The sequence below is a fragment of the Manacus vitellinus genome, unplaced genomic scaffold (assembly GCF_001715985.3).
Source record: "Manacus vitellinus isolate BGI_N305 unplaced genomic scaffold, ASM171598v3 scaffold_19_pilon, whole genome shotgun sequence".
In the NCBI taxonomy this organism is placed as follows: Eukaryota; Metazoa; Chordata; class Aves; order Passeriformes; family Pipridae; genus Manacus; species Manacus vitellinus.
The window spans coordinates 3,103,186-3,247,364 of NW_021939395.1; the positions used below are offsets into that span (position 1 = coordinate 3,103,186).

Sequence of the window (144,179 nt, forward strand, 5' to 3'; positions counted from 1 at the left end):
GGCATGTTGTGTGCTGGAACCAGGGCAGGTGCAGCCATGGGGGAGGAGGAAGCCCTGCTAAGCCAGCAAGAGATGTTCCATGCTGGAGTTGAGAGCATTGGCACCTTCACAAAGAAATCCTGTTTTACCTCAATTGAAGTAGTTCTCCCTTAACCACAGAGAGCAAGGGCTGTGAGCTAATTGCTTTAGCACTGGAGGATGATTTTTTTTGTTGTTGTTCTTTGTCAATAATGTTTTCTCATTTTCTCTCTTCACAACTTTGGAGAAAAATTTGAAGTGACGTAATTGTTTTTTTTTTTGGATGGAGTTGGTGGGAAATTGCAGCTGCCATGCACTTCTCACTCAAGGCTCTGATGATTCATAAACTTGGGATACTTGGTCACCTTAACTTTCAAGCTCCTGAGCTCTAGGCTAGGAAGCAGGTAGTGCAATCAGACTGTATGGGCTGGCACAGGAACTGGCTTTGCATTGAGGAGAGGAAGGCACTGAATGCTGGTGATGGAAAGCTCTGCTTCGCTATAAAGAGTGGGAAACTATCCCATGAGACTTTATGGCATACTTGGATTTAAACCCAGAATCAGTAGAGTCCAAGCTCTCAGAATCTTCAACACTCATGAAGTAGTTTACATCGGGCAGGACCTCTGGGAGTCTCTGGTACATCCCCTCACTGCAAGCAGGGTGTCATTAGTTGAGCTGTCTCAAGGCCTAATCCAGTTGAATTTTGGCTAATGGCAAAGGCTATAGAATTTCATCCTTCCTGTGTTTGTTTTTATGTTGTATAATTAAAGAATCTTCCCTTCTCCAATTGTGGAAGTCACAGAATTCAATTTTGCCTGAATATCGACATAACACAGGCAGGATTTGATTAATAAGTAGCAGCTTTACTGGGAAGCTGCCATTTTACTGTTTGAGGATTGTACACCTGGTGAGCTGAACTGCTGACCTGATCTAGGCTCAGGTAGGGTACAAACTGTTTGTTGAATTATCATGTCTGGGCATAACTGGAAGAAGCTGTACTGAGGGCTCCCACTGCTGTGGGGACAAAACCAAGATTGGTAAGGTTATACCCAGAGAGAAAGACTTGTATCAGCTTTTTTTTTTTTTTTTTTTTTTTAATTTATTTATTTGGAATTTTTTTTCTTCAATCAAGATTTTTCACCTCGAGTTGTGAAGTTGGCGCCCAAGAACTGGGTTCATGTGAAAGAGAACAGGGTGTTAAATGAAACACTTGGGCACCAGAAAGGTTATGCACAAGCTCTAGAGTAAGAGTGGGACTTCTTTTGTCCTTTTTTTCTAATCATCAGAACAAATTATTTTTTTTACATTTTCCCTAGAGGAGCCTCATGTGTTTTTCTAAACATACATGTATTTGACAAGAATTTGGGACTTTTGTCTAACAGAAAAGCATTTTAATTATTACCCTTACAAGATGCATTATTATGTAGTATGCAAGGATTTTGAGGGGCTTGGAGAATGTTCCCTTTTTGTCTGAACAGTTATAACTTTCTGTAGCTGCATATCCTGGCAAATATTCAGAACATTTCTGTGACCTTTTTACTGTATGGAAGTATTGCAGAATTCACTTTATAATCTCTTTTGCAATACCCTCCACACCTGTAACTCAAAAGTTCTTTGTCTTGGGAGCTGTTGAAAGTAATTGTCAATGGGCTGGTGAGAGAAACTGAGTAGTAGAACAGATAGAACTAAGGAGGTAGGAATGGAATGGATTCTGAGATCAAGGGTGACATTCATGTACCAGCCTGTCAAAACAGTAACAGAGACAAAAGGTAATGCACAGCACTAAAGAGCAGCTTGTGTTAAGGCACCTGAACTGCCCTGGTTTACACGTGGTGCCACGCAAAGTGACTTTGGAAATCATTTCATTTTTCACTGTGCACACACGGGTTCCTGCAAATAGCACAAATCCTGGAGCAGATTTGCTTGAAACCATGAACGTTTTCCCTTCTGTGAGAGCTCCTTTGGTGGTTGTGGTTTAAAATAAATCACGTTTCCATGCGTTTTGACTTCCTTGAGCGTTACGGGAGATTATCGACTACTTCACATGCCGGGTGATATTTCAGATGTGGGTGTACGGGGCCCTCACACACATTTTGCAGCTTATTTGCTTTATCACTTACTTCATCGATATGCGACCCGTCTCCAGCAGTGGAACTTCACGTGTTCTGTGAAGTTCCTGCCAGCTCGAGAAGATCTGTTCCTTCATTAAACTATAAATATGTGGGCACTATCACTCAGCTTCTCAGCAGTAGCTACTAATGCTATAAACAGTCTTTTGGGGCTCTTTGATCCTGAAGCATTTGGCTATTCTTGCACGTCTGATGGTGGTTGTAGTTTGAACCAACCAATCAAACCAAGGAGGCCAAATGGGATTCCCTCAGAGGTCAGAGAGCCTTAAGCATGAGGCCTGTAGTAGCATCCTGGAGGTGGTTAGAGTCAAAGTTGTTTTAGCAGCTCTGGGGTAGCTTAGGATTTCCTGAGATAGGCACATAATGAGCTCAATGATTTTGGGGTCCCTGACTAATCTTGCTAGATGGAGGCTGGGAAAAGAGAAAAATGACCAAAGGAGAAAAGCAGAAAGGCTGAAAGGGAAGAATGAGAGAACTTTCTCCCAGAGAGACCATGTACCAGAACTGTGCACCAGAAGATGGCCCTTGTTAGTGAAGTAACACCAAATACCTCCCAGCCGTGGCTCTGGCAGTGCCTGGCAGCAGGGATACGTGTCATTATTAGAAATTCTGTCTGCAAAGAAATGCTGAGCCCCTGCAGGCCATGCTGGCTTCAGAGTGTCCCCACATGCAGCATTTTTAGCTAATAAACCCACTGATCCTCTAGGTAACAGTCAGACATGGAGCAATACCTGGAAACTGGTTAAATGTCACAGACAGCATTTAAAACAGGAATCTTCCACCACGCATCTTACAATCAGAAAGGCAGCTTTTGCAACCGTGTCCAGCAGCTAGTGATAAAAGCTCTATAAGCACAGAACAACAGGATCAGCCCTGCCATGTGCTTTATGATCAGCTTTGCCCCAGTAACTCCTTGCTCTGAGGTGTGGAAAGTCGAGATTGGGATCTTTTCCGTGCCTCACCTCCTCTGCACACTGTCGGTTTTTGTGCCAGTGTCCTGCAGCCAGGATACCTTGATCACTCTCAAATCAGTTCTGCTTTGAGGTCTTCCTTTCCTCAGGTGGGTATGATGAGGTCAAGATCCTTTGGGAAGCAATCACAACTATTACCCAGTCATGGAGATTTGTCCCCAAAGGCAATATATCTATTGATATCATTCCAACTTCAATAAATAGACAAGGGGACATTCCTGTGTCTTTTCTCAGGAAGTTTTAGTCACCTATTACTTCTCTTCCAAAGCAATATTGCATAATTTGTAAGCAACTAATTTACTTACTGCTATGTAGTATTTCTTACTAAGAAATTTTTTTGCCTCAGGGTACTGTGAGAGATATTTCTTGGGTATTGTTGACCTCAATGACACTCTGCAAACCAGTAACTCTGGTATAACTGAAAAGCTTTCTGGTTCTACTAGTGAAAGATATGATTTTTGAATTACAGTGTGAGATATGGACAAAAATACAGTAAAATGCAGTTGAAAGGGATGAATGTAATTGCATGCATGCAGCATGGATCCTGTTTTCTTGTTTGCAGCAGTTATTTATTTATCACACACTCAAATCCAGCCCAATTATAAAAACAAGTCCTAGCATCCTTTTTTTTTTTTTTTCTCTTCATGCATTAAACTGGGGAACTGCCTGAGTAATTTGCTTCTGAGTAGAAGTAATTACTCAGGTTTGCACTAGCTGACTTTCCTTTTATTAAGGTTTAGAAACAATACTGTATTTTGAATCCCATTATTCTTTTCATCATTAGCATTAAGCACAACATTAGTAAGCCAGATAAGGGGCATGGGGTGAGCACAAAGAGATTTGCTTTGCTTGGGGGGTGGGGAAACATGATTGATGTTTATCAGTGGTTAATAAATTCAGTGGCTCAAGTCAATCTGTGGCAGCAGCAAAGATTGTTTTATAATTCTATTTCCTCAGTAAATGACATTTTAGAATTTCCTTGATTATTCATCTTTCTGGCTTTGAAAATTTCTAATTTATTTTGGAAGCTTGGTGGTAATGAGCTTGTAGGCAGCTTATCACATAATTTCCAAGTGGCAAATACACTGGTCTGTGGTTGTATTTTTGCTTCTGATAGGGTGTGTTTGCCTTATGCTTTGCTAAGCATTAAGATAAAAAATACACTTCATGGTAATTGTGAGTCCTGCCTGTGCTCCTGTGGAGGGAAGATGATTTTAGGGATATCTTATCTATCAATATGCCCCTCAAAACAGGTATGAGTGTCTTTATGAAACCCTTGCAGTGGGAGATGGCAGTGGGGAAGTGACGGTGCAGCTGCTGTGTGAGATTGCATGATGATGAACTCCCATCAGTGACAAAGGAATGATCTTCATCCTGCACCATATTTCCTTTCCCATATCAAATGAACTTAGAGAGTGAACACCACCTTCTCTGCTCCTCTGTGCTGAGCCACCAGGGTCTGAAGAACTGGATTTGGACCATGAAAGTTTGTGTCCTGGGGCACAGGGACTTTCCTTCCTGAGGCCACAGGCTGACAAATCCAGCCCAGCAAGGAAATTGTAGTGTTGACCCTGAGCCTGACTAGGAGATGTGGCCAAGGCTCAATCAGCTCCAGGAGGTTTCCTCCCTGGCTTTGAGGGTTTGCAGCCCACTTTGGTGGAAGGAACTTCTGGTCTAACTGTGGCCATTCTGAGTGCAGTCAGACCTGGACACGACACCTGTCTTACAAATGAACGCTTTTATTTGCATCTCCAGTAGTGTTCCCAAATGCTTTGTGCTAAATGAAATGCATTGTTTTGTTGACTTAGCTTTTATCTTACGAGTAGAGTTTTCAAATAATCATGCGTCAAAAAACGTCCTATTTTGGAGATCATTATCCTCAATAAAACCGGCAACTAAACTATCATCTCCCAGTGTTCTCTCAGCAAGTGCATTTAAAATTCAGGTTGTGCTGGGGGACAGCACAGCAATGAATACCCAGAGACAGGACTGAGATTGGATTTGTCTAAGTCAACAGGATTAATCCCAATGCTCACAGAAGGTTTAGTGCTTTCCATGTAGGGTGCAAACCTTGTGGCTCTGAAAGAATTCGCAGACCACAGGCTTTTGATTTATTTGTTTGATTTATTTGTTCCTAATATTTGTAGAGATTTATTTACATGAAATTACATTGAATTACTCGCAGTAAATGGGCTGTTTTCTCCTCGTCTTACACTCTGAGGGGTCTGTTTGGGTAGTGAGGACAGGAGTGAGTCACCAGAGGAGCAGGATCTGATACCTCATGTGCTCCACCAGCAGCAGCATCTCTGAAGAGCTTTCTGACTGCTCCCCAAGCCTGGCTGTGGCCATCAAGTTGTTCTTGTACAACTTGCAGGCTGCTGGTTTCTTTGGAGAGGGCAACTCCTGGGGGCAGATGTACCTCCCTGTGTGGGTACATCCACAAATGTGGAGGTGCAGGGGCTGCAGCTGGAGCTGGCCCAGGGATTGTACCAGGACTACAGCACCTCTCAGCAGCTTTACAGGAGTGGATGCAGTATTTTCTCCTCTATTTCCCATTGTGACAAATAACTTCGAAATAGCAGCAAAGAGATCTTTCAGTTATAGAGCGAAGAGGAGATTAAAAAAGGAGGAATGGTTTTTTTATAGATATCTGCACCTCTATGTAATAAAATATTGAATGTGATGAAGGGAATTCAGCCTCATTGTGAGTCCTCTTACACTCAGAGGATGATAATGTAAAGGAAAACCTATTCCAGACATTTCTTCAGGCATTGCAGTTACTTCATTAGCCTTTATTTCTGCTCACTTCTGCTCTCTTGACAGTTTTTCAAGTCTCGGGTTCTTCCTTTTTGAAATGCTTTGATGTGCTCATCTGTCTGACAAACTGTTTAAGGTCTTGATCTTAATTTTACATTTGCAGATACCCACAGAGGGTTTCTTTAATGAAGTCTAAGTAAAGTTCTAGTTTTCTTCAAGAATAAACTTTTATCCTTGCCATTATTTTTCCCTTGGAATTATATTCCTATTTAACATCCAGTAAATTTTTAGTCTTACAGAGCAGCAATGGGCTTGTAGGGCTAGGGATGTAATTAAATGAGGATTTTATATTACTTTGGGGTACCTTTTGTTAAAAGAACAGCAATACATCATAATTGAAAAGGTCTTTTGATACCACAGAGGCATGAGAGTAAGTGGCTGCCCAACCTCAGACTAGGAGTGCTCCTGTACATTGATGGATAATACGGTGTTTTCTGGGTTGAAGCCGTGGTTTTCCCTAGTTCAGGTTTGCTGTAAGTTAATTAAACTTAACTGTATAATTGTATAAACTACATTCATTAACTTTGGCACTACCGATGATGATAGCAATATGAATTCCTAAGTCTGTAACATGGACTGATGGGAATAATCCATTGCAATGTTGTAGCCAGATTTGGCATTTCAGATCTGTAATACAAGACGCAGTGGCTATAAAAGCCTCCTTGAGGCAAAAGGAAGAGATGTGTGTAAGAGCAAAACGTTGACATTAAGAGGAAAAAATGTTTCAAAGAGGCCTGTGAAACTAGGAAGGCACGTCTGGCTTACTGTTAAAAATATTTGGGGCTATTATGGGAGCTCTGCTGCAGTGCTGAGGGACCTGCTGCAGCCTGGAGGAGAGTGGTGGGAGTGGAGCACATCCACACTGTCCTCTGGGCCTTCACACCGGCACATGCAAACCTTCCTGCAGTCTGAAACTCTTTGCTACTTGAATCACACAGAATGTCTCTTTGCTGCAGTAATGTTTACATTAAGAAATAAAAAAAAACTTACAAAATCAGGTAACATTTTCCTGGCAGTGTGAATGGCATAAATGTACTGCAAGTTCTAAGGCAAGTTCAAGTCAAAGTGTGATCTCTTTTTGAAAAGGCAAAACAATCTTTTTTTTTCAAGGGGAAACTTTAGAGAAAATATACTTCTGAAATCTAGAATTTCCTATTGCTTTTAATCTGGCAACGACTAGGAGAGTTTTGGCTGGTTGGGTTTTTTTTAGTTTCTTCCTTTCCCCTTGAGCTTTCCCTCATATATTAAATAATGTAAATAAAATATATACATTATCTAAAATAATGTAAAGTAATTCCAATAGCTAATTCCATTTGGCTAACTTTCAAAAGAAAAATATTTTACCTCAGACCCAGCATACACAGCCCTGCTGCCTTTAAATCCTAATGCAGTCCTCATTCTTTAGATGAGGACTGAGTGATCCTTAAACGTGAGAAAGCTGCATCAAGGGGTTTGACAAGGCTCATTAAAGTTCAATTAGTAAATTCGTTTTAACACTAGGCATCCTGTCCCTTTTATTTCCCAAGCACAAGAAATAAAATTTTCATCACATACAAGTACATACTTAAAATGTACTATGGAAGTAGATAATCTTCATGTTTAATTCATCTTATATAATAACTGATGTCCATTAAGGGCTCTGATCAGGCATTAGGTAGGACAGCTACACAGTGGGGCATCAGATATGTGTTCCCCAACTGTCCATACTGGGAATTTTACCAAGTGAATTGAAATAAAAATTATTTTCAGAAGATTTTTTTTTCTAAAGAGTTATTCTGTTTTCTGAGCAGTGCAGTCTTGGCACACACTCAAAAAAACTTGACTCATAACCTCTACATTGAGGGATTTTATGGTTCTTTTAGCTACTTTTTAAAGTTTTATTCATTTAACATCATACTATTTATTCATTTAACAGCAATAATGTAATCAGTTGTTGATTCTCAACCATGGGGAATAACCTCCTCTCCCCTGCCCCCAGCATTAAAAAAAATTTAAATTTTCACTTGGCTGTTTGATTGCAGAATATGAGTGTTGCGAGACTCGTGACGTGGACATTTAAAACATCAGTAAATCCAGAGGTAAAATTCAAGCATTAGGCAGCTCCCATGTGCTGGGGCTCTTAAGGCTGCTCTTAATTCCTTTTGTGCAGCAATGAACCTGCCAAGCATGCGGCGCTTGTTATGCCGTGATGGATGTCTTGTGGAGCCAGTCCTTGTCCCCAGTGCCTGCCCTTTCCCTTCCTCTGTTTCCTCTGCAGTGCTGCTTATCTATGAGACATGGTGCAGCCTTCTGAAGTGGTGCAAAACCTTTAAATAAACACGGTATTTTTGGCTCAATGCAGGCGCGGGGACCGGCGTGACCGCTTTCTAAAGTGCTGGCTTGTGGCTGTTCAAACCCTGCCTTTGAGGGGCCTGTTCTGCAGAGTGGACAGTGCATGCCTGTAAAACTATTCATTACAAAATGATTGGGAAAAGTAAATGAGTTCTGCGATGCTTCTTCTATTGCATTTATCACATTTACACGCAATTGAGGTAAAAGGATTTTGGGAATCTTAAAACGTAGAAAGCAAATCATATTAAGGGTAATGCACATGTCAGGGAAAGAGATGCCCTTTGTGCTGTCCCTGCAAGTCTTGGCTGTGATCAGTTTAGGAGAGTTTTTAACTCCCAAATTGGTGATGTTCAAAACTTTGCTGGCGGTTGCAGCTGCCCAGTTCTTAGTCCTGTGGCAGAGGTCATTAGGGACTGCAGCACTTTGGCTGCCCCACAAGACATGTATTTCCAAGGGTTTTAAGTATTATTTGCTGGTGCTGACCTTGCAGGAACAGAATTTTCCAGAAGAAACTCAATATTAAGTCTTCCTAATTTGCACTGTAAATCACTTTGGAAAGCTGCATTAAAGGGGAAAACTCCCTTAAGATATTTATTTCCTAACTATAATTACAAAAATAATGTTCTCATCTTAAAAAAAAAATTAAAATACTAATAAATGGGAAAATCCACAGAGAACCCCTTAACATCTAAAGCCAGCCCAGTGACTCAGGTGTTATTAATTGTTATTGCTTAATGTTCTTAAAGAACCTTCCCTGAGTCTTTCTTGAGAGACCAATAGCTAATCTAAATAAACTGCACTTTTTCCATCCTAGGTAGGCTAGGTCTTAAAGGTGACAGTGCGAAGTGTAGCCTCACTGTTGTTAAATATCAAATAAGCTTTTTGTGAAGGCAGTGGCTGTAACAGAACCCCTGGTTTGCGTTTCTTCCCCTCACTGTGAGCACTCAGCCAATTATTTTGGTGAGTCCCACCTGAAGGGGCAGAAATAAGCACACCCCTTGTAGTAGGGATGGCTGAGTAACTTTTAGATGGTGATGAAATTTATACTTGTGACTCTGAACTATGGGTTAAGCACACTTGATCATTCCTAAACAGTTGTCTTTAACTTTGACCCAAATGTTTCCTGCTGATAGAAATGCCACTTCCTTCATGTTGCATATATTCAGAATCAGTACCTTATATGATGTCTACAGCTTGGCCAGTGCGTGTCATTCTGTGAAGACAGCAACCTAACACAGAATTCATTCCTCCCAGTGATACTTTTTGGAGGACCAGCTCTCTTTTTGCTGCCTGTACTGCTGTCACCCAGGATTAAAAGCTGTAGGTACCCCTGGGCTGAAGTGTGAGCTTTCAGTGACTTGGAGAAGGACTGCACAGATGCATCAGAACAGCGTGGGCAATGACTTCTGGGAAGATCATGAAAAACTAAAGTCTGGCTGATGGAGCCCAGTTCCTCTCCCTTCCCCTTTGGCAGTCGTTCATGGTAACACAAAGTAAGTACAAAGCCTGGTGCTGAGACAAAACACCGGTGATTTGTGCTTGCTCTAAGTCTTCCTAAAGGCAAGAGGGATCTTTCAGGGCTTCCCTGAATTAATTCCTGTTCAAACTAAAGTCAAAGTTTAAGCCAGACCTTGCAGGACTGCAGCTGCCTGCCCCATGGCCATGGCACCAGGGAGCTGAGCTCTGAGACCATCTTTGTCACAGGGTATGGGTTCAGATGGGCATGTGGGTGAGCCTGCCAGTGGATGTGTGGGGTTTTCAGCCTGCTCAGCCCTGAGCAGGGGCAGTGCTCTGCTGGGTGGGATGACATCTGGTATGGGGATGAAATTTGCTGAGCATCTGGACCCTCCTGGGACCAGCAGGGGTTACGTTTGTGATGCTGAGTAAAACTGGCATATCAAAATCTCCAGCAAAAATAGCACGCAGAGAGTTTTCCCACTTTGGCAAGCGGGTCAGTGGGATCCAGTGAAAAACAGAGACTGAAGGAGTGGGTGTTTGAGCCTTGTGATGAGCTGAGATGATGTACTTGACATCCTGCTCAGCCTGGGTGCTCTCTCCTATTTTGGATAAGACCCCTTTACTCCTGTGAACTGGTTGTGTGGGGGTGCTGGAATATATTTCCTGCCCCATCTGCTTTGGTGCTGTTGAGCATCAAGTTTTTGAAGCTGACCTGTGCTCGTTCTCGTTGATGGCAACCTTCAGATCAGTTCCATCTCCAGGGGATGGGAGGTCTTGGGTGTGGGGGCCTTGTTGGTGGTTTTGTGTGTTTGTTTGGGGATTTTTGTCTTTTTAACTTAAACCTGGTGTGTCTATTTGAAATCAAAACATTTGAAATATACCCCTTCAGAATTAAAATGACCTTGCATAATTTCTATATTAAGATTTAAACCCATCATAATATCTTAAATTTACATAAACCAAATATTTAAACGTAAGATGTTTCCTATTAACATGCAAAGAAAGCTACAACTCTGGAAATTCTCTGGCTAAACACATGAATTACACTTAATTGCAAACCATTTTAGTTCAGAAGAGCAACAGCTATCATCAATCCTTTCTTAGGCAAAGGTGTAGCTGAGGTGAGGTCTCTTTTAAGTCTTTTGATCATATTATGATTAGTCACAATTGGCTCAAATCACTAATTTTGGAGATAATTTTCTTTGTGTGATGACTCTTGTTTAAATGCAAATCATGCTCGAAGGTTTCTTTTGTAGCCAGTGCACCTATTAAAATACTTTCTTCTGCATTGTGAATTGAATTCCAGTTCTGATTCAAAAGCAGTTTGACACAAATGGGAGGTAAAATTAATCATCTAAACAATAAGAAATGCAAAAAAAATAGGAAAGAGTATGGTTGTTAACATGGTGTTGCATTAGCATACAGACATTTGAAGTTACTGAATGCTACAACTGGTGGTAACTGTTACCAGGCAATCAGAATCAGTCTTTTTATTTGGGGAAAGATTAACAGGTAACTAGGATTATACAACAGGGTTAACAACAGCACCTTAAATGGAAATGTTTTGGCTGCACTCAGTGGCTCCCAGGTCAAACTCCTATTTAGATCATTCCTCTAGTTTGCACAGTGTTCCTTCTGATGTTTTCTGCTCTTTCAATGCCCAAGTTGGGTTTCAGATGCATTGTTTTGGAGGTGAAGTGGGGACCTGACATTGCTGTCACCCACCCTGGCTCCAGAGCTGCAGGTCCCCTTCCCTCTTACCACCCCAGTCCCAGGGCTGGGGGTGGTGTGTGGTTCATGGGCTGAGTATCTGGTCTAGGAGAAGGGAGAAGAGAATTCCAGCAGTGCACCAATGCAAATAGCTTTGTCACCAGTGGATTTGGCTTCATCTTTTTAAAGGACAAGTTTTTGATGTATTACAGAAAAGGATCTAGGCTAAGGATGCTTGGGCCACTTCTCTGTTGGCCTCAGGGCAGGGCAGAAGACATCTCCTGACCTTATAAAATGTGGGCAGTCCAGCTGAGCATCAGTGCTGAAGAAGGGATGTCTTCTGCTCTGAGTCAGTGCAGGAAAGGAACTGTTGTCTCCTGTTGTTTAAGAAATCCACTCCCTTCCTTATGCAAAGCATATGGCAACAGTAACAGAAAGCATCAGTAACCTTCCTCTCATTTGGGGTGGAACTGCTTGACTGCACTAAAATTATGACAAGTGATACATTGGATATAAAGCAGGAACACTAATTGGAGATGATGTCAGAGGAGAGGTGTCTGAGGGACAGAGGGAAAGGTGATGCTGGCATATGTCTCATTCTCTGTGCAGAGGACTGCAGGAAAAAGGAGAATGACAGAGGGCAAAGCTGAAGCCATGCAGAACTGCTGTGGGTTTAATGTGTTTGCTGTACCCTACCTTGGTGGCAGAGAACTTCCCACTTTGCACCCTGTGCCAAACTTCCACGGGATGAAATTTCCAGTGTGGCTGCAAAAATTATTGTCAGATTTTTCTGTCTGAAAAAAAAAAAAAAAGCTTAATTGTGCAGTCTTTGCTTTGCTCTGTTCTATTTTCTTTCCTAAAAGTGTTCTAAAATACCTATATATCCAAAATTGCCTATGCTGACTCTTTAGTGGGGAAACAGCAATGTGCTCATACCCTGGGGATCCTGGATGTCACCAGCTGAATTGGTAGAAAAGATTGAAGTTAGATGGATGGCAGCTTGAAAATTGGTCTGTGCTACTCTGACTTGCTTAGTGTCCACTGGAGAAAATGCAGTTTTGTGTCAAAATTGTGCTCTTTCTCATCAAAAGATCAAAATGAGAGTTAATCTTCTGCCCTCTTGTGATTGTGTGGGTGTGAATTGCTCTTCTGTGGGATGTTGGGTTGGGGTTTTGTGGTGGGTTTATTTCTAATGCCTGTTGGTTATGAACTATGGGTTTTAAATCAGGCCTCCAGAGATACACAGCTGTCTTCTTACTGTCTTCTTACATGCTATGAAGCCATTCAAAGGAAAACTGACAACTGTTTTCTACAAAATACTGATTTTTCTTTGCTTTAGTTGGTAACATTCAGTACTACCAGAACTGGGTTTAAATATTCTTTCCTTCTGTATTTTGGGAGTTCTATTGGCTGCTTCCCAGTTCCATCCTAGTTCTGGGGTAAGGGACAGACATAGCCTGTCCCCCCCACCTCTGATTCTTTCTCTTAAACCAACGTGCAGAGAAAAAGGTGCCTGTTACAATGTCTGTGTGGTGGCCAAAATGCAATTAGTCTATGCAGGCATACTTTCAAAGGTTAGAAGAAACACTTTTAGTTGTTTGTGAACTATGAGAGAAAAAGACTCACAATTGACTGTGAGATTTATAATCTTTGCAGTTCATTCTTCTCTGGTTTCTTCTGTAACCACTTCATTGTCCCCATTTCTGTCCAACACTCAGTTACATTGGTTCACTGACTGTTATTAAACAATCACAATCTATTTTAATTGCTGGTTTTCTGAAATACCTGTAACAATTTTGTTCTCAGTCCTGGACTTTAGACATCTAATTTGTTGCTATCCAGCATCTTGCACCTTTTAGGTGTTTTTTCCTTCTCGGCTGTGTTGTGATGGTGGATTTTTTCCCGTGTTGCTGTAGGCTTGGAAGTGCTGAGAAGGCTCTTCCTTCCTGCAGAGGAAGCTGGCACATGATTTTGCCATCTCCAGCTCTCAGTGCCCTTGGGAGAAGCCCAGTTCAGTATCCATGAACGTTCCTGCCTCCTTCACTCACACACAGTTTGGGGAGGGTGCTCTGAAATGGTCATCCTTGGCACGGGTTCCCTGTGCTGGGAACATGCTCTGAGGTAGATGGGATACCCTTTGGTCTTCTTGCATTTATTTAGTACCAGGGCAGCCCATGGGTATGATTCAGATATTGTAACCCTCATGCAAGGTATAAATATTTGTCTTAAATGGGATTGTAACTTGCTTGTTTTAAAAGAGTAGTGTGAAATCAGCATAGGTGGCTTTTCTTCCACAGAAGTCTCTGTGAGGTTTCTTCATCACACCCAGAAGAAATCCAGTGGGCTCAGAGTTTTGTCTGTGGAAGGGAGTCCTGAAGAAACTGGAACTAAAATAGATATTAAAAAAAAAGAAAAATAAACGAAAAAAAAGAGTAAAACATTCTTCTGTGTGTGTCACAGTAGTTAAAAATTGAGTTATCAAAATTTTTGTAGTTTTTTTTTGTTTTTTGAAATATTATTATGAGTAGTTGTGTAGCAGCATCAACTACAGTGCTAAACTCAGACTGCAACACACTGAAAAATATGTGAATAATGGCACAGAATGTTAAATGCCCTAACATTATCCTGCTACCACACCAGCTTTAAACATTTACACTTTTCAGAGGAACAGCAACTTAATTCTTAATTAAAATCACTGAGCAAATGCAGATTATATTTAATTTAAATATTTATAGAATTTGTTTAAGCTTTCAAAATAGATTAGACGTCAGACAGCAAAACTGCTAACATCTGAATGATAATTTTACTTCTGAGCCCAATTAAGAAACTAGTCAGGAGCACAGCTAATAAATAGCCACGTTTGAGGAAATACTTCAACAGTGTTGTATGTACAGAAGGCCTTTAAAAATTAGTCCTCTAAAACAAAAGGGATATTTAGAAAAATTTTGCTGCATCTGATAGTATCTTAAAATCTTGCATTGTCTCTTTGCTTTCTGGGAGTTACAGTTCTTCCTGTTACCCTAAGTACAACTGCATAAAGCATACAGTGAACCAAAGACAGATCAAAACACACCAATGTGCCAATCCACTTGATTTTTGTGATGCTAAACATGTTAAATTGAAGCACATGCTTATTCCAGTTGATTTTAATTAGTCAACACATATAAAGTTAAGCATGCAGGTCAATGTTTCTAGAGTAGAAGTACAAGCGTCGTATAAAGAAGATTTTTACAATTTTAAGGATATTTCTCTCAGTAAAAAAGTTATTTGCATTAAAATATTCCTCCCCATCAGTATGTCTTTGGTAACCCAGTATATCCTTTGGCACAGCATTTTCTCAAATGTGGCTCAGCCACAGTCCCAGACTGCCGAGGCTTTTTCAGGGACCAGTTCAAGCTCTTGGGTTCTCATTCCTGTTCTACCCTAAGCCAGTTTTCTTCCTGTTTTATTTTTTTTTTTCATTTTCAGAAACACCTTCCCTATTGCGTTTATCTGTCACATGCCTAAAAGTGATCATATCCTACAAGCTTTAGGATGATTCAATGTAACTTGTAGGCTTAACTCTGCAAAAATGTTCATGTTGCCCAAATAACCTGATATCTGTGAAATCTTTCAGGACTGAGTTTGAACCTTCTGGAAATCTGTCTGGCAGTCTCATATTTTTCAGTGTGGCAACAAGTGCTCCTGAGATTAAAAGGCTTTTTGTGTCTTTCATAGAGATGTTACAGCAGTACTTCTTAACTTGCCTTACAGTCTTGGTTTTTACTCTGTATTACGAAGTCTGTAAGAGCTGCAAGATCTTTTCTGATTTTCCTTTATAGTGCTACTAAACATTATGTGAATTGTTTTAGATTGTGTTTCCTGCCTATTTGTACACTGCTGTTTAGGCTGGAATATAGCATGTGTTTAATTTTTCCTTGGCCTCATTACATTTCATTCCCTGCTTCAGTGCATCATCTGTCTCGTTAGTCCATAAATCTGATCTATTCTAATCACTGTAAATTCTCTGTTTCCCCTAGCTGTGTGTCACCAGCAACACTAGTCGCTTTGGAAATTGCTTTCCTGAAAGGTCATTTTAAAAAGGATAGAGGAGGAGGCTTTGTGCAGTGCTGGTGCACAAGGCTGGGGGTTGTCACTCGTCTCAGGCTCAGAGCTGCTGCTGCAGGAATGCCAATGAACATGCTGGAGAACTCCTCTGAGATGGTCACCAAGGGGAGCACCTTGGGCCTCAAACAACTAGCATGGGGAAGTCTTCATTTGGGCTTGTGATCACTATGCAGTATAAATATGGTGGGGTGGCCTGGTAATGCACAAGTTACCAGTTCAGTGTCACTTTTGCTGGAAAAAGGACTTTTTAAAGATAGAGGTTTTGTGGTACGTAGAAATAGGCAGTGATGCAAAGCCAAGAACATGCAATGGGTGTTCCATCACAGGATCCTCTTATACAAAAACACACTGTGCAAGTCACCTGTGCCTCCTGCTTGGCTTTCTCTCCTCTTCCAAGAGCACTGATGGGCTGATATTGATATGACAGTAGGTCTGTGGGTTAGCTGAGATCAGTTACAGTCAGTAATTTTCCTCCAATTTTCGTGCTTAGAGGTGTCAGTGCCTCCACTGTGCTCTTGTTTCTGTGCTGATTGTGCCTTGGGGCTGGTTTGGTGGTGCAGACATTGTGCTGCAGCCAACAAGCATCTGCTCACGGCCTTCCTTTTTCTGCTGCTTCCCCCACTCACTTAGCACTTCTGCACTGTGTTAGGTATCCACAGGAAACTGTTGGGCAGAGATTTCCATCTTCCCTGGATGCCTGTACAGCCTCGGCACTGAGGCTTGCCTGGTGCTGCTCTGGGTCTCTGTGGGTGTGTAGGGTGCACTGTGGAGTTTTGTCATTCTATTTTTCTTAGGCTGTGCAGCAGAGAGGTTTTGGAGCAAGAGCTGCTCAGTTCCTCAAACTACCATGTTTTTCCCTGGCCTGGGCTCCCATGCTGGACTGGCTCCCCTTGCCAGTCACGTTGTGGTCCATGATATGGGTATTTGCTCATGGCTACAATTCACTCTTGCAAAAGGGTGTTGTCCCCTGTCTTGGATAAGTGAGTTTAAGATTCATGAATGAAAAGAACAGGATGAAAGTTAAATGCTTTCCTGAATCCCTCCATTCTGTTTTTTACCTCTTTCTGATATTTAGCTTAAACGGGAGAGTAAATGGGAATGGAAACATGCCAATTTTGGTTGGATTACTGAAGGGCAGTTTCCACAGCCATGTGACACTACTACATCAAAATTCTATGACACTGTTTCATAGTGGTTTTAATTAATCAATTTAATTTAATTTTGTGAGGTTTAGTAGGTTTTTAATGACCTTTTGAATTTGTTTCTGTTTGTGGGTTATTGCTTGCTTTTCTAGCCCAGGGGTGCTGCATGTGTCATGCTATATTAGCTTTGATAGTCCACTGGTGATGGCAGAGGGTATAAATTCTCCCTGTTGCACAGAAATATGCCCCTCCCTTCTGCTAATTTGTCAGATATGCTACTTTAATTAACAAACTTAATGCTAAGGGGTCTGATTGCTGAAAAGCTTTGGTGACATATTAAAGCTTCCTGGCTGGAGCTGCTTTGTTGTGTTTGCAGAAGAACCATTCTAACCACTGCAAGTTTGCATCAGTGGAACCCAGAGAAGAAATTCAGCTATGAAGCAGATTAAATAAAGAAGTAGAGTGGAGGAGAGTGATGTGAGTTCTTGCTGATGCTTGTGTGATAAAAGCTGCTTGCATCTGAAGATGTCAATTATGGGCAATTTTTCCTTGGTGTTGTGAGGTTTGAATTACTCAGAATGAGGTTTAATGATAAAATACTAACAGTAGAACAAGTTCTGAGTGAGCCACAGCTAACCAAACCTTCTGACTAATAGGATCTTATCTAATGGACTATTCTAATGAAGATGTTTCAGACATACTGTGTAAAAGCCACAGATGTTTAAATTTGAAGGATAAACGTTGTTCTTCATTCATCTCTCTCTCTCCATTTCTTTCTCCTCCCCAAAGGTCTCTTCATGTGTGAGTCTCGTCCCCACTGAGCAGTTCAGCTTGCTGCCACCCACCAATGTGGAGTGCTTTGAGAAGAGCCCACTGAAGGCCTGATAAGAGGTCCCTGAGTCACAGACCCAGCAAACCTGACCAGCTCCTCACCATACACTGGTCTCAAATCATCTTTGGAGCAGCTACCAGAGGGGCTGAACTTCGCTGTTTCCTGCTGTGCTGCCTGGAACCTTTTCCACGCTAACAAAGGCTGATGGAAACCTGTATCTAGGGGGTTCTATGTGAGATACTCTCCCTGCTCCCCTGTGGCCTCTCCCTGTGCCAGTCCCTGCCGACGGCGCCGCGTCACCGCGCACCAGATGTGCAGGCGGCTGCCAAGAGCTCCCCTCCCTGAGCACAGGCGCTCTCTGTCACGGAAAAAGTAAGTGTTGGTCAGTAAATGCTGGGTAAATGTGTGACTTTGTGTTCAGGTAGAGAAAATGCTGCTCCTCGGGGGCGGGCAAGGGCAGGGCAGTCAAGAAATCTGGCAGTGCCCGGGTTGGGAAAGCGCCAGTGCCAGCCCACTGAGAGCTGCCTCCCAGGTGAGGTGAGATGTGGTGAATCCAAGATTACCTTTAGAAAGGTTTATTTGGCTTAAAATGCTTTGTTAGCAAATACTGCTTCTGACTTCTTCTAACTTTTAACTAGCCTCAGTTCACCTGTCTTTATTTTAAATTCAATGGTACTTCACCCAAAGTGTTCTCATCAGCCAAGCCACTACACAGAGTAGTTTAGTGTTCATCTGTCTCATTTCTTTACTGTCCAAGATGAATCTCAGGGGACTAAAGCTCTGGACCAAGTAGCTTCAGGCAATTCATCTGGAAAACAGAGCCACTTAGACTTTTGTAAAGAAAATAATTTAGTAATCAGTGTAAGAGACCTGTCTCTAAGCCAACTCATTTGGAAAAATTGCCAGTGTAGTAACTACAAACATTTTATGACAATAATATTGATGATGTCTTTCCATTATTGCCAGAATTTCTTTTTCCATGCAACTACAGGACTGAACTGGCTTTGCATCATCTTCCATAATCCTGCATTAGAAATGCTTTGTAATTTGAGATTGATGCTGCTGAGCTGGACATTGAACAGAGACATTTTCCTGAGCATTTCCCTACTGACCAATGCAGATGAAATCCTTGGGAAGTGAGGAAGCCATTGCTGCCATGCTGCTGGCAGATGTGCCAATTCAGTGCATTCTCACCCAAACACTGAGGTTTCTCAATTTCTTGTACAATATCAGTAGGCCAATGTTCCTGTGCATTCTGCTAATTGGATATGTATATAGACTCTTAAAACTTTTATCTAATCTCAGAGTTCAGGCTCTTATCTTACAGTTTTTCCTAATTATTTTTTTTTTTTTTTGCAAATGAGAAAACACTTACTTGTGTTCATGAACACATTTAACAGTGCAGTTTCTGTGCCTTCCAACCAGCAAGGTCCCATCCCACAGTGCTGGATATCACCCAGATGCAAATGATACCTTTCCTTTTTGAAAATTTCTCTGGCAAACATAAAATTCGAAGTGAAATACTGCATGAAACAAAGTGAAGGATAGACTAGTCTATAGTTATAATGTTAATGCAAGGTTTTGGCTGTGTGATTTTTAGCTTTGCTTTTGTTTTGATTTGTCTATGGTTTATCATATTTTGAAAGTATAAATGTTAGGGTAAGAACAAAGTTCCTGTACCTGTATTAGTGAGATACTCATTGCTCTCCAGCAACAGTTACATGGTATTTAGGGTAAACTTTTGCAGGGGTTTACTCTCCTGGCTTTTTTGCGTTGGGCTACGTGGAAAAGATGTGGGGCAAAAGCTTCCCACAAAGTGGGAGCAGGGGGACAAGTAACATGGGCTTTACCCTTTCAAGCTCAGGGAATCTCCAGGCACCACTTTTCCCTGTAGTTCACAGCAGGGCAGTCCAGGCTCAGCACACGTATCAAATCTAATGTTTTGCCAGCTTGGTTTCATGTGGTAAAGGTTACTGCCTAGTTAAATTAAACACACAGAAAAATACAAGAAGGAGCAGAAGTGATGTGCCTGGAGGCACTGGAGGCACAGAAGCCTTTATGGTGCCTTTCACTGGCTCGATTACATTTCTGGCAACTATTTTCAGCATTGTTTTTGAGCAATGTTAGTGAGGAGGGAGCAGAAAGAAAATCATTCCAAATTGATGTGCCCTAAGGGCTCATCCAGAAGACTTTCACTAGCTTCATAAAAGCTCCTGCACACTTTATGTAAAAATTATAGCAAAATGGTTTATCTCCTTTTCATAATCTTGTCTTTTAGCTTCTTGCTTTTTAATGTACTACCCTTGTCCCTTAAAATTCAGAGAAGAGTTTTGAAGTTTACATGCTATAAAACCCATAGGTAACAATCTTGAAGGATGTTTTGAGCAGCACTGTAGCAGAAAGACAGAGTCTGCACACAAGGTCAAGGCCCCAGGAGGGTCTCACTGGAGACTGGAGAGTTGTGAAGTCCCAGCAGCACATCTTGCTCTGATAGGTGAGAATGATTTGTTAGAATTTGACTAAGAATTCATGAGAAAATAACTTTCTGGTGGAGAAACAAAAAAGCTTTAACATTACCAACCCATTAGTGAAGAATTGTACTTTTGGAGAGTGTAACTATTTCCATTAAAAAAAAAACCCTGGTTGCTGTCTAGCAGTAAAAATGCTGTGAAGAACCACACAGGTTGTTTCTGGGGGAAGCATTTCTCTCATTGACAGCTGCTGTGGAATTGCTTTGTGCTTTTCTTAGGAGAGGAAAAAGCCCCCCATACCCACCAGTGTGCTCTGTATGATCACCTGCAGGATTTACCATCTGCCCTGCTCATCCCCCGGCGGGTGGGAGGTGTGGATGTCCTGCTGCCAGCATTCAGAGACCAAGAGGAGGGGAAACCACCTCCAGTTGGATTTCATAAAATAGCTATTTGTTTCCAAAAAGTGCCAGCAGATTTAAATGACTGCTGCTGTTGTCAACAAGTTCCCCCTGCATATTCTGTAATGATTAAGGTCCTTGGAGGTTGTGGATCACTTATGTTTCTCAGCATAGCTACAGATTGTGAACATAAGGGTTGCATTGAGGAATTTAAATAATTAATTGAAAGGCAGAGGTTCCTTTCCTTCTGTGTGCTTTGCGTAGGAAAATTCCTGCTGACTCCACGTTTCTTGCTGCTGAAGAAGATAACCTGGTCAGGTAGCTCAGTGTTGACTCAGAACTTGCCAGCTTTTTCACTTGACATAAAGTTGCTCTCAGACACAGCTGCTGCCTTGCTGCTACCAGTGCCAGAGCCAGGGAGTTTGATGACTTAATCAACGTGTTATTCTGTCAGGGACCATTTGTGGATTCAAATCGGATGCAGGATGATAATTTTTGTAATGAAAAAAAAAAAGAGTTAATTTTCTCAAATTCAAAACAAGCCCATCATAAAACAGCCCATGTCCTGTTCCTGCTTTGCTCTGAAGCCAAGACTAAGCAGGTGGTGCACCTAGTCTGAACTATGTAGGGAAGTGACTTTACTGTTATTATTTGCAGCAAATTTTCTTAGAACCTGATGGCTAAAAAAAAAATTAGGACAGCTTTTTTTTTTTTTTTTTTGTAAATGTTAAAACTGTATCCTTATTTCTTTGTAGTTTATTCTTCATTATGTGATTACTTTCCGTACAGACTGAACCATGCAGCAGAAGTTTGAGGTTCACCTTCCAAAAATCTGAGGGTTAAAATGAAGTGTCAAAACCTTAAATAGACCTGGGTAATACAGACAAACTATAGTCTCTTTTGATCTCTTCTAGTTAGAGCTCCTTATTTCTATCTTAAAAAAGAAAAATAAAACGAAAAAATATATATAATATTGGACTTTTCTAAAGGAAATACAGCTGAAGGAATACCTATATTGAAAGTGGTTGGGGGAACTTCTTGCAGCCTCACAATTTTGGAAATATAAGGAGCAGGACAATAATCTGCAAAGAATAGGTCCAGTCTTTATGCTTCAGTGAAGTGATGCTGAAAACTTTTAGCTGACACTGTGAGTTGCTCATTAAACCCAAGGGGAAACAATGGACACTTGGAGGCTTTAGGGGTATTTTTTTTGTGCAACCGAAAGGATTAGTGCAAGGAAAAACTACAAAATTGCTGATTTTAAGTCTTCAGGGAGTCTGAACAGTGCTCTACTTTGACAAAGAGCAGATCCAAGGTATGATAAGCCCATTACCAGAGAAATCACATCCTTCTGACGTGTACCTGGCTCAATAAATGCTGCCTGAAACACAGTCAGAGCCCATTACTCTCCCTTGACTGGTGTCTGTGCTCAGCAGTGCAGATGGCTATCTTCTCTCCTGTCTTTTTGAGAGTTTATGGATTACAGAATAGCTCTTTCATGGCCAGTGAAAGCAGATGAGCTAAATACTTAGCAGTGATTTTTTTTGACACCACCAGCAGTGCCTGGAAGTGGGCTACTGAGTTTCAGGTTTGTTTTGTGCCCTTCCAGTGTTCCAGCTCCCTTCTGATAGTGAGACCAAGTCAATCAGAGCATCAAGAAGGTTCAGACTACTAATGTGCTCAGTATTGACAGGGCTTTATTTCTTAAAAAGAGGGAAAAGTGTGAGTCCTTCTGCTCCATTACAAAGACCATTGCTTTTTATGATAAGCAGAGATGTGCTTGTTTACCTTCCCCCCCCGGAATTAAATTTCATTGAAACTCTTTACTGTTGCATTGAATTAAAAGCTTCTTCTCCCTATATTTTTATAATATTTGAGGCAGCCATTAATTATCTGGTGACTTCCAAAAGAGATTTTTCATTCAAATTTAGCTTTTGCTGTTCATGATTCTAGCTGGTATTAAACACTTCAATAGATCCAGTATATTCAGGTTTTTTTGGCAATATAAAAATGTAGATTTCATAGCATTGACCTTTGATTTGGGAGAGCATGTGGGTTAGATTACATGTTACATTTTGTTTTGAAAGGGATTGAAATTTTTTTTTTCCAAAATTTCAGTTGCAACAAAGTAAAAACTTTTCATTTTATGACCCTTTATTACCTGGGCTTCCTTCTAACCTTATTCTCTGTGATTTTATATTGCTGCAATTCCATTGCACTTAGAGGACGTGGCACCAAACCCAGGACTGTTGTACTTATCCTGAAGACCTTGAGAGCAACCTTGCTTTTCATGTCTCAAAGAAGTTAACACTTGGGTTGGAATCCTGACCTGTGTGTACAATTTAAATACTAATTTAGCTGCTAGACAGCTCTAAAGCTTCAGCATTAATCAGGAGATAAGCAGTAATCGTGGCTTTCACAAACTTTTGTAAGTTTACAAAATTACAGAGCTTTCTCTTGCAAGGAAATTTCTTGATCTTATTAACAAGGAAAACAAGAAGCTTAAAGCTGACCCAGGAGCAGTGTTGTTGGCTTGTTTGGTTCTGGGCTCTGCTCATAGCCTGCTGCCTCTCTTTGCAAGCAGGGACACAAAATGCACCTTGTTCACAAGAGCAGATTTGCTCCAGCCTCTTCTGGGAAGACTTAGACAGACACATTTCTTCTCTCTTTTCTTTTCCCCCTAGTATCTTCCTGACTAAAAGTCTCCAATTACATCCTAATTGGCTTCTTTCTTTTAATTGACCATCTCTCCTTCTCAACGGCAGCCAATGCTGACCTTCTTTCTGTGCTGGAGATGCATATTACTGTAGCTCTTTTGAGACAAGCTGTTAAAAAAAAAAAAAAAAAGAAAGAAATTCTAGTTTATCTAGCTGGTGGATAAACAGGATTTTAAATGCTGCAATTTTCTTCACAACTCCCTGTAATGAGCAGGAGGGGGGTACCTACCTGTTTTCTTAAGCTTAGCAATTCTAGCATATCCTATGTGAGCAGGGATGCAACAATTGTTCCTAACATCTACTTTTCTGTGCTTGTTTTAACACTTCATGGATAGGTAAATCAGTAATTGCAACTGCAATATGTGATTATCACCTGTGTTCATGTAGTAGAGGTCGCCTAAGGTTGTGTTTTAAGCTAAAGCAAGGGTATGCACGCTGTATCTTGAGAGAGGTTTCTTTCAGCTCAGTGCTTAGCAGACCTTTCCAGAGGCTTTTCCTGGTTTATTCTTAGCTTCTCCTGACACCCACAAATGACTGCAGAAAGATGGGTTATCTGCATTGCATAACAACTGTCAGCAAACAGGACTCCTTCACTTCTTTGGGCCAAAAGCAGCAGCAGAAAGCCTGACCCTCACCTGGTTCTGTTCTGAGTGATGACGCTGACTCACGGTGCTCTGTACAATTGTGGGGGATTCTTCCATAAAAGCAGCAATGTATTAAGAGCAGATGTCATCAGAGAAAAGGAGCTTCAGCTTCTGTGAGTTATTTCTGTCCATTTGGCAATCTGCTCTCATCCTCAATTAAACACCGTATCGCCCTGGTGCTCCAGCAGATTCATTGCTACTCAAAACAGGTATGAAATAAATACCACTGTATTAAAGGGCATGTGTGACCACACAGTAATACTTAAGTGCTTATGGAGATGACCACTGCAACCTATTCTTAAGCACACGGATTTTATAACTGGTGCTTTGTGCAGCCTAAAGAGGCTGGGAGCATGTTCTGCCTGTCTGACCTCTTTCTGGGTTTGGGAGAGACTCTTTGACTGAGTGTCTTCAGTATTCATGCTTTGCCATTTCCACGTGGTAGGAGGAGACATCAGGAGATTCTGCTTCGTGCCAAAGCAGCTGGTAGCTACAAAAGACATGACATGAGAAAGCAGCTTGCTATTACAATGGGAAAGTAGCAAAGGCCCTGTCTTCAGACCTTGTAAAATGTCCTCAGCTTGGCATTGTGAAAATAGGAGGTGATATCTGCAGTGGTTTGCACACAGTTGTTTTGGCTTTTTGGCAGAAAAGTGCTGAGGGGCCCGAGCCAGCTCCAGCATATTATTGCTGTGGCCTGGTCAGTGGCTCGTAGGGACCATCACAGACCAGAGATTTGGATGAAAACATGCTGGTGAAATTGCAGCTACTTATGTAACTATCCATCACCCACCACCATTCTTTGGCTCGCTGGCAGCACAGTGATGCTTTTATATGAAAATCTGTGTAGCCATTGTTGTATTTTAATAGGAAGTAAAATAGGACTCCTGGACTAGGGACAGACAACTTCCTATGACATTTGTCATGAGAAGGACACCTGTACTGGAAGTAAAGACTGTTCAATACTTAAGGCTATGTTTAATATCCTGCCCAGTGACCTTTTTAAGAGAGCTGAGAGTGCTAATGCACAGGGTAGTCTGTGAAAGGATATATGCTCTTAATCAGCTTCCCAATAGTAAGATAATAAAAGCAATAATCCTTTTAGGATTCTGCTTCTATGATCTCTATCTATATTTTCCAAGGTCACTAAGCGGAAGGGAAGATAAAGGAAGATAAGCTTCCAAGGAGCTGAACAGTAAAGTGAAAAACATCACACCCACCAGATTGTTCTGCTTCCAACTCACAGTAAGGGAGTCCAACCATGTTGAGAACAGACGGAGTGGTTTCGCAGGGCACTGGTCACAACAGATTTCCAGTGTAGCATGAGCTTCATCTTGTGGTCCCAAGCATCTTTTGATACATTTGAACCGAGAATTTGGATTTTTTCTTTTATCAGGAGACCAAACTATTTGGCCCGAGAGAGGGAAATTTATTTTTAGAGTTACGTGTCTGACTTGGATGGGTTCAGTGGGTTTGTTTAGTATCCTTAAGACCACAACAGAAAACACCCCACCTACCCCCTAAAAACTATCACCCTCAGAAACTACTATCTCCTGCATGTGAAAAAACCCTGCTGTTGGTGAAATTTTTAAGATTGTAGGATAGATGCAGTAGCAAAATATGCCATTTAAATGGCCAAAGTTACTTCTGTTCTCAGCTGTGGTGAACCCTACCCCTCAGTACCAGATATCCATTTTCTCCTGACTTCATTAGACTCTGTATACAAGAACAAAAACCTGACTGTTTGCATATTAAACAGCATCCTATTGAGCTGTCCATCTCTTGTGAGCTCTTGGCACTAGAGTGTCTCTACTGGGTCAGTCCATGGGTCCATCCAGCCAAGTCTGCTGTTTCCAACAGAGAGCAGTGAAATCTGCCTAGGGAGGATTGGTGAGCCAAGGGCAAGCACACAGCCTGTAGTCTCCTGGGCTCCAGCAATTTCTGCTAAGTGGCTTCTTAAGCCAGATCTGGGATTATCCTGTTTAAATAGTCCCAAATGGCTTCCCCCCCCTTGCCTCATTATTTTGTTTAATTGCTTTTTGAACTCATCTAAAATGATGAGGGTACAGAGGAGGGCAACAGGTGATTAGGGGACTTCTCCTGTGACAATGAGAGGAGACATTATCAATGCACACAAATATCTTAGGGGCTGCTTTCATGAGGATGGGACCAGACCCATCTCAGTGGTGCCCAGTGATGGGACAAGTGCCCAGGTGCCCAGTGATGTGACAAGGGGAAATGGACACAAACTAAAACACAGGAAGTTCTATCTGAATTCAAAGCAAAAGCTCTATACTGTCAGAGTGACAGAGCAGTGGAACAGGATGCCCAGAGATTTGGAGTTTCCTCTGGAGAGATTCACAACCTACCTGGATGCAATCCTGTGCAACCTGCTCTATGTGAACCTGCTTGAACAGAGTGGGTTAGATTAGATGACCTCCAGAGGTGCCTTCCAAACCCAGCCATTCTGTGATTCTCTGACTAAGCAGCAAATTCTATTCTCATGTACAGAGAACACACTGCATTTTTGTTTAGGCCTTGATTTGTTCTTTCTTTAATGTTGCTATTAGTAGAGTAAGCAAGTTTTGTCCTGGTATACTAAATATTTATTTACCATAAATGTTTTAGTTAATGAAGAATGTAGCAAAGTCCTAGTTTGTTATACAATATTTGCTTTATTGCCAAAGCCCAGGACTGCCTTTACAGCAGAACTCTTGTATGTACCCAAAGTCTGTTCCTTACCCTGTTCATGTGGAGCTCTGCAGACAGTTCTGTCTCTGTTGGTGGAGGACTCCCTGTGGTGGACAGGGTGTGTAGGAGGACAGCATTGTACCACACATGTTGTGTATGTGCATAGGTGATGGAGAAATGAAGAGCAGTGGTAAGAGGTTGAGGACAGCAGAATCAAATGGTGCTTTCTCATGCCAAAAGAAACCTCGGGATCTAATCAGAACTTGTCATGTCACATAAACTGTAAAATTTAATCCCTCATGATTCCAACCTGGGAACTTTTTTTTCTTTGAAGTGCTGGCCACGTGCCTTTTCTCTTTATAGCATTACTGTGTTAAAGCCCAGTTCTAATGCATACTCTGGCATGGTAATGACTTTTTTTTTGTGTGTGTACTGTGCTGTGAACATCTGAGCCAAATTGTTGACAGTCTTTAATGTGTTTTGGAGCAAATGCATTTCCTGAGGTACGATGTGTTCCACCTTATCCTTTAGTTAATATATTGATTCTTCTGCCTCAGGCAGAGATGCTTAGGCTCATGTCTCTTGGTTGTTGCTTTTAATTTGAATTCAGTTATGAGCGTTGAAGAAACTGTCTCAGACATTACAATTGTTTTAAATTCACTACAGAAATGGTCCATGAGCCATTAGATTTTTTTCAGACATTCACATGGCTGAAATTCAGGCCTATAGCTTAGACTGTGCCAGGCAGCTGCAGAGAATATCTTTCCACATCTGCTGCATTGGACAGCAATTATATTCAAGTTACATAGGAGTTGCATAAGATGAGTTGAGCCCCTCTGCTCATTTAACTGATGAGTATCTAGCTGCTTTTAAAAGGAAGGGTCCTGCTCAGATTTCGTGCCTTCACTTGTGTCTGTATGTTCCCAGCACTTCTCTTGCATTAGTTCTTGCCTTCAGTAGACCCATTAGTGAACTATTCCAACTCATTAATTAGCTGGGATATTTGCCAGCTGGGAAAAAAAAAATAAAAAGACAAAAAAGGAAAAAAGCTGGGCTGGTGAGCTGATAAAACTCCCTTCCAAGTGCTGAATTTCAGGCATGATGAATAGCCAGTCCAAAACATGCCCAAAGCCATGTTTTCCCTCATGTATCTGATGGAACAGCAGTGAAGCATGAAAGTTCTGTGAAATAAAGTTCCAGCTATCCTAATTTTATCATCTTCCTCTATTTTCTGTCTTTCTGTTACTGCTTCTAGCCTGACAAGCAGAGTGGTTATCAAAGAGTTCCAGTTTGGTAGAAGGATGTGCTTTGCTCTCAGGGCTGAGCTAAAAGCATGAAAACTTTGAGTGTACACAGTCCAGGCTTTCTGGAGTGAGAATCCAGGGATGAACCTGACTGGGGTACATTGTTTGCTCTACTGCTTCTCTCAGATTTTGTTTCCAAGATAGTAGGTCTTGATTTATCTACTTGTAAATTGAGCCTAAGTGTGTTTACGTGTTGTACAGACACCGTGGGACTGAAAGGCTGTCTGAGAGTCTGAGATAATAGAGATGCTGTGTAAGCACTTGTAATGAAGGAGTCCTGATAAATTAGCTGTCAGGTTTCCTGTGCAATTTTTCCTGTGAAGATATACCAATATATTGATGTCATAAGGGTACTTTGAAATATAGTCAGGTGAACTAGTTCACCTAAAGAAAGAACATGTCTAAATTGTAGTCCTGTTTCTCTCTGTATCTAACACAAGCTGATTTCTAAGATGCAAAACTGAAGGAAACCCAAGCTGTGGTGTTCTCCATTTTGCTCTTTCTTCCCCACCCATTTTGGCAGCTCGCATGGCTCCTGCCACTGTCCAGGTACATAAGTAGAAAGTTGGCAGTACCAGTCACAGGCCACCTTCAAGCCTGGCTTAAAGCCAGGTTTGCTGAGGATCTTGTGGGAAGGCTTCTTTCCCATGCCTCTGCACCTACTGTGCAGTTCACCAGGACTGCCTTGGTCCTGTTGCACAGGTCCTGAGGCTGGGAAAAAAACATTAGTTTCATTAAGGTGTGAAGCTGAGCTGATTAGCCATGATGATTTACAGCAATGACTAACTGATTGGTGAACTTCTGGGTAAAATCTGAATTTTGGGGAAGGAGGTTTGCTCTGTGACACTTCCCTGGTTTCGCTTATGATTGAAACAGAGTGGCCTTTTACTTGTAGGTGAAGCAGTTTTGGCTGCCCTCTGACAGCTTCTCACAAGGATGCTGGGACTTGACACAAGCATGAATCAATTGGCTTCTCAGAAAAATTCTGAGAACTGGCTCTCTGCCACTCTGCCTGGAAATGGGACAAAAGTAATGTCATTGCTTCATTCTCTTTCACTTTGCTGAAAATTTTTTTGTAGCCAAAAATCCTCAGGCTGCAAAAACAATCCACAAAACTAAAAAAAAAAAACCAGCAGTGTGTTTTTGTTGTCAACAGTGATGGGATTTAGGGTGACTGAAAAACCCAAAGTACTTGGCTTTGCATGATGAACTGAAGTGGAGAAATATGGATTGAACAGACAAGTGCTAATCTGCAAAGAGCAAGTGGTGTGATTTTTGCCTCGGGAAGAAATGATGCTTGGGTGTGAGTGATGCACAGCAGAGGAGCAAGGCTGGAGACTCCTGAACTGATGGCACAAGCTGCTCCTTCTCAAGCTGAGGAGCTTCACTCCCATCACCCACTGGACCCACTGACTCTCTGCAGAGCTGCCTCAGTCAGGAAACCCGGATGAGTGGGAAGATGCCACTTCAAAGTCATGGTAGAAGGTTATTTATTCTGCCTTCCCATGTGTGGAAGATAGGAAAATGTAAGGGCAGATTACAAATCCATCAGGAGTCGTTTGGGAAAATGCTCTGTTGTGGTTTCAAGGCTGAGAGAGCACCTGTGGACAGGGGATGTTTTCTGTTATTATTTGTTCACAGGGGAAGATAATTTACTTTCAATAATACAAAAATGCTTTAAAAAAACCCCCCAATGTTTTTACATCTCAGGATGTAATTAAGGAAGTGTGTGCCATCAGCAGGCCCCTTCCTGCAGCTGGTGTGACACGTGGTGCAGTGTCCCACGTGCTGGGCTCTAACACGAGGGCTATGACATTCCCATCTCTAGAGCAAACCTCTGGCAGTTGAAGGTATGTGTATCTTTCAGCACCTTAAATTTTGTCTTGTTGACAAGATCATTATGTTCATATTTCATAGAATTTTTGAAGCTATTAAACCAGGCTGGTTTCAGTATTATCTCCAGAATGTTTAAATGCATTTGTGGGATTTTGCAGGGTCTGTTATACTCAATAACACAATTCACTCTTTCCGTTCTTGTTTAATTAATTTTGGATTAAAGGGATATGTCTAGAATTAAGCATGTTCTTGCCAGTTTAATATCACTTATTAATAGTATATTTGGACCTGAACAGAGATGGAAATTTACTATATTAGTTACTTTTAGGCAGCTTAACATTTTTAACAGAGAGAAAAATCCGCCTTATGTAACTAAGTCTATAATTCTAAATGAAACTCATTTAGCTGATCTGATAAATAATTAGTGAAATTGGAAATTAGATAAATGCTGATTCATTAGCATCTGGTTTTAGAATGTGATTGTAAGGAAATATGAATGGAAAGAGGATGCTGGAAGTTTATCTGTTGGTAAAGTTATATTTAGAGAGGATGAAAGTAATTTATTCAAGATTTAAGATGGCCTTAGCTGACAGTATTCAATTTTTTCCCACAGCAAAACAGTGCTAAAGATTTCTGCTGTTATAAAATGAAAGTGAGGGTCATCAAAACTCCTATGAGGATCATGAACATATTGAATAAATTTAGAAATAATAAATCTATCTAATGGGTTATTCTCTGGATTTTCATCTGGCGTTTTAGGGATTGCGGCGCAGAACTGGCGGGAGCAAGATGAGGAAAATTAACTGAAACACGGCAAAAACTGAAGGAAAAGCTTGTCCCACCCACTGCAGAGAGGAAACCTCAAAACTGAGCATTAATTTCTCTTGTTTTGGTACCTCTAGTACAACACACACTGTGGCTGTAGCTGTTTGACATGAGCTGTTGTTAGATGGTGCTGCACTTCTTCCATCTGCAGGATTTTCTGTGGCTTGCTTGTGGACAACTGGTTGACTGTGAAGAATTGGTTGGTCGATGTGGTTCTGATCCTCGTTTCTAATCCTGAAAATATATGAAATACTTTCTTCATCTCACTCTTCCACGGAGCAGAATTACCTTAAGACTAAGCTTGCATCTGAGAAGCGTAGGAATGACAGGATCCATGAGACAGTGTGCCCAGTAGGGGTCAGTTTGTGCTGTGGAAATATCTGGGAGCCTTGCATGAATCACCAGAAAAAGTCCTGTTGCTTCAGTGATTTTAAAAAAGTTTTGGATCTGCAGGAGACTGTTACTCCCTGCAAACCATCATCTCTGCTGTTTTTACAGTGCCTGTTTCCCACACATCACTGTGCCTCAGACAGCAGAGCAGCACGTTGCTCTCATCTGTTTGGAAACTCCTTTCTCATTGCTGGTGGTGGGGAAGGTCCCCAGGTATTTCATGTAGGTCCTGCCTATCCTCTCTGTACCCCTAGAAGGTTTTACCTGCACAGTGGTTATCCTGTTCTCTGACATGTGTTCTGGTGAGCAAGCAGAGTTTGTGTGCATGTGGAAGAACTGAGCTTTAGGTGCCAAACCAGACTTTGGAAAAGCTGAGATGATTGTACTGGATTACAGGAATCTCTGAGCCCAAGCTGGAGGTGAGGGATTGCAGGATGATGAACTGAGAACTCAGAAAGGCATCCTGAAGGTCCTTGAGGAATGGTGTCAGAGATACCATTGGCTTAAGATCTGTGAGAAGCCGTTTTTAGCTCTTGCTCATGGTGTTTGCATAAGTTACAGATGGCTGAATTTTTTGTCCTCTGCTTTGTATCAGTACAGGATGAGTAGTTTCCTCAGTCTGTAGTGAGACAGTGAGCTGTCATTGCAATGATTCATTACCTCACTATTGTTCTCTACACAATTTGTCAACCCAAACCCAACTTTTAGAAAATGCCCATATGTTACAGTATGGGAAAAATGATAACACAATGATCCCTGTGGATAATTAGAGGTTGTTTTCAGGACCATAGGTAGTACATATGGAAATGGTCAGTCCTATAAATATATGGGTAAAATTCAGAAGTACTGGAAAGAAAATTAACAAGTGCCCAAGTGTTCAATTGGCCCCAACAAAGCCCCTTAATCTGTGTGAACAAATTAGCCCATTTGGTTATACAATCTGTGCATTGTGTACTTGCTTTCATTTGCAGTAAATATGCACAAACCCTCAATATTACAGCATTATGTATACAAATCCAAGCCTTGGCTCTATAGAGTGGTGATGCATAGTGTAACTTGGTGCAAAGGCCAAACTTCAGACTAGTTCTTGAAAAGGCAACCCAACAAGTGAACTACAAAGCTGTGCTCAAGTTCCACATTTCTGGTTTTGAAAAGCAAAGTCCCAGAAGGACACTCAGCTTTCTCCTTCTGACTGTTCTACTTTCTTCTGACTTTCTCCTACTGACTGTTTCAGCACCCCAGTGCATGTTTGGGAACACCCAGGCTGAGCATAATTTCTTTTTTAAGGGTTTTATTTCTTTTATTGATTCTTTTAAGAGTAATTAAATATAACACCATGATATTCTTTTAACAGCCCTCTGACTGAAATCTTTTTTTTTTGCCTTTCTTGCAAGGTGGGTGGCCTTTATCATGTTTTTACCATACTCAAGAAAAAATATTCACAAAGTTTCAGAAATCTGAAACAATGTGGGTTTTCATTTTGCTGCTTCCTACCTGCTTCCATCCTCTCTGAAAACTGAGACAGAGATGAAAAAAACCCCACGCTTTCAAAATTCAGAAGAAATCCAGCTTGGATTTATGCCTAGTACAAGGGTAAAAGGGTTGCACATTTTCTAACTGGGATTGTCATTTTCTAGTATACAGTGCTGCAGTTGACTCGCTTCACATACAAGGAATGTAATTCATTTTATTTTGTAGGTACAGAAAAGGGACCCCACCAGGTCATGATTTTCTGCTAGTGATTCACACAAGTCGGTCCCTTGGCTGAGTGTTCTTGAGGATGATCCTTCTATAATGCAGAAAAATCTCAATTATTGCTTTCAGCAGAGGTTAAACATGCTGCCATCTTGAGCAGCTTGGAGGTAATAAACTGTGCTGAACTGAGCCCAGCTACAGGCACACATCCTACGCAGGGCTCTGGCCCTGGATGCACACAAACTATGAGCTATATTCTTTATGCTCCAGGGACTGTTAAGTTAAGAAACATTTCTCTTTGTGCAAAAACTTTGTGAGTGATAGGTGCCAAAATGACACAGGGATTGTCACATATTTGGGCTTCAAAATGTTCTGTTTGCCAGGGAAAGCATCTGTTTGAGTCAGATGGACAACCAGTGCACCTTGGGCACTGATGTGTGTAATCCCAGTGCTGCCACAGAATTAGGCTCACAGAAAGGCAGCCCCAAATCAGTGCAAGTTAAATAAACTTTTGGAAAGTTCTGAGGACTCTTAGTTGAACCATAACTAATAGCAACACGTTGAAAAAAAATTATCAGGTAATTATTAGAGAACAATAACATTGTTAGGCTGATTGGGCTGTGCACTAAGGGGCTGTCAATCATAGTTGTTATGAAAAGCAGAGCATTTAGAGGCTGTCAGTCACACCTGTTTGTAAAAGCCGAAGGACTTCAAGAATTGTTATGCCCGAATTTACCAAATGCAGAAATAACAAAAGCACCAGAGTTTCATGCAGACTGATATTGCAGTTTATGTAGAAGCTCTTGCGTAAATTTGTGCCTTTATTCATCTGAAAATATGACACTGGGAGCTTGGAAAGATTTATTTTTCAGCTAGCTCCTTTATAGCACTGATTATTTTTTTTTAGGGCTGCTTAAGTGTGTCCAATCTGGTAACAAAAAGTAACTTTTGTTATATTCCTCTACTGTGAAGCAAAAATGTTCGAGTCAGTATCCAAACAGCAGAGAGCTGGTGCTGGAGCCCTTCAGTTTTCTGAGGAGTTTCACACATTACTGCATACCTAAAACACTGCAGCAAATACCAGCTGGAGAATTTAAAAGGATTCAGGAAATCCTTAACATGGAGGTATTCACCCATAAATGCTGTGGGAAATGGTCCCCATGAGACTGAAAAAAACCCATGGAACCTTGTGTCTTCATTTTTCAGAAAAGGGTTGAACCCACATACTCACCTGATTTAAACCAAAAGTAGTAGTTAGTTGTTCAGGGATGTTGTTTGTTGTGTTTGGCTTTCTTTCCCTTTCCCTTTCCCTTTCCCTTTCCCTTTCCCTTTCCCTTTCCCTTTCCCTTTCCCTTTCCCTTTCCCTTTCCCTTTCCCTTCCCTTATTTTGCTTTTTCTTTTTTTTTTTTTTGTTTTAATGCAAATTGTAGAGCTTTTGTGAGAAAATAGCTTTCTGATGATATATTTCTGCATGTGAAAAACTATACTGTGTATCACCCCACTGTGTCCTGGATCTGTAAATCATCCCATTTCACAACTGAGGCCAGCTGCAAGTGTGCGTCTGAGTGTTCAGTGTTTATAACACTGCTTGAAAACCTGCTTCTTACTGAATAAATCATGGGTTCCTACTACTTTGAAAGGTTTCCATCAAGGAACCAGTATAGTTTGGTTTTATCTCAGAACACCTAGTGCTTTCAGCAGATTTCTTGCCGCTCTGGGCCCTGCGGGAGCCCCAGCATGAATAACCGTGGCATTAAGCCCTACCCAGACATGATTTTTTCATTGTTTTTTCTCATATTGGGAGCTTCACTTTACCAGATAGAGCATCAGGAGCATGTTCCCCAAGTACTGATACCTTCCACCCTTACCAGCAGTTATTATTGCAGTGGTGTCCTATTTTATTGGGCACTTCATTAAGCACCGAGGGACTGAAGGAGGAAAAGGGGAAGAGAAGTCACTGCTCATGGCTTGGCTGTCCTAAATAGATGTAGAAAGGAAAGGAAAAGGGCATAACCTGCCCAAAGCCATCCAGTGAGCTGATGGCAGACCCAGGGGTAAAAACTACATCTCTGTGGCATTCAGAGGAGTCTCTAAGGTGGACATGGCCCACACCACCTCCCTGGTGACGTGCCCATGGACCGCGGCAACGAGCATCTTCTTGCCAAAGCAGTAGCTGCACTCACACAATGGGTAGTTAATTCAGTGAATTATTAATGCAAATGTTAATAATTAAACTCAAGTGGTTAATGAGTTTCTAGAGAAAAGATCAAATTACACTCTTCAGATGTGGAGTTAGAATTTTGTCTAATTAGAAGAAATATGTTTTTCCCGCGAGGGGCAGTTGCTGAAGTGACAGTTTGGAGACTGTTGTGACAGCATTTGCAGCGATGGGTGCCAGCCAAAGAACAGAGCTTTTTTAGTATCTTTGATAGCATAGTAGTTTCTTTCGAAGGCATAATTATGTTGCATTCTTTGCACAGTTCATTAGGAAAAGAAAAACAAAGAACTTGTATTCCATGTGGTCGATGTTCACACGTTTTTATCTTAGCATGATAGAAGTTGTTGGATCCAGAGGGTAACACGGTCTCTCTCTCTCTCTCTCTCTCTCTCTCTCTCTCTTTCACTGCTAGCCCAGAACTAGTACTAAGTTTAAAAGAGCTCTTCCAGCCCACATCTGTTATTCAAGAGTCCATCTTTTTTTCTTGTGAGAAATCTCAGAATGTGTAAAAATGTTAAAAGACTTCTGTAAACTGAAAATCTCAACAAGAAATGAATTTGTGTCAACTTGAGTGATTTCAGCACCGTGAAATCTTTAATTTATGTAGAAATTTTTTTTCTGCTACTTTGTCTAATATAAAACTGAAAAAGTCATTCCGAACTTCAGGATTATTTTTGTTTTCAAACTGTAAGAATGAAATTTTCCAACTATTTTTCCTGGGTACTTTCTGTTGAGAAATGCGTGAAAACCGTTTCCTGGCAAAAAAGTTTCCATGTTGACTTAACACATTTTTTTGGCAAGAAAAAAAAAAGTTTTGTGGAACTATTCCAAACCAAATCTTGTAATAATTATTATCTTCATTACATCGTCCCATTTGCATGCAAAACAAGAAAACAGGATTGCCACAGAGCCAGAATTCATCAGATGTGTCAAGATAAAGCAGATTCAGTTTCTTTGAGCATATGTAAGGCAGTCCTTGTGGCACGAGAGCATATGAGAGAACAAACAACCTTTACTAGTCATTAAACAGAAATAGCAGAACAGAACTATTTCATCATTCCAGAAGTTAGCGTTTACTAAACCTCTGGTTTAGTCCCTTTGTTTGAGAAAACCCACTAAATATATGCCAATAACTATGTAACCTACCAGTTACCAACAGAGCCCATGGAACTGGTTCTAAATGGCTTAACTCCTGTTTCTGTTTAGTGACACCTTGAACTGCCCTGATATGGTGGAAAATTAGTTCCATACCCAAGGACATCCAAGCCTTGGTGTGGAGGCTGTTGAGCAGTGATGTCTGATCTCCTCAGATGGCAAACAGGGTATTTTTAATGTCAGAAGGAGTCAGGGTCTCCAGCAATGGCTTGTGCACTCATTAGCCTTAGTTTCTGCATTTTGAAGAACTCCAAATTCTGCAGGTGATAACAATGCAGAAAGCTGAAGTCAAACATAATGACTACTAAGTAACTACTAATAAAATTAGTTGCAAACACACTCTTATGAGAGGTGCCTTTTATTTGCAAATTTCTACCTTGTTTCCCTATAATGAAATTGTTCCAGGCTGAGCACATTGGGCCTGAAGTCCTTCAAACATAGGTGTCTCCTCAGTGGTGGTGGGAGGATTGGGATGGGCAGGAGTGGGGGATCTGTGGTGCTGCCCTACAGGAGAAGATACCAGAGTGCTGCTGGCACCCAGCACAACACAGCCCATGCCAGGGCCCAGAGGAGTTATGTGCAAGAGCTGCTCCCTTACTGACTCCTGTTTTATGAAACCTTCTGAACCTGTGGCATATACTGCAGGGATTTTATGAGGTAATTTTGAAAAAAAGAAAAACAACCCTTCCTGCAATTCTCTGTTGGTTTATTCACACTTGTAGGAGCTTTTTCCTTTCCCCTAGGGCGAAAGGAAACTTTTCCTGCTGCAGAAGCTGAAGAACTCACAGAAACTAAATGTAATCCCCCAGATTTTGTAGAGAAACATAATGTGGGTCTAGCTGGTTGGCTGTGCTGCTTCAACCTTTTCAGGCAATTTGCAGCATCCTCCTTGCAACTGAGGAAACTCTTCCAGCATTCAGGAAAACACAGTGGAGATGTCCCCTTGTTAAATGTATTTTCTGTCTGTAACTCTAAGCTATGAGCTGTGAAGATAAATCATAGCAGCTGTGTCACATTTGTTTTGGAAAGAACCTTGAGTTACCCCAGGATACAGCTGTCACTGGGAAAAGGAATGGTGGAAGGTACTATTTTCAGTCACACAGGAAGATGGTGTCAGCTCTGAATTCTTCCCAAAACCTTTACCAGGTAGGAGGATCCTTCCACAGATAACAGGGATTTGTGGCAGAGATTGTGATAAGGAAAATGACCAAAGCCCAGAAGCCTATTGTTATTTGCTTTCCTTTTTTCTTTTCTTTTTTTTTTTTTTTTTTTTTTTTTTTTTTTTTTTTTTTTTTTTTTTTTTTTTTTTGTTTTTGGCTCTTGGATTATTTTTTTTTTTAGAAAAAGGAATTATTACTGAGTTATTTATTACTGACAAATGGATCTAGATTGAGATCATGCAAGGATTATATATATATATATTTATATACGTACAGAAAAACTTATTACCTTTCAGCATGAGCTGAATGGTGGTAAATTGGGAAAAAAATCTTGGTTTTACATGGCAAGGAATTCTGGTAGGACAGGCAGGGTCTGTTCTCAGATCACACAAAACAGTGCAGAGTTTGGTAAGCTATGGAAAATCTCAAAAGCACACACATACACACAAACCTCATTTAATAATGGATATCCTGGCAGGAGCAATGGAGGAATTCAGGAATTCCCTGGTGGTTTGTTGTTATCACTGTATCAGCTCTGTGAGTGAGGCATGTTGAAGCATAGGGGAAGAGAGGAAGATTGTTATGTGCACAGCTGTTGTTACTCAAAAATCAGGCTAAAGCTCATAAAAATCAGCACACCAGGCACACCTGAATACAGATGGCTTTGTTTCTGATGGCCCTGTGTGAAGTACAGCAGAGCAACTGTGCTTTATGTTACCTCTATTGATAAAGAGATCTTCTAAATAACATTTATCTAAGCAAGAAAAGAGGTAAGAAAATGTTTATAAAATTCTTTCATATCCTTGTCTTGTCCAGAAGAATTATTTAGGATTATAGCTTTGCTCATGCGTTATTTGTGCACATTTTGTACCATTGAGAGCCTCTATTTTCTGTCTTCACAAAAATGTAGGAAAGAATTCATGCAAGCAGTTGTTCACCTCTGGGTAAAATGTGATCAGACAGCATTGCCTGTTGGGATAACACAGTGCAGTGCTGTCATTTGTCAGGGCAGTCTTGGTAGGCCTAAAGGACAGAAGGTTAGAATCTGGGAGTTGCCTTTTTTCTGTGTGCCTATACGGTTTTCTTTAGCCTTTCTCTTAAATTTCTATTATGATCCTGGCAGAAGAGATTAATTTCCTTTCCAAAATTGTTCTAATCTGAGGTCTTCTCACTAGTAAGGAAATGTGTTCAGCTGGCTGCTGACACAACATCTGTAGGCAAAAGGCTTGTGAAAGTCAAACACATTCCTAATTTATGAGGTACAGACTGTTCATGTACTCAGGTTGTATAGACTTTGGCTCATATAAAGTTTCTGTGATGCTCTGTAGATATTAAAAAAAGAAAAGGCATTCCAGTGCAAAGGAGGTTTCTTAGGACTAGCAGCTCTCTCAGGCCAGAACGTGCCCCTGTGGGGTGCCCTGCTTGGAGGCTCCCTCCCAAGCTGGCTGGGAATGCTCCTCTCTGCCCAAGATTTATTGGTCACCATCATATCAAAAACTTGCTTGTTATAGGAGAAATTTGCACTCATCTGGTTCATCCCAGAGGCTGACTTGCCACAGCTGTGGCTTAACTAGACTGTAAGCCCACTTACATCGTGCTGGAATGGGGTAAAATACCACAGCTTGCTCACAGTACAATGTACAGGAGCATCAGGGCCTCATTCCCTGATGCCTGGCCTGGCTAAGGTTTGGCACATCTGAGATGTGGGAGCTGGAGTGTGGGTTTGGTTTGGGGAAGAGCAGTGTTGTGGAACCCTGCAAATTGAAATGCTAGCTTTGGGGAATGACAGTGTGTTATTGTGGAGACACCTTCAAACAAGGTTGTAGTGGAAGGATGGGGTCAAGAATAAAGCTTGAATCCTGTCCTTAAATTTTAACCGTTCTTTTTAAGAACGTCTCACTGAAGTTGTTGAGTGCAAAATCACTGGCCTTGAGAAACTTTTAGAACCATGAGTCAAGTGCCCAAGATCAGAAAATTCGGAAGATAATACACTCTGCTTTTATATATATGCTTTGCTTTTTGTTTCTGAAGCCTTTAGGAGATGTGTTTTTCATGTTTTGTCTGCAGCCCTGAGACCTTCTGTCTCAAAGGGCTCGGAATTGAAAACCCGAGACACAAGACACTAAAGGACTTGTGAGGAAAACCTGTGGCAGTTTGCAATACCAGGCTAGTTTCACTTTTCCCAAAGTAATATGAAAGCAGGGATTGGAGTAACTCACGCTGCTGTTAGCTCTCATAACTAGTCTGTGCTTTGGCAGCTTAAAAGAGAGGAAGTAAAAAGAATTCGATATTAAATAGTAGCAAGTGGGATCACAAAGCGTTTTAACATGCTTATCAGAATTCTTTATAATGTTTAAAAAATAAATTTATGATTGAAATTCAGCCTTGCCCTGTATTTTAGCCATTCATGTAAAAACAGCTTATTCTGCTTTTTTCCTGTTGAGTGTTGAGATTCAGACCTGTGAGAGGCTATCTCTGTTTCTGTCCTGGGAGCAAGGAGCACGGAGCATTTGGCTTTGATGTAAACTCTTGTTTTTCCTCGGTCTTTTTTCACGTGTTTTTAAATATGTGTATTGTTTTAACGAGCAAGCCACCAAAACAGCTCTAGTTCTCGAGAAGTAAGGCCTGTTCTTCTGCCCTCCCCATCACACTCCTGGCTGCTGTCGCTGAAGCCTCTCAGCTCTTCTGGAGCTGGGTGAGAAGTGCCCCTCTCTGTGAGCTGTCCAGCAAGGCCATGGCAGCAGCAGAACTGTCTGTGCTGAGTAGGCTCTGAGAAAGAAGTGCAGCACCCTCGTTTCTGAATGAATTGGGTGCTCTGATGCAGAGCTGGGTCTCGTGTTTCTCTGTGCTGCACCACAAGGCTCATGTCTTTGGCAGAATAAAGCCCTTCTACGTCCAAATGACTACAATAGTGCTTCTATCTGGAAAGCACAAACTATTATGTACTTCGGTCTTCTGAATGAATTTAATGGTGTAGAAGCATCAAATAGAAAAACTTTTGTTTGGTGTTGTTATGTCTTATGAATCCACAATGAAGTTATAATCTCTTAGTTTTGGTGGTTGTTTTTTTCTGCTTTCCTCCTCGATTCTCTGCTTGAACAGTGTCTGCCCTCCCACTCAGCTTTGGTGGTGAAGTAGAAGCAGGAGTAAGCTCATGTTTACTTTCAGAGCTCTTCTCTGGCCAGGGCAGAGTTGCCTGCTGGTTTTGTGGGGCTCAGGTCCCTGCATTTGGTGAAATTACTGTGCCTTGGGTCAGTGTATGGAATAGTAGCAATACTTGCACCATCTCTTCATCCTCAGCAAATGTGAGGTCTCACAATTTGGTGGTAATGAAAGAGCTTTAAGACAATGTGCCTTGCTTTGCACTTGCATTTGGCTCAAAGAGGGTCCTCTTTGTGTTGCATGTTTGTTTTTTATTGATACAAACTACTGCAAGAGGATTTCTTGGGTTGCTTCTGCTGTGTGTAGGTGACTTTCTCCATCGTGGGTGTTCCAGAGATGTTTGGTTTGTAACATTTTCCATCTCAACAGCTCTCGCAGCTGCACATAAAACACTGAGACTTCAACTGGGTTCAAAATCCTCGGGTTTGCTCAGGAGCTGTAAACTGGTATTTCTACACATTGTGTTTATTGACAGCTGGCTGCTGGATCCATCCCTGAGGTTCCTAACAACTTATAAGGTGAATTGAAAGTTCACCACTTTGGTGAACGTGTCTTCATTCAGTCCTCCTTTCTGATGCCATATTGCTGATGGGCATTCCCAGGTGTGTGTTTTGGTGGCCTTGGGCTGGAATAGTGCTCAGGTGTCTGTTTTGCCAGATCTTGCTTTCTTTGAAGCTCTCGTGAAGTGTTCTGCAGTAGCACATCACCACTAGCACAGGTTCTGCTATCCACCACTTACTGATGATGCTCTTGCCCAAAGGGGTTTTCCATCACAGAACATCATCCTGTTCTGTGTCAGTACCTGTACTGAACTCCTTGTTTTTTCTGACAGTTTAGATTTGCAGAACAAAGTGCTTGAGTAAGGTTTTTTTTTTTTTTAATGACACTGAGAGGTCTGTTATACTTTGGAGCAGAACATAAAACCTAATTCTGCCTAGGGCAATCCCATGGAAACCCTAACACTTGAAATCTGGCTTGGGTCGTGCTGGACACAGGAATTTTCCCTCAGTAGGGTTCAGAAGTTCTCTTAGTCCTGTGTTATGGGCTTCTGCATCCTGCTTTCCTCAGCCTTATGTAAGGGGCACAAGTGTGAATTTGTTCTTACTTTTGGGAGTTCGTGAGACAGTTCACTAAAGGGCCTGTAAGCTGCAGTCAGAAGTTCAAAACCATACAGCTCACAGGTCAGCCAAATGACTGGTCCAGTGGTTCTTTCCCCAAATTATTAAGGAGACAGCAAGCAGTGGTGGCAGCAGGGAGCTGTGCCATGTCCCCTTGACTGAAGGGCACAATTTCAGCCCCACAGGCTGATCCCACCAGCAAGGTGCTGTGACTCAGTGTGCTCTTGTTGACCCATGTGGATGAAGGTGATTTCAGCCTCACTGAGTACTCTATTTCTAATTGCTATTTGGGCTGCTTTAGCTTAATGAAACTGAGAACTGAAAAATGTGTTTGCCCTCTGTATGCAAATCTTCCTCGAGGGTCAGATGTGTGTGAGAGGAAAACAATGCCAGTGTAATTTTGGAATTACATGGTGATATTTGTTAGCTCACCTGCACGTGGAAGTCTATTACTGCATGTTAATTAATGGAAGTAACATAATAGTTTCATTTTTAGAGTACTGGTATTTAGCAAAACGTGTTTGCAGTGGTTATGCTGCCTGGTGAAAAGCTGCTTAAAATATTGTTACCTGGCCTGATACTGCTTGTCTTTAAATATTCCATTGATTGTTGCTTTGTATTGGAGGCGGGTTTAGAGGTGTTTGTGTTATTGCACAAATAGACCCAAGCCCCACTTCTGCAACTGTTCCAAGTGCAAGTCTGATGACACAGGGGACAAGATCTCCCTTCAGCTGGGATTTGCAGGAGATATGGCCAAAACAAATGGGAATGATACAGGAATCGGGACACTGGGCTTTTGCTTCTTGGCTTTCCTGTTGCTAATAGGTCAACTTGCCAGCATAATTAATTGATCTAGCCTGCAGAGAAGTTGTATCTACTTGTCACAATGCATGTGTGCATTGGGAATCCCAAACTCCCATGAATGGAGCAGGAGTTCCAGGCTGGTGCAGCACTGACAGAGCTGATTCCCAGCTGACACAGCCTGGCTATGACTGTGTCACCCTCATCCCCACGCTGTCCAGTAAGGTAATTAATGGGCCTTGTGTCCAAAGAGATGTCTCTGACACTGACTCCCTGACTCCCCAACCTCATTTTATGTCTCTCAGTGCAGAGCTTGCTGTGTGCTGTACTTGTACTTGTGAGCTAAAGCAATTTCTGCCTCAAACTGTTGGAGTGTTTGAACTTTTTCTCTGGCAAGAGGGAGACACACTCCTTGCTCAAAGACTTCAGATGTTGCCTCCAAATGTACTTTTACTGGACTCACTGAACACTACACTCAGTGGCAAAGCTCTCATTCCCTTATAATCATCGATACCAGCATCCAAATTATTTCAGTTTGTGGTGATACTGAAGTTGTTAGAAATCAGAAGACCTTTCATTTCTGATGGAGTGTTTCCCTCCTGTGAAGGGCCTGTTGTTACCAGAGGAACAGATGTGTTTCTCTCTCGAACATACTTTACCTGTGTGTGTTTTTGTGTGTGTTGTTTTTCGGCACTTGACAATTGGCTGTTTGTTACTTCCTTAACTCTGAGCTGTTTGCAGAGATATTACCTTGCTGACAAAGTGAAAGCAATTTAGTAATCGCTTGCAAGAGAAAATCGACTCCATTAGAGTTCAGCTGTCTTTGTTTCAACCATTAAAATGCAGACACTTCCTGATTCATATATGAATTGCTTTGATAGTTTTATTATTTTTCCTTAGTTGAGTTGAATAAAAGTGTATTTGATGACCTCCTTTTGATACACTTGTGCTGTTGTGACCTGTGGAAGCAGAGCCTGGTCTTCTGTCACCCATTGCTTACATGGGGACAGCTCTCTTTGGGTCTCTGACCACCCAACACAGCAGTCATCCACAGCCTGTCTGGAAAACACTGCTGATGCACCTGAGGAATTTCACCCAAAATTTTAGATAAATGTAGGAATAACAGTCCTTTAAAAAAGGAAACAACTGCTTTGGATCCAGTTTGAGTGATGTCACTTCTAAATACAAGTTTTCCTTCATACACTGTCACTGAGACCGGAGGTTGTCTTCACATCTCTCTGTTAGTCTTTAGCCTTAGTATCTTCTCCGTTGTGATGTTCCTGGTTGTGTCTACAGCTTCTCACCTGTTTTCATTTTATTTGCTGTGGTCCTAACCCTTTTGTTAAATGCAGCCAAGTGTCTGCTCTTTGCAGCACCTTGGGACTGCCTCCCTGGCTGCAGGTCCAGCGTGCCTCAGTTGTGACAGAATCTGAATGGCACAGAAATCCTTATTTCGTGTGTTCGCCCGTAAAGAGAAGCAGGTTAATCCGAATCACACCAGCTTTGAGAGACCTCCTTTGCCTTTCCTGTCATGCTGCAAAGCGAAGTATTTTCCATTATGTTTTGTCTCCTTCCTTTCATTTTTCCTGACTCACATATTGATGTCATAGATGACAGTTTGTGTCAATGCAATTTGCTCCCATGGAAATGACTCCCGCGCAACGCGCGCGTGGCATCCGACTCCTCACTCCGCTGCTTACATAATTTGGGAGCTGTCAGAGCTCTACCCCAACATTGCCCATCTGTCTATTCTCTCAAAGTTAATGAGCCTTTTTTCTTCTTGCCTCAGGCATATTACGCACCCTGATTTATTCGTAGATGATGTCTATTAAAATTGTCAAATGCTTTGAAAATTAAATTATCTCTCTAAATAAAGAGTCTGCTTCTAATCTCGCTGAAGATGTTTCAACACAATTGGCCTGTTTTCTGGTACAAATCAACAGTGACTATGCCGAGCTCTGTCTGACCCCCCAGGCAATTGGGCTTTCTTATTTAATTGAAAATACTTGTGATTTACTATAGTGTAAGATCTTAGAATATGTCCCTGGCTTTGTCTGGGAACAGCATCACAATGCAGAATTTATCAGGATGAAGACATCCAGGTTAAAGTGACCTCTTATGGCATGAAACAGTCAACATGGGTTGGGGGGGTGTATTTGTTTGCTTTTAAAGCAATAGAGCACAAAGGAATCTCTTGTGTGTATATATATATATATATATGTAGCTTAGATTGTATTTGTCCTTTTCATGTCCCACTTGTCCTTATGTATGGCTCATATACTGAAGTAATTATCTTTGTTTCCAACTGATAAACTCATATTTTACAGCCAAATTCTTTTTAGCTATTTGCGGTTTGTATTATCATATTTCATTGTTATTTGATTAGTTCATCCCTCAGTCATTCAGATTTTCCTGTGTTATGTTCCAGCCTTTCCCGATGTGGGTGTTGCATCCTGGTCTTGAATCATTAATACATTTAATTCCCGAAGTAAATGTTTGGATTAGGCAACATAAAAAAAAAAATAAAAAAAATCAGTGAAATTACTATAAAGATCAAATCTTTCCAACCTCAACAAGCACCTTGCTTCCAGCCCAGGGTTTGTTTTTTCAGCCTAATCCATTTTCATTTCCTTTGCAGCCAATATCAGGGCAGTCTCACAATTGTCTTGTTCTCTGGAGTTTACCTAATAACTTCCCTGGTGACACCATATCAAATGGTTTAATGCAGTGTGAGTAAGTTAGAAACATTGCTTCTTCCCCCCCCAGCCTCTAAAGAATGGGGTGTTACAGAACAAACGAACAAAATCCCGTGGCACCAAGTTACCGTGTCCATGTGGGAAACTCATATTGCCTTTTATGGTACTTTCCATGCATTTTTGTGTTTTAAATTTTCCTTTTAAATCTGTTCTGAAATTTTGCCTGGTTGAGGTCAAACTAAAAGGTTTATAATTGTGTGGATCATTTTTTACCTTTAAATGCAGGCATCACACAGAACAGTTGTTTTAACTGTTTTGATTTGATGTTCTTTGTCCTTTTTCTCTCTCCTTTTTTTTTAATACCTGTTGTTAAGAGGTTTCTTTTCTACCTACTTTTGTCATTAGGGTTTCCATTAGTGCAGATTTACCAAAATATCCAATTGTGATATATTTAGATCGGAAAAGTGTTGGCTTTTTGAATTTATACTGTCAGTCACCCCCTTTCAGGTCTTCCAAGGGAAAAAAAAAGATGAAGAAAAAAAGTTAAAACCCCTTTCCTATGAATAGCTGCATTTTCTATGTAATTATTATATCAACTGTTACTATGTGTGAGAGATATAAGTTAATTAACACATTAATATTTCAATAATCCCTCCCCTGACACTGTAGACGTATGTGACAACACATACTTAATTAAACTATTACAGTAAAACCCATGAGCTGTTTGTCAATTCATTAGGGACACTTTTTATTATGCTTTGACCTTAATTTTGCTTTTCCCTGGCTTATCTGATTCTGTGATTCATCTTTTTTTTTTTCTTTTAAGACAGTCATCAATGACAACAGCAGGGGCACTTGGGAATATTAATAGCTCACCACCACAGTAGGGAGGAGGCCTCTGTTAAATTCTTTGAGCTTTGAATTGGAGAGTTTTGAAGGTTGAGGTGCTTACTGGAAAAACTGATTTAAGGGAGAAGCTATTTCAGCCACGTGAGGTCCTTGGTGAGCAGCCACGTCCTGGTGATGGACCACAATGGGTGAAAAACTGCCTGAGCTCAGGGTCCACACGCAAAGCAAAGGGGGATGATCTCCCTGGATCATGTGTGGCATGTGGTGCAGAGTGTGTTCCATGTTACTGCATAATAAATCTCAGTTTATTTGTTAGAAAATGAGTGATCCGATGGCGTGACTTCAGACGGCACGCAGAGCTGGAATGAGCAAAATGCTAAACATCACATGATTTCTTGCTTGATCAAGGAATTTGACTTATTTAGTAATAGATGAGTCACCACTGTTCCCCCAAAACATAGGCACATGTGTTTTGTGTAATGGTGTGTGTACATTATGCTGTGACTCATGATCCGTGTTCTTCCTTTCCAGACTGACTGCTGCTCTATATTACTATTGTAAATCAAACCCATTATTACTGTATGTTAGATTTCCCCTAAAACATAAATTGAAAATAAATAACTTCATGATTATTTTTTATTTAGATGTATGTGTGTATTTAGGTGTGTTTTCCTGTGGTTGCACACGTACTGGTAACAAATGCCATATATATGGTAAGTTAAAATTATGAAGAAATTCAACCACACCTGGGATAGAGCACTGTGGTGCAAAACCTGCTGAAAATCTTCTGGTTTTTAAATAGGTCTAGCTTTAAAACTTGCAAAAAAGTTAGCTGTAGAAAGCCAGGCTAGTGTTTTTGTTGTTTTGTTTTATTTTGTTTTATTTTGTATGCAAACATTGCAAGTGCCCACTTCCAGACCTTAATGATGTAAACAAAGAGCTGTCATGCAAAACATTTGAGAGAAGAGAAAAATTGGGTTTCTAATGAGTAAGTTTAATAATAGTTTACTACAACAACCCTCAAAAGCTGAAGGTACCATACAAGATTTTTGCTCTGATGTTACATTTGATGTTTACCACATTGTATAGCTGAATTAAAAAGGGACTGAGGGAATGTCACTGCAGTGGTGGCAGAAAGAAGGCAGGTCCTTACAGCCATAAAACCTACCTTGGGAGATTGTACAGCCTTTCAAATCTCCAAGTGCCAGGGGGTAAATACACAGGGAGTAAATACACAGTGAAAACTGTTGCATTAAGGGTATAAAAGTTTGGCAGGAGGTAAATTCCCCTGGTGTTCCAGCTGGTCCTCAGAAATTAGAGGCAAGGCCTAATTTCTGGTTGTAGCCAATTCAGACTGTAAGTCTGTTCAAGCTCAGTAAGAACTTTGATGGCACAGCTGCACAAATAGTGCAGTTACCAATCCAGGACGGTGGGAATGATCACATTCAGTGAGGACTTTGCACCATCCAGATTCATGGATAGTGTGGTTTACTGAAGCAACAGGAAAGCAGCATCAGGATTGCTGTGAGAAATGCACTAACTACAGAGAGTTAATATGTGTTGTGACAGAAAGTATAGTAACACATTTATTACATAAATAAATGAACATTGCCAGGTCTGCTCCAATGCAGTTGGAGTTCATATGAATGCTCATATGAAGGTGTCCCTTCAGGAGAGGAGATACAGTCACTTGACTGATCCTGAGCAAGCAGAGGTGTTTTATTTTCCTTCTTTATTTTCCTTCTCTTCTCTTTATTTGTCTCAAAATTCCCCTTCTTTTATGCAATAATTTTTGTCCCTTCCCAAAAGGGTGGAACTATCACATGTGATAGGTGGGTTTTGGTGACTGATTGTACTTGTAATGCACGTCCTTTCTTCTCATCATTTGCATTCCTACGGGTGTGAAAGTGAATATGCAAATAGGACTTAATGAGGGTCGTGGTTACTTTCAGTCAGAATTTATAGTTGACACAAGAGGCAGAATAAACACTTTGGTCCTCTTCCACCAGCTGAAGTGGTAGTGAAGGCTGTCTGACCTTCATCAGGGGGTCTTTGGGTGCATCCTTATCTCCTTAACAAACCAGATTCATAGCAAGGCTTGTTATGCACTGTGAAGGGGGAGTGAGGACAATCACTGGTATAGAAATGAGGTGCTGCTTCACCCCAGACACCATTCCATCCTTAGCCAATGCCCATAGTGAGGTGTCTTTTTAATGCTGTAATTGAATGCTTTCGGTTATTTATCAATAAGGATGAAGCAAAATCCAAATTTTAATTCACTATTAACTCGGCGTGCAGTGACAGGTAAATATTGCAAACACAATAATAATAATACAAATAATAACACAAAAATGCACCTACCAAGGAGACTGAGGGATGCTCAGCTGGTCTTTTTGAGTAGGTGTATTTCAACCACTGGGTACGTGTGTATTAATTAAAAAAAAAAACAAACTAAACAACAAATCAGAGAGGCAGTTTGGAATTATATCTACCCATAGAAGATATGAACACCTAGGGTGTAATCATTCCCAGAAGTTAGGACAGTATGTGATGAGATTCAGATTTATTCTGTTGGGGATTTCTGAGCCAAGAGAGCAAGTTTATCATTGGAGGGAGTGGCAGAGTATCTACATCTTCTTGTGAGGTTCTCAGGTGCTCTTCCACAAAGGGGAAATAAAAAGGATGCTAGTCTTACTGCCAGAAGGTAGATTAAGATCTCTCTGTGTGCTTGTATTGCCTTGAAATGTCTGGAAAAAAAATTAATGCCTTTCTGACTCGGGATGAGGGAAAATACAGAGAGGGAAATTGATGCTATTTGGTTTTTGGACAGAATGGTAGTGATTCATGATTATGACTCTACAAAATATCAATACTTGAGCTTGTGTCTGCAGAAATCCATTTTCTTCTTGCTGTGAAAAAAAATTGAAATATTCTTTTTTAGTTTGCGAGTAATTAAATAGTTATTTTCTGTGTAGGAAATAAAAAATAGGTGGAAAATTGCATTTGGGGAGGTTTCCCTAACGTTTTATTAAGTGTTTTTTACGCTGATTTATCCCCAATACCTGTTGGGCAAACTTCCAGAAGTTCTTGGAAAACTGAAAACCAAGTATCAAATTCTTCCTTGGAAGGAAACTCCCTAAACAAAGTGCTAATAGCATGTTCCCAGGTTCAAGGGGTAGCTCAGGAAAATATTTAGATTGGGCATAACCACTTCTCTGGACTGCAGTAAACTTAGAAGCTGGTATCTGCAGAATAACCATTAAGTTTTGATTTTTCTTTTCCCCCTGCAGTGGCTGGGAAGTTGTGCCTCTGTTTTGACAGAGTAAACACTGCTTTCGAAAGACAGGAAGATTTCCTGATGCCATCAAGTGACTAAAATGAATTGGGGCTTTCCAAAATTGCCACTTCTCAGAATATTCTTGAACTCTAGGTGGCCTCAGGAGGTGGTCAAAGGTGAGGACTTGTCACTGGTGTGTGCATCTCTCTGGTGTGACAGGAGTGTGTGTTGGTGCAGCTGTAAGGCCCTGCTCCCACATCAGGCAGGCTGGGGTCCTCACAGGTGTGTTTTCCCATCTGGGCATGCAGATTTATTTCTGGCCTCGGGGAAACCAAAGGGGAGAGGATGTGCTGGTCTTATCCTGCACATGAGCAATAGGGGCAAACACAGGGGGTGTATCCAGGGATAGGAGCTCGAAAGCACCCCCAGGCTGGACAGCTTTGCTCATTAGCACATTTCTGATCCAGTTGTAGAATGATTTAAGCTGGAAGGGACCTCTTGAAGGTCTCTAGTCCAACCCCATGCTCGAGGCAGAACTAACTTCAAAGTTAGATGGGGTGTCTGGGAGCAATCCCCAGCTGTGTTTTGAGCATCCCCAAGGATGGAGATCCTGCAGTCTCTCCGTGACCCACTTCCCTTGTCTGACCCTTCCCACTGTGACTCCTTTTATCTGTTTTCTTCTTGTTTTATACATGATTTCCTTAGATCTATCACTATGACAATTGCTTCTTGTTTTGCTGTGCAGCTTCTGGAAGAGTCTCCCTGTCTCCTCTGTAAGCACTGGCAGGGAGCTGTATGCAGCAAACACATCCCTGTTCAACTGTTTTTCTCTGGGCTGAACCAAACCCAGTGCTTTAGTCCAAATCACCTTGGTCATCTCCTTTGGACTTGCTCCATTCTCACACACTGTTTAAAAATAGAACTGCACAGAAATAGGGATGTTTCTTAGTGCTGCTAAAAAAACCCTGCCTAAAATACAGAATTCTGTAAATAGAAAAATATGATTTTATTCAATCACTAAAATGAGAAGGCTCCTTGCAAGTTTGCCATGAAAAGATGTATTTTAAAGCAACCTTCTGTTCCAAAGAAAAATGGAAATGAATTTGGCAATGGATCCCACAAATAAATTAGTAAAGATGCAAATAGCAAGAAAAGTAGAGTTTTGAGTGAAGAATGAAGCCTTAAATCTGCCTTCTCAAGCCTAAACCCTGTATCCTATTATATAATTTAAAATTATTTGCCATTTTGAAAAGACCTTCATGGAGCTATAAAAATTTATGTCAGCTGACTGCCTGGCTCGGATAGTTGCGAACTATCTGCAACTGTTTTCCTGGCAAAAATTGCAGTACTTGCAGTTCAGTTTAGTCACCTTCAGATTTATTTTTTCCCTGATGGAGGTCTACCATCAAAGCTAAGGCTGAAGGAAAAACTTTTCCTTTAAAACTGTTTGATCTCTAGCAACTTGTTGGCTTTCGTCTGCTTATTGATGAGGTGTGAGTGCAACTTGGAGAACTGGATATTGCCAATAGTTTGGGAGGGGAAAAAAACAGCTCTTGGATATGGCCTTTGTAGCTTTGATGCCATTGGATGTTGCTTGTTTTTCTTGTGGGGAAGGAATTGCTGAAAGTCATCGCTTTTGATCATTAAGTACTTTGGGGGTTGTTTTTTTTTTTTACAGCAAGACTTACCATGAATTAATGTATCATTCTCAGTCCGTCTGAGGCTCGGGATCTTTTTTTTGGTCTAACCTGAAAATCCTTGCTTTCTTACCCAGTTTCAAATGCACATTGTTAACATACAGGGTGTGAGTCCCAGAGATTTATTAAATGGTTTCCAGGAGCTCTGCAGCCTGTCCAGGAGAGGCAGGATCCTGGCTGGGGGCTGGGGAACCTCTTGAGTTCTCAGCAGGCAGCGGATTTTCTCCAGGAAAAAATGTCCTGAGTTTTGAAGGGTAAAACAACTAAAGATGAATGCATTTAATTCAGAGGAAAAAATAACTGTGTTTATTCCAAGAAAGGTTTGGGTTTTTTCTGTTTAGCAAGTGTAATGGTGGTAAACACTCACAAAGGCATGTGACCCCTTCCCTCAGGGTCCCACCAGTACAGACTGATGAACCACTGCAGCTTTTGTTTCCCTTTGCCTTAACCCCCTGGAATACCTGAAAACTTCAGCATACCAAACTCTGATTTAAATAATTCATGTGTTTATTGATAAACAAAAATGTTTTTCTGCCTTCAGTTTATTTTAAACTGGACTTAAAGACTGAAGGAGAAGAATGTGCTGAAAGAATTCATTACGCTGCTCTATCAAAAAGCAAGAGTGGAATAGAAAAGAACTTGGTTTTGCTGAATGTTTAAATTATAATTTTAAGGACTGTCAGTAGTAGATTGAACTGGAATTGATGACTGACCACAAAATTCAGTATGTGTGCTTTGAAGTTAGCTATTGGAAAAAAATCTGTGATGGGCACATGTTTTAATTTAAAATTATGGAGATAGTTCTCAAATAAATGCAGAATTCATGAATAAAATGTGAATTATTTTTCTGGTACAGTGATGTGCTTAGAAGACTGTAGCTGAAGGAATAAGTCATAAAGTTTTCCCTTGTGGAGACTGGGAGATGCAGTGAAAAAGAAAACTGATGACTTCAAGCCAGGATCTGTGTAAAATAATAACAAAAGTATTAGCAAAGCAGTAGGACAGTTAATTCTGAGGGTGGAGCCCAGTCTTGAGCATTGCTGTAGTCAAATTCCCACATAGGATTTTTCAAAATGAATATGCAAAATGCAAGAGAGAATGACCATTTCAGAATTCAGTCCTGAGCAGTTGTAAAAATAGACACTTTTAAAAATAGGCACTTTTAATTCAGAAACCGTATCTTGCAGTTGTTTTTTTTTTTTTTTTGGTGTTTTTTTTGTTGTTGTTGTTGTTTGTTTGTTTTGTGGTGTGGTTTTGTGTGTGTGTGTGTGTTTATTTGTTTGTTTTTATGATTTAGAGTTAAGGCATGCCCTGCCTTTGTTCCTTTGGCAGCCCCAGCTGGCCCGTGCCAGGAGCATCAAGCTCATCCACATCTCTGGTAAGAGCTGAGGTAGCATCACCTTCTCTAAAACCTCCAGGAGCTCAGACCTGGGAATGAAGTAAGACCAAGACTGGGCATCCTGCTGTCTGACTGTGCCCTCATGTTTGGGCATGACATTTCTGCTTGTCCTGACAAAGAGTGCTCGAGAGTCACAGAGCCAAAGAGAGTTTCTGGAGACCCAGAAATTCCCTCTGGCTCTAATGGAGGTGTCCTGCACAGCAAAGCTCAAGTGCCAGAAAGCTGCCTGGTGTCTCCTTCACTGTGGAAAGGTGATTTGGAAAAATTGTCATCACGGCTTTAAAGTAAAAGCTGTCTTCTGGGAAAAAATACTCTAAAGTATTTAGAAACTTTCTAGAGACTTTTTTTTTTTTTCACTGAGACCAGCTAAGTTGGAAAAAATAAATGGTCCACTGACCACTTGCTAATTCATCTGCAATGTGCAGCTGTAAAATTACTTTTTGTGCCCATAGTGCAAAACTTCTTCCTAAATATGAGGTTTAAAGACCCTCTGGGACTAATTAACCATAATGCAGAAGCAAATCTGGGTTCATTGTATGCACTGCTCATTTAAGAAATGTTTTTGTGCACAAAGCCCATTAGCAAGTTTCCAAAACCTTCATGAATGTTAAACATTTTATTATAGGACTCTGAGCACTTCTTACATTACATAAAACCTAATGTAATCCCGTGAATTACTTTCAGCTTTTGATCCTGGATAGCAAATTGCTGTGTCACATGTGTGCCACATTGCATTCAACAGCTAAAATCAGGCTTTTATTTAGTAATTCATTTAACAGTGATAGAAACTCTTTTCCTGTGGATTAAACATAAAGTTGAGGACATGCTTAAAATAAGTTGCATGCTATTGGTTTTATTCTACTTACTAGTTGGCTTCCATACATTGTTCTACTACACTGTGCTTCCCTTCTGTGATTTTAACCCTGTGCTGCACATGGTTTTTAGGGTCTTGACTCCAATGCAGTGGAAATGCAAAGCAAAGCTGCTGTTTTTCATCAGTTGTACAGGATTGGCAGTCAAAAAGCTTGAGTTTCTGAGGATGTGATTTAGCCAGGATTAGGAAAACATCCCCTTAGCTTCAGTGGGTTTAGGCACGTGCCTGAAGTCAAGGGTACATTTAACTTGCCCAACTAGCTCTGTGCAGGAGGCTAAGGGGCTTCAGAGGCAGGATGTTCTCTGGCCTATGTTCTGTGAGCAGTCAGGGGTTGTAATCAGACCTGCCCTCACTGTCACAAATCATGTGAGATCCCCTGAGGAAGTCTGTCCTCCAGGCTGTGTGTGCTGAGGGTGTTGGCACTGCACGTGCTGGGCAGCAGGCTGGTGGGACTAGGTTTACTGAAATTACTGCTCAGCTTTTATGAAAGTCTGTCCTTTCTTTTCTCTTAACTCTTTGTTGTCTGTTTGTTTCAGGAGATTTACAGCAAAGCACCACATAATGTTGCCTAATACATGTTGCTTCCTGTCCACCATTCACACCCTGATAGAAACCAAACCATAGTATTTATTATTGTAGGAGAGTTAATCATTAACATTTGAGGGTTTTTACAACACTTTCATTTTACCTCAGAATATGCAAAATATATACAAACCCTCCCATTTTAGGAAATGGAATACTCTGTGCTTGGCCACGCTATCTGGATTGGTTGGAATTTCATGCAATCACTATTTTACACAGCGGCAGAGTATCTGTGAAGTGGCTATCAATTGAAACATATTTTGCTCTTCAGACTCGCTTTTGCAGGTTTCACAAAACACTTAATTAGTGATAATCAGCTTTTAACCAGCCAGAGCACACTGATGTGATTCTCTCCCTCTCTGCCCCCCCCCAGTTGTAGACGTAGTCTGTACCCTTCAGATAAATTACTTGCAGTCTGGAGAACATCCTAGTCAGCAGGAAGGGGAAGAATAAGAATGTCAGTTGCATGGGGGATAAAGAAGGTGTTGTGTATGCTGTGATTTCAGTGAAGAATATCCTTTTTATTGACTTTTCAGAATGGTGAACTTGGAAACAAGCTGGAGATTGCAAAGCCTGCTTTCCCTCGAGGTTGCTGGTCAATGGTTGTCATCTACCACACCCAAGGAAACTAGAAGAGCTCCACGCTAATTTATGTAAGGTTTATTTCACTATGGGAGATCAAATGATTTTCTGGCTCAGGTTTTGTGATGTTCGGCATCTGCCTTGGACCTGCAACTTGGAAAAGGGCTCGTCTCTGAAGCACGGTTAAGAGACACAAAAACCAGTCCCAGACAATGAGCACTTTAAGTAGCACTGGAATATTGCTCAGCTTAACGACAGTGTCTGTCACACTGGATTTTAGTTTGCATGGTGGTCTGATGGCTTGGTCCTTAAGCAGCAATTTGACTCTGAATCAGAGTTTGCCCACATCTGATCCTCTCAACGCCTCTGAGAAGGGCGAAGTCTCTCGGATGTCCGTGAGGGAGAAGAATTGGCCAGCCCTCCTGATCTTGGTTGTCATCCTGCTGACCATTGGGGGGAACATATTGGTAATTATGGCTGTGTCCTTGGAGAAGAAGTTGCAGAATGCCACAAACTTCTTCCTGATGTCCTTGGCAGTGGCAGACATGCTGGTGGGTATCCTGGTCATGCCCGTGTCGCTCATTGCAGTCCTGTACGGTAAGTGGCTTCCCTCCTTGTTTGACTGTTTGGATTTCCAGGGAGTCCCCTGAGGCTGCAGCAACCTGTTGTGCCCTTTTGTGTTTTACCTTTTTGTGATTTTTTTCCTGTGCTTGTGGCTTAGGGTGTATCAGTGTGTACTTGGTCATGGGTCTGTGCTGAGGAGAATGAGGTTCATTCTCTGCTGGGAGCAGAGCTTGTTTTCGTGCTGCCAGGAGTGACCATGAATTGGTGTTGCACTGTGGGGTTTTTTATTGCTGAGGCCACCCAGAGAATCTGCCACAGGGAGTCAGCTTTTTACCTTTTGGTTGGACTGCCCCAAAATCATGCTGGGACACAAGAAAAGCTGAGGAACTTGTTCATGACTGACCCAGCACTAAGCTGGGTCAGAAACAGTCCTTGGGCTCCCACTATGATCAATGGGACTTGAGCAATAATACAGTTAAGAAAGGAGGTTTGCGCTAGCAGATTTGGCATTTGAATAAAAACCTTTACTCTTGGCCTTTGTACCTCAGCTTGCCTTGTGCCTTGCAGAAGGTTATTTTGCCTTTCCATGCCTCTATTTCCCTATCTCTACCCTGAGAATATGTTCTCTGTTTTAAAACCCTGAGAGGCCTGCTTGTCTAGGTATAAGCATTTGTTTCTCCCCTACCTTATTAGGGTTGGTGGGTTTGCAGTAAGTGGGGCATTGCTCCTGCACTCCAGTGAGGAATTAAAATATCAAACCCATGAAACTTTCATCTGGCTGAGACTCCAAATCCATTTTTTATTTTTTTTGTGTGTGGTGCTGGGTCTCTCCTTCCCTGGAGGTTACAAAGGGGTATTTCGTTCTCCTCTGTGTCTCTGATCATCATGTTTGTGTACTCATGTATCGATAGTCTGTGTGTGTTTAATAGATAACAATTATTCATTTTTTAAAGTCTGTTTTCAAGTTTTCTTTGAAAAGTATTTTAATATTGATATTTCTTGGAAACAAATAATGTTGTTTACTTACAAATTTGATTAGAAATTGGCTTACTGTCCTATAAAGTAAAATGTAGTGATATTTATCTGACTTCTTTACTTGCCTAAATGATGAAGTCTGACAGAGATTAATTTCTAAAACACATTGATCAACCATATATCATTCCAAAACTTATATAACTTGTCTACAGTGAGTTAAATCAATACATGATTTAGGTGCAGATCTAGCCATAGAGATCTTATCCACAAAGCCTTTTATTTTGAACTGTCAGAATAGTTCCATCTCTAAATCTTGTGTGTATTACAACATATGTATTTTATTTTTAGCATTTTACTCCAGTTCCCTGGAGCTTGAAAGGCAGCATATAAATACTGAATTATGTGACTGACCTGCACTTGCATAAATTCTGTGTTACCCAGTGACTCTAAAAAGGTGAATTTATGGAAGTGGTCTTCTTACATACATACTTTCAAGGTCTTTGGAAACTAATAGAAATGGATTTTCTGTTCTGCCCTAGAAAATGATTACTTGAGGTCGTTTAAAGGTGTAAAGCATCCTGCATCTTTAGCAGGAAGGAAATATCATTTATTTGAAGAGGAATTGTAATTATCCCTCTTTTCTGCCAGAGCACCAGTATTAGCTGTTGATAGCCCAAACACTGCTCCACAGACAAACAATAATAAATAGATTTTTTGGCAAAAGTTGTAATTTCAGAACAGACACGGAAAATTTGTGGAAATACTTTGAGAAATGAGGAGGCTGCTGGAGCAGTGCTGGGTGCTGGCACTGCTCCCTTGGGCTGGACCAAAGCAGGAATGATGCCTTCAGGCTTTGTCAGGGGAGGAGGAGAAGCTCCATTAGGGGAAGACTGAGCCTCTGAGGAGCTCATGGTTTGATTTGAGTAGGACCCCTGTGCAATCACTTTTTTATATTATTTAAGCTACAAATCGTGGATGTGAGCAGCCAGGACTGTGCCACTCCAGCAGTAAGGGAAGAAGGCTGCCAGAAAGAGTAGACAAAGTCTGTACCCTCTCCCAAGTGATTATTTCCTTATTCATCCTGAAAAAAACCCACTTGGTTTGATACCCACAAGTTTATGTCCTGACTGGATATGTCTGAGAAAGGACCAAAGGAAAAAGACTGAGGTTGTGTCAAGGGTATTGCTCCTCTTGAAATCCACCATTACATGTGGATGCCCTTTTCTGAGCATCTAGAAAAATCATTAAGGATACAAGACTAACAGGCCACACCAACAACCTCAGCATGTGATGGTTCATGTAAAGAAAACATGTGAGCAAGAGCACAGAAGAAAAGCAGGTTAAACCCATCGCTCATCGCTACTCATGGCTTGGACCAAACACAGCCGTGTCTTCCTCAGCTTCACATGGAGGCATCCAGCTTTTCAGAGTCCCATGGCTGTTTTTAGCTTTGGCAGGGGTGGGAGGCAGGTATCTTATATATCACATTCAGCTTAGTGGTGCCAGTTCTTTTGGCAACATGAGTCAGCAGCTGGAAAGGCTTTTGGCAGAGTCACAACGTGCTGTTATTACAACTGACAGCCTTTGGAGAGCCATCACTTATTCCTGAGTCTGTTTGATCTGGTGGCACCAAGTGGCATCTCTGCACTGCTGCACACACTGGTTTTGAGAACAATATCTGACCTCTTGTATAACGTGATATTCCTTGGCTTCGTTTCCTTAGTTTTTTTAAAAAAGTGGTTCTCCTTAGAGCAGCCTGCAAACACTCTGGAGGCCACAGTAGCCAGGAGGACTGTGGACTTTATCTTGCTTTCTAAGGGCTAGAGATCAGGAAATTCACACATATACAATTGTAGGTTTTATGTTCTGTTTTACTTGGTAATAGAAAAACCACTGTCAGTGATTAAGGGGGAAAATATTCGCACACCAGCAGAATTTTTGTGAGAGTACCTGGGGTTCGTGGCCATGAACTGAGCAGGGAGTGTGTTACTTCTTGGAAATATAACTGTGGATGTTCAGTCGTTTTTACTCTGTATATTTTGCCCTGTGCATTCTACTTAATTTGGCACTGGGCTGTTTCAAAGGCTGCCATGTGCTGTACTGAGAAAGGTATGCAGCACATCTCTTGTAGATTTGTAGAAGTCACTTCTAATTTATGTAATCAGAAAGGAACCTTAAAAATACACATAATGAAAAGAAGACTGATGAAGTTACTTTTAAGGTTCCACATCAGGTCTCTCAGCCCCAATGATAAATTCTAGTTTACAGAGTAGGCTCATTTTCTTACTTTTCAGCTAATAAGGTAAATGAAGTAGATTTCACTTCAAGCATAACGAGAAAATTGAACCGACACCCTCCACAAATACTTGTGGTTTTCTTAATTAAAAGAAGGAAAAGTCAAGTTGTAAGTTAGTTCAAGAATCTTATTATAAAGGGATGGCAGAATGCAGCATGCTGGATTTTTCACCTGTTAATAAGGGCTCTGATATATTTATCAATTAGCCTTTCTTAAGTATCTTACACTAATCGATGAGTTGCATTTGACAACTTAGAACAACATTTTTTCTGGCACATAGTTCCTAAAGAACTAGGCAAATTAGTATGCTAATTAATAAACATGTACTGGGTAGAGTAAATGGGAAATGTACATAGAGTTTAATCTCAGTGGAGAAACATCTGATTAATTAAAAATACTGGTGTGATAGGGCATCAGGTATCTTACACATAATGGAGCTTCTGACAACAGATGGAGTTTCTCTGCTCAAGCCTGAGCACTTTGGGGACAAGCAGTGGTGGGTTTACATCATGTTTAGTGTTTATGGGCAGGAAAGAGAGGGCTGCTCTTTATCTGCCAGGACCGGTGAAGGAACACAAGAGAATCTCATCAGCTGCTCTGAGTGGACATTACAGAAGATATTAAACCTTCTTGGTTGTAATGCAAAAGGTTCATAGCTGCCAACAAGTTGCCAGAGTGTAGCCAACAAGCGACCAATAGACCCATCTGTGACTCCAAGTGGAGGCTTCTCCCTTCCTTTGGTTTCAGGCAGTGCTGTAACGCTGACCCAGCTTCCAGGGAGGCTGGTGTTGGATGCAGCCCCAGCTGCCAGAGAAGCTTTACATCCACATTATTGTTATTATTGATAATTACCTTCATTATCATGTGGTGACAGAGATGTGCTGAGCACTTGGGCAGACTTGGATGTTGATTTCCCTGCAGAGGGGGGAAGCAGGGCAGTTTAGCCTTTGATATGACATTCAGATGTCTAGAAATGGTCAGGGATTTTAAAGCTCATGTCAAGGCATGGGCTGGGATGCATCTTGACTGCACCAAGTTCCAGATGGCCGTTGCATTACCTTCAGAAATTATTGTTAATGCATGTTAGTTTTAAATGCCTGATGTTTCTGCTTGTGCTAAGCAACCACTACATTTTATTATTCTGCTAGGGTGTAAGTGAATGGAAACTCTCACCCTGCTTGTACTATCTACATCATAAACTCAGAGATGGGATTTTTTTTCTCTCCAGCGACACCTCATGCCTGGGATGTGTGCAATGAAATTTATATCCAACAGGATGTTTTACTTTTTTATCTTTTTCCATCAGAGAAAACCATAGGCTGCTACATTATGTGCTCGTCCAGCAACATTTATTCTCGTTTGAAGTCCCCACATCTTTCTTGTAACCTCAGCTAACCTGTGAAATCTAAAAACCTGCTAAATCATTATTCACCCTCTTCCCAGGTTATTGAATACATAGAAGACTTAAGTTCAGATACTGAGGGTCCTGCTACTGAATTTTCTCCACGTGAACAACTGCCTGTTTACCTAATGTGACAAATGGGATTAAGTTGTAGTATATCTGTGTTGCTGTTGGGAAAGAAAGCTCTGTATGGTGTGGCCTGAATCCATGTAACAGCTTCTCTTCTACTACCCAAGGTTTAAATTGTGCTTAGAGAGGAGGAGGGGAATACTAAATATCTTCTTGGATACTCTCTGTATCTCATTGAATACAGGACCCTGATGCAGCTAAATGTTAACTTGCAGGATTTTCTAGAACTCCTGAAAATATTGCACCTTGTGATGATGCTCTGCTTGATCACATTTGGAAATAGCATTGGGATCCTACACAGCTTTGGCTTGCATTGGTGGAAAACTGATGTTTTCTGGTCAAGAGAAATGGGATTATTCTCATTGCTGGTGAAGTATTTTTACAGCATGTGGGATCCCAAGTCCCTGTTCTGCCAGCTTTATGATGATCTGTTGCACAAAAATTAAAAATTAAGCCAGTAGAACACTAATCACTGGGGCGTATCAGACTATATTTTAAGCCATAAGCTAGGACTTCTGTCTTGAAAATACCTTTTTAATATAAGTCTATTCTTGCAAAAATCAGAAAATTCTCATGCTTATTCTAAAGCTGAATGACAATGAGTTTCCAACCCTGTGACACTGCTGAGAAGCTCAAATTCTGTCCAGCACATTCAAACAGCAAAAAGCCATTCCAGGGCCGTGAAGCAGTGAGATCCACTCTGTGGTTTGCTGGAATGTGCCATGAACTGGGCAGCTCTGGAGCCTGTGGGGAACAGGAGCAGGTTTCTGTGGCACCTTCCTCCAAAGAAGAGGCTCAGTGTGTCCATCTGACAGCTCCCAGGATCTGACAGCTCCCATACGAGCTGCTCCCCATAACTTCTTGCCCATTACTTCAGCATTGCTCAGGTTCATTCACACGTAGCAAATCATTCCTTATTTCCAGGAGGAAAGCAGAGGACCCCTTGCCTTAGATCTCTCATCTTGCTTCCTGTACTGCTGAGCTCTGGATGACGTAGCAAAGGGTTTGTTGTGCAAAGATAATTTTCAGCAGAGTAAATCAAGGCCAGCCTTCAGAGAGAGTCTGAATGGCACCTTGCTGACCTGCTGTGGGTAAGGCCTGGCAGTTTTGTGCCAGGTCCTTGTGACTCATTTGAGCTCAGCTATAATCCACACTGTGGAGCATTAGTTTATGGGACTCTGAAGGGCAATTTTTGCTGTCAGATACAGAGGCAGAACTGTTACTATTTAATTTTTTACCACCTGCCTCTTCTAATTTCTTTGCTCTGTGCCACCTATATATCATCCAGCTCTGCCTGTGGCTGGCTCCTTGGTGTAGACAGAGGTATTCTTTATTGCCCTCACTGTGTTTGTTGCCATTGACAAGAGGATCTTGTCAATCTGCCAGCGTTAGGAGAAAACACGAGAGAACAATAAACATTTCACATTTGTAAACATGCTTTTTTTTTTTTTTCCTTCTCTAAACCCCTTGCAGTTAGACAACCAGCTCCTTTGCCTACTGTGGGTTAATGGAGCTTTTAGCCTGTGATCTGCCAGGGATGCTGCTGCTGCCCATGGAGCTCAGGCTGCTCAGTCCAGCACAGATGAACACGGCACAAAACACTTCCAACACCTTCTGTTTCTGGGAGCTTCCATCACGAGGGCTGCTCATGGAGAAGGTTGCATGGCTGTCAAAGCATTTATTGATTGCACACCCTTTGAATCAGTTTGTGTTAGATTTTTTCAAACAACACCCCTCCAGAGAGGTCGAGGGGATCCCAAAGCCCCTCGGTGTGCAGCCCAGAGCAGGGCTCTGTGCCAGCACCCCAGCCAGGCACTACGGGGGTCAGCTGTGTGTGAGCCACACATGCACCATCCAGTAGCCTCAGACATTGCAGCAGTGCCAGGCTGAGAGCTCATCCTGGCCTTTTTCAAGAAAATGTGCCCGTAGCCCCAATTTTCACAGCTTACCAAGGGGGACTGCAGAGACTCATTCTTTGCCCTGGGGTTTTGGCAGGCTTTTTCACAGACACAGCCTCTTGCATAAAGGCCTCAACAAAACCAGTTGTGCTAACCTGGAAAATACTGCATGGAAGTGTGAGGCCATATTTCTGAGATTAAAGGTGACTCGTCAAGTAGAAAAGAGAAGTACTTCCTTTTTTTTTTTTTTTTTCTAAATGTAGAAAAATTAAGAACAGGAATGCTACAGAACACCTTAGGTTTTATTTTCTCAATGTGTTCCTGCCTCCTTTGTTTTGCTCAGTGGAGCAGGCTGCAGGTAGGTAACAGTGTGAGCACAGGGGGACCTGGGGAATGGCTTCCTACAAAATGCACAGGGAGAGATCCTGACTATGCTAAAATCAGTGGGAGCATTGGCAGTAAGTTCAGAGAGGTTAGGGCTTTTGCCAGAGCAATTCTCTGCCTCCTCCAGCCTCTTTTCTCTCTTCCTGCCTGGTCATGACTGTAGCTCTTGGTGTGATTGTGGCATATCCTTTATTATCCAGAAGGGTCTGAGATATTTTGCTGCTCTCCTCTGAGCCTGAGGAAAGCTCTGCCACTGCAATGCAGCTCCTTTCATGCCACTGCTGTTCATCAGGTTTCAGCACCATCACACAAAGCACGAGTCAGTCTCCTGTTAGAGCTTTATGGAACATGTAGGTAAGAGAAATGAGCTGGCATTTGTCCAGGGAAGGTGACCCAATGTTGTGCTGTGTGAAACATCCAGCTCAGTGCTGAAATGTGCTCCTGGCCTGGGCAGGGTCTGATCCTAAAGTGTGTTTCAGTGGGAATTTATTTGCTTTATGCAGTTTGGGGTGAAAAGCTTCTTGTGTTTGCCTTTGCACTGGCTTGGTGAGACTGGTTCTCTCTAAGGTACTTTTGCTTCTTGTGCTGGAAAAGGAGTGAATGTCCCTCTTCTGGGTTGGCTGATACTGTTGAGGGGTTTTTTTGTTCATTTCAGTGGTTTTGGTTAAAAAAAATATTAAGACACAGGAAGCAAACTCACCTTAGAAAAATACTGTGCTGGACAACACAATTCAAATAGGAAAATGAAATCACAAAAATCACAAGAGGAGCTTCCTGATCCCACAGAAATGCAGGAGTGAAAAGAGCTTTCAGACTTGCTGTGTCCTGTTGTTTGTCACCAAGTGTTAGTAAGACACTGAGCTGCTGCAGTCATATCTTACATCTTCCAGAGCCTCTTTCCTTTTAGCTCTGCCTTCTGCTGGGATGCTGAGCCCAGGATCTCTGTGTTTCAGTGGGAAGCAACAGAAAGCCAGGACAAATCTCTGAGCAACTTATTACAGAATCAAAAACCTGAACTTTCTTGAAATAAGCAGGTTTTAAATAGAAAATCCTAACACTGCAGTGTGAAAAAAACCAAGGCCTCCATGCACCTTCATACAAAAAACCTCTCTTCTTACAAAGAGAAGCCACTGTGCTTTGAAACTTTCCTTCAAAAGCTGATAAACTGGCCTGCTTCCCATTTGCAGATTTATCCAGTTGTCAGAATTTCTGCTCTTACAGCTCTACCAGGACTCAAGAAGCCATCACTGGGTCAGGCCCATCATCTCTCTACTATTTAAGGCTGTGGTCTGAAATAAAGCCAGAAGCTAATTGGCAGTGAGAGCAGACTACAGGGCAGGTTTCTGTAACAAAGCTTTGGTGTGCTCTTGGTAAGTGGGGGTAAGTTTTTTGCACCATTAGCAGCTCCACAACTCAGCTGGAGATGTGGTGTCACCCCAAACCACAATGGAAGCAGTTCTAGGTAAGCACAAGCCATGTAAACTACCCCCCTGGCATCTCAGTGAAGATGTTTCCTTGGATGCAGCCTCTACAAATGTGGCAGGAGAGCCCAGCAGAGTCCACCTTTGCCCTGCCTGCTCCTGAGAGGTGAAGGGAAATGTTAAAATACTCTGGAGGATGGAGTAAATCCTATTTACACTAGTTGAACATATGGCCTTGTATTTTTCTAGTTTACCCACAGCTTGTGTTCTGCACCCAATCAGGGAGCTGTTTTTCATATTTTAGGCATTAAATTGGATGAGCGTGTCTTGCCTGCCCAGTGAAATAGAGAATTGCCCATCCAAAATAAATCTTTTATTTTCAAGAATGACTCATTAGAATAACTTTGAATGGCACACATTAAAATGTTGTTATTTAGCACAAATGAAAATTTAGATCCAATTATAGTTTTTATTTCATCCTCTTGCTAAAAATTTTTGCAACAGGTTTTAAAACTCACAGGAGCATAAAGTCCCCAAAAACCTGGAGTGTATAGAGTTACATTTCTGGTTTATAGATGTCTGTTTTACTGATTTCAATTTAAATACAGCAGCAGTTTTAATGCTGTCAGTGCAATCTTCTCATGCCCAATTTGCTTCCAGATCAGTGAAGCTAAATGTGCTTTAAAATGCATGAATCTTTATTTACTTTCTATGACAATAGCCTGTTAGATCCAGTAGTAGCTTTGTAAGTGCATTGCCTCATTGTAATTAACTTTTATGAGTTTAGTTGAAAAGAAATATAAACTTACATGCTTTGTGGCAATCCTGAAATTGATACAAGATAATGAGAAAAGCGGAATTGTTATACATAAAAAGAAAGACCCTATGATGATAAACTGTTCCAGAGATAAATTTGGTGCTTTATAAAGGTGCCAGGCGGATCATGGAGATAAGAAGTAAAATGAAGATAGGTAATATGTTTTCCACAGGCAGATTTAGCCTCATCTGAAAGGAATAACAGCACCAGATCCAGACATGGATCCATGTGAGACACAGCCACCCAGAGTCTTCCTTAGGAATGTTTACTCCCCTATTCTTATAATTTTAAAATCATGAGAAAGGATTTAACCAGAATTGCAGTCATTTTATCAAAAATGGGTTAATTTTAGTCCATGTCATTGTACATACAGGTTTACCTGTGATAGCTTTTTACAGGGACTTTGTCTTAGATAGGGGTGCTAGTCCCAGCCTGGATACCCCTTTGCCAAACTCACCTGGGATCAGCTGGCTCAGGTCTCCCTCTCTCTCACAGTCTGTTGCCCATCTGGAGAAAGATGCAGTTGTTAAAATGTGCACCACCTCCCCAACCACACCTGGTGCTCCAGCAGCAGCATCTGCTCAGTGAGCAAGGGAGATGCCTGTGATCTGCCATTTGCTTCTGTTGATTTTTGTAAACATTGTGATTTCAAAAAAAAAAAAAAAAAAAAAAAAAAAAACGAAAAAAGAGAGAGGAAGAAAATGGAAAGGGAAAAAAAAATGGGAAAAAAGAGAGAGGAAGAGTAAATTCCACAGAATAGCAGAGCAGAAAGGATATAACAACTCCTCCTAATCTTTACCCAAACATTAACCTAGAGAAGTGGGAAATGAAATATTGTCCACTTAAAAGCATCGTATTTGTGACCTACAGTTTAAAACACAGATGTAAGCACGGCAGCCTGGCCTGAGGTGTGACAGAGGGTGTGCATCTCAACAGCTTCCTCCACTCTGCCCACCCTGAACACCCCATACCAGTTATTACTTTTACTTCTGTTTTCTCTCACCCACAAACACCCTCTTTCCCTTCCTAGAAGGTGCCTGCAGCTAAATCTGACAACGCTTCCACCGAATATCTAGGACCTATTGTCTCATGCTGAGCACTTGCCATCCCTTCTTGCTGACCTCAGCAGATTGAAACTGGGCTGAGGAACCAGATAGTAGCATGTGTTCCTCAGCACCTGTCAAGGAGCAGTTGCAATTTCCAGGAATGGTCCTGCCTGCAGTCTGTTGTAAGAATTAACATCTGGCTCATTTTCCTGTGCTGGCTGCAGCTGCAGGTGGTGGAGAATGTAAGGGGAACACAGAAGGACTCCAAGGATGGTCACCTGTATTTCTGTGCTCTGTCTTGACTTAACATGCAATTGAAAAACTCTTTCAGCCCTGCTCTGTTTGGAAATTATATCCTGTGTTCATAGAACCTTTAAAATTGGGAAAGACTTCTAAGATCATTGAGTCAAATCATTAACTTAACACTGCTAGGTCTACCACTAAACCATGTCCCTAAACACCATATCTATGTGTCTTTTGGACACTTCCAGGGACAGTGACTCCATCACTTCCAATGCTTGACCACCCTTTCAGTGAAGAAATGTTTCCTGATATCCAATCTAAACCATCCCTGGTGCAACTTGAGGCCGTTTCCTCTTGTCCCTCAGGAAGTTTGTTGTTGGATGCAGATGGATGCCTCATGTCAGAATTTTGCTGTTTGGTGTATTTGTGTACACTCTATCATATTTGGAGCTTTTACTGCACTGTGTTATGGGCAGCATTTTGTGAAAATAAGTATTATTTCTAGTGTGTGGTAATGTTCATACTCTTTATGTGATTAATACAATAATATAGTAATTTCCTGCCTTAAGGGCTTAACCTGAGTGATGGCCACATACCAAGACCTCACGAGCAGACTGCTGCATTTTTAGAACAGATGCAAGTAATGGGGCAACTCATCCTTTGAGCTCAAAAGCATAGAAAAAATCACTGCCATTATGCAGGCCAATACATATATAGACAGCTGCTTTACACCAGATGGAAAGAAATACAGAGAAGCAAGGTGAAATCTCTGAAAAGCATTTGGATATACTGTAAGACAAGTACATCAATGTAGTAAATTATTTTGAATTATGAATATTTCCAGAATTGGGTCAATTAACTCAGGATTAACTCAACTTTTTCTTCTACTTCCTTTCTCATCCATCTGTTGAATTGATGTCATTAAATTCTACTCAGCAAATTATAATTTTAATGTCTCTCTCCAATTCACAAGATACATCCCTTGTAATTCTGGTTCTAGAGTTGTCTAATATTCTTTAAATTATGCACAAATACCCTCGTAGGTTAGTTCACTTCCCTGAGACCTAACAGTAAGAATAGCATTAAGTTCCTACTTTGTGTTTCATCAACACATGCTGGGAAAGAGGCTCTGATGTGATTCATCTGCTTGCATGGAAATTAAATGGAAATTACATTGATGGAAGAGGGGCCACGCGCCAATTGCTCTGCCTTGCACTTATTTCCATGCTGCCTCCTTGATGGAATACAACCATTTCCTGAATGGACAACTGGCTGTCCTGCCAAAATTATCACTAAAGATGCTAATGAGATGAGGGGAATTTGTGCACGAGCCTGTCATGGAGCCTAGGCTGTGATTACCAATGTGTCCTATATCAACATTTTGGTTTCATGCATTAGTTTCTGATATATATTCCCTTTTTCCAGCATCCTTGTTTTCTGCTTGTAGTAAGTTTTATTGTTGGAAAACTTCACCATTCCTGCAGGCAGTTTGATAAGCACAGTGACAGCAGTGGGTTCAGTGAGTGAATCTCTCCTCCAAGATGCTGTCTTGCTTCCGAGATGAAAAGGGTTCAGGACTAGAAAGTTCAATGGGTAATATACAAACATGAAACGCCTGGTTCCTCTATCAGCTCTTAGGTATGAGATTTTATGGGCAAGGCAGGATGGTTGATAAGGTTCTGTTGATTCTTGGCTATTTTTGGGTGGTTGATTTCTATTCCTGTTGACAGGTTGGCAGGAGGCTCACTCCTCCAGCTGTGCTGGAGTTATCGGGACAGACCAGTTGTTATTCTGACCAATACATTTCCATCTTCTGACGTATAATTTGTTTTTCAGTGTGTTTATTTTTGGTATGTTTGGGGTGTTTTGCTTGTCTTTATAAATGTCTATTTTCATCCCCAATCAGAGGCAGCAGCTGTATAGAAAGGTCTTGGTGTTGTTGAGATACGGAAATTGTGTGACAGGCTTTTACCTACCTATTTGGCACCCACTGGGATGCAGAAGGCTGTAAATGCGTGTCTGACACCCATGAATATTGATGGCTGGTTTTAGGAGGCAGCAGAGCTCTGCCCTTATGTTTACGCTTTAGTTCTGAATGTTCTGAAAAACAACTTCCGAGATGAAGTCCTTCAAATACACCTTTTATGTCTTACTTTATCTACTTTGTGTAGTGATTTTTTCAAACTTTTTCTAGTCCATACTGGGATAGGTACCCCTTGTATCTTGGGAGTAGCTAGTTCTACTACAGCACTCATAATACTTATTTGTACTTGTTAAATTTATGACAGCACTTAGAATTGTAGAATACCCTGAGATGAAAGGAATCAGTGAAGTCCAACTCTTGTTCCCACATAGGACAGCCCCAAGAATTCCACCATGTTCCTGAGAGTGTTATCCAAAAACTTCTTGAACTCTGTCAGGCTTGGTGCTGTGACCACTCCCCTGGGGAGCCTGTTCCAGTGCCCAACCACCCTCTGGATGAAGAACCTTTTCCCAATATCCAACCCAAACTTCCCCTGACAACTTCAGGCCTTTCCCTTGGGTCCTGTCACTGGTCACCAGTGCCTGCCCCTCTTCTTGCCCTCATGAGGAAGCTGCAGACCCCAATGAGGTCTCTCCTCAGTCTCCTCTTCTTGTGGCACCAAAACTGCCCCCAGCACTCGAGATGAGGCCACACCAGCACAGAGCAGAGCAGGACAATCCCCTCCCTCCTCCAACTGGGGATGCTGTGCCTGATGCACAGCTCTTATTTTATTATGTTTTGCTAGATTATTATGTTAACAGATTATTTTATTATTGTAGTTATCACCGGTTATGATTTGTAATCAAGTGCAAGATTACACTGTAATAATAGTATAACCACAATAATAAAATAATGCTGCACTTGATTACAAGGCAAAAGCAAGTCTATCAAAAAAGCCAATGGTATAACTTAACTAAATATAATTTCTTTAGTTTCCTTTACCACCTCATGAGACCACTATAATTTTCTGGGTAATAGTATTCTTTCTAATATATCTGTACGCCCACGCTTCATTTATCCATGTTAAATTAAACTTCTACTTCATGTTAATGGAACTCACAATAGGCCTACAATTTCTGCAGAACTCAAAGGAGTACAACTGGTGGTGGTGGTCATATGTAAGGTTTCACTTTGTCTCTGGTGTTACCCACCAGGAATATGGTCCACTTGCCATAAAATTGGTACGGGGAATGGGATCACCTCATCCTACACTGCTGTTTTCAACACAGACCTTCTCAGTATTCAAAACTGTGTATCTGCATGGTTTGGCAGAGGGGGACAAGAGGTCAGGTAGGACTGGTGTTGCTGCCTGTTTGTTTTCTTTTTGGCTGAGGGATGTCACCCTGAATTCCAGGATGTGAGGATGGAGGTGCACGTGTTAGCAGAGCCTGAGGTGTTTCTAAATCTTTGGATCTGTAGGGAAAGCTGTGCTCAGTTGGCTCTTACGTGTCCTCATGCAATAGTTTGACAACAATTGGGCATTTTATAGGCTGTAAGTGTTACAGCAGGAAAGCACCATTATCTCAGGTTGAATCATGTTCCAGCTTCAGGTCTGTTACAGTAGTTAGTAGTCTGTTACTCTGTTAGTAGTGAGAAGTTTTCACTCATAACAACTTGTGCACAAAATGCTTACAATAATGCAGATCCTTAAGATTTTATCATATGGTTTTGCACGTGGGGCTGTCATGCTGAATAACAAGTTGGTTGCCCTGGGGTAAAGGGGTGATTTTGCACAGGTTGGTGGGGGTGTCTCAGCTCTGCCTGCAGGCACGGGGTGAGCAGGAGCAGAGGAGCTCCTGTGCTTCTCCAGACAGACAGTGCAGCTCCAGCCACAGACAGCCTTCCCAAACCCCTGCTGTCCCAGGGTTCCTTTGGGTTCTTGTGACAGGGTGTTCATGGCAAGGGGGCTGGGGACAAGCCAGTCTTCTTTGAGTATCACACCCTGATGGGAGGTTGGTTCCCAGGCAGTCTGAATGAAAAATCCTATGGGAGGGCCAGGAATTGAGTCTGAGCCGTAGCACTGGCTCCCCCTGGGCTGCAGGCAGAGCTATCCCACAGGCCTCAGCAGGTGGGAAAAGGGAGAAGCACTGCAGCAATGCCAAGGTGAAGGCTGCAAGCCTTCGTCCCTCCAAGGCTTAATGCAGAGACATCCCCAGGCCGTGATTCTGTTCATACTCCCTGCAGAGACTTTCCATGAAACATGAGCCTTTAACATTTGTACTTTCTTGCCATGGTGGAAGTGGAACAGATCCCAGCAGGGGCTCTCTGCTCACGCACCCATGTCCTGCGGGTGTCTGGGCTGTCCAGGAAAGCCTCCTGTGCTGCTGAGAGAAATGAGCTTTCTGGCAGGCACCAGGCTATCCAGTTTATCAGCCAATAAAGCTTCCAGACCTAGTCCTGCTGTGGAAAATTATTTTTCAGGCCCATGAAAGGAGCCTCCCGGGTTCTCATGGTACACCAAAATGAGGAAACATCCAAGTGTTCTAGGGTAACAGGGGGAAGAAGTGGGGAAGGACAGCTGGGTAATTAAGGTTGACTTCAGACTTTGAAATATTGTGCTGGAAGATAGAGGCTACTGAAATATTATTTTTCAAGTATTGTGCACAATTTGAGAAAAGCTCAACTAGTTAAGTAATGTGGTCTAGTTTTGCTGCACTTGTTTGCTTTCTCTTATTTCTACATCCTCAGTTAAGAGATAGTTAACAGCAAAAATTCTCTTAAGTGTTAGTCTGGGTCACACCACAAGAATCCAAGTGGATAATTGTACGTTTCTGGGTACAAACTGGGTGTGATTTGCATACTTGCATGGTTCAGCATGTTGTTCCTAAAGAGTATGGAACTAATTAGCAATATATGCATTCTCTAGATTGCTATTAGAGTTATTTAATTAAATATCTTGTTTACATACTGGATGAATTCTCCTCCACTCCTTTTTCAGGGGATGTCAGTGATTATTCATTGTGCTGCTTTTTAATTGGGGCAGGTTGCACGTGCACAAATTACTATGCTGAGCTGGCACATGGTGACCATCAAACTCCTAAAGAAGTGGTACTTGCTCACACGTTCAGAGGTTTCCTTGGGATTACTGCTTATGTAACAGTGTTCATTAGCAAAGTATTCCCTTGAGAAAGGCACTGAAGGCGCTGTTCCATCCCCTTTCAGACTCCCACAGTGAACATTTCCAGTGTTAATGAACCCCAGTCTGACATTTCTGCTGCAATGAAAAGTGTGTCTGTTCTTGGTCAGGAGTGGTTTGGGCAGGGTGGCAGCACTGCTTTGAGAGTGGGAGGTGTGCATCTAAGGTATGCAGTGACAGAGGGACAGTAGATGACCCTCAAGGATGAGGACCACAGTTTCTAGGCTTCCTAGCAACCCCCAAATAATTGCTTTTCTCAGTGGCTCCTGTGGAGCACCCTCACACTGGCATTTCTACCTGTATAGCCATGAAGAATCAGAGATGCATGTTGGTTTGGAGGAAGCTAAATAGGGAATGTGTTTTGCAAGTCCTCTGCTCTGAGAAATATGAGGAATGGAAATAAACATCTGTAGGCATGACCAAAATATAGCTCATTTCCCTTGGCTGAAGTGGTTTCTTGCCCTTACCAGTTTCGCCAACTGCTTAGACTGGCTTTTGACCTCTTCAGACAAGCAAACTGTGACTCACAGTGGCATGAAGTGCAGCCAGACCATTAACCCACTGTCCCTAATAAACCAGTGGAGCTGATTCACTGAACTACTTCGATACCCCTAAATTCACCAAAGCAGTTGAGCATGGGTTGCACTTTGCTTTGGCACAGGAGTGGTGCAGGTGTAGAGATGTGCTGAATGAGGCACAAAACAATGAAAAAATGGGGAAAAAGTACTGATGGGACGTGCCAGGTATAACAGACTAACCAGACTCCTGAAAACATCTGCATCTGTCTGCTCAAAGCTAACACTTGGCAGAAGTTGGTTTAGAGTAAATAAGTGAGTTCTTATTAAGCTGGTCATTTTCCTGGAATATCGAGTACAACTGTTGGCTGGTTAAAGATGACAGACCTGTGTTCTCTGAATGTGGAACCCTTTATATCAAATGAAAGAAATCCTTATCATATCTCTTTCTGAAATCAGACATTTTATCAGAATTCAGAGGCCAGTTTGTTCAGCTGCATTGCCGGGGGGAACCTGAGCTGAGAAAGAGGATTAATCCCAGGTAGGCTCCCAAAGAGCTGTCAGGATAGCACAGGCATCTGAATTGCCACTGAATTATGCTGAAATAAAACCAAATACCTAAAAAAATGCCTTCTGTATGTTTTTTTGTCCTCTCACTAGCCCAAAGCCAATCCTAGGATCCAGACATAACTTACATTTACAAGCTCTGGGTTCAAGCAGATGACTTCCAGCTCAGCAGCCAGCTGTAATAGAATAATGCCACATCACTTTTGGTTCAGAATCATAGTTTCCTCAAATGATCTGTATGTTTTGGCAGCGATTTCTTGTGATAATGGATCTTTTTCAATTTCATCAGAACTAGGGAAAACCACCTGTTATTGTCACATGTCTGTGCACTTTGTTATGAAACAGCTTTTTGGAAAATATTTACATGTTTACATTTAGAAGGTATTAGTGTGAGGTCTGTGTTTGCTCATAGACTTACTTTCCAGTGGGGTGTTCCTTCAACTGTTGTTTCATCAGCTGTTTAAATAACTGGTGGAAGCTGATCCATAACTGGCATGAAGGAAATTAAAGGAGAGGCCACTGTCCTGATGCTGTGGTGACAGACAGGACATCACTAAAAAGAAAATGTTTACTGCTGTGAATATTTTATTAGACTGTGGTTTCATTTAGATAAAGTATTATGAGGAACTTGTATCTCAGAGTTGTGTGAAGAGATCATATCTCTGTTGGAATCAAAATGCTGAAAGGACCCCTTTAGAAGAACTTAATGATACAATTCAATTAATTGTACCATTGCTCCCTTAACTGTCCATATCACTCAACATAAAAATTCCAGATGCTGCTAAAGATGCTTAAGCTGTGAGCAAAGAACATTATTGAGCCTAGAAATTTTTCCTCTGTCTCCAAATATAATTTTAGTCTCCACCAATAAATGAAAAGATGAATGTAACATATGGATTGGTGGAATGACAGATTGCACCAGAATAATTTTGTAGTTCTCAGAAGAGATCTCAGAAGAGATGCTACCTTTGGGATGCTAACAGGGTTCTCTGTGTTTTCCTCTTAGCAAATGTCCCATTTTATTAGCAGGGTCTTTTAAGTATATTATGTAAAAAGCTGGCTCCTTGCATTTAAAATATTACTTAAATGATATTCAAGCAACCTTTCCCCAGATCAGATAATTATGTCTGTCCTAGCTTTTTCTTATACTTCCTGCCAAAGCCTCAAGTCAATACTGGATAGAAAGGAAAATCTCACAACAGCATAATGAGTGTAGTTGTTTAATTTGCAACAAAGGGCAGTCACATCAATTAATCACTGTAACTTGTGAGAAAAGATGCAAAAGACCTTTGGAGGCCCATTCAGCTTGTCTGGGGTTTCCCTCAGTGGTGAGGGAAGGAGACCACGCTGTTCCATGCCCACTGCCTGCTGCTCCCTGCCCCCCTTGTGCCATGCTGACAGCTCCCAGAGGGGAAAAACTAACAGCTCCAAGGAAATCCAAAGCTCAGGAATGGTGTCGTGGCCCAGCTGGGTGTGATCAGTGGCACAGACTCCAAAGTGACTCCTGTGTGTGGTGTTGCACCGAGGCAAAGCAGCATCTTCTCCCCACAGAGGTTGGAGTCAAACAGAGGGTACCAGCAGGGGTCCCTCCAACACTGCATCTGGACACGGGGCCACCTCCTTTTCTTACTTGGTGGTCTCTTCCATCCTCTCAGCCATCCCATAACCTGAGAGCCCACCCTCTGCTGAGCACCTCCTGGGACTCTCAAGTCTTTTTGAACGGGCAGCATTCAAGGATAGAGTCCTGCTCTAAAAGTCGTCATCATTCTTTGTGTGTAGATTATGTCTCTGTGCTTGGCTGTGCTAGAATATGTTCTATTTAAGGGATTCAGAGAGCATTAGGATAGCCTTTTTTTCCTCTAGAAAATGCAGGCTAGAAACTTAATTTCTCATGTAACCCAGTGCCCAGGAGTTCAATATGTTGGAAAAAACATTAAATTACACTATATTGATGATAAAATCAAACAGCATTGGCAGTGCTGCCCTTGAGACCAGCTGTTCCTCCAGCCAGGAGGCTTGGCTGCACGTGCTTGGGCCCTTCTGTGGATGTGCTGACAACCACTGAGGACTACAGGGGGTCAAGCAAGACATCCTGTGCTTCTTGGGCATGATGGAGTTTTTCAGCACCCTTGGTTGTGTGACTTTCAGGCTGATACAGAGTCATTTGTCCATGTAAATCTGAAGAAAATAAACTAGCAGAAAAGAGATAACATAGCCTGAAATACCACATCAGTAAGAGTAAAGCTAAGAAATTCTTTATTTCCTAGATAAGAGAGAGAAGAGAATAATTTAAATTCTTTCGTTCCCTTGGGAATAATGCAATGCAGTAATGTTAAAACTGTGTGTAATTGCTTTCTATTTTTGTAAAGGCTGTGGCAGCCATGAAACTTTAAAGTGAACACTGGAAATTCTGGTTAGTATAAAATGCTTCAGTTGCATCAGTGGTGGAGTGGTGGTAAAAAGACTTTTAGCAGTGGGCAAGGGTAGGCTTTATTCCACAGCACACAACAGTGTTTTGAAACCTTTTCCAAATTCATGCTTGTGGTTAGAAAAGAGACGATTGATGCAGCTTACTGTGAGTTTCCCATTAATAACTCCTGAAGCTACGGGGATAAATTTTACATAATTCTTTGCTTTATTGTGGTGTAAGCAAGTATTTTGTTGCTATTATTCCAGATTTGTCCTAGGTGTTACACTACATGTTCCCAGGAGATATACTGGAGCAGATTGCATTATAGTACTTAATTTGTACCAGCAACAGACATTTTTTAATTATTATTTTTTTTCCAGTTCAATCATTCTCCTACAATCTGGAGCAATTCTGTTTTACCATTTGACATAATTAATTTTGATTCCATTTGATGTGTTTTGGATTATTCAGTCATCTCCTGCTACAGCGTCTGGTAATTTTGACTCTCATGCAGTGAAGAGTACAACACCATAATAACAGTGTTAAGCAACACTTTTAACCCACATGCATTAAACCTCTAACAAAAGCAATCCAATTTCATAGCTGCCATCTTTCCTGATGGAAAGCACAAAACATGTAAGGAATCTCTTATCCGACAGGAAATTATCTACACACAAAGATGCTCTGTGACTTTGCCAAAATGCCTCTGAGTTTCTGTATTTTGTTGCCAACACTTTGTGTTCATCTCAGCTGTTCAGTGACACACAGGAACTGTGGTTTGCTTTTTCATCCCAGGGCAGGAGATGAAATCCCACCTAGGGACCATGACTCCTGGTTAAATATGAGTGTTTGTTCCATGTGTCCTGGGAAGAATTCTGATTCCATGAGATGCTACTCAGCATTGGAGGCTGAAGTAATATTCTGCAGAAGTTTCCTGCCTGGATTTTATACACTGTGTTTTATTCTGACCAGAGCCAGAAGCCAAGACTGATCTAAAAGTAATATTGTTGCTCTGTCCTTTTCTCTGTGAATTTGTCCAGTGTAAACTTCTGGCATTCACAAAATGTCTGGAGGCAAAAAGCCCTGCAGTTTGATTACATGCTGGGTAAAGAAATACAAACTTCTGTTCTGATCTGCTGGATTCATCTAATTCCCTTCAGCATTCTCCTATCTGGCCTACCAGCCAGTGCATTAAATATATGATTTTAAGGGCACAGATTATTTCAAGATAAAAATCAGAGCTTCTTACAAAGAATTTGGGTTTTGCTTACCCAGGTGTTTAGCACTGTTTCGTTCTTTCTGGAGCCAAATTTGGACTGAAATACTTGATTTCTGTTGGAAATGCAATCTTAGAAGTGCTAGGGTCCAAGAATTCACTTCACTCAGTCATCTGCTCTTCTAAATATATGGTAATTGCTCTTCTTTGTCTGTGAAATGAGAGAAAATAGAACAAATTAGAGAACTGTTACGTTCTGCAGATAGAGTGTTTCTAAGGATAAGATTGCTTTGAAGGTATAACATCATTAACAGAATATTTTTTTAATCCTTTTTTGCATCTTGGCACAGTCACAGGGCACATTTCCTATGTTTTGCACATTTATTCAAAACAGAGTTAGAATAAATCTGTTTTTCATTTTTTATGAATTCCTGGCTTCGTAGGCTGTGTAGGTGTTTTTCAAGCGCACACACCATTCTTACTTAAAAATAATTACATTTTGAGATAGAGTATGTATTATACCCTTCCTATCAAGGTATAGTGATGTGTTACAAGCTGCCATTCTACAAATTTCTGGAGTGACGTTGTATTATTGCAGATCATTTTAGGGAACTTCCTGAGAAAGTAAAACGTCTCCTCCTATAACTGGCTTTTCAGCTAGAAGCGTAACAGAGCACCCTGGGACAGCAAAAGCTAAAAGGATTAGGCATTAGGAGAGCTCTTGTATCACCTTTATCTTCCAAAACTTCCTGACAGGTTGCCTGGGCAGTAACTCTGGGCAGTGTTACCCGGATCTGCTGGTTCCTGCAGTGCCAGGGCTGACAGCAGGTGACACCTCCTCGCCTCACACCGTGGGTGTGAATATTTACTGTTGCTTTTGCTTCTCCTGGTATTTTTGGTTGCAGTGCTCTGCCTGGTTCACATCAATAGCAGAAGTCGTTCCAGGGGGACACGGGAAGCATTTGGGTAGCTCAAAAGAAGAAGTAAGAGAGGCTATTCATCATTCAATAATGCTGAAAAGGTGGTTGCTGTAGAAACCTCTCCCAGGTCTAGCAAATGTCAGGAATAAGATCGTACCCACTGCAGTGCCATGGATCAGATTGGAGATGCTCCCACGCACAGGAAGCCTGGAGGCCTGGCATCTCTTTCTGGAGACACTGGAGATTTCCTGCCTGTCTGTGTGATATGGGCAGTAGCCATCCATGTCACTGTTCCCCCGTGCAGAGGCTGCTGCACAGTCATGATCACCCTGCCCACATCCCCAGGGGTCTCTTCCTCCATCAGGACACACTCAGGGGCTTTGTGCTCGTGGCTCATTTCAGCCTGTAGCAGAAAGCTGGCTCTGGCAACGCAGAGGAGAAGTAGTGAGGTATAAAATGTGCTGAATGTACTTTAGCACGGGCTGGCAGCAAGAGCCTGGGGCTGTGCAGGGAGTACGGCTGCCACTTGTAGGATTTCAGGCTTGTTCTTCCCTGGGGCGTTCACTGAGGCATCATTAAAGACCCAGCTAATCTGAGGTGTGCTTAGCTGGAGCTCTGAGCTCAGTTGCAGGCTGATGGCAATGATGTCCTGAGCAATTGCAAAGTGTGAACATGAGCAGGAGGTGAAGTTTGATCGTAGTGTCATAAAGGGGCTGACTCATAATTTAACCAAGCTCAATTCATTTGTACAGCAGAGCTGTCTTTTTAAATAAAGATGCTCCAGCCACAAAGTGCTTTACTTATTTCCCTTCACTAGGGACCTCTTAAATGCTTGTTGCTGTGGAGTTCAGTCCACTTACAGTCCTTTTAGTAGAAGTGGTGCAAACTTGCTGAAATTAATGGCTTATCTCCCCAGAGCTGGGGTCTTGTGTGGGTTTGGTGAGTACTTAGCACTTCATCTGTGGGTTTCCTGGTAAAATGAACTAATGTGTCCATCTCGTTCCGCTGTGCTCTTTGTGAAAGGTTCCTGGGCTTCTGTGGGACATTTCATAATAATTTACTCTGGTTCAGTTCATCTTAGGCTTCTACATAAAGGTATCCTGGGTCTCTCTTGGCTGGGTAATTTGTTTCAAAATATGATTTCTGAGGCTAATGTTTCATCTTTTCCATTCAAGATCAGTGGGATGGAGCTGCACCATTCTTAATATAACATTGATTCTGCAGAGTGGTGATTCTGATCCTTGGGGTAAACTTCAAGATTGCTTTAGATATCCACGTTCTGAATGAAGACACAAGAATATCTCATTATTCAACTATTATGAAGTCTCTCGTGTTTTCAGCTGCTATAGATACTCTTGATTTTGTTTTCCTAAGAAGCCCAGAGCTTGGCAGGGCTCTGTTATTGATCTCACACAATCCATTCTGGGCATTGACATGGGGGTATCATTCACAAATCAATTTTTTCCTGAGTTTTAATTTAAATACAACTGCCCCTTGAGGATCTTTCCGGGTCACTTTTGCTCTCAAGCTGTACTTCAGCACTGAATGAACAGTTTAATAAGTGCAGGCACCCAAATGAGCTGCGTGCCAGCTGCTGTCAGACTATCTAGTCTGTTCTGTTTGCTGGCACACTTGTTTCTGTAAAGAATAACACTCTGCTCTGTCTACCTTCAAAACAGCTTTCAAATTTCAGCCTCTCAATCCCAGCTGCTCTGTAAGGAGGCAAGTGTTCCTCTGCCTGGGGAGAAAAGGTGGAGTAGTGTCGTGTAGCTGTGTTAGGCTGTGCAGAAGAACTGTCTGCTGCCTTTCTCCTCAGCAGACAGGAACTGAGCTGTACAGATCAAGGGAGCCTCAGAAGGGATCTGAGTGAAGTTAATGCCACAAAGGGCTTTGCAACCCATGAAAAGAACGTGATGAGGCAGTAACAGAGGGATGTAATATTTGATTTTCTAAAGATATTGTGGAAAGGTTAAGAGAGAGGTCACTTGAGGGCATTGCCCTTTAGGTACTGCTCACAGAAATCAGATGTGTGGGAACTGGTCGCGGGTTTATGGAGTGTCCAGAGCCAGGGACTGCCTGTGGAGAGGTCCTGTGAGAGGTTTCTTGTCCCCTCCTCATGCACGTGCCCCTTACTGGTGTCGCAGAGTTAAAACACCCCGACGGTTTCCCAGAAACGACGGCCTAGCTCCCCAAATCACTTCCTTTTCCTTTTTTCCTTTCATTTCTTTTCTCTCTATGTTTCAGATTATGCTTGGCCTTTGCCTAAACAGTTGTGCCCTATATGGATTTCCCTAGATGTGCTCTTTTCAACTGCATCTATTATGCATCTCTGTGCCATCTCTCTTGATCGGTACGTAGCAATACGCAATCCCATTGAGCACAGCCGCTTCAATTCCCGCACCAAGGCCATTATGAAAATTGCTGCAGTTTGGACCATATCCATAGGTAAGCAACACGGCTCACGATCTTAAACTGTGTCTGAATGAATGATAGTGTTACTCCAATTTTCGTTTAGGGTTGTGGTTTTTTTTTTTGTTTTTTTTTGTTTTTTTTTTTATTAAGAGGATGCTCAAATTAATTTACCTGGCCTGCATGCCTGAATACAATAACCGATTACCGGGAAAATAGAAACCTTTCCTTGCAGCTGGTCAGTGACCAAAACAAGGTGTCATTTTTCAGAGCACCACCACCACGACCACATTCCATTCGCTGCCGTGCACACGTATCAATATGCCGAGATAACAACAGCAACACAGACAAACGGTGCTTGTAAAACTGCTGCGGAAACAAAGCAGAAAACAGCGTTAGCAAAGGCTCTGGGAGGAAAACCCAGCCAGCACAAACTGCGCTGCAGTCGCCGCAGTTAAACCCTCTCAAGTTTTGGTAATGGTTTAAGTGAAGCAGCACGGAATTGCAGGCGGGCTATCAGCGAGGTATTTACTGCTCTTGCACAGCCTTTATAGCCGGTATTGTGCTCTGCCACAGCTGGAGTGCTGCTAGTACTGAGCTAGCAAGTTTGAAATCATAGTAAATGAGGAGCAGGCATAAAAGAAGACACGTTTGTATCACTCTGATAAAAAGCAATAAATAAAGCAGCAGTAAAATAGGAAGAAAAGGCAAAATGATACTGAGATGGCTTTGTAATATCAGGAATTATGTGAAGAAAAACAGTTTTTTCGGAACTCTTTCAATGTGCTTTAGGAAAGAGACATTTGAGGCAGGGTCAGAATTGCATGACCATTTCCATCTGTTGTATTGCCTTCTGTGCTTGAGTAAAATGCAGTCTTACAAAGATTTAACATTTAATTTTTATTTTATAAAGCGTTCCTCGCTATCAGTGCTGTACTGCAAGGAAAAGCATGTTTCAGGTGCTTGAATTTCTCTTGAGTTTTAGCCTGCTTGAGAAGTGGAATATGATACTGGTTGTATGGGTGCTGCAGGGACCATTTTTTGGGGAAGCTTGCCTTGGAAAAACGCTATGTAAAAGAGCAAAAAAATATTGGGGGAAATATACGTTCTCTCCTCACGTATATAATGTCTATTAAAAACAAATTTTCATGTGTCACAAGCCTGCTTCATTTCCTCTAGGTAATACAACCCACAGTGAAATTGGATTAATCAATTCATTTAAGATTTTTTTTTTATATTATTATTCTTTTAAACTCTCTGTGCTGTCTATTTGGCATGGGAAAGAGAGCTGCTGAATTCAGCACATGAGCTGTGAACAACTTCACATGTGGGATGCTTGGGCTCGATTTGCAAGGAAAGTCCAGGATCAGCACAGAATTCCATGTTCCACTGTAAGGCAGAGGGAGCAGCTGATAGACATCCCCCCCAGCAGAGATGTATAAATCCATCAGCAGCATTAAGTAGTACATTGCAAAATCTCATCAATAAGGCTTCTGTTTCCATTTTTGGAGCTAGCTTGCAGATTTCTGCCTGTGCTCTCTCAGGTGTTGCAGACACACCCTTAGAAACTCTGGCTAGTGCTGGAGGTGGCTGCCTGTGTTAGTGCCTTGAGGACCAAGCTGTGGTTTGGACAATGGGTCCAAGGGATGAAGTACTTCATGCATGGTTTACTCAGTAAGCAGACTTGTAAGAGAATATGGTGCCTGACCAAACAGATGTAAAGACTGCCACAGACCCATCTGTTCCTGGTGGGGATTGGGTTCATGATGATGGAAAATAGGCACATTATGGACTCTACTGTACCCTGGAGAAAAAAGTACTTAAGCCAGGCTAGGTAAGGTGACTTTGTGTTGCTGTAGAGTCCCAGCACCTCACCCCTGCCCAGCTTTCTCAGGAGATGTTTAACAACTATGCATTTATGATAGGATGTGAAACTGGTGAAACAATGAAGGCTAAAAGACATAGCTTGGAAAGAAGATTGAATGGCACTTTTCTTTTGTGAGCACATAGTTTGTCACCCCTCCATAAGGCAATGGATGTTGCAGTTATTCCCCAGCATCCAAAAATCTTCAGGAAGAAGCTGTGAGCAGTTGCTCAGTGAGGTGTCTGCAGTGCACAAAGCTTTTAGCACTTCCCTCCCCAGGCTGGGGAGACACATTGCAGCTGTACCTGTGTGCCCTCCTGTGTTGGGATCACAGCTGGGAGAGTGTAAAGCATGTCCAGGCCTTGTTTAGATTTTGCTGGTTCTCTTTGATGCAGACAAGCTGGCCCAGGAGAGTCTTTGGCTGCATCCTTTTTCTGAAGATACAGGCAGAATCAATACTTCCCTGAGAGACTGTTCAGGACACTGAAATGTGGTTGGATTTCCACCCTCCCCAGTGCATATGATAGGGTTCACTCATTTACTCAGGCTTTCTCTAGGAGGTTGCATTAAATGGAGAAAGAAAAGTACTCTTGGTATGTATCTGTCTTATTTTAGCATAACTATATTTACTTCATAAATGGATTTAGAAATGTGACAGACACAGGAATAAACTGAGCATGGAATGAAAGAGAACTTACCAAAAGGTCGTTGTTGCTGTTTTCTGGCTCCTAGCTAGGAAAGGCCTGATGAAATCCCATGCTATTTTCAAGAGGATGAAATAGGTTAAGTAAATCCTCACTTCAGTGTTAAGTATCACAAAAGAATTTGTACATTTTTGTGTGTGATTAAGGAGCAAATTCGAAGCAGCACTTAAGTGCAGGATGGTCAGTTTGCATAAACACTGCTTCAGCTGAAGAGACTTGGACATGCATTCCATGTAAAGAATCCTGAATTCAGTTTCTGAATCAGAATTCAGAATAAGAAGGGAAAAGCATGTAATTTATCTTAATTTGGTAGCTTTTGCATTCCATTTTTCTGAAATGTTAATGCTGGCAGCAAAATTTAAAAGAGGTTCTTTGCTCATTGAGCTACAAATTTGGCAAGTTGCACAAGCCTAAACCTATGATTAGGTTTTTAAACAGGGGAACATAACAGAGTCCTCTGGTCTGTTGACAATTTCTTTATGAATGGGTCTTTTCCAAGTCCTCTTTGTTCCAGATTTAAGTACATCACAGCCAGTTGTCCTGTGCTTTAGCAAATGTAACTTGAGCAAGACTTTTGTGCTCAGTTAGAGAAAAAGTGGGTACTGTGGAGGGCTGGGCTTGTAAAAATGAGTTTTGTGATAGATAGCACTGTGCTGAGGCTGGAAATAGAAATGTAGGCAACAGAAATATCGAAAATCAATTTTAGGCGTGAGCCTGCTGGTGGAATCTTGGCATTGTTTCAAGATTTCAGACTTTGCACAGTTTCAAAGTTTTCACAACTAACACGTGGACTTGACCATCCCACAGGATTCCCTCTGTCCTGCTCTGAGGAGGGTGGCTTTGGGCCACTCTGGCAGTGAGTGGAGACCCCCCTGCAGTGCTCAGGAGGAGTGATGAGGAACTACTCAAACCCTAAGTGCACACCATGTCATACAGGAGAGAGTGTTAACTGGGTAATATTAAATGAAACAAAATATGTGGAGATGCACACACATTGCCTCTGATATGAAAATAAGCAAACTGTTTTAGTTTTGAGGTTTCTCGTGGTCCAGCTGTATGCCTGCTAGCACAGAAGAGTTTTTCCTCTGCTTCCCAGTAAGTTCAAGGTTTGGTCATTTACTAGAGAGTGTTGAAATTACACATGCTACCAATTTTCCAGCTCACAGTTTTACATCCTTAGTAACAAGGTAAATTCAATTTACTTGATAAGTGGTTGAGATGAGGCCATCCTTTAAATTCTGCTCTTTGTATCAGTGCCATAAGCAGACCCCACATGTCTTTTTTTGTGTGTTTGAAAACATTTTCATTCTTTCTCTGACTCACTAATGATATGATAGTTCTGATTTCAGGTAGGTACTGAAAGTTTTGTGTATAAAATAAACTATTCATGTTTAAAAAGAAATTCACATCCCCATTTAACTTTCATACTACTCCATTGTTTTATTGAGGTGATCTATTTATAGAAGTATGAAAGACATGTGCTGTAAGGATCAGTAAATGCTCATCTCAGATTAAGTGGTCTTATGTCTAACAGTGTTTTGTTTCTGCCCTGGGTGTTCTCTCACACAGCTGAGCAGCCTCATGCATGAAAGCTGTCCTAATGATGTCCTTAAAGAGCCTCCAGGTACAAATCAAGCCTTCTCCTACCTCACTGGAGATAATCCTCAGTTTGAGGAATGTGCTTGGAGTGGCACCACTGATACAAAAGGAGTTGTGGTCTCCTTACAGACTAGGAGCAGGTTGTGCGTGGAGGTAAAGGGTGACTGGAGTAACTCATGTAGCCTCCCTTGGGTCATGGTTTCAGAGCATGTTTAGGGGTGTGATTTGTATTTCTGCCCATCATTGTGTCTCTCAGATCAGTGACTTTCTCAGCCAGGCATTTCCATGGCACACGTGCTGATGAGAAGTGTTTGCTCCTGAGCACCTTCAGTTCCCTGCCAGGTGGTAGCTGAGGGACTGCATTTTGGGACAGGAACACACACACACAGAAATTTCTTTCCAGGCTTCAGGCCCTGCTTAGCACACAAACCTTTGGACATGTGCCATGGCAAAAAAAAAGGCAAAAACACTGCTAATGAAGAAGGCAGTAAATGAAAAGTCAAAATGTGTTCCTGGGGCTTCGCTCAAACCTGTCCCACCACGCAGATGGGCTCTGTCTGTGGTCAAATGTACCATTGGAAAGATGTGGCTAAGCAAACCAAGAGAAGTAATTTAGCAAAGTGGAAGGGCAGGTGGGAAAATAATTTATTTCTTCTGTCCTATAGTGGTTTTTTGCTGTTTTTCCATCTGGGTTGTTCAGTGCTCTCCCAAGGCTTAAGTAAAGGTCAACAGCTTGTTCAGGCACAGTCAGTAATGACATTCATCTGTTTGCAGTTGTGCTTGCTGTGGGCAGGGAGATCCTTCAAAGTTTAGCCCCTTTATATTTGACTTTAAACCAATACAAGGCAGGCACTGTTGCTTTTTTAGAATGGTTACAAAAAACTAGTCCTAATCCAGCCCTGAAGGCACCTTGTTGCAACATTAGTAATGAAAGGCATTAATGGTTTGAACACTTCAGCACATTCTTTGATTTTCATCTGAAGAGCTTTGCTTCCTCACCCCATTTCCTTTTTTTACACAGTGCAAGTCAGGAGGCTGTTGGGGTTTACTACTTACTGTCTGAATCAGGCACTTTGTGAGACACTTCTGTGCAAGTCAGGAGGCTGTTGGGGTTTACTACTCACTGTCTGAATCAGGCACTTTGTGAGACACTTCTGTTAAGAAACCAAACAGATTTGTTTTAGTTTAAATACAAAGTTTATTTTTGGTTTATATTTGTTTAAATATGAGGTTAAAGATATGTATTTGAACATGCAGTGTTCCCCAGTGTTCTTGAGTTTGCAATGTAGACTGCATCTGTGTCAGCCATAGGCTTGTTTGGCACAGATTTCTCTCTGCTTTTTTCTTTTAAATTGTCTATAAGCACCAGGAGGATGGCACTGAGGTCCAAAGTGCATCATGAGATCCCTGTTTTCTTTAGTGAGGTGGTTGTCCCTGGAGGAAATATCTTCTTGTAGGAGAACGGAACTTACTCCCTTTCTTAGTGGAAATAACCATCAAAGACCACATCTCTTCAGTAATCTCTATCAATCTCATGGGCTTTCATTGCAGAAAACAAGGTATCAAACACAAAACCTGTATTGTTTTTAATTTAAGTCTAAATCCTGGGAATGTCAATTTGGACTTTTTAGCCAGCTTTTTCACTGCAGTGAGTACAGGTTTTACAAACACGTATTTCTAGTCATTTGGGTTTTGTTTTATTAATGGAGAATCTGTAAAGAGCATCTGTTGCTCTGTGTCCACAGCATCATCTCAGCCCCATTTGGTGAATCGTTCTACTGGCTTGAGGACATCTTTAAAGCTGACAAGAAGCAGTAAGGACAACAGTTGTAATTGGATTTGTAATCCAGGGGATCTCTCTCTGTCTTGCTTCCTGCTGCCCTGCCAGACAGAAGCTAAAAGAGGAGATAGGATGAAAAAAATCACATCCATTTTCTGTGGTGTGGTGAAAAGGGATATCCTGCTCAAGCTGCTGCCTGGCAGAAGGTGCACAGAGCTCCCACTGTTGAGTCTAGCAGGGACCTGGTTCTTGGCTCACTGGCTGGTGGTGGCTGTTGTCTCTTCTTGCTGGGGCAAAACCAGTTGCCCTGGGCACTGCTCAAATACCAAACAAGAGGACCAAGTTTGCTCTGAAGAGCAAAGTGTGATATGGAATAGGCTTGTAAAACTTTCACAATGCAAGTTTTTGGAGCAGCCCTGCCTCTCTTGGGGAATTCGCTGCCAGCTTAGTTAGAAAGTTATTTGATACAACTGGAAAATATGTCCGAGGCTGGAGAACTCAGCTCACTGAATCAGCCTGAAGTCTGCTGATGAAGAGTGTGTTGGGCAAAAACTCATGAAATGCTCTGCACTGGGGCTCAGAGAGCTGTGCAGGAGAAAGGCTGTGGGGAGCAGTTGGCTTCAGAGCCTCTTTCCTGATTAGACACTCACCCTCACTGGTGTAGCGAGTTTGGCATTCTCTGACCTAGTTCCTAAGTTATGAACATCTAAAACAGCTTTGTTCGTACTGTGGGTTGCTTGAGTCAAGTGAAGCTGGATGCCTTCTCCATCCTGTTCTAACAGCTGAGCTCAAATTAGGCAGGCATTTGTGCCCAGGCACCATGGAATGCTTGGTGGTAAGCACAGCATGAGCTGAGCAATGTACCCCTACTGAAACCAGGGCCAGGGTGTGAGCTGTGTCTGCAAGCAGGTATTGTTGCATTTGGGATTGTGGCAGCAGCATTTTTGCAGTAATCCCCCATGAAGGAAGCCCTTCTGAGGTGTCTGAGACCTTCCACAGTCACTTCTCACTTACTGGGGGGGTGTCAAGTTAGTTCCTGTTGCCCAGGGTGTGCCCAGTCTTAGTTCCCTTTCAGGCTCAACTGTGCAGTGGATCAGTGATAAATCATGTATTAAAGAATGAGTTACAAAGGAGAAGTGTGAGGTGAAAGAAAGCACTGGAGATGAGGGCAGTGCTGCCCATTCAGCAGTGCTGGATGCTGGCTGACAGCTGAATCAAAGTGTGTTGGCAGCTTATCTGAGGGCATCTTTCTTCCTGCTGCTGCTTTCTTCCTACTGCCTGTCATCAATGCTGAGGTATCTCATGCTCATGCAGAGTTTTAGGCTGCCATCAGTGCTCTTGATTTGTGTATTCATCATATCCCAGAACCAGGTTATTCTTCCCAAATGTACTTTATGGGTGTCACATAAATTCCACTTTATATGTAAAAATATCCCAAAGCCTCATCTGATTTCCCTTGGCTAAAGCAGTAACAGTAAACTAAATGATGACTACTTCATGAATGAACTTGTATTCATTTTGGAGTATTTCAAAGGGTGGGTGTTATAGAGGTCACTAAAGCATAAAATTATTCATGCAAATGTAATCCCAGTGTAATGCCATTGATTTAATTCAGATTTCATCTTTGTGTAGAGACTGCTTTACCAGTATCCAAGTTCCATTTCCCAGATGTCTGTGGTTTGATGGAGCCAAGGCATTAGAATGGTGTCTTTAATGATGATTTAATGATTAAATCCCATGATTTAATGGTTTGATGGGATGAAGGGTTTTGCAGTCACAGGGATTTGGCACAGGAGAGGTAACAGGGGTTACCATACTGAAAAGGAGACAACTGCCTTGCCAAGGGTAAACTGATAAACACTGGCATGTAGAGGGAGAGAAGAGCAAATCTTAGAACTAATGTCTGAGCTAAGGAGACACATGGTAGAATCACAGAAGGCATTTATAACCGTTACTTTTCAGAAGAAATTCTTTCACTAGTTTACTGGCACATGGTAATTTTATGGTAATGACAAACTGCAGATGAATTCTTCAGAATCCTGGAAAACACTTAGCTGCAGTGGGAAAAATGCCCTGGTTAATCTCTTTAGCATGTTACTTTTCCCATTTAGAAATTCAGAGTTCCACAGGATTAGATCTGTGACCTGTGCTATTCACAGTAACTCCAAAAAAACCCCTAATCCAGGCCCACCAGTGGCTTCAGTGTGGATTATTTCTTGGATGAAGGAGCTAAGGAAGGGCATGGCCAGCCCCACAGATGTGTCTGAGGAGTGGGTGCTCCATGACAGCCAGGTGGCCAGAGGGGAGAACAGAAGACACTCTATTGCTCTCTAACTGCTTGGATACGCAGGTTTTTTTCCTTTCTTAAAAAGGATAGAAAAGAACTTAAAAAGAAATGGAGAAAGATAATCAAAGGCATAGAATGAGTTTGTATGAGGACAGAGAGTGAACAGAACTGTAGTCTTCAGTTCCAAAAGAGATGTCAGACAAGAGGGATGATAACAGGTCTATAAAATCACTGAGAAGGTGGAAAAGGTGACCAGAAAGTGATTATTTGCTGTTTCTCACAGCAAGGAACTTATGGGAGTCAAAGGAAATTGTCAGGTAGCAAACATAAAATGAGCAAGAATTACTTTGTTCACATGACAAACAGGTGGGTTGGGGAACTGAAGGCCACTGAGAATTGTGCAGTCAGAAACGAGATCAAGGATTCATGGAAAATAAATCTCTGAAAAGCCGTTTTAAAAACGAGATATGGATGCAAATTCTTGGTTTGGAATTTTTTAAGCTACTACACTTAGAGCTGTCCCCTTTTGTATCATGGCCCTAAACTTCTGGCACCTGTCAAAGACATGAGACAAGAGTAGATGAACCTATGATGGTCTAACTAGAACAGGCCCACCACATCTTTTCCAGGTTCTCCTGTACACACAGGATGCAATATTCCAGAATATATTGTTGATTTTGGAAATATTTCATGTCTGTCCTGGTGTTGGACTGAGCTCCACAGATCAAGGGACAAAGTTTGGATCTCAGAATGTATGAAAAATATTGGATTTTGATCTTGCAGAGACCATTGTCTGCTTGCACTGGGGGAGTCCATAAGAACCCAGAAAGGCAGGAGTTTTGCTTCCATGTACCTGTGAGGACATGGCAAGAGTGGTGATTTTTTAATCAGTATTATTTTAATTTCTTAAAGAAACTTGCTTTTAAATCCTCATAGCTGTAATTCTTTTGGATTTTGAAAATTTTTCTCTGTAAAATTTGCTCCACTCTACCCTGTGTCAGTGATTTCAAAAACCCCCCAGACTGGTATGGAGTGGCCAGCTGGGCACAGAGCAGGGTAGTGACTGCCTTTTCTCCACCTAGAAATTGCAATTAATGCTAGAAAAATAACTCCATATAGGAGTTGGGCTGCATTCACTAAGTCAACTGTGGAGCACAGCAAAACTGCTGCTGTTCCCGGAGGAGGGTGTCATTCCCTTTGAGCTGTGCTCCCAGGAGTGTTGTTTAATGAGGTTTTCCCTTCCCCTTGAAAGCAGTAACTTCCCCTTCAAAAAGCTTTAGGCAGTGTGATCTGAATGCACGCAGGGCCTGCATCATCTCTGCTGCCTCTTTGGAGCCCTGTCCATCCATCCAGGTAACAGTCTCTTTTTTGGTTTCATTTTTCTAGGGTTATCGATGCCTATTCCGGTCATTGGTTTGCAGGATGACTCCAGAGTGTTTGTAAACGGGACCTGTGTCCTCAATGACGAGAACTTCATCCTCATTGGATCCTTCATGGCTTTCTTCATCCCTCTCATCATCATGGTGATCACGTATTGCCTGACCGTCCAGGTGCTGCAGAGACAGGCGACGGTGTTCATGTGTGGAGAGGTGCCCAAGCAGAGGAGGAGCAGTGTGAACTGCCTCAAGAAGGAAAACAACACAGAGAACATTTCAATGCTTCACAATCACGAGGGGGCATCTCACTTGAACTCCCCTGTAAATAAGGAGGCAGTGCTTTTCAGGAAAGGAACTATGCAGTCCATCAACAACGAGCGAAGAGCCTCCAAGGTCCTGGGCATCGTCTTCTTTTTGTTCCTCATCATGTGGTGCCCGTTTTTCATCACTAATGTCATGTCTGTCCTTTGCAAGGAAGCCTGCGACAAAGACCTCTTGAGTGAACTGCTTGATGTGTTTGTTTGGGTGGGGTATGTTTGCTCGGGGGTTAATCCCCTGGTGTACACACTCTTCAACAAAACCTACCGCAGGGCTTTTTCCAATTACATCCGCTGCCAATACAAGCCCGGCAAAAAATCAGCACTGCGGCAGAATCAGTGTCTGAATGTTGCTTCAACAGCTTTGTACGGGAAAGATCTGACTTTAACTAGTTATCGAAATGGCAATGAGTTCAACAGCATGGAACTAGAAGCTGAGGAGGGCCTGGAACTGCAACCGGGGACTTCGGAGCTCTCCATAAACAGCTGTAATGTTGTAAGCGAAAGAGTGAGCTGTGTGTAAGGGTGACTCACGCAGCCTTTTGCTACGGTGTATCTGTAGCCAAAATACATTGTGTAAAAATGTAAGTGTCGCTCAAAGGACAATGTAAATATTGCATTCTGAACAAAGCTTTTTTTTTTTAAAGAAAAAAAAGAGTTGTCTTTCCAGTCCAGTACTTAAAATCATATATATTAATATACTGCAGTGAAGTTTAAGGTTCTATATTTACTGTTACTAATAGATCAGAACTATTAGTTACTCTGCATATGTCATGGACAAAATGTTTGAATTCTTCTTCCAGTGCATGAACAAAAATGCTGAATATTTATCTCAGGTGGAATTTGCTGGAGTCCAGAATGGCACGTTAATAGTTATATATCAAATACATGCTATTAGACTTGGTCAGTATAACTTTCTTTTTCAAGTTGACAGTAAATATATACTTTAAATCCTCACCCCTATTTGTGCCGTGTAAAGACTTTACAGAAACCTGGCAGAAAGACACCACAAGAGCGTAGTGGCCGTGCAGGCACCTGGCCAGACATGTCCTGTGTCTTGCTGCCATACTGGGTCAATCTTGCACTTCAGGGGTCCTCTGCTAAATTTTGGCTCCCTCTCCAACCCTGCTGTTTTCTTTCCATTGCACAGGAGGCTCTGGCTCCCCTAGGGAAGGTAGGGAATGCAGTTCTGGTGTGGTTCTGCAGTCCTGGCTGGGATCACTTGCAGACTTGGAGAAGAAGCATGAGAGACAAAGTTCTCTATTTCCACTATTCTATAAATGGAAGGCCTCAGATTCGTAAAAAACCCTCCTTTGGTCTTTCAGACACCCATGAGGTCTGGGATGGAGCAGGCTGTGCTCAGTGCACTGCCTTCACACGCTGCTGGAGGATCAGGGGCTTTGGCTGACCTGCAGAAGAGCACTCTGGCTTTGGCAGAGCCAGATCTTTGGCCCTCTGGGTCCTCACATCTAGCCATTCTTTAGCTTGCTAGCATTGACTGTCATTTTTCAGCATCCTGGGACTCACAGTGCTGGTGGTAGAACACTGCTTTTGGTGTAGAGCAGAGGCTGCTCTGTGTGTGGTGCTGGCCAGGGTCAAGCTGTGAGGAGCAGGATGGACCTGCCTGGGGATGCTGGGGGAGAGGCACAAGTGAAGGTCCCTGCTCCTGCCTCAGGACGGGGTGGGCAGAGCTGAGCAGAGCATGTGATTGGAATCATTTGCTGGTGGCAGGGTTCAAAAGCAAATGATGACCAGGGACAGGAAGGAAGCAGACCTGGAGCTAGTCTACAGGGAATATTAATCTGGATTAATTTTTAAATTTGAAATATTCCATTTTACTCCCTAAGTAAATTACGGTGTATCATATTACCACTTATATCTTTAATGAAAGCATCCACATTGGGATGGAATGCAGTTTAAGTAATCTGCTTTTAATACACACCAGGTACAATTTGAATTAATTTTCCTCTACGTTCTTGAGTACACAAACTCCCCAAGGCACCGTGTCTTTCTGGCACTGTGCCTCTGGGGTGATGCCTCTCATGCAAATTTCCTTGTGTGGAGTATTGTCTAATGCCAGATATCACCCATAAGGTTTTTATATCTTCATTAACTACTACACAGATGCTGCAGTGCCCATCTAACATGGATGCATTTAGCATCACTGACAGCCTCTGGCTATGATAATCATCAGAACAGAGAACATTACACTGGGCATGGTTAAATCGCGTTTTATTAACATGAATTGCTTGTACTCTAAGCTTGCTGTGTTCATTCCATTAAAATTACCTTCTAGAAGAAACAGAAAATTCTGCTAATGCTTTAGGTGACTGCTGTTGCACTGCTGTGTGCAGCAACAACCTTGCTGAGGCCACTACTAAAACACAACACAGGAGTTGTCTCTGCTGCTGGCTTGACCCCAGACTGATGTGTTGAAGATGGTCCTCTTTTCTCCCTCATCCCCTCCTGGGAATAATCCGTAGTACTTCCATGCAGGCAGACAAGGTATCCCAGTGCAGAGGTATCCTAAGCCTCTGCTGCTTGAAGAAGGCAGCAGAGATGCTCCATGTGCCAGCCTGCAGATACCAGCATGGGTTGAATGCTCTGGAGTCTACTTGCCTCTCCAAAAACGTCAGGTAATCAGTAGGAAAAGGACTGGCCAGAGGCATAAACTTGGTCCTTCAGTGACTTCTCTTTACCCTGAGTCAGATTTCATTATCTCAAACAGTACAGAAAAAATCAGACCCGTCACATTGCTTTTTAACTTGGGGTTTTTTTCCTTTAGTGAATTTATAGCACACCTTTTCCAAACATGTATATGTGTGTATGTATATATATGTGTGAGTTTGTACTTATATATATACACATATATATATATTTAAGAGCCAACCACAGACTTTGAAAGCATTTAGCAATAAGTTGAATTACAGTAGCTTCTAGCATGTGTAAATAATGAGTGGATAACTCATTTTCACAGCATCCCTGAGCTCAGTATAAGTCTACACACAGGCATTGTCTTTGCATAGGAGCCTTCATGTCTTACCCTTGTCGGTTCTGTTGTATGGGCAAAAAAGGGAACCTGCTATATTTGGATGCAAAAAATGGGAACTGAACAGAGAATTTTCAGAATTTTTATAAATGTTTTTTAAAAATTCGGCACCAGAACTGTAAATATGTCAACACAACTGGACCCATTCTGATGTACAGCCCTTGTTTGGATGAACAGCCAAGGGTGCTGCCCGACAGCGCCTCGTGTTCTCTCCCAGCCAGTGGGTGACAACATTTTTGTGAATGTTTATATACTGTCACGTACCCAACTTTCTTTGGGTCATTCACATCAGGGTTTTGTGATGCTGCTATTAATTTATTAAAGAAAGTTTGTTGGTTTAATCATTCTTAATTTTTTTTTTCTCCATGGTCTATCAGAAAATAAATAAACGAATGTGCCCTCTCTTTCTTTCCTCTGTCCCCAATTAAAATATGTCCTCACCAAAAAAAACAAGCGAGAAACAAATAACAAGGATAAGGATGTACACCTGAAGTATGGCCCACAGATGCTGAATCTCAGAAATCACTGTCAGCAGATATCCCAACATTTCCAACCCCAAAACTTGATAAATACAAAAGTGGTGATAGACTATTCCCCCTCTTCAAATGGCTCCCTCTGGGAATAACCCTTGAAAATTACATTTTTTTAAATTATGTCAATTTGAAGAATTGATTTAGTTCTCTGAAACTTAACCAGAGTCAGGTTGTCCCTACAGCAGTTTTGCTTCTCCTGAGATGTAGCCATTAACCTTGGGGTGCCTCCAGAAACCCTGCCTGGGGCTGTCTGACGTGAGTACCTGCTGGAAGTTTTGTGTGTCCTCAAATCTGAGCTCAGGTATGGTTCTGTCTTACAAATAGTGTGGGTGGTGACATTTTGTTTTGAGTTTGGACTGAGCAAGTGACAACAATTCCTTGGAAATGGTGCCGTGGGCTGTGTTGTTTGCTTTGTTTCCCAAACCAGATGGAGCTGTGCAGGCAGGCTGCCCGTGGGACAGCACACACACAGAGGCTCCCACCCAGCAAACACACCCCCTTGTTTCACTGGCATCGGGCAGTCTGCTCTTGGGGGCAGCCCAGGACAGAACCAGCAGCTTCCTGGGCTGTAGGGGCTTCCCCACTAGAGGTCAGAATCAAGGCTGGCCATGTAGTCAGACACAAATCCTTGTGGCTGGGCAACCTGGTTTCTAGGCTTGAGCTGGCTCATCCATATCTGTGACCTGTTGCCCCACGCAGCCAGTCTGGGGTGTAGCATCCATGGGGTCAGCTGTGGTGGCTTTGGGGAGCTCTGCATGCCTCAGAGACTGTGCTTTGAGAAGAAGGCCTCTCCTTCAGTCCTGTGCTTGCTGAAGATAAGAGCAGCTACCCAGAGGCTGTAGCATCTGGGAGGGAATATGATTCAGAGCCAATGCTGAGGAGCCTTGAGGCATCCCACCTCAGCATGGCTCTCTATTGTCATAATGACTATGAGTCTGCAGTAGTTTTTATCTGAGTGATAATTTGAAGAGGTAAATGTTAGATGATGTGTGAGTAGTCAGTGTGAACAGTGTGGTTCATGCTGTTTTCTCTACAGAGACACTCATGTTAATCATTAGTGCCTTTCTTCTGGAGAGCCCTGCAGAGATTTTCCTCGCTGGTGTGAACTGTGCCCAATGCTCTTCCCTTCCCAGTCAGCATCTAATGTGCTGGAGTCATGAGGGTCCTGGATATGGAGACCCAAATTCCAAAGGGGAAACATACTTTAAAGAAAACATAGCAAACCCATGGAGCTCTGCAGAAATGTTGTTTAACTTTGAGCTGCTGAAGAGTGTCTGATACTGTGGCAGACAAATTATGCTAATCCGGTGTTCCAAAAGCAGTGCCTGTCATGTGATAAATGAGCAGATGTCTCTTGGATGGGTTTCCTCCCTGTGTCACAGTATCATTAGGATAGCTGCATGCCAAGAACTGCACTTGGCTTTGTCTCCATTTCAGACTGGGGTGGAAAAGGCATCAGAAGCTTTTTCCTGGGAAAAAATGAGGCAAAGACTGCCAAGCCTTGGGCAGGTGCAGCAGAAGGACAGAGATGGGCAGATGAGATATATGTACATATCTGTGCACATGAACACACATCCCAGAAACCCCAGAGAGCCACAGGAGATGCCATCACACTCTAGTCTTCCCTTGAAAAGATGGGAGTGGCTGAAAAGCTGGGGAGAAAACCTATGATGGGGAGACCAAATGCACCTGTAAGTGTCACTGTGAAACGTGGGCTGTTCTAGTGTGGGTGAGTGTAGGTATCAAAAAATGGTTTTGTTTTTTCATTTTTAACCATGAAGTTGTTATTGACTCTTCTGTCTCTCCATCATTTTTTTCTTTAAGTCTCAGGTCTTCTGCATGTTTTCTTTTACCCACAACTGAATCCCGTGCTATGAGGCTGTCAGAAGTCAGCAAAATATCTAAGTGATGTGCCATTCCCTCTCGGCTGTGCAGGGAGGTTGCAATCCCAAAACAACATGGAGATGGAGCGTCTTCAGGTGAGGGATTTTAGATCTGTATGAGGCAGACAATCGATGCAGTGAGGCACACTCACTGACTGGAGAACCAAACCACAGCATCTTTGACAAACGGTCAAGTGCGTGAGCTACACACAGAAATATTTTCCTTAAAACTGTCCTAAATCATAGGTTCTGCTGACAGCAGGAGGGTGTGTCATGGGGAGGGAGTCTGGCAGCAGCAGGGTTTCTGCTCTGGGCAGCCCTCCTTCGTAATCCCTCCAAGAAAGTGCTTGTTTTAGGACCTGGCACAGCATGTCCCGGCACTATGCCCAGTGGGATTCACCCTTTGCTGAGCACTACAACCACAGAAAAGGTTGTAAGAGCCTGTCCTCCTGGGCCACAGCTTCAAGGATCTGTAGGGGACCTGGCAAGTGAGTAAGCATGTAGTGGTGACACAGGTCCAGTAACTCTGGTTGCTCTGGGGTGATGACAGCAAGAGAATTATGCAGCCAATGGATGATAAATTATTGTGGAAAATTGAGACTGTGGAGCAATTACATCCCTCATGAATGTCATCTTATGTTCTGCTTCCCAAAAAGCCAAAAGATCTCTTAGCAGATAAATGCAATTTCCCCAGAAGTGTCCTGAGATGACAGCTGCTGCTTTGTGACTTGAGTGGGTACCAACACTTGGGGGCTAGGTGACTTGAAAAATGAATCATTTAGCACCACACAGAAGCATGTTAAATCCACTGTTCTGAACTTCCCTGTGCTTGAATTGTATAAATTGGAGAAATTAATTTTTAATTAAAATGCAGCCAAATTATCCAATTTATACTAGTGTGTAAACTAGTGCCTCTTAGACCACTGCATGGTTGCATTTGTTAAAACTTAGAGCAACTTTACATCTGTGTGTGCTGCTGATGTCCCTGTCTCTCCTGCAGAAGGACCAGCGGATGCCAGTGACAGATGTTCATCACTGAAGCTTTTAATCAGGGTCCTTTTCCCTGACTGGCAGCTAGAACAGCTCTTCTGTGACATTTTGGGGAGGAAGACTTCAGTGCCCCTCCTTTTGGGCCTGCACTTCCCGAAGATCATGACACTGCTGAAAGCAACAGGTAAGTGCCAATGCCCAGCAGAGATCTCAGCTGTGCTGGAGGTTCCTTCCCTACAGGCACATGTCCCAAAATGTCTTCAGAGAGGATCCATGGATTGCAGTGTCTCACCCACGAAGCCATGGCAAGGTTTGGTCCCCTCACCTAAGTGCTCCTTCCCCTTCTTTTTGCAGCTCAGCCACACGGCTGGCACACAGGTGGGCTGACCCCCAGGTGACCATTTTTTCTCTTGCACCTTCTCTAGGTGTTGCTGAAGAGAAAACTGCCTGCATCCTCCCCCAGTGTGTCCCGGGGTGGCAGTCAGCAAAGTGCTGGGATGAGTTACTCCCCCTGTGCCCCACCACGGGTGACACAGCACACTGTACTCAGCAAACATTGGTTTTTCTTACCCAGAACTTTACTCCTGGAGGGTAAATTAATGTGATTACCTGTTGCTCTGTAGTTAGTTGGCATTTCTGCTTTAAAAAAATAGGTGGGAGTGTGTGCTGGGCCTGAGCAGTAGCCCTGGTGACAGGCACAAGTCAAGGCAGGGGCAGAGAGAGCCCTGTTAATGAGAAGGAGCAGAAAGCTTGGCTTGTTGCTTCCAGCAGCTAAAGAGGGGCAAAGCAAGCTCTGCATCAGGATAACAGGGAGTGCTTGTTCTGGATAAGGAGGGACAAGTTATTTAGGCCAGAGGAAAACATTGGTATACAGAAAGGGTAGAAATAAGGTAGGAATTAAAAGCAGGTTTCTAACAAGTGGGGTATTCCAGGTTTGGGACTGCACTTCCTGCTGAGGCAGCACTAACAGCAACTTGAAAGCTTATTGAGGGCTCAGGTGTTGCATTCACACAGGAATTTATGCTCTAGAGGTACAGCAGGAAGGCCCAGCTCAGCCCTTTTTTTGTCCTCAGCCTCCCGTTTGGCAGAGCTCAGGCACCAAGCCAGGCATCTGCACAGCAGGACCAGCCCAGTGACACATCCCAGTGTGGGAGGAAAAAAACATCTGGAAGCAAGAACACTATTTTTAGATTATGGTCCTTCCATAAGTCCTGGCAAAGCCATGAAAAATGACAACACAATTTTGAAGGAAGGCAGGCGAGGCCATGTCAAGTCAGTGCATCTCCCACAAACAGGACAACGTGAAGCCGAGGGATCGTGAAGGCTGTGTGTTCCCAGCCCCCAGTTGTATGAAGCAATATCTCACTTGCTTTCTTGGAAGCATCCAGAATCAACCAGCTTGGCCAGCCCAAGCCTGACTGCATGCAGTCCTGTAAGTATGTTTTATTTACCTGCAACAGCATTTTCGTGTGCTCTGGAGAACCACAGTGTTGAGGTAATGCCCTTGCTGGGGCTGCCATTATCTGATGTTGTTGAGAAAACACTGGTGAGCAGCTTTCAGGACTGAGCCTGCTTTGTGCTTGCACTGTCTTATGTTTTTAGTGCTTTTCTTTGTTGCTGTAGCTGGGAACTTCATGCTCTTGCTTCAGTAAAATAAATTGTGCTGTTGGCCTTTTAAGCTCTCTGTTGTTAAAAGTGGACTCTCCTGAACCTGGCAGGCAACAGAGTTATTGTTTTCTTAGCATGAGCGTTTCTAAATAAATTGGCATGAGGGGCACAAACTTCTGGGCAGCCACGATCAATTTGAGAGTCCCAAAGGCTGGGACATATTTCCAATTCAACAGTTAAGAGCTGGAACATCATCATTTAAAAGGCAAGGACTATTCTCTGGTGGGCTTCATGTATCAGGTGGGGACCTCTTGGTGGCACAGCCCCTATCCCAGGCTCCCAGGGCAGCCTTGGCTCTGCAGTGAGACACTGTGAGGGTGCAGGAGCTGGTGCCAGAGTGAGACAGGGACACCCAGCAGGGCCTCCAGTTCGAGCTGGTGTGATATTTCTGGGGGTGCTCAGTGGCATGAGCGTGGGGGGAGAGGCAGGGGCTGGTTTTGGTTGGCACATGCCTTGGTTGACACAGCTCTGGTCAGAGCAGCAGCGCTGGGACATGGTCAGGGTGCCACGAGGCAGAAGGTGATGTTACCTGGCAATCAGCCCAGAGCTGGATGATGGAACAAAGGTGTGACACTTCTCCACTTAGCACCACAAAAGGAACAAGACTCCTTTCTGACGGTGACAGAGCCACTATCCCCTCTGTTTTACTTTCGTGCACTGAGCGCTGAGTTCTGGCGGCACCGATGCTGCACCTGCTTTCCTCCTCCTCCTCTGCGTCCAAGCACAGATGCTGACACCCAGTGGCCACGGAGTTCCAGGCGCCTGTAGGAGACGGGAAATTTCAGCAGGGAGCAGGGATGCCTCAGCCGGTGAGATACAACTTCCACCTTTTGATGTCCTCGAGCGCAAGAGGAGTAAAGAGTTCCTGAGAGATCACAGAACGGGTAAGGCTGGAAGGGAACGCTGGAACTCATCTAGTCCAACCTCCCTGCTCAAGCAGGGTCCCCAAGCACACATTACCCAGGATTGTGCCAGGTGGATTTGCATATCTCCAGAGGAGACTCCACAACCTCTCTGAGCAGCCCGTTCCAGTGCTCTGCCACCTTCAGAGTGAAGAAGTTCCTCCTCATGTTCAGGTGGAACTTCCTGTGTTCCTGTGCTCTTGTAAAGCAAGATGCCAGCCTTGCTTTATGTCTTTCAGCCATTGGCAGGTTCTAGTGGTTAAAACACTTGTATCCAGAGGCCACCCAGAAAAATGACAAAAAATATGAGGATGGGTATGAGGAAACAGATGATAAACCAGTTTTCAAATTATTCTCTTGCTGGCATCTTGAAAATATACCTTAGTGAGAGAAGGAGGGTGATTTTTGAGTTCAGAGACCTTGGCATTCATCTTCCCCATTTTTCTACTTCCCAAAAGCAGTTAGACTATGACAGACTAAATTGATTTTGCATTTCCCTCCAGCATGCACAGGATTGTGCTTTCATATGTTTGACAAGTATTGACATTCTCTGGGGACAAAAAAGCTCCATAGGAAAAGTTGTTTTTATTCTTCAGCAAATGGCTCTAAGACTTTATCAGTCAAAGACAGGCCCTAAACTCAAGGGTATGCAAAGACAAAGGCATGCCCCACCAGACATGTGGAGCTCTGACAGTGACAAAACGTGGAATCCAGACATGAGCTGGGAACAATAAGAGCAGAGCATGTCAAAGGAGGGATTTTAAAAGTGCTTTACAAAAAATATTAATTATGGACTAAAGCAAATGAACTAAAACACTGTAATGAGACTGCTGTGTGAAAGAAATACATAATCAGTGTTAATGCTAAAAACACAGGGAGGAAAAACCCGTACTACTGAAATTCTAGTGAGGTTCAGGACGTTAGGAAGATGGTTGGACACCTATTAGGACCAAATTTTGCAGATGCTGCAAACATGGCACTGTGAGAAAGTGGGTGGGGGGTGTTTTACTGCTGCTGCAGTGAGGACCCTCTGCAGGGATGAGTTTGGGGAGCAGGAAGCCCTGCACCAGGGCCAAACCCAGCTTTCCTTCCCTAAACACCCCAGTAAAGCTGCTGCGTACAGACACCATAAGCAGATGTACTTAATTTATCACTCTGTTACTAGGCAGGTTTCTAGGCAGCCTTCAGCCTAACTTTTATATTTTGTGGTTACTGAAATAGCTCTGATCTTCTCCGAGGTGAGTTCTAGCTGTGGAGGGACAACATCCATTCCTTTGCCATCTCTTGCTTGCATCTGTGAGCTTTAATTCTTCCCTTCTTAACTATTTTTTGGGCAAAATTGGACTAGAAACTGTAACCCAGCTTAAACCCACCCAGCAGGTTGGGGCTGCTGCAGCATTTGCCCAGCTCTAAATGCCTATGCCCAGCCTTGCCACCTGGTGAAGTAGGTGAGATCCCACCAGGTGTGCCCAGGACAACTGTGTGGAGCTGCCTGCCCTACTTTTCCTCTTGGGGACACTCACAGTGCACTCATGTGGTTTTAGTAGACATTTCAACCATTAAGAAGATGGCAGAACATCAGAGGTTCTGAAAACCCATAACACAAATTCTACCCCATTCTGGATATGCCAAATTCCTCCTGAAAGTACCCAGACCCCTAGAATGGGCTTGGCTGAGCAACTCTGTTTGCAACTCTGGTCTTGCAGAGATCTAGGCTTGGTCCTACTGAGACTATCCTGCCTGATGGCCCATCTCTCTGCAGGGAGGCTCACCCAGCCCATCCTCCAGAGTGAGTCAAGGCCAAATATTTGCCCTGAGCTGGCCAGGGGCAGCCGTGGTGTAGGGATGTGCTCTGTGATGCTGCAAAACACCTGCTGGGGACCAGAGAGGGAAGGAAGAGGACCCAGCAGTTGGCAGGAGGGCACCAAGCAAAGAGTTGTTTTCTCCCGTGGCACAGAGGAAGAGATGCTGTGCTGAGCCTTCTGCATCTGGACTGTTGCATGAACCACCCCTGAATTGCTCTGATGAGTATGTTTTGGAGATGTCTGCAGGCCAGGTCTCCCTGAACTGGGGCTGAGAGCTGCTTCTGGGCCAAGCCAGTTTTATTCTTTCTTTTTTCCATCTCTTATGGTTCCTTTCACCTTCTCTGTTAAATCAGTAAATGCTTTGCAAGTCCAGTTCCCTTCTCCAGTTCTAATGGGCTGCATTCATCAAGGTAAAACACAGTATTTCAATGCCCAGTGCATGCTCACAGGTGCTTTTAAAAGTAAAACCATCCTATGCTGGCTGGCCAGGAGCCCCAGGAGACAGGAGAGGCAGAGGTCGTGTCTCAATGAAATTGCAACAACCGTGAAACTTCATTTCTTCTCCAGTCTATGCACAGAATTTTTTTTTTTATTGGTTCTTTCCTTCTTTGGTTGCTCCCCAAATGACATTGGGCTGTTGCCCACTTAGCAGTGGCAGCAGCTGATAGCGACTGAATAATTTTGCAGTTGGATGTGTAAGGCAGCACTTGCTGTGATGTTTTGTGCCTGACTGGATTAGTGTGGCTCTTTACGTCGCTGATTGACGCAAACTTGATTTTCTCTCTGAGCTTCCACTGCTCATTAGAAATTCCCATTTTGAATAAATGCTTCTGCAAGAAAATATGTTTTCTGGGTTTTTCAGATGAAATGAGAGCACACAAAACCCCTGTGCTTGTCTTGGTAGGTTCTTCAACCAAAAATCCTGGAATGGGCTTGGAAAAGAGTATCTTACCTAGTGATGATTTTTTTTTTCTATCATCATCATAGGGAATGTTTCCTTAAAAATCAGTCAGCAATTTCCTCAGCTGAATACATGGTGTTGAGAAACACCTTGGTTGCTTCATTGAATTCTGGTGAATGTCCACTTCCCAGAGAAGTTTCCACATTTCATTTGCTGGACTAACCCTCACTATTCTGAAGCATCTGTCCTTTGCAGTAGCTGTGATCATGCCTTTTTATAGCAGAAGTTGCTCTCAAGGCCTCCCCACTTCAGCTTTTCAGCAGATAAGGCATATCAGCTAATGGAATAAATAGCTCAAGTAGCTCATGTTCAGCATTTAGATGCTCTCAGCAGGGCTCACCCTATTTGGGACTAGGAAGATGTGGTGAGAGCAAGGTGGGGTGCAGTGGCTAGGTGCAGGTTTTGCAAGCATATAGCATTGTGTGTGAGGTGCTGCCCTTCAGTGTGTGTGTCCTGGTGACAGATTTCTAAAGTCCTTACAGAAGAAAAAACCCAAACAAACCCACAGAACAACGTGTTATCTTTATTCATAGCAGTTTCCACTGCCTCCTTTCTCTCCCTTGCCGGGTTATCAGAAACAGCTTGCTTCAGAGTCAGCTTAAAACTCTTCCAGTTTCCCTGCAGGGTCAGTTTAAAACTCCTCCAGTTTCCCTGGGTCCGTCAAGGACTTGAATTGCAACAACCGGCGTCACAAATGGCAGCAGGTGGGGAAGACCCCTGAGGGCTGTGGAAAGCTCAGGGCTTCTCAGCTGCCCTTGGGATGATGTGCCAGGAGCAACCCATCCAACACAAGTGGTACAGCAGTCCCAAGCAGAGTTAACATCCCACAGACACCTCTGATGGTTTTCCTTCTGAGGATCTGAAATGGACAGAGACTGTTATTCCCAGTACTGAGAGAGCTGAGGACACGCTACAGCATCCCTGTCAGACACTGTCCTATCCCAGTGGCAATGCTGGAAGCATTTGCTTTCCACAGATTTCTTAGCAGCATCTACATTTTTTTAAATTTCACACACCAAAACATTTGAAAGGTGGATGCAAAGCAAAGATGAAGGAGGGTGTGTCAGACTCGATGCATTTGACTGCCAAATAGGTGTTAGTTGATCTCTGAGGACCACACAGAAGTATTTCTATAGCCAGTTCTCCCTCATGAGTGATGCCTTAAAAGGAATGTTAGAAAAGCTACCCACTTGCTTACATTATATGGCCACGAGGAAAAGATAATAATCATCAGTCCCAGGGGATGAAGAAAGTATCCAGTACCAATACTTTGGATACAGGCAAATTCATCCACTGCATCTGCTTTCCCTGTGCACCATCACTGATGTGAATGCAAACAACTGGGATGGGAGTGCATAGAGAATGAGGCTTTAGCCATTAAAATGGCACTTCTCTAACACAGCTCGTACAAATCTCTGCTCTTGAGTGGTTTGGGGCATGATAATGGCTTTATTTATGCTGCTGTGCATGCAAGTAACTGCTGCATTTAACAGAAGCAGTCAGGGCTCCTATGAGCAGTGTTTGAGTCTCTGCTGTGAGTTTATGGGTTGCTGTAGAGCATTTCATATCAGAAACAGACACACTTAGGAAGGTTGTTTACTGAAAATAAACTATTATTCGGTGTCCAGTCTTACAGTATCTATTAATGTTTGTCCCTTAGACGTTTAATATGTTGTTTCATTTATAACTGTAGTTATAAATAGTTCTAAACACCCACAAAAAATTACATTGCTTGGAGAGGCTGCCCTGGTGCTTACCTTTTCTTGCACTGGCCAATCAACATAAATATTATGAGGCTACTTGACAAACTCAGAATGACTGGAATGAGGATAAATAGCTGCTTGTCCTCTTTTCTGGACACTGCAAAGATAAATGACAGCAAATAAGGAAATGCTAGAATGGATTATATTACCTCTTACAAAGCCTGGACTCAGATGCAAACTCACTGTGTCCACATTTGTTACCCTCTGTGTTGATATTTATTTACTGATTTATTGATTACAGATATATGCCAGGTATATAGTACTGTATAGGGTAACATACTCCTTTAGGGTAATTATTTCCTGTGTATATATGTAGTCACCACTATGTGCCTCTCCCCTGGGGAAAGCTGCTGGAGCAGAAGCATTGATATTTTGAGGCTTGCCTGCCCAGTGCCCTGGAGATGCAAAGCTGTAGGAATGGCTGTGCTGGAGTAGGTTGAGGGTATAACTAAGCCAGCATCCCACCTCCAGTGCTGGACACCAGCAGATACCCAGGGCAGTCATCAGCACTTGGTCCCAAACAGGCTTTATAAAGGATGTAAAAGAAACACTTTACTTTGGGTTCCATACCAGAGAAACACTCCTGTGTCCATTCACTCCAAAAGCCCTGGTCAGCACAGAAAATATTTGTTCTGCCCCTGACACGAACACATGAAATGTGGCTTTGATTTGCTCTGGGGATTGTGCAAGTAGTCTCCATTTGGGTCAACACAGGCTGAGAAACAAAGCACAGAGAATAATAGTCAAGGAATTATGTGCCACCACCAGTAGCTCTCTGCCATGACTTGATGTTCCTGAACATACTGTCCAGGCTCTGCAAACCCCTGGATTATGTTTTGGCAGTTTTAAATAATTTCATAACAGTTTTGGACCAGCTAATGCCAACAAGATGATAATGAAGACAAATATATTGCAAACTCTTTCTGGGGATGCCATCATGTATGTTGCCATTTATGCCTGTTAATTTAGGAAATCTTTCTTTCAATTACCTAAGAAAACTCATATGTAGAATATGGCAATTAAAGAAAAAATGTCCCTCAGTTGTCCCCTATGATTAATTAGTCCTTTTCATTTTTGCTCTCCAGACTGCACCTGAATAATGCACAAGGAAAAAAACACCATGCATAAAAGGTATGTTCTGTCCCAGGCCACTTCTTCTGAGAAATTCAAATTATAGTTTTATTGGACCAAGCTGTGCCATCATAATCAAGGGAACAAACCACAGCAGCCTTTAAATTTCCTTGATGACAGCTTTCTGAGATAACATGCAGGAGATCTGAGAAAGTGCTGTCTGGGAGACTCCTGCTGTGATCTCTTCCTGCTAAAGCAAACGCTGCAGCTGGAGGTCAGGGGGTTAAGTGGGAACATGTGCAGTGGAGCAGCCGGTCAGCACGTTCGGTCAGCGCGTTCCTCCGGCAGCACCAGGCGGGCAGTGAGGAGCTGACAACACCCTGCCTGCAGCCTGCTGCCTCCCCACTGCCCTCAGCAGGGCTCCCCCACCCTGCCCCTCCCCGTGGCACAGTGTGTGTTGTCCCTACCGCCCAGGCAGCCTTGGCCTCCTCCAGATCTTCTGCCACCTCCACCTCGTACTCCAGGCACTGGGGCGGTGTTTGGCCGCCCGGGGGGCTCCAGGCCACGAGGAGCTCCTGGGCTGCAGACACGGACACCACCAGCTGCCTCGGGGGGGAGGGCTTGGCTGGAAGGGGGGACAAAAAGAGAGAAGGTCAAGAGGTGCACTCAGACAGCTCCTGGTGGAAAGGCTTCAGTTAATCACCACCGCCCTCCGTCCCTTTTTCCCTGTTGATGGGATTTCTGAGCTCCCTTTGCTCTCAGCCACGATGCTGGAGGAGTAGGATGTCACAGAGGCTGGAGAGTGTGTTATTTATTTTAACTTGGCACACAGGCTGGACAAGGTCCTTGTTCTGAGCTGCAGTGCAGGGGTTTTGAAACACTGGGGTGTGAGCCCTGTGCTTGGCATGCCCCCCTCATGTTGCAGCCAGCCAGCCCTCCCTTGGCCTTGGCCCCTGCACTGACACACCACAGCAGTGTTGGCCTGACACTCTCTGAATCCCAGGAAAGATTGGTTTATGTCAAATGCCCAAAGCCACATATGAAGCACATGGCAGCACTAATTGATTTCAGAAATCCTGCTCATTAGCCCATGGCTTAGCTGGAGGACTAGCCCTTTATCTCTCTGGAATGTGGGTGAATGCATCAGCCCATAATAAAGACCAAGTACATGTAAGGTTTGCACATCATGTTGTGCTTTGCTTCCTTTCCCTGTCTCTGATGGGTTTGAAATCCACCTCTGCTCTGACAGACCTCATCACACCTTGCACTCAGTTCCTCCCAGTCCTTAGCTTGGTTTGAACAGCAACACCTAAAAAGCTCCCCTGTGCTTGCGAAGAGCAGAGCAGTGGTTCCAATTCCATCAGGAGTAAACGAAGATATTTCTGTGATGGTGCTACTAGAGCTAAAAACCCCATAGCTGCTCTGCCATCTGCCATTTATGTCCCAAGTTGTCCAGCTGCTGAACCCAGCACTTGAAGGGACCCTCTGACCCTCTGGGGTGTGCACTGAGTGGTGTTGCTCACCTGCAAACACTCCTGGACACTGAAGTCCCCCAGAGCCCCTTCTCTGAGGGGAAATCCACCCAGACACATTACAGCCACCCACCCACATCTGTTGGAGCCCCCTCACACAAGGTGTGAGCCTGGGGGTGCCCAGAGCCCTGCTGCTTTCATTACCCAGGTTGTGGAGGCGCAGGGTGCTGTACAGGGGCCGGAGCAGGGTGGCTGCTGCCGAACCATTGACACAAATGTTGAGATCCTGGTACTCTGCCTGGCTCAGGTTTCGCAGAGTGCAGCCCACGTTCATGCCGTGCTCCTGGATGTAGTGATCACACTGTGCTGCCTGGTCCAGCCCCTCGTACCTAGCAGTGTGTAGGAAAACAGACAGTAACCAAAATAGGGGCCGCCTTTTTTTTTTTTTAAATCAGTCCTAAGCCTCAAGCCCTGCTGTTTGCAGCCTATCTGAAGCACAGTGCCATGCATCAGCCACCTGGACTCCTACTACAGGAAAAGTATGGGGAGGAGAAAAAAAAACCAAATTAACATGCACAAATGGTTGGTTTGTAGGGTGTGCCAATCTCTCCCCAAGCCCATTGCTGGAGCACAGGAGGCTTTACGAGGTGCCACACTGTGACTGGAGATGGGGAAGGATTTGGCCCCTGCTCATGGAGACAGCCATCCTCCTGTAGGACCCTTTCTGCACCATCAGCCACTGACTCTGGTCAGAAGGGTCCCCTGCCAAGTCAAAATGCACTAGTAATATAAAAATTAGCTCACAGGGATCAAAGGATGCCATGATTCCCACCCGATCTTGTTATACAATGGGTCCCAGATCCAAATGTCTGGTTTTGTTACAGCAATTAAATAAAGGTTGAGAGGTTTTGTGTTTGTTTTCCTTTAAGGCATGAATCATGAACTTCTGTGGTTCTCCTCAAGCAGACTTTTGCAGTTAGCAAAATGTTTTTAAGTCAGTGCTTCTGCTTTGAAGACTATTTCCAACATCTACATGGAAGCTCTTTTTAAAATGCAGCTATGCCTCTCTACACATAGCCCAATGACACGAAACCCAGACTAACTAGTCATCCTTCCCATAGTATCATAGCAAATGAAGACCAAATACAGCATTCACTTTCTCCCAAACCACTAATTCTAGCTATGTTCCTCCTGCAGGACAGAATTTAGGCAGCAGTTTAAAAGAAACAGCTGAGAAACATGCATTTTTATTACCTTTCAGCAGCATGCTTGCCTGTATGAGATGTGCTATGAAAATATACTTGAAGACTAAAACTCTTAGTGGCCAAGAAGCCCCACTCTTTTTATAGGGTTCACTGAAGCTTGGTAAGCTCATGCTGAATCCTGTCCTATAGAGATATGTGCACTGTGACCATGGGAAATGTGCAGCCAGAACAATCCAGGTGTGTTCAGCAAAGGGAAAGCACGAGTCTTTGTGGTGGACAACATGCAGAAAACACTCCATGGGGGTGAGTAAAAGGAAAGGAGGAAGTGACCTGGCAAAGGTCAGCATGAGCCTCATTTCAAGAAAGTAAGCAGGGATTGAGTACATTCCCTTGCCAGAAGGCACGTGTTGTTTGGGACATTGTTTCAGCTCATCCTGGGTGGATTGGGCAATGGTATTGCCAGCCATAAAAAGCATATTTACTGTGGCATTTTAGTACCCTGAGAGCTTCACTGGATTGCTGCCTGGGTATTTTTCTAGTTTGCTGATACATACCAATAATATAACCCATAATGTGCTCCACGAGGAGCGAGGAGACCTGGCTGCCAAGTGCACTTGAGGTATTCCCAGTCATGATAGATGCAGTGGAAATTCTGGACCTGTGATTCCAGTTTTCCTGTTGAATGAGAAGGAAATAATGTACCAGTCATTCAGCAACGTACCAGTCAGGCCGAGCAGAAGCACCATTTTATGCCTTTGAACAATTGTGTGCTACAGTTGAAAGAGAAAAGTAAATGAAAGGAAAAGATAGGAAAAGAAAGCAAATGAAAGGTAAAGAAAGGAAAAGAAAGCAAAAAAAAGGCCAGTCAGCGTTATTAGATAATTTTACTGCCAAGTGCTCTGTCTCTTATAAAGGTCATTTCATCCTAGAGCAGGAAGATGCTCAACTGACCTTGTTATTCAGCAGTGGAGCTCTTGCAGGGCAACTGAGCAGAGCTGGGGTGCAGACAGCAGGAAATGATCCTCAGGTACCCAGTAACCTCAACCACAGCCATTGGAAGCAGAGATGCTCTGGTGTCTTATCCCTCAATAAGCCCTGCAATGTCTTTCCCATCCAGCAACCCTCAGGCCAGCATTGGTTCATGCAACAGGCTCATGCAAAGCACAAAACTGCATCAAGTATCACAGGCTGCTCCTAACCTTGCAGTGGGACCTGAAAGGTAGCAGAAATCCAGTCACTTTGCACCTCCACACCATTGGTACACCGTCCTTCGAGCAGAGTCTGCACCTTCACTTCAGCAGTCCTGCCGAGGTCAAATCCAACTCTGAATTTTAGCCTCCTAGTAAAAATAACCTGGTTGAAAGACAGACTTTTTAAGCACCTCTTCTGTTGCTAAGTGGGCTGCAGAATTAGCTACCCTTGCTCTCACTGTAGCTGCAAATAGGCTCTATTGTGTGCTCTAATGTCTCTTTACATTTCTGAGTTGCTTCACTCGCCCGGGGCTTCTCCAGCACTATTGTACCACCTGCTGTGCCCAGCCTTGCTGGTTTTCAATCCCTCCATCCGCAGGACACCAGCAATGACAAGAGGGAGCATATTGTTTAAAGGGATCCCCAGCAGCAAGGAGCACTGGGGACGATCTGATGAGGACATCACTACTAATCCAGATAAAAAGCATTTGTTCATGACTTGAGATAATTAGAAACAGAAGGAACAATGTGTCTTGTAGTGGCTGGTTCCTGTGGAAAGCACAAACACACCCTACAAAGATGGACCAGCAGCCAGGCACTGCAGCACAGGCTCACCACTGAGTACCACAGGGCTTTGTCTTTTGGGGGATTTTTGAGCACCTCTTTTGAAGGTTATTCTATTTTTTTTCCTCAGCTTACTCCCCTTTACTTTATGCAAGGGAAACTAATTTGACAAGGGCTATAAATGATGGAAGTGTCACATTAGCCCAAGCAGGACATGGGATCAAATGCATCCGTGTGCTGCAGCAGGAACTGTGATGGCACAGCCCAGCAGTCCCCAAGGGTAAGAACCTGTTGAACCAGGTTTCTAGCAGACAATGATGACATCTGCTTCTGCTGATGTCCAATGCATTTTTTTCAGGCTAACTCTTCTTCATGACCTCATCTGGGGTCAAGGTTTTGGCAAGGTACCAGAGGTGATTTTTTTTCCGGTCTGTAGATCTGCCTTGTATAAGACACTTTCATAACTGACACTGGATCTTCCACCTCTGCAGGCTCCCATGGGATATCTGGGTCAAAACCCTTTTCTGTGGTAGCCAAACACAGCCTGGTAGCCTTGGCTTTGCTGCCTTGGGCAGATGAAGCAGATATTCATGCAGGATATGCAGAAACCATTCCAGCAAGAAGCTGTGCTCCACAGCTCTCCTGAGCCCACTGACTGCTCCCCTCTCTGCCTGGTCTCTTGAGCTGGCAAGACCTCTAGCATTCCTGCTTTAGGATTGTGCAAAAAAACCCCTCTTCCTTTCAGGATACCAACCTGGGTTCTGGGTTCTTGAGGCACATCCACATTTTTCATGTGTTCCTCAGTACCTTGTGCCAACCAAACAGCCTCCTGCTGGGTTTCTCCTCTCCCCACTCTATTTACCTTCCTAACCCTGCAGCAGCTTTCATCTTCTAAGCACTCCCCAAATATATTCCTACAATCCTTCCTGTGCTGTGCCTATCTGCCCTTGCCCTACTACACATCAACGTTGAGAAGACTGACAATTTTATCATAGAGCTGAGTTAGAGTCAACTGTATCTGAAAGACAAAAGTAAATGGTAATTGGAAACTCCCTTTTGGGTAAAGGGAATGTTAGAATATTAGGATAATTAATGAAACTTCTATTTATTCACCACTTTGCATCCCTAAGGATCTGTTGACACTGAGTTTCGATTCCAGCCCTGTAAGGATGTTTAATATCATTCTTTTACAATGAAGAATGATATCAGATGTTATTGGATTATTTTGGGCAGCAAACACCCCGCCCTCTGACAGAAACAGCCCCTTCTCTGGATGCTGCTGCTGTTACATTTCAAAACACATTCCTGTTTGGCAAAAGGTTCAAACCACTGGAACAGCCTGGCTTTTTCATGGAAAGCTGGAATTGCTTTGGTACCACTCCTCCTTGAAAGGCAAACATAAAGCTGTGCAGGAACTGAAGGCAGAACAGTAGGGTGGATTTAGGAAGGATTAACTCTTACCTTCCAGTCTGTATCACCAGTGTTACGATATTCAAACTTGTATTTTACTGTGCATTCACTGGAGGTTTGTACGTCGGGTGGAGGTTTCCACTCTATATCGAGAGGACCTAAAAGTCCAGGGTCGGTGATCTGAAGGTCTCGTGGGGGAGCAACTACATTAAAAAAAAAAAAGCAGAGGGTAAAACAGAGTGTCAGAGTAAAGAAAACAAACAAAAAACCACTTGTGGAGTTTGATGATATGACAAAATCAGCTGCTGGATGTGGAGGGAAGTGCTGCTGGTTCAGGTCCAGCCCTGGCTATTTAATAGCCTGTTCTCCACAAACCTACACAAGCTCTGCCCCTAAAAGCCAGTTTTTGCTGATGCTCTGAGAAAACACTCAAGGACCATTGGAAAGGCCCATAGAATGCCACTTCTTTGACATTCTTTTCCAAGATGCTTTAAGCAAAGCAACTGTCCTTGGATGACCTTTCATGTCCTATATTTGCACGCCTTTAACTCATGATATTTACCAACTTTCAGGACAAGTATCTGCAAACATTGTGTTCAGCACATGCACCAACACAGGATGACAGATCCCAGCATGCTGTCAGAGGGATTAATATTCCTTAACTGTAACAGACACAAATCACCCATATTGCTTTAAATATTCCTTTCAAGTATATTAAAGATTAATGAAAAAAAAAAAGGCAAAAAAGCGGAAAGTTAAAATCATTCTTATTTTGGACATGTATGAGCTATGCAAAAATGTGCCTTTACAGTCAGTCTGGTTTTTACCAAGGCACTGTAAGGTGCTGCTATATGCTAATAAATCAGTGTGTATTACAGATGAATTCCATACTAGGGCAGGTCCAGCTCTGTGTGGAGCTGTCGTTCACATGACCAAAGCTGTTTGGCTACTCAGTTTTATTAGCTCAAACAAAGCCAAATTTTGTAACATCTAAGGTCATTTTTCTCCACTATCTAAAGGTGAGATTATCTGGTTTCTACCTATCTGATGCACTTTATTTCACAGTGATTTGGAGCCCATCTCCTGGCAGTGTCAGTCCAGCATTGCCACCACTTCTCTGTTTGAATCTGGCCTCCAGGTCACTGGCTCCTCTGACACCTTTTTCATGTCTTCATCAGGATTTACACCATTCTTTCATTTTATTTTTTTTCTATAAATCCACTGTGAAAACAGACCCTGAGAATATTTTTCAGTGGAAGACGGTGAAATAAATCAATCTTTAACGTGCTCCTTGGAAAGTTTGCAGGGTACATCGCTGGAGGGTTTGTTTCTTCTGTGGAAATTCTCCAAAATGAAACACACTCCAGGCAGTGGTTTTAAGATCCCACTTTTCCCAGCATGTAAAGCTCCATGGGAGATTTGTTATTACAGGAGATGTCAAAGTAGGAGATCATGGCAATGTATTTAGGACAATGCTGGAGCGGGGAACAACAGACTATAATGATTCAGAGAAAAATTAGATTTTATGTATTTTTCTGTGTAACAAGGACTCTCCCTCCCACAACTGTAAGCCCTGTCTTCCAAGGTGAGTAGTGGGCTTGCTCCAGCTCCAGTGGGGCACAGCCCTGCACATGCAGCATCTTGTATTCATTTTCCTGCAGAGAAGAGGATCTGATATGGCTACACTGAGACAGGCACAGATTTCCCAGCATGGGCAGAGGAAGGGAAACAGGGGCACAGGCAGCTCTGCCTATGCAAAGAGTGCTCAAGCTGGGCTCTTGATGAGCATGGGAGTGGGGGCAAGGTGAGGGCACCTCACCCACCTCCCAGGGCTTTGCAGACATGCAAAAGCATCAGAAGCAGCATTGGGGACAGCAAGTCTGTAGGAACAGTGCTCCAAGGGCTGCAGCTGCTAAAAATGAACAAGTGGCTCATCCAGAATGGCCATTTACAGCTAGACTGTGGAGGGAGGGAGACAAAGGCACAGGGATGTTCCTCCCAGCAGCCAAACCAAGCCGTGGGGGCCAGCAGGAGGGAGAACTTCCACACCTGCTGGCAGGGCTGGGAGCTGGGCTCTCCTCCTGAGTGGATAAATTGCAGCAATGCAAACAAGGAAGCAAAAAGCTAGAAGCCTTTCTCATGAGACTGGTGATGAGCTGTCAAGAGGGGATTAGATTGGTCAAAACTGGAATTTCTGACTGGAAATGATAATGCTCTGAAATTTATTTACATCCTGATCTTGAGCAAAACAGCCATATTTTCCCTAAACAATTGCTACTGTAAACAGCAATTCTTGCAAAACAAATTTTGATTGGATTTCAGAGGGAACAGAAAAGCTTCTTTTTGGAATGTAACTTGCATTCTGGAATCTGATTGTTTTTTAAATGTCAGCACTGCCTCTTGCAGTTTCTCATTCTCACAATAATACATTACATTACCAGTCTCACTCACATCATTCATACAGGACAGAGGACTAGAAACACTCTATTTCATTATCCAGCCTTGAAGGAAAGCTGCTCCTGAATGTTTCTTGAAGAAAACAAATTAACAACTTGTCTCCCTGACACTCATGGTGGTGACTCAGGTAGGGATGTGCTGGCAAGACAGTCACAGCCCCCATGGCCACCCCTCCTTGGCTGCTGGGCACACTCCTGCCAACATCACTGCCTCGGTGACACACCCCTGCTGATCCCCAGCTGCCTCCCACCACTTTGCTCCACGCCGTGCCATTGTCTGAGGTGGTGCAAGCAGCAGGAGGGTTTGCAATTTTCCGCCTGTTTTGCCAGTGGGAAAATTGCAGCCTGTCAGGTGCCCCCCATACGTCCCTGCTGTATGTCTGCACTTGTCTGTGCTGCTCACAGAGGCTGCAGGTGAGTCTCATGTCTTCAGAAACCCATTTTAAAGGCAGCGTGCTTTGCTCAGCGTGACAGTGGCGTGTTTGCTGGCAGATTTCTGTCCATGCTGCCTGGCAGGACAGGGAGTCTCTCAGTGGCCTCGTGGACAAGTTTTTTACCTCTGCATCGTGCACTGTGCATGGCAGGGAGGGCCAGACCTGCTCACTATCCCTCTGGAGAAGGAAAGTTTTTGGGTGCAAAGCCCCAGCTAACAGAGGCCAAAAGACTTGGGGCTGGCAGGTGCAGTGCAGCAAAGAGGTGCTCAAGGGCTTGAAGCAAAGGGTGCTTGAAGAGCCATTGCCATGGATGACAGCTTACATAGAAACACTTTTTAGAAGAAAATGTTATTCTCCAAGTATGATTAAACCTTGTGTTTCTTACACCTAGCACAGTCTGTCCAGCTGGGACCACACTCAGGAGCATTGATGTATCCAAGCAGTATTTATATTTGATATCTCTGTATCAAACAATATATTCACTGTGTACCAAAGGCAGTTTCTGTTCCTTTCAAATTCACTCAGAAGAATATCCACTAAACACATAAAATACGTTTAGACAATGGATTACAGGTTTATAAATCAGCCACTCACTAAAACACACACACACATGCACACACGAGAAGCTTTGGCTGAAGGACTAACTTCGTAAAGAGCCCAAGTGAACATGAAGCAGGGTTAGGCAGGAGCACAAAGAGCACGCTGGGTTTTACCTGGGATGTGAGAGGAGGAGGAGGCCACCACGCAGCTCCACACCAGCATCACGGAGAGAGTGTAGAGCCTCTGGGGAGCCATCTGGAGGTAGGAGGTCCGGGGTTCCGCCGGAGCCGGAGGACTGGTCCTGCAGCACGTGTGCGAGGGGGCTGGAGAAACAAAGCGGAGTTCAAAGGCTTCAGCACATCCGCGAGCTCGGGTATTCCCTCTGCAGGCTGAGCACTGGCGACAAGCGCCTTTTCACTCGTTTACCAAGTCGGATTAATCATTTCCCAGGGGACTCTTATTTGCAACTTTTGCTGATGGCAACACAGGGATGGCTTTGGCTTCGTCTGACATAGTTTCTGGCTAGCTAAGCACATCCTTTTGTCAGCCTGTGCTTCAGTCACCGAGCTGCCTGCTGAGTGTCTTCTGCAGAAAGAGTGATTCAACTGAGAGACTGAACCCCTACAACAGGATGTGCCTTGGACCAATGACATGTTCATAAAAAAAGATCAAAGCCAGAATGACTGAGCCTGGCCTTATCCAATAAAGGGACATATCTTATGCAACTATCACCAGCCTTTGTCTTTCCTGTGTCAGGAATTGGTCGGAATGATAGGAATGCTTGTGAGAATTCTTAGTTACCATAATAATTTTTGAAGGGGAGTGGGGACTGAGAGGGAGAGGAGCAGAGTTTCCAGGGAAGGAACTACTCCTTCCCTCGGATTTCATGCTGAAGGTGGTTAGGAATTACTGCCTGTGGATACTGCCAGCTCAGCACACTTCCCTATGCCAGAAAGTATTGCATTACAGGTTTTTAGGCACGTGGGTTTTAATTTTTTTGCATATAGATACAGGTACAGGTAGAGATAGATGGGGAGGAAGTGAGAGAAATATATAGATATAGATACAGATATAGGTATATAAATAGCTATAGACATGGATATTAATCTTTCTGAAAGCTTGAGGCCACTGCTTAAGCTCCTCTTGTGTAAGAACTTGGCATCTGTGTGAGCAGGCACCGCATCTCTGAGATCTATTGAGGTTACAAACTCACTTTACATTGACTCCACAACCTTGGCTAAGATAAGTGGACTCCCAGGTCATACTCTGGCACAGCTGCTTAGTCAGCACCTGCAAATACAGGGTGTCAATGTGGAAATGGGGCTCTGCTGAATGGCAGAACTTCCAGTCAGAGGGAACTTTAGAAATCTGAGGACTGGGGCCAACATTGAGAAAAGTGACTCACAGGAGCCAGAGGAGACAGGTTGTGCTGGCAGGGGTGTGTGTGTGTGTGTTTTAAATTAACCAGAAATTCTAGCTGGCAACACATGGCAGCAACTAAAAATACACAACAATTTTAACAGCTAATTACAATTTAAATTAATATAAAATTCCCAAAATCCAGTACATAATTATAATTATTACATCACATAAGTATAAATGTTTTATCACATAAGTTACATAAGTTACAGCAATTATTACTACAGCAATTTTTCTGTTTCAGTGTGAAATGAGAATGTATGGAGAAGTTCCAGTCAGAAGAAATGACCAGAATTACATCTTAACATATCAAAAACAACATAAAACTTGTGTCAGTACAAACCTGGCTGTATGCATAAGTCTCTGTCTCAGAAGGGTCTCCAAATTCAGTCCAAGGACTCAGTGATGTGGAGAGCTGGCTGACAGAGCTGGGGAAAGGAGCAGCTGTAACCCAGAGCTGGTGAACAGCAGCATCCAAGGGCTGCGTGTGAATGTTGGTGGAGGAAGCTTTTTTCCATTTCCAATACACTCACTTTGAATGTATTCATATGGTTTCACAAGGCAAGCCAAAATAAACAAAGGCTTTCACTGCAAGATTTAAAACCATCAAAGAGCTCTTACCTGGGCCTCCAAGTGCATGGGAGCCCATCTACCTCTGGAGTGCTGAGCTGCTCAGCAGCCTCATGGGTGCTCTGCTCAAAACTTTGTCATTCACAGACATTTTGAGGTTTTTTTAAGGGCCTCCTCTGTTCTCCTCGGGGATCAGGTGCCTCACTGCAATGTTACTGCCCTTGCCACACGGCTGGAGGCTTTACTAAGCCAGCACCTGAGGGGTCACTGCTGGGCTCTATGAAGTGCTGGTGCCAGCTGTTGCTGCCACTGTGCTGCTGTAGGTCAAAGATGTGCTTGAAATATTGAAATGATTCTCTGAAATGAGAACCAAATGGCAGGAGGAGGGTGGGCTGTGTGCCCTGGTGACGCACGGCGGGCTGGGAGCCACGGCCCCACATTCCCCCTTGGCCCCACACGTCGCCTCGGCCCATGGGGCTCCAGCTGGGGGTCCCCAGGGCCAGCCCTGGTGTGACCCACCACCGTGCCTTCCCATGAGCTTCATGGCTGTGGGGCAAGTCCAGCCTCTCTGGCTCTCAGAGCTCTGCAGGAAATATAGAGAGTTATCCATCCCCTCGCCCTCTCCTGTGGGTTGGGCATATCATACGAGCCTTGTATGGCCATGCCTGTCACCATCTACTTCATCCCTCCTTTCCTGCATCACCCTGCAGGAAACATGACCTTTTTTGCATGCAATTTTTTTCTTAAGCTAATTGCTGCTACACAGACCACCACCAGTGCTCTGTAGACACAGCTGAAAGTGAAAGGGCCAAACTTTATACAAGATAAAGACAGGGAGCAACCTATGGCTAGGATTTGGAACAAGCACCTCAGAGAGGTATGGCAGCACAAGTGAAAACACAAGACATTTTCTGACAAACAGAAGCAAAGAAGGACAACCCCAGAAGGCCATGGGGGGTTTACCTGTGGTTGGTGATCTTCCTTCTCATCTTTCCATAGCAAAAAGTAGCAGAAATGAGTCATGCTAACCCTGAGCCCTGTGAATTTGGAGGGGCAAGGGGGTTGTGAGTGAATTCTCCCTTCACTGAAATTGCACAGTGCTGGTTGTTTTTTTGCTTTCTGAAAAGGATGGGGGGAAAAAGTCCCTTGCTGCTGGTAAATGGCCCTGCTTTCAGAGTTTTGCAAGATTAGAATTTAACATTCACATATTCTTGTTGTGTAAGCTATTTAAGCAGAAAAGGTCATCCTGGGCAGATCATTTGAAACAAATGGGAACCATTTGCCAGCAGGGTGAATGCCAGTTCCTGAGTGCAAGAATTGGGTCAATTCCTGAGAAAATTGGGTTGGAAAAAATATGTAGTTGGGATTTGCAACAATAGGGCTCCACAATAGAACCATTGGTGCTGGAGCACTGGGAGGGACCAGTGAGTGCAGGTTGGTGCTGAACAGTGCCTGCTGTTCCAGCCTCCTCTGGCCACCTTCCTGTCCAAAACAACTCCCTTTGCAAACTACATGTGCTTCTCTCTTCCTCTCCTTGTTCTGGTACCTGATGCTTGTGTTTCTCCCCCTGCCAGAGTGAGTGCAAACCTCAAGCTGGTCCTGGAGGAGCTCAGCTGAGGGCACACTGGAGAGGATCCACACTCCATTCCAGCAAAGTCCATGTGTAGGAAAGACATCAGTGGCTCAGGGCACACCTCTGCATAGAGGCCACATGCTCAGACCTTGGCTTGTACCGACCTTACCGACAGCAACTGTGGGACAGACAAGGACAAATCCCTGCACATATTGGACCAGAGCCTTATGGCCTGCAGGTCAGGGCAGGAACAGGCAGGCAATTTGCAACCTACTGACAATTCTGTAAATGGGGTTCTGTTGTAAAAGACTCCGTCATGAAGTGATGACAGGCTCATGGAAGAAGATGTAACTGAAACCAGACCAGCCCTGGCTCACCAGCAAGCCCTGGGAGGGTGCCCTGGCAAAGCTCTGAGCTGTCCCCAGGTGCTGTGGCTGGTGGCATCACTGCTGGCTGGGCTCAGCCCCTCACTAGTCTGCCCTCCTATGCCCACCTTTCCTTGGAGCCCCACAGTAACAGCAGCAAGACACTTCTGTGCCCAGCAATGGAAAAACCACAGGGATTGTTTCCTGTTTGTCTGCCTTCCCTGTTGCAACTGTATTTGGAAGTTGACTCCTCTGGTTTGCTCATGAATTAGATTTTTGGGATTTGTCAGCTGGGTGACTGACTCCTGGAGTCATTATGTGCTCAGTAACATCTCACAGAAGCTTCCTCCTCCTCCAGGAGCCTGGTCAGGTCCCAGAGCCTCACAGCTGCTCTGCACTAAAGCCCAGGGAAAGCAAACTTGTAAAAGTGCCTCCAGGCTGAATAAGAAATTTCAGAGCAGACAGGCCCCTGAGCTGGGTTCTTGGACTCTGACAGATATGCAGCTGCATGCAGAAATTAAAAAGTGCTTCTGTAAAAATCTGCTTCTGTTTGATGAAATAAAGGAACAGCAGCATCATTGCTGAAACATTTCATTGCAAATGGCAAAGTGGTTGGCAAAGATCATTAATGGAGCGAAATGCAAAAAATGGGCCAAATCTCTTTTGGTTAAAATATGTTTGATATATTCATCCCATTTGTGCTACGTTGGTTCTGTCAAGCAATCCATTGTCATCCTAGATTAAAATAAGGGGATGTGATAGTTCAGAATAAAAGCTTTCAACTTTGCAATGCAGGTCTATGTTTAGAAGCAGCTTTCTATTTGAGCAAAATAAAAACTAAAAGGCTCCAGCTATGAACAGACCATTTGGTATCGAATAGCATGAGTCATTTGATCCAAAGGGATGGTTTTGAAATTGCCAGTGGCATGGAAAATCAATGGCTTGTAAAAGCCTCTTAACTGCCTCATGTTTCAGGGAAGCCAGTCTCTTTTACAGAACTTGCATTAAACAAGCTCTTTCCAAGGCGCCGGAATAAAGGACTCGGTAATTCTGAACAGACCTGTGGCCTCCAGCACAGTGTTATGGATTGCACTGGAAAGGGGATGTCACCATGAGGAGATGTGCTAGGAAGAGCAGCATGAGGCAGCGGAGACAGACTGAGTGTTGCAAGAAAAGAAACCCCTTCTTTGCACTAAACACTTACAGCTATCATGGGATTTCAGGAAATGGTGGACGGAATCCAGACTCTCTAGCAATGCACAGTGTCAATATTTACTTTTTTTGGTGAGTGGAGACCTCAGTTTTCCATATTTCTTTGCTGATGGCTACTATCCTGGCTTTGATGGTGTCTTAGAAAGGGGCAGCAGCTGTTTGAATGTGCCTGTATCATGTAAGCCAACAAAGGCAGCTGCCATGGAGCTGGCTCTGCTGAAATCTTTGCTTTCTGTAATCAGTGTTGTTCCCAGAAAGACCCATCCAGCTGAAAGCTAAACAATACACACTCCCTCTCCCTTTCAGATGACTCCATGGCAGGTTCCTGGCTGTGTATGAGGCACCCCTTACACACATCCCTCATCAGCTTCCTGCAATTCCCAGTGAAATGGTTTCTGTGTGGAACGTGTCTCCTACCTTGGGAACACACCCCGACCAAAGGGTCCACATCCTGCTGGATCCTGTCTTCACACTGAGTCATCTTCTGCTCCTTGAGCAGTTTCTTCCACAACCTGTACATGCCCTTTGCCCACACAGGGACTTGCTCTGACTCTCCCTCCCCTGCAGCTGGGCTTGGGCTGAGGATTTAGCAGAGCCTGGGAGAATAATTTCGTTTTTACTGTGGCACAGTGTCAGTTCTAATACAGGACTCAGTGACTGGATTCTGCTCTGGCACACCAGAGCATGTAAAACTTTTGTGGAAAAGATTTACAAGGTGTGCTGAGGAATTAAACAGCAGTGACCAACACGTGTAGCTGCACTTGGGAATCAGCCTATGTCAAAAATAGGCTCCAGGGGCTGGGGGTGTGCAGGGTAGGCTGGGGAGATGCTGGGGACCAGCAAGCTGGGAGGGGATCAGAAGCACAGCCTGGCATACCAGAGCCCAAATTCTGCTGCTAAATGCACCAGGGCATTACAGAAATAACTGAAATGAAGTCATAAAGCTGGCAGAGCAAAAACTGCTGCTGAACAGGCCACAGATACATCCAGACAGAGATGTAAAAGAAGCTAAAAGTTATCTCCAGAATAAAAAGGCCCTGCCACAACTCCCAGCAGGAGTTGGGGCAGGCAAAGACTCCTGGCTGGGAGAAGTGCTCCTTCCTGCACAATTTAGCTGGTGAGACCTGGAGGCACCTCGCAGCCAGAGTCTAATCCTGCCTTTGCTGCCATGAGCAGGGTATGGAGCCAGTTCCAGAGGGTCAGGGCACAAGCAGGGCAGCTGGCACAGGCAGGAAAAAGGGCAAGGTCCAAATCACCATCACAGAATCGTCCTTGAACCCTGAGCTGCAACTCAGAGCATTTAAAATAGCATCTTCCCAGGGGTCTGGTGTTTTTTTCCTGGAGTGTGAGGGGAGAGCAGCACTGGCCTCCTCTCCTGTGCCTTCCCCATCCCATATGGTGACCAGGAATCACCAATGCAAACAGCAGCCCTTTATGGCTCACATAAATATCTTATTAGTTTCCCTTACACATGCAGATCTTTGACATTCAACCCAGAATAACTGCCTGGGGAGGACAGACAGCCCCTCCATGATATCTACTGACAGCTCTTATCAGCAAGCCAGTGCTGAATTAGGACAAGCCTGAGTACTGTTAATTATATGAAAAGGTGTTTAAATCTTCCCATGAAAGAAAAAAATATAAGACACTTAAATTAGGAATGACCACAGGAAGGATTTCAGAACAGCCAGAATATGGCTGGAAAGGGATGAGACACATTGGTCCAACAATGGTGTAAACACACACACAAATACACACATGCTTGTTTGAAAATACATAGTTTAAGCATCCCCATGAACTCTGTGCAGATATGACCAAAGTTATTTCAAGAACACAAATACCAGTGCCACTTAAAAATAAAGAAGTGCTGGAAAACTCTTTCAAATTTATATAGAAATTATGGTATGTGTCAATCCATATTCTGCACTACACTTGAACAGCTACACTGAGTTTCAAACACACACTCACAGAAAATAAAATTAAAATATAAAGTAGTTATGGCTTACCACAAGGCATCAGGATTTTCCTTTGAGCCAGGTAACACACAACACAAAATATTTATTAGCTCTTAAAAAGCAAAAACTGGAACAGTAAAACAGAAGAAAAAGTCCTGCATATGTTCCTGTTTCTAGAGAGTAAGATTCAAGCAGCTGCATGTGAACAGCCAGCCTGGAAGTGTTCTGTGTGCAGAATGCACATGAAGAAATAGGGAAAACCACCAGTGCTCACAAGCATCTGGCTCAACATCCCCTCCCAGGGAGCAGAGTAAGCACATTACACTCATGTGTTGTAGTAAACAGCTCCACAACGATGTGTGAGGGATTTTCCTGCCACAGGGTGCAATTTGATCAGGAAAACCTTGATTAGTGCGAACTGAAGAGTTTTGCGGTTCCACCGAATTTCCAACAGACTCCTGCCTGGCTGTGGGCCAGCTCCCAGAGGTGCTGGGCACCCCAGCTCAGGGACAGTGCCACAGGCAAACCTGGGCAGCAAGGGGCTTGCTGGGGGCTCTGGGGTGAGCAGACAGGAAAACCTTGACAATCCTGGCTGGTTTAGGAGGCTGCAGGTCCCCCCAGCTCCCATCACCTGCAACGTGGTGACTGCTGCAGGTCTGCACATCCTGGACCAACATCAGCACCTCAGCTGTGCACAGGCAGAACTCCATAGCCAGATGACAGCTGGACCTCCTTGTTTGTGGGGGAAAAAAAACCCCAACAAACAAAAGTGTTGTAAGTAAAACACTTTTTTTCCACTGGGAAATTTTGTTGTTTGCATGGGGCCCCTTGACCAAAGAAAAACCTCACTCCATTGTTATTCTCCTGAGAAATATGTTTTGACCAAGGTCCTGACCAGATGACTGTTGCTTTCAGACAAGCAACAGAGAGCAGCTGAAAAAATCTGCCTCAAGCAGCTACAGGCAGACGTGACACTGGTGGGATGGAGCTGATTCACTGAGAGCTCAGACCTCACGTCCTGAGGAAGATGCTGGCTCTCCAGCTATAAACTATTATCATGCTGAAGAAGGACCTGCTGGCAGGACTGGTCTCCAGGGAGCTGCAGCTGCAGCTGGTTGGTCCTCCCCAGCACCAGCTGGCCAGTGAAATCAGGAAGAGGTTAGATTTCACAGGAATAATTTGTCTGGTTGATGTTCTTACACAGGTTTGCTCTGCAACAGGAAATATGATTAGGGGAAGAGGGTAGAGCAGACTCTTGTGTTAGCAGTGAAATCCCTGTATGGTCCAGGAGCACGGCTCCATTAGGGACCAGTGAAAAGGAGAGCAGAGGAACAGTAATCCAAGCGAGATGGATGAGCTGCTTTGCAGCTCTGCTCTCTGCAAGGCATTCCTGGCAAGGTGCCTCTCCCCAGCAGCTGCTACAGGACTGTGGTCTGCCAGGGAAGGTGAGGATGGGATAACAGAGCCTCTTGACAGGGTGGTCTGGCTAATCCTGCTCAGCTGTGCTTGGAAAGGCAAGCTGTCCCCTGCCATGCTGGTAGTGGGAGAGCCCAATTCCAGCCAGAGGTTTCCTTGGGATGTTGGAGCCAGAAGGTTTTGCCAGAAAATTTATCAGCAATTTATAGCACTGATGAAGGATTAGGTCGACGTGACCAGACCTGAAGGTAACACTGCTCAAAGCTCCACAAAAGCACAGCAGATTAGCAAAGCCAGAGCCCTGGATGGGCCGTTCCCACACAAGTCTCCCAAAGGTCCTTTTTAATAGGGGCTGTGTTGGGTTTGTCTTCTGGAGAAGTTCACAGAGCAGCATTTGCAGCAACCACAAATGTAAGGAATTACATCTTCGATGTAAATCGACAACGTTTGATTCCCCATGGATAAAGGAGTACTGAATTGCCAGAGCCAAAAATCTGACCTCATGGAAAATGTGCAGTTCCCAGTCCAGTGAAAAGAAGAATCAAGGCACTACTGAAGAGCTATACAACAGTGACTTACTGGTTCAGTCCCTGCCAAGACATTACTGCAAAACCCACAAAGCAAACAAATGCCTGAATTCCCAGACAACAACTGCTGAGTGTGCAGAGCTTGTAACACCCGACAAGCCACCTCTTCAAAGAACTCCTGCACCTAGAAGTTAAGTGTATCCCAAAATCCATGTTTTGTCTGAATATAGGCCCTACCCTCTGATGGCTGGAGGTAGATTTGAGTCCTCAAACACACAGTTGTCAGGCAGCATGTAGTGACAGGACAGGGAGGAATGGCTTCAAACTGAGAGTAGGTTTAGATCAGGTATTAGGAAGAAATGCTTTCCTGTGAGGGTGCTGAGGCCCTGGCACAGGTTGCCCAGAGAAGTTGTGGATCCCCATTCCTGGAAGTTGAATGGGGCTCTGAACAACATGGTCTAGTAGAAGGTGCCCCTGCCCACAGCAAGGGGGGGGTGGAACTTTAAGGTCCCTTCCAACACAAACCATTCTGTGATTCCATGATTCTGTACTCAGTGTCTGAGCTCCCTGGAGTGTAATTTCAGGTTACAGGGATGCTGCAAGCCAGGGCTTTGGAAATCCTGCTGCTTCCAGCTCAGCAGGAGACCAGAGCATGGCACCTCAGTGTCACAAGTTGTTCTCACCCTGCCAGGCTGTGCAACAATTCACAGTTTACTCTCAGTGAGGTAGATTATCACATTTGCCGTGACAAAGATTATGTTCACACACAAAGTGGGGGAAAATGCAAGAGACTGTGGCTCCTAGTCAAAACAATACAGTTCTCATACTGCATTTCTCATGTCTGGGCACCATTAAAGGCACTACCATTTCCAAAACAAAGCCAGGCTGGGATAGTTTAAATGTAGATCAGTTAGTGATAGGAGAGAACTGGCATTTTGCTCCGGTTTCACCTTGAAGGCAGGGTTCAAACATTTTAAAGACCACTTTTACAAACAGAAATATTGGGTAACACCCAACATCTGAAGTCTAATGATTGAGAAATACAGAATTCTTGCGGGCACAGGCTCTTGTGGGTGTGCAGGATTAAGCCCAAAGATCATAATATTATTTCCTCCTACTTCCCTTCTCCAACTTTCACGAGTGCTACGTTCTGTTGTTGGGGCTTGCCCTGTGTTATTAAGAGTTGCCTTTGCAGATGTGAGTAATAATATGAAGATGTACGACAGGAAAAAGAAATATTTCAACAGGCTTTAAGAAACATACTAATAAATCCTTCACGATATATTAATCAATTGCCACTTACAAGATGGATTTTAGCTGGTGGAGGAAGATTTGTCTCAATAGGGAAAAGAAAAATATTTATTTTAATTAAAGGATTTCAGCAGTTTGCCTGCTTTTGTGAAAGACATTCCTTAATCCTGTGGGTGCAGCAATCTGCACTCTTCTGAAACTGAGTTGTGCTCTCATAAATTCCTCAGAAGTTGGCTGAGCAGTGACTTTACTCAGTACGTTTTCAGTCCAACTACAGCCTTGAATATTAAAGAGTTGCCTTCTTCTCCCAGTCCTACACCACCTGTCTCTGCAGAAAGCCCCTGGGAACTGCTGCAGGAAGAGGCATCCTGTGATACTTCCTTAGTGAAATCCTACTGCTCACTAAGTCCCTCAAGGCATAAAATCCCTTGATCCCTGCATTGGCTCAGCCCAAACTGTCTGATATGGCTCATTATACACCAAATTATATTTAACTAACAGGGTTTGAAGAAAACCCACGTATTGTTAGGAACGGGATAAGCAGGAAAGGTCTTCACAGACATTCAGCCACTGAAATGGGTATGCCTTCAGTGCTGCCAGCCTTTAATTCCAGAGGCTGGGATTGCAGGTAGTGATGCACAGCAACATCTCCTGGCTCTGCTGGGTCAAGAGCTGCCAGTGCAGCGTGGTGCCCACCCTGCCCTGCCTGGGGCAGAGGGGTGAGCACTGGGGATCCTGTGCTGGCTGTGTGTGTGCTGAAGAGAGGAGAGAAGGGGCTGGAGGGAGAAGAGAGGGGGCTGCCCAGAACAAAAGGGACAGAGCTTGAGAAGAAGCAAACAAGCCACAGCCTTGGCTTATCTTCCAACCCACATCTGTCCCTCATTCGCTCCTTGTTTCATAGTCTGAGAATATCAAGCACTAAAAAAAATTTTCCCATACTTTTAGGTTTTATGTGTCTGAATGTTTGACACAGAAAACATTCATCAGAGGTCAGAAATTTCTGGTCAGCAGAATACAAGTTAACCACTGTCTTCTTCCTGCTGGGGGGGAGGCAAGTAAACAAACTCCCCAGCCTTAATCACTTTTGACAGCCCAATTTCAACTGCCTCATTTTGATTAGAAATTTGTCTCCCACACTGTTTATAACATTTCTGGCCTGCAGCAGCACTTTTCATGACCACTCAAAACTGTGAGCCTGACTAAACAGTGTGGGGCAGGGTAAAAATGCCTTTGGAATCCCTTGGTCCATCAAAATCACAGCAGGCCTGACAAATCGACCAGCAACAGAGATACATTTTCATATCAATCCAGCTGTTCATTTTGGAAATATCAGAGCATACTCACTTGTGAAGAGACATCCCACCTTCTGTCTGCCAGCTGACAGGAGCACCTGTGTGCTCCCCAGCTGTTTTCCTAAAAAAAAATCATGGGATTTGGCACAACCCACCATCCACAGCTGTCTGAGGGCTGTTGGCCAACCAGGGCTTCCTGAGGCCCCGCCTGGGGAGCCCAGAGCCAGCAGGCAGGGCAGGGCAGGGCAGGGCAGTGCAGGGCAGGGCCAAGGCTGGAGGGATGGCTGGAGATCGTCTGGTCCATCCTCCTGGGCAGAGATGGGCCAAACACACTGACAGTCAGGCAGCTGGGTTACAACCTAAGCAAGACACGATTTAGCCCCAGGCTAAGTCATCAACTCTGTTGAGGACTGGCTGTAGGGGAGGCAGGTTTGGAGCTCACCTGGTTTGCTGAAGGGATGCCAAGACTCTCCACACTCAGTGGCACTGCTCGAAGCTGATGGAGAACTCAACCCCCTTTAGGTGGCCCTGAACACCACCCAGGTGTGTATTTTTTTACAGCATGTCACTGCCACATCCTTTGCTTGTTTTGGGCTTTTTTCATGTTTTTATAAGCTCAGAAAGGTAACAGCTTCAGTGGTTACTTTCATCAAGTAAAAGTGTTTTGTACAAAGAAGCTGCAAAGGTGGCAAACAGCAGAATGCTCTGTACTCCTGGAGATCAGAGTGCAGGAGCAGTTCTCTATGACCAAAATAAAGGGAGTTCAATGTCTGTGGGCACAGCACAACCTACACTCAGCAGTGAACACGGGATAAGTCAAGTTGCAATGTTGACAGGCAGCTGCAGCCTGTCAGAAAGTGAAAAATACCTACACGTTTTTTACCATTGTTGAGTAAACTGTCAATTTAAGCACAAAAGTGCTGTGGCTTTTTAAAAGACAACAATAAATTTAGTTTTAAAAAAATTCCTATTTAGAGAAACTAAATTTACCCTTCTGTGCATAAGGCTTTCTTGGTTTATGTTGAAGTCCAAGTGAAAAAATCCAGATGGTGGTGAGGTTTCTTTCCCCATCTGTACCTGAGGGAACAGAAGTGATAAGATCTGTTCTGTTTTATACATTTCTTCTAAGTACATTATAGCAACTCTGAATTTGCTTTCAATAAAAACAGAACTCCTTGCAGTTTGTTGATATCTGAAAGGCCAGAAGATCTGACCAAAAGAAATGAAATTGCAGTTTGGGGGCACATAAATCCTGAAAGAATCGAGTATTTTTCCTAAATACAAAGTTCGTCATTTCAATTTACGCATCAAATAAAACTCTTAAACTTGCAGTGAAAGAACTTGGAATAAAATGTTGATGTAAGTTATCGAAAAGAGCACAGTCAGACCCAGCCTGTGTGATAAGGCTCTTTCTAAGCCACCAGCAAGAGGGAAAAATTGGCAAAGGGAGTTTTGAAGCTCCCAAAGACATGAATAAGTCTCTATGACTTAGTCAATACTACAAAACTAGATAAACAGGCCAGCATGGGACAGCTGACAGAAGGGCAATAACACAGTAACAGATTAGGTGGCAGACAGAATTATCTCTTGATAATTCTTGACCACACCAGCGAATCGAGCCTCTCTTCTTTTGCAACCCTTAGTTTGCATATACAGGAGGAAAGAAACAGAGAATTCCCCTGCCATTTCATCAGAGACAATATTACCATCATTTGAACTGATATTCCTGGGAAAAAGAAGTTTATGTTGCTTGAGCCAAAAATTACCAATTTATCACTGTTGGCAGAAGCATCTCAATTTCATCACTGTATAAATGTCTAGTAGAGAAAGAACAGAATGAACTATTTCAGCACACAGTGCAATGTGCAAACTAGACACATCATCCAATGATTAGTGGACAAGAATAGCTTTAACATAAACACTATTTCTGAGTGAATTCAATATTACTTATCCTTTTCTAAATTACACCACTGAAAGTTTTCAGAGATAATCCTGCTTTCTTTCACTTTTGTTTCTCAGGGGCTGAAGAATACATAGTGTGGGATGGTTTGTCTTATCAAATATTCTTAAGAAGTTCATGCACTTAGAGGCTTCTGTTAGGAGACAGAGTGTTTGTTATCACTTTGCTTTTTTCTTCTCCTTCTGATAGGAGAATATGGTATTCTGGAGATCAAAAGCAAGTGGATGAAATGAACAATGTGGCATCAGCTCATGAATTCATACCTATCTGAAACGTCATAATACTTATTAACACAAATTAACATCTGCACTTAAGATATTAAGTATTTTTCACTCAAGGAGCAAAAGGATTTCAAAAAAACCCACTAACTTTGGAGCAGAAAAATATCTGTAAATGCATGAGGAGAAAAAGCAACAAACCTTGTTGAACTGCTGAAGAGCAGGAAATGTAGCTCCAACAGTTTCACGGAAGATAAAACTGGCAGTATGCCACTGCCTGGGACAGAGTTAATTTTCATCTTAGAATCACAGAATCATTAAGGTTGGAAAAGATGCCTCAGGTCATCCAGTTCAACCAGCACCACTGTGTGCACCATTAAACCATATCCAGGTGCCACATCCACAGTTTTTGGACACTTCCAGGGATGGTGAATCCACCACTGCTCTGGGCAGCCTCTTCCAGTGCTTGACCAGCCCTTCAGTGAAGTAACTTTCCCTGATATCCAGTCTAAACCTCCCCTGGCACAACTTTAGGCCATTTCCTCTCATCCTGTTACTTGTCACCTGGAAGAAAGGACTGACCCCCACCTGGCTACAACCTCCTGTCAGGGAATTGTAGAGAGTGAGAACATCCTCTCTGAGCCTCCTTTTCTCCAGGCTGAGCCTCCCCAGCTGCTCCTCATCAGACTTGTCCCCCACCTCTGTTGCCCTTCTCTGGACACGCTCCAGCCCCTCAATGTCCTGCATGAACTGAGAGCTTGACACAGGATTTGAGGTGTGGCCTCACCAGTGCCCAGCACAGAGGGACAATCACTGCCCTGGTCCTGCTGCCACAAGCCAGGATGCCATGCCCACCAGTTTCTCCAGAAGAAGGGGAAACAGTGTCTGCAGAAACTATAGAAATCCTTTGCTTCACTATAGTCCAGGTAGACACATCCACAGCCTTTCCCTCATCCCTGGTCATAAAAGGACATCAGGTTAGTCAAGCAGGATCTGCCTTTCATAAAGTTGTCAAGATTCTGGTGATGAAATAATTATAATAAAGCCACAATTATAATACTCCAAAGATAGATGTTTATTGAGTTGCTGAAAAATACAAGTATTCCAGTAAGTCTGTCACATTTAAATGTTAGCTAAAAAAACCCCACAGAAGTTACAGATACAGTCTAGTTGTTCTACTTCCCCACTACATTGAAAATTATGGTAAAATGAATCACCTGTGAATTTCAGAAAATTTAACAGGCTCTTATTTCTCTTATATTGCCCTTACTAGCAACTACGAGCTATTGTGCTGAAGTTATGCACTGGTCAGCTCTGAAGGCAATGTGTTATAAGCTGTGAAAACTAGGTATTTGTAGCATAATTTACTCTTTGGCTATATAATCAGAATATTATTAGCATGAGATTTTCATTATTAATGAGGCCTAACTAATTAAAACCTCTAATAACTACATACACATTTTCCCAACAGATTTAATCCGCTAAAGTCATTCCCACATTAAACTTTCCCCCTTTTTAAAAAATATTCTTGGAAGGGTTCTAACAGCCACCTGTAGCCACCTGACTGATGTGTTTGAACATAGAATCAGAAACAGAACTCTGTGAAAAAACAGAGGAGTAGTCAATTTTTTTCCCCCAAATCTCAGTCTCCACAAAGTCAGAGTATCAGAACAGCAACACTTGCCTGGGGCACCAGAGTTACATCCACCTCTGGTGTGGACAGATCCTAATGAGAAAGTTAAAAGGCTGCAGTGGATTGTAGCCAATGCAAACCTGCAGCTGCTGAGAGCAACGTGTCCAAGTGCTCTGCAATCAGGACCTGAAGGGAGGCTGTAAGGGCAGACACAGCACAAGAACAGACACTGCAGGTACCTGAGACTGCGGGGGGAGATCCAAGTCTGAATGGCAGAGTTCCAGCAGCAGCAGTTCACCATCTTTGATTTAAGAAACAGAAGCTCGGTGTGACTTGCACAAGTTGCTGCAGTCAGCAAGACCTACGCAGAACCTAAGAACTGCTCCTGAAGAATCACTGGGTGGTGGGAGCACTGCAGTGAGGATCATTAAGTGTATTGGGTGCCTTTAGTCCTCACACACTGCCAGACCCACTGCAGCCTGCCGGCCAGAAGCACCTTCACCAGAGCAGGTGCTGTGAACCATCTACATTGTGTTTAGAGATGTATTTACCAAACTTTTAACACCTCACGACTCAGTGAAAAAAGTCCATGTCTGAGACATACTATCCATAGCTGATAATCAAAAGATAAAGGAACATACAAGTTTGGCACGCTGATCAAACGTACCAAGCTCAAATTAATACTAAAATTACATTGCAAAGCTTTGTGACTTTTACATTTCTCTCACGTGGGAATCACAGAGGGTTATTTGCTTACTTTGATTATTCAAGAGTGACCTTCCCCATGAAGATTGCCAAGGACAGACAGGAATCTCGTGGTTCATGAAGTTCAGTGCGGAACAGAGGGTTCTGAACACGGTATCATTCCCCTTTAACACTCCAAAAGCCTTTTCATAAGAGAAAAGTTTTTTTTAGAGCTGAAAACTGAACAACAGGCTCAGAACATTTCAACTACAGACCCCTTACTGGTAACAGCAAAAAAGTTCCAGCTGTTGAGATGCCCTTGTCAAGGAACGGTGTTCACTCTCCTTGTAATGCTGCTCCCCAGTTTCTGCTTTATAGTGCCAAAATGTGCTTCACCAGAAAACAAGGAGCAGCTGGGTGTGTGCAGGTGAAGAACAAGGTCTCACAGGGGAAAACATCTCTTAAAAAAGAGCACTTTCAAGTCTAAAAATAAAATTGTCCACATCTTTAAATAATCAGAAAGAAATTAAGGTAAAATAAATTTCATCACATAAAATTCTCTTTTAACCCCCATTTGAATAACCCAACTTAACTACAGCTCCAAACTCTGGCAGTTCTGTTTCCCTAATCTGGATCTGCTAATTAATGACTGCAAATCACACAGATTATCTGTGCTATTGCCAGGGAACAGAAGGGAAGCAGATCACCTCTGTCAGGAGGAGTTTCCATACTGGATTAAGCTTATCATTAGCAAGACTCAAAAAACTCTTGTTGTTCCAAACAGACAGGCCAGAAGACATTAGGTGGTTTTCATGTTGTGTAAGACAGGCAAGTGTGTAAGAGTATAAAGGCAGGGCTACAAGTGAAGGCATCTTGATCTTCACATATTCTCACCACTGCTTTCCCTGCTGGTCAAAGCCCAGCATAGTCCATGTGTGGATGTGTCCCATGTCCCTGGCACAGGACTCAGTATTTCTTTAGTTTGTCAAGAAACATATTTCCTGGTATGTAACCAGGCAGGTCACTGATCTATTGAAATGACAACACAGACATTTGAGAGAACATACAACAGATTCTCATTATTTACTACAAATATATAAAACCTGAAGTGAAATCAAATTGAATAACTTGACTACATGGAAGTTATGAAACAGTTCGTACTTTATACACAGCGTATGTACACTGGTTTTGGAAATGTGGGTTTTATCCATGCAAATTTAATACAAAACACTATTTACAAAAAAGTAAGAGTAAGAACATTTTTCAAAAGAAACATGTATGTTGGAAGCTCCAGCAATAATGGAAATCCTGAAAAAAAGGCTTAATACAGTATAGTACAAGTAGACAATCTTCAGAAGTGTGGAAGATGCACTTTACAAGAACATGAAATGCAAAACAAATTGAAATGCACTATCAAAAATTTTCCAAGTATATACACAATCTGAGCATGTATTTTTAAATGATCACTCTCCAGCTGTGCCTCAGAACTTCTTCTGCCACGTCCTGCACACATTTACATATTGACCATTTGGTTACACTGCATTTTCCGAGTTTTAGAACCACGAGTTACAAAGTAAAATAACTGAATACCAACTGAATGGTAACTGTAAATTGATCACATTTTCCTTGTTCTAGACATTATATAATAGTCAAAAGTATTCACATTATTCCCAATGTATTCCACCAAACAACCCTTTTGCAATACACCTCTGTATGCCCTTCCTGGGAATCCCAGCCTGGCATTACTGCTGGTGCCACAGCCAGGAATTCCCATGGCTGCAGCAATGCTTCATGTAACACATCCTTTCAGGAAACACAACTGGATCAACATCTGCATGTGAAGAGCACAGTCTTGCACATGCTCTAGGATGCACATCAGTATTGAACAGTTACTGGGAGTTCCCACGGCAGGTATGGCACAACCAGACCCTACGCAAATATAGTCATTTGGGAAATACTCCACTGGTTCATTCATTTTAAAAATGGAACAGAGCAAAAAAGTATCCTTGTGGCATTTCTCAATATTTTACCATCTGCCTCCATAAAATTATTGGGGGGAAAAAAGTTTGGTTTGCCTTATTTCACACAATTTTGGAAGAAGTGAGGAAATCCTCATCAGTGCCAAGAATTCACTTTAAATGACTGACTTAATGCTGTAGCTGAGTTATAAAACTATTTTTTGAGGGAAGTTCTGGTCTCATTGAAGTCTTACAATCACAGACTTGTCTAGGTTGGAAAAGACCTTTGAACCAATCAAGTTCAACTGCAAACTTAACACTGCCAAAAGGAAAAGTTACCCAAAACAACTAAATTTGCTGTCAGTCTGAGCTATCCTTCTCCTTTAGAATCTGCTAAGATACTACAGTAATTATGGGAAAACTTTTTGGTTTTTGCTTATTTGAAGAGTAGGATTCTCAAATGTGTATGTAAAAAACACACTGAAAATTCTTCTTTGAAAATGTAGTCAGCTATAAAACATTTGAACTAAAAATGCCTGATTGTAGGATTTTATGATAACTTGTATTCCTTCCATGCATCTTACAGCAATTCTGCCTCCCTTTGCCTCTCACACTAAAAAAAAAATAAATAATCAAAACCAGTCAGGAAACAAATACTTCATATAACCACAATTTTAAGATGCTGTCAAATTGTACTACGTGAAATATTTAAAAGACAAATAAAGCAAGTGGCAATTTATTATGTAAGAAACACAAGAGCCAGAACTGCTCCCGTGCAGTTTTAAACTAAAATTTAGTTAATCACATATATTCTCTCTTTTAATAGTGAAGATCAGCAGAAACTTTCTTCACAGGAAGGGAATAATTTATCTTCACATTTATTTCACAAAATGAATCTGTACCATAAAATTCCTCATTAAAAACACACACTCCACCTTTCCCTCTGTAAATGAATGACACATATCCCGGTGTGCTGAGTATGAAACAAACCCAGTAACACTGTTTTCATTCCCTCACATGACAGCACAACGTGAGTTATGTCCTTGGCCAACTACACTTTGCCTTTCCCACTTCTGGTCTGAATGAACTCTTTTTGTTTTAATCCCAGTTTTGGTATGTTGGGGTGGTGTTCTGTTTGCTTTTGCTTTTCAAGTGAGATCCTCATGAAAGAAACACAGACATTAACCTCATTTATTGAGGAAGCAGAGAGATTTCATTTGCCAATACAAAACCACATCTCCTGTCTGCAGGAAGTGCCACAAACACCCTCAGGTTGCTTTCTGTTGAAATCAGTTGGATCAGCTCCCTTTCAAACAAGCATTTAAGGAACCAGCAGAAGGAAGAAGTGCCAGACCTTCTTGCTTCTCTTCAATACCAAGACACATGGAAGTTCTGTTCTAGTGAAAACAGATGTGTCCAGTTTTGTTTGAATTTGGTGACAGATTTATGTCAAAAACCTGAGGAAACTGCCACTAAATGATATTTGAAGTAAAGTTTTTAGTGCAGTGACAACCATCAGTTGTCCTCACCTACAATTTTACCAAGGTAACACAGTTTCCCATTGTATGAAAGCTCTGATTCAATGTAATTTTTCCTATCATCTAAGTACTCTATTTGGCATACCAGAAAATTTGTATTAAAAAAAATAAATCAGTGTAACATTTTACAGACTCCTTCGACTTACCAGACATCACTATTTTTAGTTAAGAATTGGACACTGAAGTTTGCTCGTGTCAAACAAGTTTAAGCCATGTTTGCTATGGGCTCCAGCTCAGGTGTTCCATAAATGAAAAAGGTGAAAGTCTTTACTGAGGTCAAGGCTAAAAGTTGCCTTGAGTTCAGTAAGGCTACGATTGAAAAAAAAAATAAAATTCTTATGTCATAGTTATTTATTGTTTCAAATGAATTCTTCCATATTTATCATCATAGTTCTTGGCTAGATTTTGGAAGGCCTCCAGATAGGTGGGTATAGATGGTTTCCTGCACCCCCAGCAGTGCCCCAGCTGGGACACTGGAGCAGCAGTGTCAGAGAATAGATGAGAAACATCTCTGACATACTGTGTGGGAAGTCACCCACTTCACAACAGCAAATGTCACTGCTTTAAGATCTCACCATATCTGGGACATTATTGCTTAAATGAAAGATCATTCATATGTGACATACTGCATCCAATGACATAAAACACAGACAAAATACACCAGGCCAGAAGCCCTGTCACTGTGTTGATTCACTCTCTAATTTACAGTTCATACCACATTATTGCAGTAGCTTTGAAGAGCATTCACAATAACAAAAGCACCCTGGTTAACCCATTAATTTATCAGGAAAACTTAAGGCAGCTTCCTGAAGCTTTTAATGGTGACTCTTCTTCATGTCCTAAGTAAAAACTGAGCAACTGCAAAAGGAACTGAGGAGGCCTCTGGTTTTAAGAATCCTATCAGCTGTAGCAGGTATTAGTAATGGCATCACATCCTAAACAAAACACCTCAAACATTGTAAATGTTTGGAGCAGGGATTCTGCAACTACAGTAGTTCACCAGTGCCACTGGAGCAATTTCTTAAAAAACATGAGGAGGAAGGAGGAAAGTGGCTGGCATGCTACATCGAGAGAATTCTTAATGTTTACACTGTGGTGTAACTATAAAATTAGTTCAGGAAAGAAAAAAAAGCTACTTTAAGATCAGAAAACTTATTTAAATGTGACAGTGAAATAGTGGAGGTCAGTTAAAGACGGATAACTGACAGTGATAATTTATAGTTCTCAATTCTATGGCTCACACAACTAGAACTTTGCTCTGGTATCAGCAACAACAATGAAACAAAAGACAGGAACTTACTCTTTTTGAATGGCTGGGTTCTTCAAATGGAGCAGGCAAGCATTTTGCTTAGTGAATTATATTACTTTTTAGTTTTATTTTTTGCATGACTTTTTAGATACTGCCTTTAATGAAATCAGAGACTGAAGCTGTTAAAATGAGTATTAAGGAATGATTCAAAATCCAGCTAAGAGAGATTTGAAATACCATATTTCAAAGGTCAAAACAATCCAGTTTCCTTAAACACATATTTATCTAACCTAAGATTTACACCTAGCACTTTGCAAATTGAGTTATACACCAGCCTCTCCATGAGCTGTATTTTAAGAAAACCCTATATAAACAATAGTGGTTTTTAACTATTACACATACACCAGTTTGTTTTAATGGATTTAAAAATAAGTTGAAGTTTTTTTTAAACTTGTCATCAGAAAAAGGTTCTTTTTCCTGTCAGCTATTGACTTTAGGGACTACAGTAGAAGGACTACACAATACTCCTCCATCATTCTTTTATGAATAGTATTACACAGGGTCTTGATCAATTGGAAAGAACAGAATCAAATCTTGTTAAGTGCTTGGCAAACACATCCCTCAATCGAAAATAATCAAATATACAATTGAAAATAGAAAATAATAATTGAAATAGAATATAATAATAGAAAATAGAAAATCTGTGACAGTCAAAACCTTTTTTTTATAATTGAGCTACCTGTTCATGAAGAACAAACTAACACAAACAGATTTCCTATTAAATTTATGGAATTATTTGCAATTTGGTTAGAGAAGATCTCAACTGTGCATGGTTTCAGAATGTTCTCAAAACACCAAGAATTTGTGCAGAAGCAAACAAACACATAAACTCAGAAGTTTCGAAAAACCACCACAGTGGAAATTGTTCTTTTTCACATTTATGCAGAAAAATCTCATGTCTCAGCACAGTGACATTTCTACAAACTGACCAGAGTGCTGTACCACACTCATGTAAAATTACACAAGAAACCCAGTAAACACTAAAGAGAAACACTGATACTTCCCAACTAAATTATGGATATACCTGTTGTAAAAATGTAATGTGAGATCAGGAGCAATATTACACAAAATCCTGAACATCACAGCGTAAACCTGAGATTTTGGCAGTTTTATCAAAATGTCCTAAATTACTCTGTATGAATCACTAGTCCTCATGTCTTATTCATTGTATTTGTTTGTCCCAAACAAAGAAAAGTAGACAGTTTTTTTTTTGTCCAACAATACATTAAACCAAAAGTAATTAGGTATTATCAAATTAAATATCATAAATAAAAAGTATTTACAGTATTTTCTAATTATTAGACAACAAATAACCAAGTAAATTGTGCAACAAACTTAAAACACCCAACATCAAAAATGTGAAGTATTACTTAAATCTTCACATACTGATTTTACAAAAAAACTATTAAAATATTAAAAAATTTCCATTTCATCTATTTTAAACAAGGAAATTTCAAAAATGTTTAAGACTATTAAGAATTATCAATTACACAGGCACTTCACATGTAAACAATCTACAGTACAACTGAAAAAAAAAAAAATATTTGGCACCAACCTAGAAGACTGGAAAAACTCAATAAAACGTGTCCTTTTCCCATTGTATACTGCTTTGTGTAATCACCAGACACTCAGACTCAATACTGGCAATGTTAGAAGTGCGTAAGTTACAATCAGGAGTGCAAAAAAATAAAGAACGCAAATATTAAGCTTTCAGAGAGTGAAAGGGGATTACAAGTGATCAGTTGCTCATTTTTACCATCACACCATCGCTACATTGTTGTCTTACCTTTAAATCAAATGATTGACTCGAGAGATTAAAGTGACGGGGGGTGTGCTTTGTACTTCTCAAATAATTCAAACATTTGCGATGTAAAAACAGGAATCCAGCATTTAACTGTAACACTCAGATGTCAAATGGCAGCTTTTAACTTAACTAGAAAGAGAACCTGATGCTACCACAACCTCTTTGTACATCCAATTATGAAAGAAAAAAAAAGATTAATTATGGTCTTTCAACTGTGAACTGACTCCAAGGTTTTCACATACAGCTCCAGAGTAAGGCTCTCTACAGCATCTGGACAGATATTAGTTTTTGATGGCTTGGGTGTTCCCACATAGGAGGCTGAACTGCCTCAGAGCAATCCATAGCAACAGAGCAAATGGGAAGTTGTCGAGCTTCCAAGAAGTCACGTCACACAGAGGAGAGCTGAGATACTTTCAATGCCGGCAATTCAAGCAGAGCTTGAACTGTGAGGCCAACCTTCACCAGACCCCTTTCCTCCAGAATGTGATGAGGCAGGCAAAGTCTCTCCTGCAAAATAACACAGTACATTTAACGAGTCACATCCATTTTTGCCCAAGGCTGTAACAAACACATTCTCTCTCAAGTCACACATCGCTTAAGAGGAAGCATCTTTGGCCTTAAATTCCGTATGTGGCTCTCTACAGTAACAGAATGGGCAGAAACTTGTTACAGTTAAGATCTGTGTAAACTATGAAAACCTCAGAAGATACACAAAAGACTGTTAGATTCAAAAAGTCAAAGACTGTTTCTTTTCATAGGCAGCTCAATAAAAACAAGCTGATGGGTGCTGTTGGTTCAGTGGCCTTCTTCCCCCTTCCCTTGTTTTGTAGACTTAATACAATTTTTTCCCTTGGGAAAACCTGGAAGTGCTGATAGAGTCAATAATGATCCATTCTCCAAGAAAGTCATCTTTCAGTTTCAAAATTCAGCATAAGCTGGATAATTTTCCCAACTGCCAGTTGGTGTTACAAGTAATTTGGGAGGTAAATTTCCATCTCTAACTCGAATGGCCCATGACTCCATACTAGACAGAAGCTGTGGCAGAGCAGTAGCCCAGGCTTCTAAATCCATTCTTGTTGCACTAAGAAGGAATCAAAGGAGTTTTTTGTCTCATGACATGCAGGAAATGGTTGAATCTTTAATTTTTTTCCCCTCATACAAGGAGGTAAGAGGATGAACTGGGGCAACATAAGCACAAGTAATGGACTGCAACTATGGCTGTGCTAAAAAAGACAGCTGATCAGATAGGCTACAGACTTCTGTAAGTGCAGGATATTTCCTGAAATTCGTGCAAAGTGAGTTGCTAAAATCAAGACTTTCAAATATTAAAACATCACCCTCTCAAACCAGTTCTTTTGTTTAGGTAACAATTTATTTCACAAGGAGATCAGTGTTATTTTTACAGTGAGGAACTGACAGAAACCCAGTTCAAGCTCAAGCTTCCTCAAGCTCATGCCATGGGTCAGAAGTGGAATTTCTGTTCATAGCTTCAAGTTCCCAGCTCAGTGCTATAACCACTACTGCTCCCTGAATAAAGCCCCCCAAAGCCCCCAACTTGAGCATTTGCTGACATTTCCTGTGGTTGTTAATAAGTCAATAAAGCAATCAGTGTACCTGTGGAACGCCCAGTTTTTTACAAGCATCGAGAAAGTTTTCAACATTTCTTCGGCACTTTGCCATACTGAGTTTAGGCTGTAAAGACAGGATGTTAGATTCTCATCAGACATTTGTGAAGGACTGTATATTTCTCATGTAAATTCACTTGCAGTTGCTAAAACACATTCTGTGAAGACTCAGGATGTAAAAATAGCTCCGAAACTAAACATCTGAGCCTTGTTTAACGCTCATTCCAGCAAAACTGAAGAGGGGAGTTTAGCAAATTAATACGGTAATCATGATTCATGATGTTTTAGTATTGAAATTCAAAAGGCTTGTTTTCATGCAAGATGTAAGAGAAGGGAGATAAATGACCTACCACTGCTGGCGATGGGACGTGAATGCTGGCAACAGATCGTGGCCTTATGTGATTGGCTAAATGGCAAAGAACCACCCCATCCATCAACGCTGCTCCAATGTCATCTGGCAAAATCACCTTCAACCTTGACTCAAGGTTCTAGAAAAAAAGGCCATAAGGAAGTTACTTTCAGCGTTAGCTAATTTTTAATTTGAACTCCAGGGTATTTTAAAGCGTTTAGAAGTTTAAAAGGAACGTTTTAATATGAAAGTAAATGGAGTCAATTTACACTTTACTGAGTATAAATATACTTTTCTCCTTATTAGCTTTTATTCTGCTGGGTTTTTCTCATTTTGCTTTTTTTTTTAAATGACACAACAACATATATTGAGAAAGACATTCTACAAACAATGACCAGGATACACAGCTCTCAAACCCATAAAATGAACTCACTGTTTGTAACAGGAAAGCACAGAACTTCAAGGACAAAAATGTTATGTTGAATATGTCATCAGTGTGCAGAATCTGTGCACTGAAATCATACAGGATTTTATTAGGAGGAGGAAAAAAAAGGAGGGGAACACAACTTTGGGAATGGTTATTTCCCTTGTACAGATGACAGTTAAATAGTGCAGTTTCCACTCTTGTGTTGCAAAATGGAGAAGGCAAACAACGACCTTCCCCACCCCAGCAAGACTTCACTTCTCAGGAAGTGAACCAGACAAACAGAAACATTCTTCACAGGAGTCACACTGCAAATAAGTGCTGAACTGCTATGATTCAGTTAACTATAACTGTTAAATATCTTGAGAACAGAACTACACGGAAAACTACTTATTGGAAATCTGAGATGTAGATCCCATTCAGTGTTGTGCAACTTGTAGCAACTTTCTACACTCAAAAAGCATTTGGCTATTCAGAAAGCCATCATCATTTTTCTTCAAGTCTCAGGTCAAGCAGCAGCAAACACAAGCAGACTTACTGTCTCCCTAAAAAAAGCTAAAACCTCAGAGAGCCAAGAAAATAAATCACTTTTTGTTTCGCTTCATTTCTTAGTTAAAATAAATAAATAAATAAACAAACAAACAAATAAATAAATAAATTTAGTTCCAGGTTGGCATTTTGGTTGGACCCAAATTAGTACCCATGTAGGCTGTTACATGAAACTCCTTAGAAAGAAATGCCAGTGTGGTAGAGAGCAAACTAAATGCACTGCACCCATCCAGGAAAACATGGTACATACATTGCGAAGCTGCCTGATTTGTTCCCTTTCTTCCCTCAAATGTTCCATTTTCCTCCTCATTGTAAATCCAGGATCCACGGCACCGTAGTCCTGGCGTGAGGCACGGCTGAAAGCTGAGGGACATTATTAGGGAAGTTAGTTACCAGAATTCAGATTCAAAACACTCCATTATTACAAATCTATAACTGAGGATAAAAACTGCAGAACTTTTAAGAATGTTTTTAAGCATCCTGATAGGAAAGATAATATGAAATGTCTAATAAAATGCAAAGATCATCTTAGGTGTAAATGGATAATTAGAAAATATGGAGACAATTAATTTCAATATTGAAGTATGAATTTGAGATACACAACTCCATCTGCACTTCTTCAATCTAGTTTTGATAGTATTTTTACTGTGTTTTACTTTTAATGAAGTATAAAGTCATTAATGAGTTTAAAAACAGAACAGAACTCCCTGATATAATTTAAAATTAAAGACTTAAAATATATACACACACACATATGTGCATGTGTTAGGTGTGCATATGCAGAAACAGTGATCACTTGTTAAAGAACTAATTGAGTTTTTTCTTTAAAAAGAAGGTCTGTTAAATAATGACATTCACTTTACTACTCTTCGTGGTCAGAAAGCCTTCAAATGACTATTATTTTATAGGGTCCTGACAAATACAAACTCTTCTGTTGCAATACTTCTGTATCCTTAAGTAGTTTATGCCATGCTTTTGAGAAAAAAAAAATTCAAAACTTACACCTTGAGAACATTCTATGTTGTTTTTAATAGTCTGGATTTTAGCAAGAGATCTAACAATCAAAAATACAAACTGTACAACTGTAACTGGGGGTGGGGGGATGTGGAGTATTTCTACCTAGATTTCAGAGGACTGAAAGCCTGCTTTAGAAAATACAATTTGCTTATGAGGGTATGGCTGAATCTTGGAAGACTCAGGGTACAACAAAGCCCATCAAAGTACTGCCAGAGCTCTGCTCAAGGCACCCTTTCACAGGAGAAATTATAAAAATTCTACTTTTGAAACCTGCTTCAGCCACCAGATCTCGAGAACAATTGTATGCCGCTTCCCTGTTTTTGACAGGAGTAAATATGCAGAAAATAAAGCAGTGGGAGAAAAAAAAAATAAAAAAGAGATTAAAAAAATCATTGTGCAACTTGAGGATCTTCCCATTATTCATCTGCCAAAGCAGCTGTCCACGCCTTTCCCAGTACTATGCAGTGATGAGCACACTGAGGGAATTCCTGTACTGTGACATCTCCCATCCTTACTGTCCACTGCAGCCTGGGAAATAAACTTCTGTTCTACCACACTGTGTTGGAGAACAACAGCTTACCTGACCTTGGTTTGAGACCAAATGGACCATGAGTGTTACTATCTGTCCTTTCATAATCCTGTTAAAAGAGATAAAGTCAATTTTCATTCAATCATTAAAAGAATTAACTTTTGTTCCCATGAAGATAGTGTTTAAATTATTCTTGCCTAAGGAGAGTCCTTCTGCTTAACTGTAGTACAGTCTTTTGGAAGGGACAGTATAAAATAAACAGAATGAAAGTAACCACTCTACATGCAGATAAAATTCTCATTATGAGGAAGAAAAGCAGCACCAACTACCTAAAACTACTGCAAATTATTTCAAATTACTGCAAACCATTCTGTGAACAGAGTTCTAAGCCAGCTGTAAGCAGATGCAAATATTCCCCCAATGCTTAGCACCAAAACATTTCTCAAGAAATATCTACTTCCAACTATGAAGATCAGGTTTTTCTCATTTCACCATCTAAAGAGAGAGATCCACTCAACATTTTGGTATGTACATGAGATATCCTTATTTCAACTCATTTCACTGTATTTGGAGATGTTCTAATTCTGCTCCCTCAGGCTCCTTATGGACATAAGGTGGAAATGTTAACAATATTTGCTTTATTTTGAGCTCAGCACTGCAGTGCTGTCCCAGTGAGACTCCTTGGACAGCAACCCACAATTGTAAAGGATGGGACTCCTTGAGAGGTGTCAGTGCCTTTGGGTTCCCAGTGATACATAAAATATTAAATCACAGGTTTTACTTTAAATCCTCTCAATGACTAGTGCATAGGGAACACCTAAAAACCATGGCAAACTTGATTTTTGTTTCATTAGCTACTTTCATTAGCAAAGATAATGGAGACAAAGCAAAGCACCTTTCCTCACACCAAAAAGAAGAGCCCTAGGAGAGATCAGAGAGTTGCAAAGATAAAACAAGTTGCAATATCTGTCTCTGGTTGATCTGGTTTTGAATTTTTATTATGATGAAATACTTCTAATTGTAGTTTCAAAGGGAACAGCTTTATATCTGCATGAAAAACCTGGTGACAGCAATGCACATAAAGAAATGTCTGTTGAATGAAAAACAAAACCACAAACTTGTACCTCAGACGACACAGGAGACTGTGGGGACACATTAGTATTATCACTGTCTTGCTAAAAAGAAATCAAAGAGATGAAATTATAAAAACGAAAACGATGATTTAACAAGAAACATGAAATTATGAAATACATGAGACATGTAACATTTGCCAAGTATGCTACAAACTGGCAGCAACTAAATTTTAAAACATGTAAGCCAAGGAAATACTGTTTACATCAAATATTTTACATTACCTCTGCTTGATAGGTGAACTAACTTTGCTATTACCAAAGCAGGCTAATGTCCTACTGTTTCCCAGTAGACAACCTCGAGGGTTTTTTTCAAATAAAGGAGTATAATACTTATTTTTGCCATGGCTTTGGAATGCAAAGTTAATTGGTTCAAAAAAGACAAGTGAAGAAATCTTTTCTTAATACTTCACACAATTACTACATCTCACCTCATCATTTTCATTTCCACTTGAACTCTTTCTGGAAGACTTATACTGCAAAACACACACAATTTATTACTTCAAAATGGAAGTATGGCTTTCATTTGAACTAAATTGGTATTGCTCAGATGTTACTTATTACTCATGAAGCTGCTGAGAAAAAAAAGCCATGTTACAGAATCAGAGGAGCAACAAAGAAACCAACCAGAAAAGGAACATGAAGTTCCTAGGCTAGACAAGATCTTCATTCTGTTGAAGAGACAAGAGCATTTGAAAAGTAAATACCTTTATAGTGTGAACTCTGCATATGACAGTTGAGCCAAGTGAAAAGGTCTTAACAATTGCTAATGTTGTTAAGAAGCATTAATTCTTAGAAAAAATTATGCAAGCTATGAAACTTACTTTCATAATATGTTTTGTTAAAAGAGGCTTCAAAGACTGCTTATACTTTGAGATTGAGTTGACATGGCAAAAAATTAAATAAAAAAAATTATCTTTACAACTTCAAAACTGGTCACATCATTTTATCTATTCAAGACAATACTTTTCCCACAGGTCTGTCTGATTTGTTGTGCACAGCCTTCATCACCATCCCACTTCCCTACTTTATGCTAAAAATGTAGGAAATGAAAGAGGGATTGAAGGAAGACATTTACAAAAGCAGAATTTAAGAAAATAAGTGTATTTCATTGTCTGCAGAGCAAGTGTACAAAAAAAGAGGGAAAAACTCATGCAGATAGAATTAAAAAGATCATCAGAAAAAACCTCTGTGTTGAGAGTATATGGCCAGCCTACCCCTCCTCATGGTTTAACATGTAGCAAGGATCCAAAACAACTACAAACCAGCCCATAAAAAAAAAAAAGGTATTTTGGTTAATAAAGTATGTCTTCAATCACAGGATTCTTTTTACATATTTAATTAAACAAAGATTTCAGGTTACTTCAGTGCAATGCCACAAAAAAAGGATTTCTGATTCTCAGGGGCGTTTTTCATGCCTTTCTGCTGCACAGTAAAAATACAGAATATGCATAATAAAGATGCTCTATAAATACATCTAGATGCTGATCCAACTCAGTTTTCCTTGCTCTAGTGACACCCACTGCAGTAATTTGGCATGTATTCTTAAGATATTAGTGTTTGGCACTACAGATATGATTATTCAATCAACTTTTTTGCCATGAAAACATGGACACAATATGAACTGTGTTGTAACTGGTTTCTCAGAACAGCAGTGGTTCTTATTTTTTTCCCAGTTTGCCATGGAAGACAGACTCTGTTTCACTTGCTTATTGCCTTGTTTTTGCAAATGAAACTATGAGTGATACAGTATATTTTGTTACTGGTACAGCCTGTTTAATTCACTTTTGAGACATGTCTATAGCTGTATGTAATGTGATTTCAGGCATCTGCTTCCTTCACAGAGCTCAAAACTGACTGGCATTTAAAGACATTCTTGTAAGTTAAGAGGAAGCACTTCTGTATTGGTAGCACAGCTGTTGAACAAGTCCAATGACTGAATTCTGTTTTACTTAGAAATTTCTCTGCCTCTCCTTAAAGGCTGTAGTGCAAAATTAATTTCAGGATGAAAACCCTGGAAAGAGGATACAGCTCCATAAACTCTTTAGGAAAAAAAAAAAGAAAAAAGCTTCTGTAATCACAACAATGTATCTAAGCTGTATGGCTCGCTCTGTTCTCCCAAGAATTTAATTTCTTTGAAGTTCCCTGGCATTTCACAAAGACATTTGATGGCAAAGACCCAAGAAACTAATTTCATAAGTGGCAAATTTAATTTTAACTCAACCTAGCACTGCTCAGAAATCTCCTATTTCTCTACATACCCCAAAATAAATGTTACCCAACACTGCTCCAACTTCCCCTCTGTGCTGCAGTGAGCAGACACTGGCACCTGGTGACCGAGGGTGGAAACTACAGCAGCAAAGGAGTACAGAGAATATTCCCCTTCTGAAATTCAAACTAATACCATGAGAACCAGAAGACATAAATCATTCTTATAACCACGTTGCAAAAAAAAAAAAAAAAAAAAAGGCATTGTGTATTTTCCTTGCACTAAAAATAGATAAATGGATAAATAAATAGATAGATAAATAGAAATTCCTCCAAATAGGCAGTGAAGGACCAATGACAAGATTAGTTTCTGGTTTTATCAGAAGACAGCTGTGAATTAGTTCCTTTTATTTAAAGGATAAACAAATTCTTTGGTCAATTTGTTCTCCCTCTTGATTTTCCTGCATTCTCAATACATACATAAACATACTAAATCAAAAGAGTAAAATAAAAAAATTCATGTTACAGGCAAATTTAAAAGCATCATAACCATGGAGGATTTTTCTTTACTTAGATATCTTTACTAGTTTCTTCTACTCTTATAAAAAAATGTGGCACCCACCCTCACTCCCCCCCATTACCTTGAAATATTCTTTTCTAATTTGTTTACTTCTCCTTCTTTCTTCATTCTGCCAGATCACTGGCTGTGTTTCTGGCCAATGCTGCTCATTCACTGAATCCTTCTGGTTTTCCAGTGGCTATAATGGTCAGAAATATTTTTATGTAAAAGGTAAATATACCTCTTGTGCATTAGCACAAATGATTATGAACTACAACTATTAATTATTTGCCTCTCTCAATCCAAATTCATGACCTGAACAGGTGCCCAGGCTTCATGGTGACTCTGGCAGAAATTTCCTTTCAAATTCCAAAATATACTTCATGGAAAAAAAAGACTCTGAAATAATTCCTCAGAAAATGACACACTTTTCTGCATTGAGACTCATTTTTGCAGGCAGGTTAGGAAGGCACCTAAGGCTGCCAAAAATAAACAAGTTTTCAGTGTGGTTAGCCACTAGCACACCTAACTTCTCCATGTGAATGCTCATTGCACTGAAAAAGGACAGTTACAAGACAATTTGAGTATCTGTCAGCTGTTCCTGCCTAAAACATTATACACCTCAACAAGCTGTAAAAAATCTCTCTTTCAAAGTACTGTGTTATGCAAATATACAGAGGAGACAGCTAAAGTAGATGAATTATTAAAATAATAATGAATATATATGACTGTCTACTTTATGAAAACTGAAAGCAGACACTCTGAGCAGACAGTTTCATAAGGCTAAAACAACATTTTCAACTGTCTCTTATTGGAATATGAAGGCATTTAAAGCCATTGTAAATAACTGATAGA

General features: G+C 42.3%; 3 protein-coding genes across 3 annotated transcripts in view; 1 reads left to right on the forward strand and 2 right to left on the reverse strand.

Moving 5' to 3' along the window:
• The first annotated feature begins 54,016 nt into the window (after positions 1 to 54,016).
• On the forward strand, positions 54,017 to 89,767 carry HTR2C (5-hydroxytryptamine receptor 2C). The gene is made up of 3 exons (XM_008934864.2): positions 54,017 to 54,653; positions 78,263 to 78,463; positions 88,048 to 89,767. The coding sequence occupies exons 1-3, from the start codon at positions 54,269 to 54,271 to the stop codon at positions 88,875 to 88,877; spliced, it is 1,416 nt and encodes a 471-aa protein (XP_008933112.1). The 5' UTR covers positions 54,017 to 54,268; the 3' UTR covers positions 88,878 to 89,767.
• Positions 89,768 to 100,655: 10,888 nt separating this feature from the next.
• Positions 100,656 to 119,473, reverse strand: LOC103767718 (interleukin-13 receptor subunit alpha-2). Its single transcript, XM_018070643.2, has 10 exons — positions 119,396 to 119,473; positions 112,424 to 112,573; positions 108,872 to 109,023; positions 106,856 to 107,009; positions 106,211 to 106,331; positions 104,656 to 104,840; positions 103,447 to 103,604; positions 102,479 to 102,623; positions 101,903 to 102,005; positions 100,656 to 101,004 (listed from the first exon to the last, which is right to left on the reverse strand). Exons 1-10 carry the CDS (start codon positions 119,403 to 119,405, stop codon positions 100,962 to 100,964), a joined length of 1,221 nt encoding a protein of 406 aa, XP_017926132.2. The 5' UTR covers positions 119,406 to 119,473; the 3' UTR covers positions 100,656 to 100,961.
• A 7,607-nt stretch (positions 119,474 to 127,080) lies between these two features.
• Positions 127,081 to 144,179, reverse strand: part of LRCH2 (leucine rich repeats and calponin homology domain containing 2) — a gene marked incomplete at its 5' end in the record, with an annotated part of 27,853 nt that continues 10,754 nt past the window's right edge. Inside the window, 8 exons of the mRNA XM_029959099.1 lie at positions 127,081 to 135,441; positions 136,549 to 136,626; positions 136,910 to 137,047; positions 138,132 to 138,244; positions 139,479 to 139,536; positions 140,552 to 140,602; positions 140,989 to 141,033; positions 143,407 to 143,523. Of these exons, the coding sequence (XP_029814959.1) occupies positions 135,322 to 135,441; positions 136,549 to 136,626; positions 136,910 to 137,047; positions 138,132 to 138,244; positions 139,479 to 139,536; positions 140,552 to 140,602; positions 140,989 to 141,033; positions 143,407 to 143,523 (720 nt within the window). The remainder of the gene's footprint in view (positions 135,442 to 136,548; positions 136,627 to 136,909; positions 137,048 to 138,131; positions 138,245 to 139,478; positions 139,537 to 140,551; positions 140,603 to 140,988; positions 141,034 to 143,406; positions 143,524 to 144,179) is intronic.

Coding starts and splice junctions, on each gene's coding strand:
- LOC103767718 (XM_018070643.2), bottom strand. Junction 106,332..106,855: donor CTTTCAGGTCCCACTGCAAG/GTTAGGAGCAGC, acceptor CTCATTCAACAG/GAAAACTGGAATCACAGGTC. Junction 102,624..103,446: donor AGGCCAAGGCTGCCTGGGCG/GTAGGGACAACA, acceptor TTTGTTTCTCAG/CCTGTGTTGACCCAAATGGA.
- HTR2C (XM_008934864.2), top strand. CDS start 54,269: ATGAGCACTTTAAGTAGCACTGGAATATTGCTCAGCTTAACGACAGTG. Junction 54,654..78,262: donor GCTCATTGCAGTCCTGTACG/GTAAGTGGCTTC, acceptor TCTATGTTTCAG/ATTATGCTTGGCCTTTGCCT. Junction 78,464..88,047: donor AGTTTGGACCATATCCATAG/GTAAGCAACACG, acceptor TCATTTTTCTAG/GGTTATCGATGCCTATTCCG.